We start from the raw sequence: 102,042 nt of genomic DNA, 5'->3' as shown, positions 1-102,042 counted from the left end.
CGGCCGGCTTGCACGGGAACGGGAGGAGCATCCCCAGGCCAGCGGCGACGGCACCGGAACGTGGCTCGCATGCCTGCCTCACAGTGTTATGTTCCGGCGCCTCTGAAGAGTGTGACACACCACCAACCGAGGGCCAGAGAGGAAGCAGAGCCACGGAGAATGAAAATGCACCGTCAAAATAGCTTACGTGCAGTGCACAATTATCTATACCATCCATATTTGGATTGAGGTTTGCGCACGCACATAAAATAAAATATATGTGCAGTGCACAGAGTAATGGGATAAGACATCTCATCCGCATATCATTTGGGAAAAACTTTGTTGCGCAAAGAATACATATCCATCCATGGCGCCTACTGCTCGCGACGATGCATGATAGATGATTCCCTCAATTGTTTACAAGGGTTGCCGGCTGGGAATCTGCAGCGAGCTGAAGCAGCCGAGCAAGCAAAGTAGGAGCAACACAAGAGCTACCAAGAGAAGAGATCCCCTGCTCGGAATACGCTTAGACATGCGGGGTCGCGGCCCCATTGTTCGGTTCCGCACAGCCGTTTCCGTTTCCGTTTCCCTCATGCGCCACTGCACCCGCATGAGAGGAGACGACGACGCGGGGACCTAGCTGAGCTAGGCGTTCCCTGCTCTGCTCTGCTCTGCCCTTGCCGGTTCCCCCGTCTTGGTGCCTTCCGCGGCAGCCCATCGCGCGCGCGTCTTACTGCTTCCACGCCCAACGAATCCGCATGTGCATGGTTCCTGCGACCAAAAAGTTACCGCTCGGCGCCGAATACGTGGAGCCATCTGTTCTTCCGCCATTAACGCATCAGAGATGCAGGTTGTTCCCGCTGCAAGTGCTTTTGATCATTGCGCACATATAATTGTGCCGTGCGCTAAAACAACGCGTCCTCACCAAAACTAACTTGGAATACTGCGATGATGATGATTACTGAGCCATTCCTGGAATGGGCAGCCTAAAGTAGCTGCAGCGGCGACACTGATTACATCGGCTCAGACGGTGAGTGGAGTGGAGTGGATAGACAGACAGACAGCGGCCGGAAAGGGAATTCCATCTCGAGCAGCCACCGCTACTTGCACGGTACACTTTCAGTACTAGACTTGCTCCATTCTCCGCCAAACCAATCATGCAAATCTGCCAAACGCCTCATCTTTTTGTTACTATGCTGCTACCAGCAGTGCAAGTTACTCCAGAGATTAGGGGATAATGTACGCAGTAATATTCTAAGTCACCAGCTTGACCGTACTCTAAAAAAAGAACTAGCACTGGATAGATCAAAATGATGGCAATGCCTGCTAAAGCTGGCTAACTGGGCTGGTAGGGATCAATCATATTTTAAGAGAGAATAAATTAGGATATTTAAAATTTATTTGATTTTAAAAATTATACAAGATAAATTTATATTAATTTTTATCTAAATATGCTCTAGATTTATCTAGTATGTCTATAATATCGAACGAAAGAGCTTGTAACATATTTAGGAAGTTAAATTGTAAGTACGTAAATACGGAAATATAAATAAGGTAGAGAGATCAAATTTGGCACAAATATTTTTATCTTGTGGTGTTGATGGTATGAATATCACCCCTAATCCACGTTAGAGCTCCATCAAAGATATACTCCTGGTCCCCGAGACTCTTCCAGTCATGGCTCTTGAGCTACTAAGTCACAAAGACAAGATCTCAACCCGAATGAGCCACCAAGCCATAAAGGTAAGGTCTCACCACTAGCATCTCTCTCGATCACTTGTCGCCGTCTTCACTTTAGAGCTTGAGCTATCAAGGCAAGGGTCCCTGCGTCCTCATACAAGCGTCTTGCTACCGTTTCACACTAAGTCGGAGGGTCAACAAGCTTGAGCAACTTCAGCTTAAGGTGACCATAAGTCACCAAGACTCCAAAGTGCTGGCGTACCACGAGATATAAGATTGGATGACTCCTTGATCCACACTCTAGGAAGCAATACCTAGCAACTTTTCTCTCTAGACCTATAAGCATTAAACACTTGACTTTGGAAGAAGAGCTTGAAATATTCTTCTCACCATTTGATCATCTTCAATTGACGTCAAACCTAGCCAATCGATCTCATTGGTAAGAATATTCAAACGTGATTATATGTCATAAATATTTTCATGGGGTAGTTATTTAATGACATTGAGCTTAGTTACTAGTACATGCTGTTTTTTATTGCGCGCATTCTTTGTGCCTTCATGTATTTCAATTAGACTAGTTCAAATATCATTTGCATTGATGATAGAATAAACACGATTAAAAACATCGACGTATAGAGATGATAAAAAGATACTCTTCTCTATAGCATCGGATTGCCTCTCCTTATTTGTGATACGAGGTCACATCTCTTCCTCGGTGACCCTCCAAATATCTAAATCTCGAGCTTGCAAATAACAAGTCATTATAACTTTCCAATGTGAGAAATTTGTGCCATCGAAAAAGGGAGCATTATGGGAATCCATCCTAACTCTGAATATCATAACTCACTAGGCGGTGAAGCCTAACAGATTACAATAAGACTAAGGCTCAAATGCCACTTGAATTGGCGAAACATTATGAAAGGTGAAGCTCTAACACCAATTAAAGAGCTAAATGTGAATCCTATCTTTGATACCAATTGTAGAGATCAGTAACATTCTAAGAGTGGGATGAATTAAGACACTTAAGATCTATTTAGCTCTAAAAACTACACAAGATAAATGTATATCAATTTTTATCTAAATATACTTTAAGTTTATCTAGTGTGTCTACTCTACAGACCAAAAGAGTTTGCAACCTATTTATGAAGGTAAATTGCAAGTATGTAAATACGAAAATATAAATAAGGTAGAGAGAGCAAACACGGTACAAAAAATTTTATCCCGTGGTATCGATGTAATGAATGTCACCCTATTCCACATTGAAGCTCTACCAAAGATATGCTATCAGTCATCAAGACTCTTCTGATCACGACTCTTGAGCCACCAAGTCACAAAGATAAAGTATCAACCCAGATGAGCCACCAAGCCAAAAAGGTAAGGTCTCACATAGCCTCTCTCTCGGTCACTTGTCGCCGTCTTCACTTCGGAGCTTGAGCTACCAAGGTAAGGGTCTCCGTATCCCCATACAACCGTCTTGCTGCTGCTCCACACCAAGTCAGAGGGTCAATAAGATTGAGTAACTCCGGCTCAAGGTACCGGCGAGTCACCAAGACTCCAAGGTGTCGGCATACCATGTGGTACAAGGTTAGATCACTCATTGATCCACTCTCTAGGAAGTAACACCTAGCAACTCTTATCTCTAGGTATATAAGAACTAATCACTCACTAATCTTATGCTTAATCGTCTTAAATGAACAATTTTAGCACTTTGATGGCTTAAATATCTTCTCAGTTGTATAAGGGCTTCTCTAGACTCCAGCTACCTCAAATGACCGAGTGGATATGTATTTATAGTCTCAACCCCACGTACTAGCCATTGCCCTAACGACTCACAGAAGCTGTGAATACCGGATATTTCGGTGTTAACAGTGGTACACTTACTGGAAAACTACCCGTTGGAACCCTCACACAAAATCTCTATGAACACCAGACTGCCCGGTGTGTTCTTCTTTTCATCACTGGACCCTTCAGCGTGCATACTACCACCATTCGAGCCACTTCTTGCTTCTCTGCATAAAATGCTCCGGTATAAACCTTCGGTGTTCATTGCATAGATCATTGTACCATCCAGTGGGTTGATCTTTAGTCTTCAACTCTTGGAAACGTCTCTACAGGAAATACTTCGGTGTAAGCCTTCGGTGTTCACACCTCTTCACACCGGACCATCTGACATATGGCTTCTTTTCTTCCTCCCTCTAGAAATGCTCCGCGTGTACTACACATTGAGCACCAGATCATCCAGTGAGCTGATCCTCACCCTTTGTCAGAAATGCTTCAGTGAGCACATTTCCTAAGCACTAGACCATCCGGTGAGATCTTCTTTTTTCTCTTTTCATTGTTCATTGTCCGGTGTGTTGAACTTGCTTAACACCGGACTATCTGGTGATGTCAACTGCATCTGGACACAAAGCTCCGATATGTACAAACTTGTCCAACGTCGGACCATCTGGTGAGGTCATTTTCTCTGGGTCTTCTCCAATTCAAACAAACTTTATCCCAACTTCGGTGACTTCTTCATGTATTGCATCCATGAGACCTACTAAAGCATATACTTGACACACGTGTTAGTATCATTAACTATGTTATCATTAATCACTAAAATCACATATATGCCCTAAAGTAAATGCTACAATCTCTCTAAGAACATGCTTCCTACATCTCCCCTTTTTGGTGATTGATGACAACACAATCAAAACAAGTAGAAAATAATAACTGGTATCAAATGTAAAAGCACAAAGTCTTAACACATTACTTGGATGCATATTCTTACCACTTAGTCCCCCTTTATTGTGGCTCCCCCTTTCTCCCATGTCACTATCTCCCTTGATCGACCTATGCAAGAGTTTCTCCTCCTTTGTCAATCTTCATGTATCTTGCACTTGCTTTGATCATCACAATTCTCCTCCTTTGTCAACAATCTCCCAAAAAGACTATAAATACATATTGAACTCAAACGAAAAATATTAGAGCGCATGGGAAAGAGCTTCATAAAATATGATCCAATAAAGTGATATTACTTATAGGGATTTAATTTAAAAGATATGTGAATATCAATTAAGATGGAGAAACACATATCACAAATCATGAAACTCACATAATATAGTCTAAAATCTCCCTATATGTGTGCATACATATAATGAGAAAGAAACATATGCACAACTAGACAATATACCAAGATAAAAAGTTTAAACCATATTATACATGGAGGTAGCTTAAATAAAAGGTTTGACAAAGATACCAATTGAAGTCTTTCAACATTACATACCTCCGGGAACTTATCGATTACTCCATAAGACTACAAAAGATATCACTTAAAACATATGTTAGTCTCAAAATCACAAACTATAGGATATACTCTACCTAAATGTGTGTATATAAGTGTTAAATACTTGTGAGATATATGCACTTGTTATTAATAACAATGAGTATTTATCCTATAAATTAGACTTATGACACATAAAATATATCAAATAAGAGATATACTATGTAAATGACCTGCCACTAATAAGCCATATAGGTTGCTCATAGGTTAAAGAGAAATATAAGCAACCTACCGCATAAAAACCTATACTAGGTATTACAATAAATTAAAATATGCATATGTAATCCTAGACAAACAAATGAACTAGATGCAAAATAAAATACATGAATAAGAATCTAGCTATAATTACCTCTTTTATCTTTGTTGGAAATTTCGATATATGATGATCATGATCTTTATCAATATGCCCAATTTTGTACATTTGGATTCTTTGCTTTAACTTTCACTCTATTTTGTGAGCCAAGTCTCCAAATCCCTATAGCTGCCTCGGACTTCAAGTCTTCTTTGGACCTTAACCGATTAAAGCCTCTTCATATTGGTGATGACTTCTTTGGGCACCCAAATAGGTTGGTTTTCACCTCCGGTCTTTTCTCCTAACCATGTGTGCAAACCACCTTGCCACTATCCTTCTTTTTGAGCTTGTAGTGGTTGCTCTTGATCTTGACCTTGTAGTTGAGCTTACTGTAGAGGTTGGAGGTCTTGTTAGAGAGGTCCATCATCTTCTTCTTCTGTTTGGCTTCCTTCTTGACTTGTTTGCATTGAAAGGACTTGTGACCTTTTTTATGTCACTTGAAACATGTCACGGTTGACCTCTGCACAAGCTTTTTTACTATGGTTACACGGTTATCTTAAAGAGGTTGGACACGTTCTTTGCCCTTTAATCTCGTCAAGTCCTTCTTGAGCTTCTCCACTTCTTACTTGAGCTCCTCATTCTCTTATATAATGAGATTATTATGTGATTCTACAATAATATTCTCAACACAAATCTTATTGCAAAGGGGTGAGCTAGATAACTCGATCAAATTATCACAAGAAGTGAAAACATCTACCTTATGATTAAAATTAAATAGAGAGATGAATTGCTTCAAAGGGATCTTAGTTTGAGATTCAATGCACTTAAATTTAGCCTTAAGCACTTCATATTTCTTGTTTAGCAAATTGAATTTGCTCACTAATTATTCATAATTCAAAATAAAGGTAGCATTAATATCATTAAGGGCATTGAATTTTTTAAGCTCTTTAGATTGTTTCTTAAAGGCTCTTTGTTGCTCATTGATCAAATGAATGAGTTCTTTTTGAGAAGGGGAATCCTCATTGGATTTATCATCACTTACATCATTATCAATACCTTTGGTCATAAGACACTTATAAGATGCCTTGTGTGATGACTTGTGTAATGATGATCTTAAGAAAGTGCTAGATGATACGGCTTTACCGAATCTGGAAAATTCCTGAATGATCGACTGAAATATATAAAAAACTTATATTTCGATTTATAGGGATCCCTATCTTTATCTCTATCCACAGAGATACCTATCTATATAGAGAGAGATTTTTCTAAAAATTGATCCTTGAAGGAGTGGATGGTGAGTCTTTCATCATTTGAGCTTGACTCTTCATTATCGCTTACTCATCTTCCTATGCTTGCAAATGATTTGGTTTTCCCCTTATCTCCCTCTTGTTCTTGATCTTCTTCTCCTTCTTGATATGATCAATTATTTTGACCAAGTTTTCATTTGAAATTGAATGATCAATCTTGGCATTGATCATCTTCATATTCTTCTCTAACTTTGAGAAGAGCTTGGCAATCTTGGAATCAATTTCTTCATCACTTGATGTGCTTCAATCGTCCTCTTTATCACTCTCTTCATCTTGATCACCATCATCTTCGCTTGAGCTTGACTCTTGCTCCTGTCTCCTCATCTTTGTCTTTATGTGTTGGCATTGAGCTTGTTTGTTTGTGAGAGTAAGTTTCTTGGTGTCGGATGAGGAAGATACTTTCACCCCCAATTTTCATGATCATCTCATGAGCGGTGATCTTGCCGAGCACTTGACTTGAAGTCATCTTCTTGATGTCATTATTATCATAGATGATCGAGACTATCAACTTCAAGAGCTTAAAGTATTCTTCAAACCTAGCCCATTGATGCTACAATCTCACTAAGGACATGTTTCCTAGAGGGTCATGCTTATTGAGCCAGCCACTATAGGCATGACCTAGACACGGCACGATACGCAGCGAAAGGCCAGCATGGGCATGGCTAGCCTAGCTAGGCATGTCACGACATGGCCAGCCCAGCAGACATGACATGCTCGGCATGCTTGGCCCGACGCCTAGCCGTTGGCGCGTGGGGCCAACCCAGTTGGGTATGGGTGGGCACGCAGGGGCATGATCGGGTTAACGGGTTGAATGGGCTGCACCTGGCACTTTTAACCTATTATTTTTGAATTTTCTATCCATTTTGTGACTATTTAGGCTCCAAAAAATTCAGAAAAATTACAAAAATCACTATTTTTCACCTATAAATAGAGCACCACCGTACTCTTCCACACTAGCAAACATATTTGCTATCTTGCTTTCTCTTCTCATTCTTGCCTCAAAGTTCTTGAGAATTTATGATAATTTGGTAAAATTAGTTTGAATTGTTGCAAAAAAATCTGAGAAATTTTAACACCATCATTCTGTTGTCTTAAAGAAATCTCGGTGATTTTTTTTATCATTGTTCTTTCTTGTTTCTTTCATCTTTATTTTATTATTTGACTATTTCTAACTCTAAATATTTGAATTTTTTTAAGTACCATTCGACATTGATCATGGATGCCATTGATCATGATCATAATGATAAACATCCATCGATCATGATTTTTTTTTAATAACTCTCAGGGGATTACGACCCTTTTGATAGCAGTGTCGCAGGTGAAGAAAGACACGGCAATGAACCTCCAGTTGGTTCACATGCAGTAGCACCTCCATCATCAGGCTCTACAATTGCACACACGTTAGCAAGCAACCCACCACCCACCTCTCATCTTAGCCTATAAATAGCCACCATGCCAAACTCTCAGTGATCCCATCGATCACATATCTCTCTTTTTCTATTTGCTAGTTAGTAACCACTTGCACACTTCAACAAATCAATTCCATATTTTCATTCATGGATCAATATGTCGAGAACTCACATGCATGGTTATCACTATGGTAACATTTTGAAAGGATCTTTAAATAAATAAACGAGGAATATGTAAACTTTGTTAAGTGTAATATATGTAGCTATGAATTATGTATCAGATCTACAAGTGGAACAGAGTACTTGATGAAGTATATTACATGTTGAAAGAAAAAATCTAGAGTTTATAATGAAATCATGTAATTTTTGGAGCATAGGTTGTACTCTTTTTTCTTATAGTAGAAAGGTTTTTAATTAGATAACCAATCAATAAATATCATTTTATCTGTTTTCTATAAAAAAAATAATTTTTTGAATTTTGTAGCTATTTTTATATTTTTTTCTATTTTCAGAGTGCTATCGGACCGATCGTGCCCCGCCGTGCCACAACTGTGCCTGGGCTGTAGGCACGGTGGCTAACGGGCTTACCGTGGACCAAGGGCGTAGCATGTGGGTCAGCATGACATGACCCGTTAACCTTATTGGCCTATCAGGCTGTGCCTAATCAAACTGGCCTGACAGACTAATTTGGACAAGTCTGATGCCTGTGTTGTCTATAGTTTCTTGATATACGGACTTTTTTTACTCATTAGATGGGGTACAATATTTGGCAAACGAGAACAACCCACAATTTGCCACTGAATAGGTCAGGGTATATCCAACAATAATATAGCTCACTATCATCTAGACAACCTCTTTAAAACTAGCTATAGCATGCCATATGTAATAGATTAATAAAGTTAGCACATGTCTTGGAGTGTGTTATAGACAAGTTAGTTTTTCTCTCTTTTCTCCTTCAGTGAAAAAAATCTAACGTGAACATCCTTCTAGCTAGCCGACCAGATTGTTCGAGATGCCTTCTTATTCTACATTGTGCCATAGAATAACTTCACTTCCGTTTCATGCCATTAGATTTCAAATTTTCTTCCCTGCTGATTGCCACTGCTTTTGGTTGAAAAGCTACAAACTACCTTTGGTTATCATTGTGCGTAAACAGAACCTTTACACATCAGATTTGTCCTCTTGTTCTGCAAAAGCCCGCCGCCGTTGTGGTTAATCAACTAGCTAGGCTGGGTCAAATCCATTGTATCGATTTCACCTACATATGTAACGGCACAATAATTGAATTGTGAGTTGCGACTCATCTGAATACACAGACCTTCATTGTCTCCATACAAATGTGTCTTTTTGGATATGTCTTTCGTAAGCATAAGAAAATTACAAATTACCACTCAAATAAGCTACTAAGATATATTGTTTTCCCAATGATTGGTGCGTCTATAATAACATTGAAGTAAACTAGTTGGAAGTTAGCATGACCTTAACTATTGTTCCTTTAAACTAGTCGACCTTGTGAGCCATCTTTGTTTCAAGTCCTTATCATCTAAAACACATAATCAAATATTTGTGCGCCGTACCAACATTTTGCAGGCATATATACCTCTGCAAATGAGTGGGTAAAATTTACCAAATATACACTGTTACTTGAAAAAGAGGGCAGCGCCAGCCACAAACGCAGCAGTAGTGGACTTTGCACCAACTTAATGTGGCCAATATGAAATGGAGGAGCGTGCACTTTTGGCTTCATGCATGTTTTGTGACCTAATGCTGTCTCTTAAGCTGTCACTTGCGCTCCTAATATACTTGGGGGAGCATCATGATGTCCACGAAAGAACAATTGGTGCCTAGGTAATGACAAATAGCTGCATATCCTATGTGTGTTAAAATTCCAGTTCTACATATAAGTCTCCGCCGCGGCTGTTAGAAAATGACCGAATCCACTAACAAAAGAATCATCGATCCATGCTGCATCATGACAGAGCTAATAAGCCAGGAGCCAAGTAGGAGTAATATTATAAATAAATGTGCATGCGTGATGTCGCTGAATTGTATAACTCAATAATTCATTGGAGCACTACATGTCTTACTAGAAGCTAGCTTTGCCGGAATCTTCAAACAATTTAGTATTTGCTTCGAGTACTTGAACACAGCAAACAGGATCCAACACTTAAGCATCTACTTACCGGCTTGTTTGCCCCTGCCGTGCACACCAATAAAAAAGGGCCAAATAGAAAGGAAAATAATGCTAAAAAACTAGAAAACATAGAGAACCTAAGTACGTAGTACATTGTCCCTTCACAGCGATTAGCAACATTAATCAATGATGACTAGTAGTAGCACTATCGTTTCGAGTGAGGCAGATTAATAAAGGTAATGCAAAGTCCGATGCACATGGATGGATGGATGGATCGTCGGTCATGTTGTCTCATCTTGGCAATGTTGCTGGGTCGGAGGAACCTGGAACGTGAAGGCAACAAGGCCTCGTGGCCTCGTGGGATGAGGTGAAAAAGCGCGCTCGGCAAGGGGGCGAACACGGCACGAGGCGCTGTCGCGTCCAGACACGCACGCAACCGAACCGCGCGGTGGCCTGGCCGTCCTTGCGATCGGGCAGGGCGGACCAGGCAACAGCGCCGGCCGGGTCACCTGCAGGGACAGACCAAGCGCGCGCTCTCTGGAAATGGAATTCACTGCTCGCCGGGGCACCGCGTGCGCCCCCAAAGCCGAACCGGCAGGCCCGTGCGATGTCTGCAGGCGACGGGATGAATTTATTTTATCAGCGAGAGAGCCGGAGCCCGGAGGAGGAAAGGGACAAGGAACCCGAGGTGGCTGCTCCCTGGAATGGAAGTAGATTGTGCTGTGCATACAGACAGAACAGAGCCCTCTTGATGCTCAACCGTTTCTTCTTTTGCGCATGGATAGTGCTCTGTGCCACCAAATGCTGCCCTGCCTAAACTTGGTGCAGCATAGCATGTCCTTGAGTGACGTGGAAATGGAGTGGCAGAGCGACAGTTGTACAGACAGCTCGCGTCAGGGACAAAGATAGATCGCACGCGCATGTCCAAGTTCAGCACATCGATCCTTTCAACTTTCACCACACGGTTAGACATAGCCCAGATGACATGTACAGACAGCTGAAGAATACTCCATGTGCTCTGTTCAGCCGTCGGCGCGGCCCTGACACCGACCACTGCTGTCTGCTCTGCCCTAAACTACATTTTCACCTGACAACCACCATTGCTGGTTACACGTACGTACGTACGCACGCACGCACGCTCAAACGGAGCTGCAGTAGTAAGCGTCTCTGAATGACAGGGATTGATTTTACAGGATCAGAGCTTGCAGATCTAGAAGCCGCAGAGAAAGCGAAGGTTTAGCTGGCGAGCAGCAAAGCAGAGGTTTGGCCTCGGCCGGTTTGGTGTGGTTGGAGTAGTGGGCAGGGATATGACGGCCGGTCCGTCTGCTAGTGCCAACACGATTCAGAAGCCATCAATCGACCGCCAAGGGGGCATGGCCATGGGTTCGATCGCCACCATGTCTCTCTCCCTCTATCCAGGTAGCATTAGCCATTCGCTAGCTAGGTTCTTGGCGTGTCTCCACAATGAGGAACACGCCGAGGTCCACAACGACACACAAGACATCTTATAGATCATCCGTGCATATACTAGCACTAGATGTTAAGATAGAGTTGGGTCGTAGGCTATCCTCGGGGAGAATCTCCGTTCCCCCTTTTGGGTTTTGGCCGCGTGTTCATCCATGCACATACTCGGTAGTCGATCGGAACAATATTTTACGAGTATCTGTCAGTCGCACGAGACAATCAAAATCATGCATAAGGGCCTATTTGACATAAGTCCCGGATCAACTTTAAGAGTGGATTTTTTTTTAAAGTCATCATGTGGATGATTAATTAGGAGGAGTAGTAGGACGGCATCAAAGATGTCTACAATTTAGGTACATGCCTCCAGGCCAGGCCCAAGGCCAAAAATATAGGAAAGAAATTGGAGAACATATGAAACAAGGCTCAAATAAAAATAAATCAACTATCTCTAAGAGTTGTTAAAGCATGGGCACCCGCCATTCCTCGTAAGAACTCTGCTAAATAGCCGTTTGTACTAAATAAGAGTGAGGCTGAGGAGTCCTCCCTTTTGCGTTTTGGCCGTGTTCTTTCTTCCACTAGCAGGAAGCAGAAGCAGAAGAGGCGATCGATGTGCAGCGCAGTTGGTAACACTAAGAAAAGCAAAGGTGCGGCGGAGCCTGTGGAACTTTGAAGTTTACAGCCGCCATAGGTACCCAACTCCAAAAGGCTGCGGCTGCGGCTGCGGCTGCATGTTCCGGCCACCGTCCAGCCTATTGATGGATCATGCATGGATGGAGTGATGGCTCGGGCTCGGGGTGCCAGCCCAGATGCGACCCAATGCATTCCGTTCACCGCACAGGCAACTGGCCCGCGTCTACACGGGCTGCCTTGGGACCGCAGACCCACATGGGGATACTAGAATTTTTTTATATTTTGAAAATAAAAATTGCTAAACTAGACGTCCAACAGGTGACATATTAAAAAAATAAAAATATCACTCTTCCAACAGATGTAACTCTTCCAACAGACGACATATTAAAAAATAAAAAAAAACACTACGTTCTACTGCTTTCAAAATTCAAAACGCTATCGAAATAGTCATAAAAAATTATATATAGAGAGAGGATATTATCATCTAGCTCTAAAAAAATCAGACGAAAATATGATCTGTAAAATAAGAAACAAATTTTTTGTTTCTTATTGTAAAGTAAACTTTTTAGTTGAATTTATTTTTTAAGATAGGTTGTAGTATCCTCTAAATAATAATTTTTTGCAGAATTTTTTAGGACAATTTCGATAATATTTTAAATTTTAAGAGTAATGGAACGTAGTTTTTTTTTATTTTTTTTAACTTGTCGTCCATTGGAAGGACAATATTTTTTTTAACCTAGCGCTCGTTGAAAGTGCGACATCTTGTTGTCGCTCTTCCAATGGACGGCAATAATCTATTTTTACAGTTTTTAATACAAATGTCTACTTTTACAATTTTTTATTTTTGAAACATAAAAATAAAAAAGCTCGGGATACGTAGCGTCCCTGCGCTAGCACTGCAGCCTAGCTGTAGTTTTTTTTATTTTTTTTTAACTTGCCGTCCATTGGAAGAATAATATATTTTTTAACCTATCGCTCGTTGAAAGTGCGACATCTTGTTGTCGCTCTTCCAATGGACGGCAATAATCTATTTTTACAGTTTTTAATACAAATGTCTACTTTTGCAATTTTTTATTTTTGAAACATAAAAATAAAAAAGCTCGGGATACGTAGCGTCCCTGCGCTAGCACTGCAGCCCAGCTATGAATCAAGGGGCCTGACCCCGGGTGGGCCTCCTAACAGAATTTTCACCTCCAATACTCTACAAACTTACGTGGGCCGGTCCATGTCTTCCTCCCAGACGTCACCGTGCGAAACAGCACGTTGGAATCTCCAATGAATTGAATCCAACATTACGGGCACAGCATGCAAACTTGGATTGCAATCCTTCTTCAAGGGCTTTAAACTAAGAAAGAGATAGCTACTGGTTGAATGTAATCCAATCCAATCTTACAAGTCCCAGAGTTACTTCTCTTCAATCCAGTGCATTCATTCAAACTTTTTTAATATTATTTTTACAGGAATTTCAAAAAATTGCACGAATTCGAAAAAATACAAAAATAATCTACTATCCCGAGATGGTTCCACGGAAATCAATTTTCGTGAGTTGAAATAACGAAAATATATATTTTCGTGGATTGATTTAACGAAAATTTAATTTTCACGATTTGAAAGTGCAAAAAAAAATTCATGTCTTGAGAGCGCGAAAATACGAAATTTGCCGTGGGACCGAAATGCGAAAGCTAGTTTTCACAGGACGGGCGCGCAAAAACTGCCAGTTTTCGCAGAACATGCACATGAAAACTGGTATTCGCACTGTTCGCCTTTTGCACACTTCGCTTTACTCCGCTGCCGATTGCGCGCTTGCCCTCCTATGCATTCGGGCGAGACAGTGGCGCCGGTTGAGAGAGAAGAGGAAGAAGAGAAGGAAGAAGAAGGGAGAGGGAGAGGAAGGAGAAGTAAGGAGGGAGTAGGAGGAGGAAGAAGGAGAAGGTAAAAAAAATGCATGTTTTTGTTAGTTTTTTTATTTGTTTAGGTTAAATTTTAATTAGATATTTGTTAGTTTTAGATTTATGTAGAAATATTTGTTAGTTGTAGATATTTGTATATTTATATTAGGATAAATAAGTAGGACAATAAATTTATATATATGTAGAAATATTTGTTAGTTTTAGATGTATGTAGAAATATTTGTTAGTTTTAGGAGTTATTGTCGTTCGGCAGTGGCGACGACGGAGCCAAGAGGCCCTGTTGCGGCATCCCTTTCTCTCCTCTCCCTTCTTCCACTGCCCCCCCCCCCCACTGCTCTTCGTTGTTTCGGTGCGGCAACGCTAGGCGACCTGTTCCCCTCGGCTCAGCATCGTTCTTCTTGTTGGGCGCCTAACCCCGCGTCTCCTCCAACTAGATTGGCATGGCTCCTCCAGGCTTTGGGGGCCGGTGCGTGGATCTTCTCGCTTCTGGATGGACCTGCTCGCCGATGGTCAGATCTTCTCGCCGCCTTTGGGGCCTGTGCGTCAGCACGCTGCCAGGCTTCTCGTGCTATTCTGGGCTCACGCCTCCCATCTCAGGTTGATCACTGGGCCTGATGTGATGTGCGAGCACGCGTGGTTGGGTGCCACCAGGCTCCCTGCTCTTCTCCCGGGCTTGTGCGTGGTTGCATGTGGTTGGCTGCCTTCGGGCCCCCTCTCCGGAGCTCACACGCATGGACGATCACCGTCGGTTCCATCGAGATGACCAGTTCGGCATGTTCCGCAAGTGGCGGCTATTGGTAGCAAAAAATGGCACGGCCAGATTTTTGTATACACCGGATAGTCCGGTGATCAATGTCATGTCATCGCCGGACTATCCGGTGTTTGTAGTTCAATTTTGATCAGAAGATATATTTTCTAGAAAAAAAATAGTCCGATAAGGGGCTCATTAAACGCCAGACTATCCAGAAATGGGATGAGAATTTGGTACAGAGAATCATGCTCTCTATATAAAATATTCTAACGAATGATCCAGTGAAAACATCGGACTATCCGGTGTGTAGAAGGTAAATTTGCGCTGAAAACTTGCTCTCTAGAAAAATGGTTCGGTGGAGATTCCGAGGTATACCAGACTATCCGGTGTATAGAAGGCCAATTTGCACCGAAAACTTGCTCTCTGGAAAAAAAATGGTCCGGTGGAGATTCCGAGGTATCACTGGACTATCCGATGAAAAGAAGAAGATTTTTAGCCGAAAATATGTTCTCTGGTGAAAATTTTCATGTGAGGTCTTTGATGATCGTCAGATCGTTTGATGCGTTCAAAAGGAAAAGTTTAAAAAAAATACTCTCTGCAATTATTGGTCCGGTGACATACTCCGGTGAGTATAAATGTGACATCAAAATATCCGGTGTTCTTGAGTTTGTTCTCACCGGACCATCCAGTGTTCAGTTCGAAACTGAATCAAAGTAGATTCGTGGATTTGTTCAGATCTCTTTCACAATTTTGAACAAATAGGGCATGTTTAGAGTTAGAATAGAATCCTATTTTGATTCCCTAGGGTCAAGACCATACCCCCCTATAAATAGTCGAGGGGTGGAGGTCGATTGCATATCCATCAGTCAATCATATCTATTGCATCTACTTTTTGTTTTGCCTTCACTTTCTTGCAATTTAGGATTAGTTCTTCGCTGCTATTTCGAATCCCTATGGTTTGGGTGGTAGTTCTTTATCGATTTGTTCGTAAATCGTTCGGCGGCGACCCCCAAGGTTGCTGGTCGAAACCATTGCTTGTTTGCTTGTAAATAAGTCGCACGTCACTGTGAAAAGCGACAAATATTCTTGACAGACCCGTGTTGGCGAGGTGTTACCCAATTTCGCACCGAACAACGGCGTACTGCTTGTGCTACTACTGATGCTTGTGCTAATTGTTGCTAGTGCTTGAGGCGACACGTGCATGAGGTGTGGTAGCTGTCATGGGCAGAGCGCTTGGCCTACCGTGGGTGGTGGCTCGCTGCTTGTGTTGTGTGTTGCGTCGGTGCAATGCCCGGTTCTGCTGCGGCGACGCCGGATCTACCACGCCCCACGTTGGATCTGCTGCTTGTTGGCACCTGATCTGGGTGTCGGGCATCCTTGTGGCGCTACACGGCTGCACGATGGCCGCCTCTGGGCCTCCCACCACTGCTTGCACTCCTCCCCTTGTTGGATCTGTCTCCATTCCCCAAATTCGACCCGCAGGAGCCCGATGGCATAGTGTTGACTCAAGGATAGCGCTTGTGGGTGGGGATGGCGGACGCTTTCTCAGTGGTTGGGTGGGGGTTTCAGGCGAAAGCCCTGCTCAGTTTTTTGCTGACACCAGTGATTGTGATGCCTTTGGGCGCCACTCCCCTCCGTAGAGGCGTTGTCGAGAACCCCTCTGTCCTCCCACACTCACACTTGTGGATTTGGACCCTCTAGGTGAAATCCTAGCTACAAGCATCTGGATCGGCGATGGCGGTGTCCTTGGAAGTCATGCCCTCCTTGGAGGCTTCGCTTTGGAGTCCTTTTTCTTTGGTTTGGAGTGGCATTCGGCTTTGGCATGGACCTGGTCACTCTCACGACGGACTTCTACACCTTTGGAGGCTTGGAGGCTTGTTTCTTCAATAAGTTGTTGCCTCAAACTGGGATGCTCTCTACCTCTCTCAGCACACGGTTGATGCGTGTTGTGCTAGCTGTGCAGTGTTGAAGTTGAAGCTGCTGCGTCATCGGTTCGATGGAGCTCAGCAACAATAAAACAGTGCACGGTTGTCCCCACGGCAGTATTAGTGGTGGCCATTGGGATGTGGGTGTGGCAAGTTTGAGATAGTTGTAGTGTTTCGCCGTAGGAAGTCAGAGCTGCTCTTGCTTGGCAACGATAACCTACGACAGTCCTAATGAGTTGTATCATCCTCTCATTTGGAGGGTTTTGTTGGTTTTCCCTCTTATTAAACCGACCCGTTGTTTGGTTTTTAGTCTGATTTTTCTCATAAACTAAGTCAATTCTCTTTATCTAATATAATATCGGCAATGCTCGTGACGTCTTTTAAAAAAATATTTTCTTATCTTGGATCTTTTTTCAACACATGGCTTGTGAGAGTCTACTATATAATATTGTGGTCATATTGTCGATGAAACAAAATTATTTTACAAAACTATATCAGCCCTGACCCCTCTAAACCACTGAATAAGTTCATTTGCATGCCACACATGCCACTGGTGTTACTGACTTGTGGGCTCAGACCCATATTTCACACTCAGAATGATGGGCGTACTGCAGAACACCACTGAATAAGTTCATTTGCATGATGTAGGATTGATTAGCGCAAAATATGTAATCGGAGGGGATGAATGCTTGTGAAAGCTAAATGCAACTTTTAATTTACCCTAAACAAAAATTCAATTTAATCTCGTAATCAGTTCTGGACATACTACTATCGCGCACTAAAAATGATGTACAGAAAGATCCGACGGTTCAAATTCCCTCAAATTTTAACAGTAGAAACTACACAATGTTACGAAACTATTCCAGAAAGAATAAAAACAATTAGATCTCTGGATCAAGAGTTATGATCTTTACAAGTAGACTGTGGTAGATGTTGATGAAAAAGATTAAACCATAATTTTGCGATTATGCAAGAATTATGAAAATCCAGTCAATCAAACTTTTCAAAACTTTACCTTGATGCACTAGAATGATTTTGGATGGATCAAACAAAAACAAATTGCATTGACCGAAGAATCCCCCAAAAATCAACTCGGAACGACAAAACGAGAAAAGTAGAGAGAAAACGAAATTACGAACTCATCAACTTATAAAATTTGATCTTCATTGCATAGATGAGTTCATAAGATGCATCCCTAAAAGATTCTCCACATAAATCTAAACCCTAAATGGTTTTTCTTTTTTCTAAAAAAAACCCTCTGCACTGTTGCACCACTGACAACAGCTTCTCTTTTATTTTCAATCGTACGCACAGTAACCGACTCGGACACAGTCTCCGCCTGGGCTTCGCGTGCGTGCTGGGCCTGCACTGCTGCCGTGCCTGGGCTTCCTGCGCCCGCGCGCGACGCGCACTGGGCCACCGCCGCCTTTGCGGCCGTGAGCCCGCGTGGGCTGCCATATCGCGCTGGGCCGAGCCTGGCCAGCCTCGCCTGGCGTGCGGTCGCTCGTGGCCTGCCTCCTCGCGCTGCTGGGCCTCCACTCACCCGTGCAAACTGGACCGCATCATCTATGCCAGCTGCTGACCGCGCCTGCCCTCCTGTGCGCTAGGGCGCTCCACTGGGCTGCACCCAGCCAATTGGGGAGCTTTTCTATTTTTTTATTTTTTAAATAAAAACTTGTGTGTGTGTATATATATATATATATATCCGTTTTGAAAAAATTGCAAATCTAGTCTCTTGTCTTCTATGGAGAAAATATTACGTTCGCAATTTTCAACGGGCAACAGGAGCTAGATTTGCAATTTTTCAAAACAGACATATATATATTTGCATTTTTTATTTAAAATAAATTAAAAATCCCAACAAGCCCCCATGGAGCCACGTCGGAACCATCTCCCACTGCCAGCTCCTGTTCATGCAAACAACAAAACCCGTGCACATTCAAAAGTCATTGACACAATCCACCGCGCACTAGACCGTATAACTCTGTGTACGTCTCATGATGCAATACATCTTTACATATATCGTTCCCTAGCCCGAACATTTCACGTGACCTTCTGACTGACTTGATCTTAGTTACTCTCTGAACTTAATCCCGGTCCTGTTACCGACCACGTCCGCATTCAGGACACAACTGCACATAAACAAACAACCAATTCCAAGCACAAGTACTCACAAATTTGAGTCGCTTCAATCCGCACGACACATATATATCAAAATCACAAATATTATTATGCTACCAATAACATATCCAAGCAACATATTAGCAACACATGCACATCAATACATACATATCATCTAAATCACTTCGCTTTTGCCAATTCCACAATAAAACAAATTTTCAGCATTCATGATCTCACACGTGCTACATATGCCACTGGTGTTTCACTGATTTGTGGGCTCAAGACCCACATTTCAACCTCAGAACGCTTGGCGTAGTGCAGAACATGGACTTGTTCAATGGCATGTGGCGAATTATCTTAAAAAACGACATCAGTCTTTTGAAAGGATTGTTCTAAGATTTGTTAACCGCCGAATATTTCAAGTTCAGGACAACATTTCGGCACCAAATATTGAGAAAATAATGGCCAGATATTTGCTACATCCTCCACTCATGTTTTCCGAAATTTCCTCATCTTTCAATAATATTAAGAACCGGAAATTAGCTGGACCTTCTCCCTTCTTAGTTCTAATTAATATTTGATGCGTTCGTTTGGCGAAAATTGTAGCATGCAGAAACCACTATGTTGACAATGGAACTATGCACGGCTGCTGGGCGAGCTCTCAACTTAGCTTCGAGAATCACGGTAATTGCACTAACTTGCTTAACTCTGTACTCGGTCTGTGAGTTTTTTTTTTTTTTTTGGCTTTCTGTATGCGGTTGCTGTATTTGGATCGTCTCGCCAATTAATTATCTGTTATTTGTTCAGTACTTTGCGTCTTCAAGGCTCGGTCATCCAACTGAAATTTCTCTGCATACAATAGAAGTATAAAACAGGTAATTCATTTATCTTATTTCTAATATCTTCTGATATTTAGAATATATATATATATATATATATATATATATATATATATATATACACACACACACATATGGTCATGGCGCCGGTGGTGTCGTGCTAATAAGAGAAAAAGATTCTCTTTTTGCCGGCAGCGAACACGGCATGTGGATTTGGATTTTGTAGTGCTCATTGTCGTTGAGCGCACGCACCAGGACTCCATGCCGGCCATGTAGATCCTAACTGTCTATCTATCTATCTCCATGTAGATCCTATATATGTGTGTGTGTGTGTGTGTGTGTTAGGATCTTCGCGTCCATATTTGTGAAAGTTGCCGAGGACACTTGCCATGGGAATGCCAAGAAGGCAAGAAGGCAACTATCCTTTCGTTTCTTGGTGCTCTTGAAGGTTTGGCTGAAATCAACCATATCTTTATTCAAGATGATTTAGACACTGTTAACGACAAATTGCTTCAAGATAGCTCAACCAAGCACAGTCCCGACCCAGATGTGGATGCTATTAGCTCAACCAAGTACAGGACTAGCTACCACAACACATATACAATGTAGTAATCAGCAGACTTACAAACTAAAAGCCTAACCCTGCGCATCTGCATCTCAATGTCTCATACATCAGACCAAGAATCAGTAAATCTGTACAAACAATGAACAAGAAACCACTGTCTATCTTCCGGATGACAAGAAGGAACTCTCAGATCCCTGAGTGAGCAACTGCGTCGGAGATGCAGGCAAAGGAAACCACGGGCTTCCGGGTGCGGCAGCCTCCTTCGCAATGGCTTCTGCAATTGGGACAAGGCCCGGTTTCTCGTAGGTGAATTGCAGGTCCCTGTTCGCAGCCAAGGCAATGAGCTCCGACTCCTCGAGCCCCCGTGCAGGGCCGAGGCTGCACCTGTCCGGCCCGTGCTTCGCGAGCGCGTCCTTAAACTTCTTGATCTGAACACACAATTGCAACAAGCACATTAGCAACGTTGCAATTCATTTACAGATTCTTGTGATTTAAGAGGGAATGTAGGGAGGCTTACAGTTGCATTGGTGCAGCTGAAGCTGCTGACCCGGCCCTGCGCTCCCCTGTAGAACCTGAAGAAAGGGAGGACATGGACATGGAGGCTGTGGCACATGGACTTGTGCGTCTCGTAGTTCACTTGCAGGAACAGCACATCCGGGTTCTTCTCGGCAAACTGAGCGATCTGCGCGGCAGAATCAATTGACCAATAAGCAATCTTTTCATTGCATGTCTTGTAATCAGAGCAAGAATGTTTCAGCTGTGAGTTGTGCCTACCTTGGGGTGGAGAGCGCGGCAGCCACCGCAGCCGGGGGATAAGAAGTCGACGACGACGAGCTTGTCGCCGGCGTTGAGCAGGGAGTCGACGAGGTCTTGCACGCACTCGATCTCCCGCATGTTGGGCTGCAGCCCCTTCTCCCACCACCTCATGGCCTTCGAAATCGTCAGGTTCATCTGCACAAACCAACAGCAATCAAATTTTTTTATCAAAAAAAAAAACAGCAAATCAAATTTTAGTATGAATCCAACGGCAACTCAGCTGTCTCCAACACCATCAGCTAAATCCCAGCAAAAAAATGGGGTAAAAGTAGCAACTTGGAGTACGCGAAATTCCCAAAAACTAGAACCGAGTCTAAAAAGAATCTTTGTGTTGAGAATCTTCAAACTGCAACAAGACGAATTTTTGTAACGAACCAACGCACCTCCCCAGGCACGGCTTCGAGGCTCCGAGGCAGCAGCCTCGCCTTCCTGTCCGTCACCGCCATCCGCCCGCCGGGAAACGAGCTCTTGGCCCTGTAGACGCCGGTCGGCACAGGCTCCGCGGCGCCCCTCGGCCGGCCGGCTCCGACGTCCCCACCACACAGCGACGCCACTACACCGTTGCACAACGCCTCGGCCATGGCCGCCTCGTCGACTCGGATCGAATCCTTCGGCAGCGATGGAGGTCGAGAGAAAGCACTTAGAGACGAAACGGGAGAAGAGGAGACGACGCAATGGCGGACGGGGAGATGCGGCGAAGCAAAACAGCGCCCATTTTAGAGGGTGAAAAAAAGGGCACGCTTTTTACCCCTTGTCGCCGCAACGGCTTCTGCGTGCGGTGATTCTCCCGCGAGCCGTTGGATGCGTGCGGTGGATGGACGGATCGGCGCCGAGCGGTTGATGTGGACCGCTTTTTACAGCGGTAACTAAAAGGCGTGCTGAGTGGATATATATGTTGTGGATAAGATTGAAGCTGGGCCTCACGAGGAGGAAATAAATTCTACAGTAACATATTTAAAAATATCCTTATAAGATTCTACCTATATCATTTAATCTAATGGTTAGATTAAAAATAAGATAAAAAAAATGAAAACATATTATTAGAGAGAGTTTTTCTATGATAGGGTTATATAAAATTTGTTTTTCGGTACTGAAGGTTAGCTATGGATACGGCCTTGGGTACTAGCCTGGGGGCGCGTGGCAAATGTGATTCTGTTCAAGGGCGGGCGAGCCCGCTACAGCGAAAGTGAGTTTTTCTTTTTACCACAGTAAACAGGCAGTAATTCTGTGTTGTTTACCATAGTATCTCACTCTTCACAATTTTGTTTGGAGGAACAGAGGCACCGCACGACTTGGCGCCTCGAAATCCACGTGTGGTTTATGGGGTGGAAATCACGTTTACTTTGTTTAGACATTTGAATCAGGCAAGTGATTTTACTTTGTTTAGCTGGTAAACGCATGGTCTAGGTTTTCCACGGGCTAATTTTAGCTGCAGTAACATTTGCCCTGCATTCATTGATACTGTAGCAAGGAAACATCTCTGTCGATAGAGGTAAAATCGCCGCTCATGATACCGTGGGATTCTTCTGTTCGGCGGCGGCACGCAGAAACAAGAAGAAGCCAACGATGCTGGTAACACAACTGACAACTCTATCTCTGCAGGGATGACTCGGATTTTCGTGCCGCGCGATGACATGTGAGCCATACATACTGCTTGCTTGATTCACATGGAATGACAAATCGAGATCTGCCGGTTATGACAATTCTTATTCTTGGTATTTAAATGAATCGCTGGGAGATGGCGCGAGGTAGCATCCGTTTCAGGCGGGAGCATGAGGCACATGCAGCTGTGTCCAATCAATGTAATTTCCTCTCTCTCTTCTCTCTCTCATAGTCAGCAGACTGTAGGTAGCAGAGTGAGCCAAAACCGGGGGCCGCCCCACCGCACTCCTCACTCGGATTAGGATAGGCAGACCGAGATGCCGCGAACCGACAAATGCGGACAGGAGTGATCGATGTCGGTGTCGGGCTGGTTCTGACTCCGACGCCACTCAGCAGCAGCAGCACTCATGTCATGGTCATGGACTCTCGCTGCACCTTCATGCTCCTCCCTTCAACCCTGTTAACGCTGATGACCAGGACGGTGCCACGGACAAGCCCAGAAGGTTCAACCGATAGTCCAATCCCAATCCAAACGTTTCCAATCCTAAATGGGCTTGTTCCTGAGTTGAGGCCCAAGTCGGCGTGTGTACATGAGAGGGCAAGGCAGAAGGAGAGGACAAGTAGCACAGCATGTATCTCCGTTCCCCTCTCTGAACTGCTAAACCCCCAAGTGTTCTTCGTCTTGCTCACTACTTGCTCCGAACTACTCCCCAATTACCATATGTGCTACCGAATTGTACCTTAACAAACCCCGACAGTACCACACCACTACCTGTCTTTCTTTCGGCCGGCGTGTAATCAAACTTGCCCGGCCGGATTAACACTACTCACCGGTTACAGTTAGCCTCCCGGAGGTTTGCTGTATCGTGCAAAAGCAGAGATGCAGCGACTCAGCGCGATGCCGCGGCTGGAGACCTTCCTGTGCGCGGCGGCGGCGGCGGCGGCGGCGTAGTAGGCGTGAGAAGACGAGAGTTTTTGGTGATGAGTTTTGGGCCGGACGCGTGGGACAAGAAATGGGCCTAAACTGTCCGCCGGGAACAAAAGTATGAACGTGCTGGATTGGGCCTCCACTGTTAACATCCCATAGAATAGAACTGCCTCACGTAAAAATAGCAGCCCATTCAACCGCTGGATTTCGGCTTGGAATTCAGTTGAGTCAGTTTTCCCCACTTATCTTCTTTCTGTATTTTCCCTCAAAATAAAAAGATCTTCTTTCTGTATTTTCCCTCAAAATAAAAAGATCTTCTTTCTGTATTTTCCCTCAAAATAAAAAAAATCTTCTTTCTGTATTTTCCCTCAAAATAAAAAAAATCTTCTTTCTGTATTTTCCCTCAAAATAAAATAAAACAAATCTTTTTTCTGTATTTTTGCATGCACACCACCATGCACTACCATCTTGGAGTATAAACAGCCAGTCAACTGGTAGGTGCGAAAGTCCCAGTCCTCTAGCACCTCCCCTGCTTTCTGCATTGCTGCAGCTAGCGCTGCATGGGCCTCTCCATCCTAGTATATATTGTATACAGATAGCCAGCCTAAGCCTTTTAACATTATCCAGTGCTGGACAAGCCAGTAGTGAGCTCAGCTGAGTCCAGCAAAGCTCAGCTCACTTCACGCTTACTTGATCCCCTCCGTCCACGCCTACGATCCGATCGATCGATTGACCTTTTGACTCGCATTTCCGGCCGGCCGGCCGGCATGTTGTTCGGATCAGGACGCCTCCCTCCCTCCCTCCGCGTTGCAGCCACTACTACGGCCGTGGGTCCGGCTGCCTCCGCCGTGCATGCATCTATCACACCGGCACTACTACTACCACCTGTCACCTGTGAATGCGATGATGGGGTACCGGTGAACGTCGTATCCGATGCCGAAAAGATCGATAGCAAACTAGTAAAGCTTGCCGAAATAAAGCTTTCTCTCTTGTCACTTGTGCTTGTGGTCATCTCATCCGATCCAGCTATATCCCAGTGTCGTCGCTTACCTTGCGTACACACATCTTGTCGAGGTCGTTACCGCTGAATTTTCCGTGCTCTGATTATAATTAGATGCTGCTGATCATTGCACCCACACGAATATGCTTGTGCTCATCATGACAAACTCGTCGATAATTAACCATTTCTGGAGGTTTTCAGGTGTGTGCTGTCCATTCCTGCAAGTTTTCAGGCGGGTCAAGGGCTCGGCAAATTAGCATTTCTTGAGTGCCTTGACTGAACACCTCTCTGCAGCCATCAACGGATGCATGCACCGCTCAAAGCACAACCTAATCTTTTTCTCTTCGACGGAAAATGTGATCGGCATGTCCTTGCGCACGCTAACTCATCTGCTTAATGGTTCTACTTAATGCACGCTAACGCATGATCTTGACTCATCGACGTAAATGAGCGGTCTTGAGCGCAAGGGCTTGGAATATTCTCCTTTTCGACCCAAATTAAACACTGCATTGTCTCATATATCGAAAGGGATTTATCACACCACATACCCGTTTTGTACATAGATTATTATTGCCTTAACTAGGCTCATCCGCGCATGTTTAATTTCCTCGATCGCTTATGGTTACGGAAAACACCACTGCTAAAGAAATAAAAATTTAAAAAATTGAAGCCCTTGCTTCTCAAACTCTCGAAACGATTTGGCCAGCTAGCTATCTAGCGCTGCATGCATGCAGTTGATGGATGCTGTCACGGGTGGATGCATGCATATGCCCCGTGTGCGCGCCACTTGTTAACCGGAGGGCAACGAAAGGGCGCCATCAGGAGTGCCCAAGTGGCACACTCAATGTCACACGTGCCAGGCCAGGCCAGGCCAGCAGGAGACCGAGTCGACCATATCCCCAACTCCTCGTACATGAATTTTTTAGGCTGTGTTTGACTCGCTGCAAAGAAAAGAAATACAGTATCTATCACAAAGATTAGGGGGTTCTCTCCGTCCATAAATATAGTCGTATCTTGCTTCGAAAAAACCATCGAAAATAAACTTTAAACGTTAATTTCTCTTACAATCTTATATTTACTAATAGAAGGTTTCTTTTGGTGCTTCCACGTTAATCCTAAAAAAATCCTATAAATTCTCATAAAAAAGTAAAATATTCAACCGTTGAATTAATTGATTGACTAACTATAACCATAGATCAACAACCAGACGAAACAACATAAAAGATTAAAAAACAAATCATAGAGTCCAGCTCCAAGACTAATTCTTGCCTTACTTTTCCTTCCTTTTTTTGGTTGTAGATACCATTTGTTCAACAAGTTTAAGTTAACAAATTCTAACTTAGTTACGTTAGCAATCAACACACTTTTCCAAATCAATTATAATCAAACATTACAAAATTAAAACAACATAACGCAAACATATTACGGATTATCACACAAAAATAATATCAAAGAATTTATAATGTATTTTAAAAAATAATATGAGATACGGTGACGACATTAAAAATAATAATAATTTCAAAAAATCAAGAAACAAATAAAAATCAATTTGTATAACACATAAAATGAAAATTATAAATTAGATCTATTCACAAATGATAAAAATGATTCCAATATTATGAAAAAATATTTATATATTATATATTCTAATATTTAAAAATAAATAGTTGATATATTTTAGCATACAACTATTATTAACACAAATATCTACAATTCAGCCGTAAGCTAAATTTCTAACATGTACAGTTGCACGGGTTGATGCGCTAGTATATTACCAATTGCTATAAAATCAATATTTCATTAAAAAGTATTTTGAAATACAAATCTATTAAACCAACTTATGTGTATTAAATATACATATAATTTGACTAATCGCCAATCAAAACTTATAAAACTTGACTTTTTCAAAACGAGATACACCCTACATTCGCTTTCAGGAACTCACTTGAAGCCTTGGATGTTTTCTCTGGCACGCCCATGAATCGCTCTCATTTACTTGCGCTGCATATTGACTGGGACATGAGAACCGAAATTAGCCGTCATTAATTCCATGGACTTGCTTCCGATGAACGACCATGGACAAAAATATCACTTGACTAGGTTCCCTTCACCTGATCACTCGCTGACAATGACCAATATAATGCACGCACCAAACCACATGGACGGGAAAAAAAAAAACAGGAGAGAAGGTAGGTTCATTGTGTATCAAATTAAACCGGATCAACTTGGTTGAGCACTTAGTTTGAGGTAGCTAAGCATTTGCACAAATACGGTGCAGAAGGACAAATACTACTGCATGCATGGACTTTGTGTACACTCTAAAATATACTAAAGGCCTTGTCCCCTCTTCTTCCCCAATGTTTTAGGGCACTCCTAGTGATGCAATGGGTGGTCCTGATTTGCGGCGAGATAAGGACAGGCACGGCTCATCAAGTAGTTTAGAAGACTGGTACTGTATTAAGCCATGTGAAGAATGCTTAGCTTTATGATCGTTAGATGTTTCATGCAAGCCAAGCATATGTGTTTGGTGATTGATTTTAAGTTACTAGCTAACTGCAAATAGCTTGATGCCTTGCACTTTTCCTATCTTGCACCTTTTGCTAGCATTCATTGCAAAAAATATCACCTGCAACATTATTCAGGAGTAGCACGGACATAGTACCAACTTGTGGTCCCACCAAACACTAGTATACGTTAATATATTTGTATGCTTTTCTAAGCTTGACAAGATAATTGATCAGCTGCGAGGACTGGCTCATCGTAAGAAACTGAGCATAACTCGGTTGAAGGGACGTGTCTGGATGTACACGCCCTCTGAATCTATTCTGATTTTTTTTTTTTTGAAACTTAGGTGCCTATTTTCTTCCTGATACATACAAAACTGACGAGTAGATAGAATTTTTTGGCTCCAAGGCCCGTCAGAAATCCCCCAAAAAAATAATCAGTGGAAAAAATATCAGCCAGTCATTTCTTTGGCTTTCTTTTACTCATGTGACAGCCATCTCTTATCTTAATATTTGAGGGAGAAAATAAACACCATGTTCACTCACAATGTCACTAAATTACCATGTTAATCTAAAAAAAGAATTTAGACTAATTATTATTATAAACATTTAACGGTTTAGATTAAATCAAATAATATATATCAAATACAATTAATAAATAACTAAATTCGGAATTAAAAATTATGAAAATTAGTAGTTCGACTTCCCTACGGTTTGGGAAGGAAGATATTTAAATAAAGAGTCAAAATAAATAATAATCAAAATTGGGTTAGAATAGGAAAAAAAGATCCAAATCAAATATAGTGTTAAAAAAATCAAATTATTTAAAAAAATAAATATCTAAATAAATAGTCCATGTAAAATACAATTAATCAAATGCTATCATGATAAAATATTATAGCGAGACTAGTCACGCTAGGGTCGGAAATAATTTCTAAGATTTCTAGGATTTTTAGAGAAACATAAAAATATTTTAGGTGAATCTAATTAAAATCGGTTTTTGTGTGAAATTAATGTATAATACTTACAGTTTTATGTTACTAGACACAATACTTATAGTTTTGTGTTATAAATGGTACAATACCGGTAGTTTTATGCAATTCATTCAAAAAATAAAAAATAAATATTAGATATAAAATACAATTAATCAAATATTATCATGATAAAATATTACAAAATTAGTCATACTATTAGTCCGTGGCAATACTATTAGCCCGTGGCATCTTGCTAGTTGAAATTGAAACCGAACATGCAATGGACGTATTGAAATTACAAGGGTCCACCTCTGCATACATTCCCTCGTCGTTTCTGGTACAGACACGCATGGCCCACTGGCATCTAATCATCAACCGGTCGTAGGGAATTTTTTTCCTTGGACACAAAGACCAGAGCAGCCAATAGGAGACGACCCCATCGGTCCACGCGGCCCAGCCACGTGGAGCAACAGCAGACGCGGACGTGGGCGTCGATTAAACTAGCCCACTCGACACGCGTGGCGTGACGCCACATCCACGATGCGTCGAGTCCTCAACTTTCTTCCGTGGCCTAACGGACCTTGCATCGTCAGTCAATCTGCCATCAAAACCGTTACGTCGTTGCTGTAACCACAAGAACCGTGTTACCATGTGGTTAATCCAAACATTACGCAAGCTGCTAATAAGTTGCGTTAAAAAAGGAGTAAATTATGTTCACACGTCAACACCTGTATTTTTCAAAAACGGAAAACCCTATTTTCATTATCAAATAAAGGAATATATATATAAGTCCTTACATCCAGATCAGACTCTGAATATGTTTGAAAATATTTTCCTGACTTTGTCACCCTTATCTAGCTTCAATGTGGACTCAAAAGAAGCACTACTCCTGTGGTTTCTTTGAATCTCTCTCTCTCTCTCTCTCTCTCTCTCTCTCTCTCTCTCTCTCTCTCTCTCTCTCTCTCTCTCTCTCTCGCACACACATAACATAACTCCTTTAGTTTGGAGTGTGTATTTTGTGTGGACTCAACCCAAGTAGAGGAAATCTACCATTCGAGGCACATTCAGATTTCAGACTGTCCTAAAGCAACATATACCAAACTGGATAGGAGTCGCCGGATTATCTTCTCAACCAAGGATATGATCTATCAGTAGTGTAGTAGTACGATCAAAGGAGCTAGTGCCTTGTAACTTGCACTACAGCTGCCTACGTACAGTACATGCATCAATATCTCAGCAAATATAAAGATGTTTAGCTCTACTTTTTCTAGAAGGGCAGGCGCATTATCGTGTTAAGTACATTGGAAGACAGAAAAAGATCAGAAACACGTACGGACTAGCTAGTTCTGCTGAAATCGAGGAATCCTCTGCTTCAAGACACCAACTCCTCGCTGTTTTCGTCTTGCCCAGGACGTGAACTTGATGGCAATTGTGGCCGGGATCGATACTCGATTTAATTGGGTTGAAAAACATTTACAAATGGCCAAGTTTTATTCATTTCAGATGTCAGCTTGAAACCAAACCTTGAGCGTTCGATCGAAAGTGACCTATACTATGTATGTATGGCACAGCAAGCTGCCATGCTCTCGATCCTGTCACGGTTCTTTTCAGAGGTCGTTGGTGAGTCATGTCAGAGTTGTAGCCATGAACGCAGAGTCGTCAGTCGTTTTTTTTTTCTCCTGTGCTTGTTGTATGATGAGAGCCATGTAGGGCACGGTCTTGTTTTGTTCTTGCATGAATGTGATGAGACGACGAGGCATCTATCTCCGTTCCAATAATGGAGTACTTGAGTTTTGTTGGGGGCAAATACCGTAGTTCACAAATAATACTAAGAGGACGCTTCAAGAGTTTTTTCAGAGCTCTCGGGTTCCGGACTCACTGTAGAAAGAGAAAGCAGTTGTACTCTGGAGATAGAGAAATCAATTGTACTCTGGAGAGAATATCAATAAAAAGAGAACACCAAAAGTAATCGGTTTGACATGAAGTAACCGACATTTAATGCCGGTATAAGTGGTGGTCACCCTGACTTCCTGGGACAATACGGTGCCGTAATTAACAACCGGCTGGGTACTACGTTTCTAGTACCACTTGCACTACTGTATTAGTCATAATAGATAATATCTTCTGAGCAGGATAAAAATATTCTACCTATGTTCGAATTGTGCGATTCAACCGGCCTTAGATCTCTACGGTGTAGTGATAGCTTGTATCACTATCGCTATAAGAGTATACTTGTATATTTACACCATAAATAACACTATAGATATAAACCATTGGCCACTATATCAGGGGAACAATAGCGGATCTAACCTAAAAATATAGTTAGGACAGAGTCACCCGCTCAACCATGAATCAGTGTCACCAAGGATGAAAAATATGATGAAAAGTGGTCGACATGGAGATCTCACCGCTATGAAGATAGGGCGGCCGCGCTACCTCGTCCTATTGTTCGGTCCACCTATGCAAGGGATCAATCTTTTTTTACTATCAATACGTTTTAGGTTTTTTCTTCTTTCCACTTCTTCTCCAAAACTGAGTTTTCTCTATAGAAGAAACTCTCATTGCACTTTATTCACAAAAGACATCTTCTCTTTCATCAACAAATTTGGAGAAAGAGGTGAGGGTCCAGCTGCGTGTGGCACATTACAAGCGATCAGATCAGATCACTACTCGTCTCTGTGTTTAGCCACAAATCACATTCTGATCGATGCGATCCGGTGCTTTGTTTTTTTCTTCTGTAGTTCAATTTGGGTAGCCAGCCGGCCACTCATCACACAATGATTCCCCAATGGAGTATCCTAGTAGAGTACTATCACAATGAGAAAATAAACAAATTGTTAGGACAAAAGGGGGTCGCGTTAATAAAGAAAGTGTGCCCCACATCAATTGTGCGATAATCTTGTCTCATCGGCAATGATACTTGATCCTCTCGACGAAATCCAACTCGCAGTCTTTGGTATTATATTGGCAGCACCAGCGAAGGAGGAAGGGCCCCGTCTATCCCCAATCATCAATCCGAAAGCAACATCGTCATGCACATCAAGATCAAGCTACAATTTACAACAACTCATCACATGCATCCTAGGATCAGAGGCTCCGCGTCAAGGACAGATTGCCAAATTTTTTGCGATGAAATCCACCGTGAGCCTGTGGCCATCTGACGTGACGAGAAATGAGAACAAGAGCAGGCGCGGGCAGGGCTTTTGCCGGGTTTCATTGCACGAAGCGAGGCGTGTGGAGGGCTCGGGCTCGCGCGCGCCAAGCCCGGCCGGCCTCGTGCCGCTCTCCTTTGGTCCCTCGCCGCAAGCCTCGTTGCGTCTCATGGAAAGCAAGCCAAGGCGAAGCGATCGATCTGGAACCGACCAGCAATTTGGCATGCGCACAAGCAAAACCACAGGCCAGACACCGCGCACCGGCGCCCATGAGCTTCGTCTTACAAAGATCGGACCGGCAAGCTCGTGTTCACTGACGCTGTTGCATGTCCAACTGGGTCCCGTGATAAGGACTCGATCGGCCATGGAGGCTTGGAATCGTTGGCTGGTCCAGCAAAACGGGTCGATTCGTGAGCGACAGCTGACGAGGCCCCATGCTTCTTGGCCGATTTCGGAAGGGGTCGATATATCAGGACCTCGTCTTCTAATCATGCACACGGGATCGCATCGCACCAACAAGCAGATTGATCGATGAAATGCGCAACTAATGCATGTCATTTGATGGGGAATTAAAGGTTAAAATCGTCACATGTTTAGGTTGATCGATGGATGGAGTACATTTAAATTACACGGGGGTAGTTCGATACAACCATTACGCACGATCGAGCCGGGCAGCGATCGATGGATCGAGCTCAACACACAATAATCACATCGAATAATCAACCAACCAACAACACTTAAGGGAGTACGTATAATATATGTCTGATGACTCAACTAGTTAAATCACTAATCTGCAGCCAACGAGATGGCTATGTACACATGCATGCATGAACCAAGACGCGGTTACACCCTAATGAAGATTAACCAACCAATAATTCAACCTGCAGGAGAGGAGGCCATCATCGACGACGCTGGTGGCCGGTCTGGACAGCTTGATCAGACCTGATCGATCAGCTCGCGCGGTCTTCAATTCCCCTAAAGGCCTTGCACGCATCACCCGACTGGATCTCATCAGCTGATGAACCCAAACCTCATCAACTGTAAGTTAATAAATCAACTAATAATCGAGCAGCAATAGCTTGCAACGGAATCAAACTAGTAGCTATATAGCATATGTCTAGCAGCTACTCCTGCTCCGGCGAGGCCTTCTGCTAGAATTTCCACATGTTGGAGTAGTCCGTGACCGTGAGGTCGTCCAGCTCCGGGTACAGTTGCCTCGACACCATGTCCGCGCCCTCGTCGCGCGACGGGCTCAGCAGCGCCGGCGCCTCCGCCTTGCAGTGCCTCCGTATCGCCTGATCCCCGGCTTGGTGCAAGTACCCGCCGGCCGGCAGGGAGAAGTAGTAGGGGTCCTGGAGCAGCTGCGGCTGGTTCTGCTGCTCCGCCTTGACTTGGTAGCCGCTGCTGCTGCTCATGCTCGCCGCGGCGCCGGAGTTGGAAGTTCCTGCAGCGGCGCACTCGAAGTCGATGAGGTCGTCCACGGCGAACGGCGAGTCCATGAGCGGCGGCAGGTCGGCAGCGCCGAGGAAGTCGTCGAGGAAGACGAGGGAGTTGCTCCGCTCCATGCCGGCGGCCGGCGCCATTTGGCCAGTCTTAGCCGCCAAGTCTTTGTTGAACACGCGACACACGGCCCATTCGTCCTGCACGCAACACGTTGAAAAGAATATCAGGGAGGAGGGGAGAAAAAAAAAAAGAGAGCTTGACATGCGAGCGCGTCGCGTGGTCCAGCCGGCCAGGCCCAGACATGAAGCCGGCAGCTCGTCATCATCCGGCCGGTGCATACAGATTGATCATGATGAGATAATCAAAAGGAGATGGAAAATGGAAGGAGAATTCACCTTGGCTGCGCGGGGGAGGTGAGGCGGCAGCTTGCCCTCGAGGCGGTACTCGTGCATGACCCACGGCGACTTCTCGCCGCGGGGGGCGCGGCCGAGGTAGAAGACGAGCGTCTTCTTCATGCCGACGAGGACGCCGCGGCCGCGGAAGATCTCCTTGTCCTTGCCCGTCGCCTTCCAGTACCCGCTAGCCGTGGCGCGATTGGTGCGCATCCCCGTCGGGTACTTGCGGTCCTTGTGGCAGAAGAAGTACCACTCTTTCTCCCCCATCTTCGCCTTGCCTGCGCCACCGTCAATCCAGGATCAAGGACCAGAATTCAGAACTCAAGATGGGGGAATTAAGCTAGCCAGGCTGCTTACCTGGGAGATCCCATGGCTCGATCTTGTTGAGGTCGACGTCGGCGATGACGATGCAGGAGAAGCGGCGGTCGAGCGCCTTGGGGGCGAGGTAGTGGGACACCACCTCCTCGTCGGTGGGGTGGAACCGGAACCCCGGTGGCAGGTCCAGCCGCGGCTCCTCCTCCTCCTGGTTGATCACCGACACCTCCGACATGGCTCCTTGTACGCTTCCTTAATTTCCTGCTTCCTTCACCTCTAAGCTGATGAAGAACCTGCAGAAATGGAGCTAGCTACCTAGCTAGCAAGACAACCAAACTAATCGAATCTGCAGCTGGGAGAAGAGGGTATGCGTGTGAATGGATTGGAGAAGGGATGGGTTTAGGAGAAGGGACGGGGGGAGGCGAGGGGTGGGGTGGGTCGGTTATATAAGCTTCGAGGGGAGTGCCGTGCGTGCGGGTGCAAGGCAGCTTGCCGCACAAGCCCCTCTCCTGCACTGCACGGTAGCTAGCTCGCTCTCACTTAGCTACCCTGCAATTAGGCCGGAGTAATTGCCTGCCTGTCCTAATGCTACTGATTAATTAACTTGCTAATGATGCTGCTTAATCTGCTCTAATACTACTGTACGATCCTTCCTTTAGTTTTTCCGATTCGTTTAACATTTCACAGCTGGGCAAGTTTGAAAGGGCTTCTGTTAGAATATTCATAGCACCCCGCACACACACGAGGTAGAAATAAAGTGTTTTCCGAAGAGTTTTGCCCCGTCCGGAGTTGATTTTCAGAGGGTTAATCAGTGCTTATCTTTGCGTCGAGAAAAATTCAACACGTACCGAGGCAATGGCTTCAATCGAATCATGCCACTGCATCTCGAAATATTCTAGCCAGCTCCTCGCTTTTTTTTGTGCGCTGGCGATGATTCGGATTCAGCCGAGAGATTTTTTTCATTTTTCTCCTACTTACAGTCGTCTGAAAGATACCAATAACAGCGAGTTTTTAACGTGTAGCTGATTTGTAGTAGACGCCATATGCTGCCAAACTACAAGCCTGGAAATTCTTTTGATCTTGGAGTTATCGTTTCTGCTGTCTAATCGCTGACGAGGAATGAGTCTTTTCTCACCAAGCCTCCTTTTCCTATCATTGACAATACTGCCCCCACAAGGAAAAAAAGACAAGTGAATATCCTCCTAACTAGCTGTTTCTAAATATATGAATCTCATGTTAAAAAAACAAATATATTAATCTCGCACAAATATATAATGTGAATACACGGATAATACACGGTAATTAACTCTCACCCAAATCTCAACAATTAACAGAGCACTCTAATCGTTGTGTTCTAGTAGTAGTATCTTATATTTATTAATTGAAAGCTTTTTTTTGTCTTCACGTTAATCCTAGAAAAATCTTAGAAATTCTTAGAAAAAAACAAAACATCCAACCGTCAAATTGATTGTCTGTAACCATGGATCAACAATCAGACGAAACAATATAAAAGATTAAAAATAAATCATAGAGTTCAGCCACAAGACTACTTCTTGTCTTAACTTTTTTTCTTTTTTTTTGATACCTTTTGTCCAACAAGATTACATTAGTAAACTCCAACTTAGTTACGTTAGCAATCAATACACTTTTCCAAATCAATTAAAATATACCAATTAAATATGCGTGTAATCAAACATTACAAAATTTAAACAACAAAACGTAAACATATTACGGATTATCACATAAAAATAATTACAAAGAATTTATAATGTATTTCTAAAGAATAATATGAGATACGGTAACGACATTAAAAATAATAATAATTTCAAAAAATCAAGAAACAAATAAAAATTAATTTGCATAACACATAAAATGAAAATTATAAATTAGATCTATTCACAAATAATAAACATGATTCCAATATTATGAATAAAAATTACATTTATATTTTACATTCTAATATTTAAATATAAATAGCCGATGTATCTTGACATACAACCATTATTAACATAAATATCTACAATTCAGCTATAAACTAAATTTCTAGACTGTGCGGTCGCACGAATTGATACGCTAATTATACATGAAAAAAGATACCTAATACTTGACGGTTAAGTACTAAGAGATGTTCAGATAGGGCAATTCACATTTATATATACCACCCTAGGGTGATGTGTACACAATCATCAGGACTTACGGTCATGGCAGTTTAATGAATCCAAAAATAGGTTTATATTTTATTGTATGATTAGTTTACGGATCAGCCGGACACATCCAATCTTTTTTATTATGCGAAGACCAAATCTTGGAGAAAGTGTCATTCATGAACTCAAACATTCCTATTTGGTCATTTCAGATGCAGTGCGCGCTACGGAAAATTCAGGCATCAGCCTGTTATGTGACGGTGTGAAATTCTTGCGTCACACATGAGAGATTGGTATTGTTGTACGCCTTGTCAGCTGTAGTCGCAACTTACGAAGTGTTTAAGATTGTAATGGAAAATTATGAAAACAGTTCTGTAAAAAATAATTATATCATGAGTCAGCCAGCTACAGTTTGAAACAGGCAACGACCTTGAAACTTCTTCATCGATGAGCCGCTTCTCCAGAACCAGAATATTCATATATACAAAGTTTCATCTGTGTTTTATGTGCAAAGCAATTAGTATTGACGTTTTCAATTCATTTGCATGACACCCAGCAATTTCCCCACTCATCACAATTCAGAAACCAGCGGGTTGACATGTTCCGAACTCAACCAAAATTGAAGACACTGCACACAGTCCATCTGCTGAGAAGTTAATGAACAAGTTCTTTCAAATAATTGTATGATTAGTAACTGATCTTTGTGATAATTATAGCCTTACCTTTATATTAGAAGCTGCAAGAGATCTCTGGATGGTGTTGGTGGACCTGTTCGGATTCACCGTCACCACATTATCGGTTCAGAAGCGCAGACAAGTCTTCCTTATCATTCTTTGATAGCAACACTATGCCTGCCATCGCCATTAAAAAGTGGCCCTAGCAGCTGCTACTCCCTGATCATACATAAATTGAAACCAAAGTTTTGAACTATTAAATTTCCAATATGGCATTTAGAACCCAAACAAGATTCCGTGGAAATGTTTTACTCCAAAGCCCGGCCAATTTAAAATCGCAACTTTCTGTGGCCTGCCATGATCGTCGCATGCAGGGTGGGTTAATTTGCTTGATCCCCAAGGGCAGGAACAGAGGGAATATATGGCTGATGAAAAAGCCTTCCTCCCAAAGGATTTGCTCGACGGTATCGGCCGGCCATTACTTTTTTTGATAGTATAAGTCGGAATGAGATTGACGATTAGAGAGGATTGAATAGGTGTTTTAACAAAATTTTTAATGAAATATAAGGTTCTTTCCTATTTAAATAACTCAACGTACCTTAAAAAATCAAGCGGAAATAAAAATCAAGAGAAATTTTAACAAGAGAAAATTAAGACAACATGACACGGATGATATATGAACCACAGGTTTATTTAAAATCAATCCATAGCACTCGAAACATTACAACTAACAGAGAAATGAGAAAAGATGAACACTGAGTTGATTGTGAGGCAAGGAAATTTAAGACTATCACATAAGTATGTGTTTACGAATTTTATACCTCTAGCAATTAAAAGAATGACCTCACAAGTTATTAAAATTTTAGCCTTAAAAACAAAAAGAAAAAGAAAAAACTTACACACAAAGCAAAGAAACCAAGAGAGTAAAACTAGAAGAAAAAAAATTCAAGCATATGAAACAAAATAAACATCATTATTCAAAGAGGTCAGCGCTATTTTAGATGAATTACAAATATTTTTCTATCAAAACTCTCGCCTTTTACATAGGCTAAGCACACATACTCCTCTCCACTAAAATCTTAACACAATATATTTCTTCACACTCCAAAACATCTTCGGGTTAGAATAAAATCAAAAACTTCAACTCAGAGCACATTCTGCAGAAAATATGAACACCGGATATTTCGATGTGTTTTACTCTTGAACACCGGACCATCCGGTGAGTGTAATACTATCTATTATAGGAAAACTTTGCTCTCTACAAGAAAAGGTTTGACGAAAACTTCTGGTGATCTCATGTCCATCACCAGATAATCTGATGTGTGCCAATCCACCAAACCACCCTTTCGCAACATCTTTGCAACAAAAGGTCCGGTGCATTCTTCGGTGCTCTTAAAGTCCATCACCGTACCATCTAGTGTTTACTTTTATTTCTACTTCAACACTAAAAATACTTCGGTGATACCTTCAGTGCAGCCACTATATTCACCGGACCTTCCGGTGCATTGATCTTCAATTTTGTTTGAAAAATTACTCTTGACAAGAAATAGTTCGACGAGTACACAGTGACTACACTTGAACTTTCGGTGAACACCGAAATATTCAATGTTCACACCAAAACTTCTAATGTGTGTAATTTTTCTACGTACATGCCAACTCGAGTTATATATGAATAATAGAACAAACATTCATAAACATATGTTAACCCAGTTTAAAACACATCAACTATTATTAATACCTCATTACATATAAATCAGGATACTTTTCCACTTGTTTCTGGGTATCATTCCTTTTCGGAGGCTACATGAACGATGAGCTCCTGCCATGAGCAGGCACACTGCAGACATCTCGAAGCAGAGTCAAGAATACCATTTTCCATGACTGTCGGTAAGCTGAATTGCTACTAGTTGTACACAGAGTTTGTGCCAGAAATGTGCAAACTCTAGCTGCATTTGGTAGCACAACTAATCTTCTAGCAACACTGCTTTTCAGAGGCTACATGAATGATGAACTCCTACCATGAGCAGGCACGCTTCAGACATCTGGAAGCAGAGTAAAAAATAGCATTCTCCATTGCTGTCAATGAACAGAACTGCTATTAGTTGCACACAGATTTTCAGCCAAAAATGTAGTTGCACCACTAATCTTGTAGCAACACTGCTAAAGTGCCAACTAATATTTGTGCACGAACGGTGCAATCCACTGCTGAGAAACAGTAGCAGCCTGTAGCCCACAGAAAGTAAAGCCTCTTTTTCTTGGTCAGTTGAAGCAACGGCTAAAAAAGCGACGAAGAGACGGCCGCGCCCTTTCCGTGGCCGGCCGGCGCGAGCGGCGGGGCCCTTGTTCTTGGTGGCGCGACGGACGGAGGACGAGGCCGGAATTCGGGTGGCTCGGCTGGGCTGGGTGCCACGAGATTCCTCTGCACTCCAACGTGCCGTTTCTCCTTTCGGCTGGGCTTGCTGCTGCCCCAAGGAGTATGTGTCCCGGGCAGGGCAGGCGGTTCCCATCACCGTCGGTTGGACTGCGATTGGACGGGAAGGGTTTACCTTATTTAGAAAGTAAACATGGAAAATGCTGGCGCAAGGTTTGCTGTACTGGCCATACGCATCCGTGTCAGCCATTTATGAGAATTTAGTTTGAACGATGTAATCTGCATCTCAGATACAAGAAGCTACTCCAGCTAATTTGAGAGGAGAGGGAGACGGTTGAGCTAGTGGCCGGTCCAAGTGGGCTACTCCCAGGAGCCGGAACTGATCGAGAGGCGAGGCCGGCCTGCAGAGTGCTTGGAAGCCAAGGGTGAGACGAGACGAGAGATGAGGTGAGGACGTCACGCTGCATAGCCACCAACCCAGCTCTGCCTCTGCCTTGCAACGGAAGGTTCCAATAGATTATTCATGGCGCCGGCCGGCCGTGGCGAAACGAATCAACGATGACGCGCGCTGATGCGACCCCGGGCCCCGGTCTGTCAGCTGCCCTTCTGCAACGTGCCTCCCTCCGTCCGTTGCAACGGGCCCAACCAACCCATCACCCTCCGCCTGCGTCTGGCGGATCTAAAAGTCACAGATGTTACGGGCATGTTTGGTTGGTGTCATAAATTAAGATTAGGTAAAATATAGCTGTCAGAAAAAATATAATTAAGAAAATAAGTGTCACACTTATAGCAAAATTTAGTATAAAAATAAGTCTATACCATAAAAGGCAGAGGTGAAGAAAGTTTGATAAACTACCGTTATAATGTTAAACTAATTATATGTCTCAGATTATGTGACACCTAAACTGTAATATGACAAAGTTAGACATCAATTAAACACACCTTACTTATCGGCAACTGTGGATGTGCACGAGTGATTACTGATTACTTTTTTTAAAGAGCCGGATCCCTTTACCCGGAGCTTTCTTTGGAAGCTATTTAACGGGGGTGTGCGACGCCGGGTTCGAAACCTGGCGGGCTCAGCCACTCTATTGTGGCTTTGCCAATCGGGCTCCATGCCCGTTCGCGATTACTGATTACTCAGTCCCTTAGGTCACAACTGAGAGATGCAATGGTCCTGCATGCGCTTTGTTTAATTCCCCGTGTGAGGTGTCACGATCACAAGGGCCGCACGAGCGTCGCGAGGAAAAGGACGGCTGAAATTCGTCTTCCACTTTTTGTCTTTCATTTCAGGACCTCAAGCTCTGAGCTTAAACTCTCATACTTCTGACTTTTTGTACCATGTTTTGGGTCTGATATCTTTAGTCAAAGTGATGACATGCAAGATAAAGCAGCTGGCTCTATCTTGAATTGATACCTCATCTTGCTGTAGCGAGTGCATTGAGTCAACGGTTTAGGTGAGGTGCAGAGTAGGAAGAAGTGAGTAAGTTTGCTCTCTGAACCAAGCGGCCCGTGACCCAAGTTTCAGACTTTTCCCCACGAGGAACAAGAACAAGTGTAGATTACTCACTCCTTAATTTTATGATGAAGCCCATCGCTTGCACTACAATTCATCAGCGACGCCGATTAACCACTAATCTGGAGCAAGTACCGAGGCTCAAGTACCCAAATTCAACTGTTGATGTTAAGTGAAACCGGGCTAATTCAACTCCTAACCCATAGTTAATCCGCACGCGCGGTGGCGGCCGGTAATTTCTCGGCACCATCATCACGCATGCATTGCACGCGTTGCCGCCACCGAACACGCCGGTGCGGCTGTCTCGCAATGCCCGGCGCGGCGCCACCGCCACCGTACCGAGGAGCTGACGCCCGTGACCAAGAAAATATCTGCACATGCAGTGACGGAGGCGAGATTAGTAATGAATTAGCGAGAGATGGAGATAATTATGGTCAGAAAGGACACATGGGCATGTAGAAAAGAAGGCGTCAACCTCGCTAAGCGAATCAGGATCGTGGTTAGGGTCAATAATTTGCTGAGGATCGGAATGGATAATCTTATTAATTTGTCAGTATCGTTGATGGGATCAAAGAGGCAGGCAGGTATGGATGGGTGCATGTTTCATCTTGGTAGTGTTTAGCTAGCTAGGTCGTCGGGGACTCTTGCCAAGAGGAGATGATCATGATAAGGACGTGCTTACGTGAGCTAATCAATCGTGAAACTGCTTGTCTGTTTTTCGAAGAGAAAGGGAGGCATCTTGATCCCGTGGCGACTTGTAGTTTATACTGGTGTTTGAGCCAGCCTTGGAGCAGAATTTATGACAGGAATAGCAATTGCACGCGAATTTCACACATATAAAATCAATTAAGGATATATCAATCTGAGAAAATAAAATAATATAGTATAACAAAAGGAAGGTTTGCATACTCGAAATTCATAATATCATCATATAATTTTAGAAGAAAGATGTAACAGCTCACCTCCAAAATTCGCTTACAACTCAGTCCACTTGTGTGGCAGCCCTGTATACACATATCACATCTCTTACACTTTCGTCTATGTTTCGTGTAAAAGGGCTAACCCGAAAGTGCTATATTTAGAGTGCGAATGCTTATAAGCTGGTCCCAACTTATTTAAACAATCAAGATGTTACTAAACTCACCACATCGGATATTTACACGAGTATTACAGGTCGAAACCAGAAATACTAATAGACTGAGGTATTACAGGAGGAAAATAACGAGTACATGGACAGGATGGAGTGGACCATATCGTCCAGAGTTGACCATCCGTAGCAACGTTATGAGTAGGATAAGATGCTGACCAAATTGTGAGGAGATGAAAATAATTCTCACTTAGTAACTTGGTGTAAAGATAGCGCGATAGAAAACGACCTTCGTGGTAGATGAGAGTGAAGACGACGTGCAGACGGTGACACATCCTCTCTAAAAAACTGGCACCGTAGGCAAAGTGCGGGGCCGACTCACCCACTGGAGAACCTTGGTGGTGAACATATGGAAGATAAATATTGGATGTTTATATGTGAAAGATAAATAATAAGAGATTAAATATATTTTTGGAATATATTTAAAGCAAATATTAGACGTCTAGTTATGAAAAACAAATAATAGGAGATTAAATGTATTTTTAGAATGTATAGAAGGCAAATATTAGATGTCTAGGTATGGAAAGCAAATAATAAAAGATTAGATGTATTTTTGGAATGTATGGAAAGAAAATATTTGATGTGTAGGTATGGAAGGTAAATAATATAAGATTAAATAAATTTGATCTAACTTTGAACGGTGATCGTTCAATCAACTTGTATAAACAATGAAGATCGATCGGATCGAATCTATCATAACTTGTGCACCTTATAGAAGTATAGATGGCACACGCATGCAATTTGGGCTGCCCATCTCAACACGTTCCATGGACACGTCAGCATGGTGCCACTAGGGATGGCAATCGAGTATGATAGGTATAGATAGTGTTCATACATACTCGTACATACCAATTTTTGCTTTGCCTCGGGATATACCCGTGAATGTCCGCGGGCGAAGAGTAGAGATCAAACCCGTCGCCTACGAATATACCTATTTACCTACGGGGCGTCAGCGTGGTGGGCTATATCCGTGCTCGTATATCTATCGGGTAATATTTTTCGCCTACAAACATACCTACGAGTATCAAATATTACTAATACTCAATCATATTAGGATATTTATCTGCAAGTAAATAGATAATCGGTAGAATTGCCCTCCTTAAATGGCTCTCGATCATCAGCTGGCCTGGGGCTGGAGGGATCGATCGGACGGATCAGGTAATATATATGTCGGCGGCAGGACGTATATATGATATTCCCTGGCATGTACTCTTATGCTTGGGAGAGTTTGGAGCGAGCATGTTGCATGGCCCGGGTTTATCATCGATCATCGACGATGGAATCCATGGCAATAATTGCAATCACGGATCTTTGTCCAGAAGGTCGGCCCGGTGCTGCGTCTAGTTTTTTCCTTGGGTTGCCAACCCAATATATGCTGCATACGCCTGTATGTGCATGCATGGTACTGGTAGGGATCATCCACGCAGGACCAGTAGTGTCAAGGTTGCTTGATGTAATAAGTAATATATGTGGGTTGCCTGTGGAGAGCATTGTAAGCGAGGAAATATGCCGAAATCCAGCAGAGTAGCGTCGGAATCCATCCAAAGTTGGGCGCATGCCAAGATTTCGTCGGTCATGTTCAGCTGCCGGCCGGCCAGCCGCTGTACGCGCGCGGGCGAGCTTGCGAGTTGCGAGCCTTGCTGGTGGTGGGTGGCTGGGTGCAGGCCATCGAGGCAGCACTTGTTTGCCAAAACACTGCAACACGCACGAGTCTCCGTCGCCGCGCACACCATGGATGTCGTTCGTCACGGGCATCGATCGCAACATCATTGGCTTTTTTTTTAAAAAAAAAATTCTGCTAGTTTTAGTAGACGACGAGTGAATTATAAGACCAGACGTTCCTTTTAGATTCTGTTTAACAGGACTCATCTCATATATTCACATTAAATCTCTAGTTTTTAGATTAAAATAAAATAATTTAAATCTCCTTTTTAAAACTAAAAAGTAACAAAACCGCTCATGCAAACCCCTTTCATATACTAGCCTTCTAGCTCCACGAATTCGTGCCAAACAGGCCTTAAAAGAGCAGAATCCAAAAATGCAAGTAGGCGATAGCTGCTAACAAATTAATGCTTTGCAACATGCAAATTGTCTGCGCTTCGCCACCACGCTGACGCAACAACTCCATCGATCATTCCCAGCAAGAGAAGCGAACGCCATGACGCGCCTTGCGCATCTAGCTAGGCTGCTGCTGGCTAGGCCAGCGGGTACGTGGTCGATCGTGTCGAGCTGCACTACTCTACTACTTGTTTTTTTCCCGTGTAACAGCTGTTGTGTTGGCGCCAGTTCAGAACCCTAACAATGTACAGGCCTTCAAAATGCCTAGACAGAGTCAGAGATGTACGTACGTTCGTATCCAGTCGGTTGCAATGCATTTACTGGAGTATGAACAACAGCTCGATATATCATTAGATGAGATCGAGCAGCATGCCGTGTGCAGTGCAAGACGAACACGCTTCGTGACACCAGTACAACTCGTGAACGTTCTCGAGGAAGGGAAGCTTGTTGGCCTCTCCATAATCTAACGAAATACTGCAAAAATGTGTGGTGTGTCATATAGGTGCTAGAAGTACAAGTCCATACGGGATTTTCTAAATAAGAGCATCATTGGGTAGCAGTATTCAAAGCTTAATTAGTTTTGTGGCTATCGGTCTGCCAGAGCAACTCAAGAAAATGAAATAAGAAACAGCAGCAAAATAATTTAATTCGGGGAAGGACAAGGACATGTTGGCTATCTTTCCACCACAATACTGTCAGAAAAGCGTATGATATGTACTTCAAAACTATAGTACATTTTGCATATTATTCTACGTTGCTGCTAATGTAACGCTTCTCCATATATAGGTTTTTTTTGCTGTACATGTGGCAATGTTCTGTTGGTTTTTGTCACTCTCTTTTTCTTCTTTTGGCCCCGTAAGATCAACGTTTTGTACTGGTAGGTTGGTTGTACGCCTGAGAGTTTCTCACAATATTTGATGGAACCTATACGTGGCAATGGCATGATATACATGGCATTTCTTTTCAAACCATGTCATTGCATGCCACTGAATACGCCCTACACCAGTATATAGCTACTGCCTACTGGTGGTATTTAGTTGAAACAAAAAATGTCATTGTAATGCCATCAACTTGCATACGGTAGCTTAACTTTACAATTAATCTAACTGAATGCACCTAGAATGAATGGATATGGCACAGGTCAATAAACAAGTTGGCCACCGGTACACTGGTGTCACCTTGATGATTAGATTGTTCAGGATTTGTATATATTTGTTTTTTTACACAGGATTGTCTCCTTGACTTTTGTGTATAATATAGTGCTAGGATAGCAGTTGGTGGCCGGCCTATAGATCGGATTCTTTTTTCTATCTCTGTTTTCTGAGCAGTAGTGTGTGATGGTTTGTTCGCATGAGTTTTATCGTTATGTATTGTATATGTAGGTCGAGAGGATACATGTTGAGTGGAGTTATATTGGTTGAAAAAAAAGTATTTAATTGATGTTTTATGTCTAGATAAGTTGAACTGAATTTCTGTTTGATTGACTAAATTTAAAGCCGTATATATGGATAAGAGTTGACACTGTGATTAGTTACTCGTATGACGATATTTTATGATACTGACAAGTGTGTCTGTCTGTATGAGTGAATGCAAAAGTCTGTATTTATCGAGCCAGGTTACATAGAGAAGGGTTATACTACGAACATATATTTATATCTGTTAAACTAAACTAAAATAGTATATTAGAACAAACATATTTATCTATGAGATTATACATATCTATAGAGCAGCGGTTTGCATATGTGTGCTTTTATTATTAAAAAAAACTGTGATGGACCTAGCAAGCTAGTCGAACCGGAACCAAGTATCTGCACGCTATTTTGAAAGGCCAATTATTGTACGAAAGGAAGCCGAGGTAACTGAACAATTCGCTAAAAGAAGACGAAGAAGAAGACAGGCTACGACGAACTGAGCGTAGAGGTACATGTAGTCTTTGACCTAAGCAATAGCATAAGCATAGCATAGCCGTGCTCATGCGTCCTGGAAAGCGGTAAAGCTAGCAACGGCCCGTAAAACCGTGGATACTTCCTTTGACCATCAGGTTTATTTGGACGGCTGGACTCGCGCGTGTGTTGCAGACAGATTGGCCCGTGTTTTGATCCTTTGACCCTGGGAACTATCTCAGAATCAGCAAAGACCAGAATTTTCGTTTGGAACGCGGCCATGCCATGCTTTGACTCAAGCTGCACGAGCACGAGCACGCAACTCGCCGGCACGGGGCACAGCCACCTCAAGCTCGCATAGCATCGACATGATTCCTGGTAGCTCAATACAGATGCGAGCTCTGTACGTCACAACCCGGTCCAAGAAATCTGAAAGTCCATCGTATAGAGGAGGAGGAAGAAGAAGAAGAAGAATAAGAAGAAGAAAGAAGAAGAAGAAGAAACTAGTTTAACATATACTTGCAGCCCAGCCCAGCCCAGGAAAGAAGAAACTAGTTTAACATTCAGGCCTTGTTCGGCTCATGCCTGCCCTCATCTGAACAAAAATTCCGGCCTAACAGATAATAGGCCAAGATTTTGGCCCAACCAAATAAGGCCTCAATAGTATGAGAGGCCCGGCTCATTACTAGAGGCCCGTTGAACGCTGGTTCAAATCTAGGTACCCATGATATTATACACATATTTTCCATGTATGATCCTAGAACGAGACAGACAGATAATTATTTGTCGCAAGAAAGGAATAAACATTCTAAATAAAATGTATATACAATTAGATATTTTAGGTGGAGACAACAATCCAACATATATATAAATTTTTTCCATGTATGATCCTAGAACGAGACAGACAGATAATTATTTGTCGCAAGAAAGGAATAAACATTCTAAATAAAATGTATATACAATTAGATATTTTAGGTGGAGACAACAATCCAACATATATATAAATAATATGCATTGGGGGTCATCTTCTTTTATATATCGCCATATGTCACCAAAAGCCACTAAGCTATTTGAGGATCATTGCTCCGTTAGATTAGCCTCTTAATCGGAGCCTAACTGTACCACCCCGCTTTATCTGTTATGTTACAGATTAACCCCACAAAAAATATATATGAAATAACGTCAATATGCACCACCATATCAGCATGTCAGGGATATTGAATATAGCAACATAACGATATCATATCGGTTCACAACCATTTTTGTTCAAACCGGAATAATTAGACCCTCGCATATCGATTTCTTTTTATTACAAAACCAACTGTTGTCTTTCCTGTCTTCGAATTGATGTAAAATTTATGAGGAAAATCATGATTTATACAATATTGTTTAGGGTTAGAGTGACGTAAATTTCTTCATCATTTTAGAGCATATTATTATATGAGAAAGACCAAATAAATGTTATTTTTAGACCAAGGCATTATAAATCTTATAAGTCTGCTGAACATGAGCAAACCTTTAGATGCGCATGAAGAAGTCACGAGAAGGTGTTAGAGGAAGAGGAGTTCCCCCGATCTGAGACGACTTTGTGGCTAGTAAGATAAGGGAGAAGTGGCGGTCTCGTTTGCTTACAAAATATGTGATACTAGTGCGTGAGTTGATCAATAGAGGATTAAAAGTCTAAATCGGGAGGTCTCTAATATTCTTTGGAACAGGGGTCGTTTTCGATTCCATGAACATACAGAGGAAAAAACAACTTTGTAAAGTTTGTGTTCAATAGTTTTAGGTTGGGGAATCTGACTACTTTAGTGAAATAGAGGATTTTTCCGTAACTCTTAAGAGGACAATTCTTGTCTTGAAATCAGAAGGGAATTAGGAAAGCATGTGATGCATTGCCCCCCAAAAAAAAAAAAAACCTTAGCGAATAGATCGCGGAGCGCAAAGATGGTACAAAAACATGACATGATCACATCTGTACAACTAGTAGTTCCACTACCCAAAGCGCTCAGATGTATTTTTATCAAAACCAAATAAGAGAGAGCCTTGTGAATCTTAAATCAAAACTAAGCACAAAAGCATGCATTGTCCGGAAATTGCAAAGCTTAGATCGGATCAAAATGTCACGCATGCATTCTTATGGAGTACAATGGAAGTCCTTATTCATGTATCTTATCAGCTTTCTTTGTATATCATGTTCTACTTTTCGTTACTTTTCATGTACTTCCTAATAAAGATGATGAGTTTATGTACTTTTATCACTTGTCCGTTTCAATTGTTTCTTTGGCACAAAATTACTATGGGATTTAATCATGTCACAAGCCAAATATTTTAGGTTATTGTATTTTTTAATGGTTTAGCTTACTATATTAAAGTAAATACAAATGGATCGCAATATATTGTTTGGTTTAATATGTGATTTTTCTTGGTGCGCGTAAGATTAATTTAATATGTACAAATGGACCATCCGCAATGGCAAGGACATATAAGCCTACTGTAACTCTTGTAGCACGCCTATGACAGTTGGGTCCCGGTCTCGGCGTCAGCTTCCATCCCGCGTGCGTCCAGGTGACTCCGGCGCCTCCCACCGTAGACTCCAGTCACCCCTGCCACCTCCTTCCTCCGCATTTCTCTCACGTTCTCGCTCAGTCCACCTCCTCCTCACCCTTCCGTGTTCCCTAGCTGGGATTCCTCGATGCTCGGATCGAGGTTGGGGCCAGCGGCTCACGCAACTGTCGCTGAATCCGCGTCGACCTGAGCCTATTTATTTGTTATCTCATCTTTGTCTATTTCAGTGTCTAATTTCATAGTGCCCCATCCCATGAAGTTGTGCAATGGAACATGCTCATGCGGATGTGTTTATTTTCCATGGCAGGAAGGGCTAGGGCAGGTTGGCTTATGCGTCAATTATGGATACATTCACATCTCTTTCAGATTCGGTTTCTCCTTCTGTTTTCTTGCTCCTCCTCTTATCCTAATTTTTTTCACAATATCATGTGTGTCACAATTTGTTACTGAGTTAGTAGTATGTTATTCATGAGAAGCACAGCGAGCAACCTAAGCTTAACCCCCCCCCCCCCCCACCCTCAGATTGCCAGTCCCCGTCGTTTATTGTGCTTCTCTTTCTATTTGCAGTACAAAAATTCATGTACTATTTTGATTTCTATCCGAGATTGGTATTTGCCCAAATCAAACATTAAGATAACACATGCATTTTGTACAATTAGCTTATTTATAAATAATTGTTCTTCAGCTAGATGAATCAAAGATATGTATACCATGAACCATTAGTAATATCGCTTATCCTAATTCATACAAATAGTTTTATAGAAGTTGTATGTCATATGTCACTTACTCTCAACTTGTGTTGCTTGTGCTCCTTGAAAATGCAGCCTAGAGATGAGAGACTGGACAGAAAGAGACTACTTTTATGCAAAAAATATGTAAAACTGCTTCTTTTCATTTGTCCTCTCTTGCAGGTTGCAACTTTTCATTCTCATGAAGCACAACCTATTGCAGGGCCAAACACACCGAGGATATTTCATTGTGCCACAACTTATTATTACACGCACGTACAGTTGCAACGTATACTATCATGTTAAGATGATACAGAATGCATATAAGTACAGTTGCAACTTATTATGACTATAAGTAGCTCTTGTCTCCTGCTTTATCATACAGAAAGGAGGACAAAGCTCAATTATTCTATCATGTTAAGATGTAACGCGAGATCGATCGAGTTGTTTATATCTGGTCCATACATGCTGCACTCCAGCAGAAATACGGATGCTATATATATACGTACGTCGCCGTGGTCCATGCGTACAGGGCTCAATCTCATGATCAGTAGTAGGGCTGGATCTTCCAGCGCTGGTTGTCGCCCTCGCACCACTTCCAGAGCACGATCTCGGTGCCGTCGCGCACGCCGCCGTGCCACTTGTCGCCGTGGAGGGCGTCGAAGTTGAGGTAGATGTTGTTCACCATGCGGACGCAGCGGAAGCCATTGCCGACGTCGCGGCTCTCCGTCCACAGCACCGACTCGTCCAGGTACTCCGGGTTGTACGGCACCAGACGAACCTGATCATCGCCGATCATCCTCCGGTCATATATATCACATAATATACTATCTCCAATTGAAAACTTCCATTGCCAGATCGATTAACACGAAGTGTGAAGGCAGAGACTTACAGGGTGGGACTGGCCGAGGGAGTGCTTGATAGCCTCCCCTGTTGCCTTGTTCACCAGGGCAAAGGCAGGGTAGCCCTCCTCGTCCTTGATCGTCGAGCTCCATCTCATGTCCTTGATCCAGTGCTGCAATTAGTCGATCGACCAGACAAGGTTTAACAAACTAATCAGCAGCCACTGACGTCTAAGCAAACATCGATCGATCTTGCAAAATAATCTAGGTCGTGTCGTAGCCAGAGTGCGTGCCTGGTAGTCGTCCTTGGGGTTGGCCGGCGCGAGGACGACCTTGCCGTTGCTGATGGTCATGGCGTAGTTGGGGTTGGCGCGGCAGTACACCTTAACGGTGGGCTGCGGCGGCAGCGGGCGCCCGCAGCCGTTGCCCTCGATGTTCACCTGGGACATCCCGTACGGCACCGGCGGCGCGTACCCCGGCGTCGCGATCCCGTACCCGCCGTAGCGCTCACGCCCGTAAACGTCCATGGCTAGCTGGTGCAACTGTGACCTTACCTTTCCCGATGCTCAGACTGGTTTTGATGGCAAGCAACTACGCAAGCACTTGTTCTTCTTCTTCTTCTTCGATTTATAGGGCTCTCGTTCCATTGGTGTGTGGCGTTAACATCACGCGGCGCGGTGTAGCAGGTGGTGGTGATCTGCATCGATCGATCGGTGCATGCATGGGCAGGAAGGATGATGCCATGCGACACTAGCCGAGGAAAAGTGATGCTCGCGCCGAACCTTTACATGATTCGATTCCTAGTAGTTTTGGGAAGAATCTTTCAGCTATTATTGCTGCCGGAGATAGGACAGTTGTGGCGGCCACGAGGCAGCCGGTGGAGCCCGGAGAATCTTAGCAATTCCACCGCGTTGTGGTTAAGCAGAAAATGAAAAACGTAATGCAGAAAAAACGAACGGATAAGAAAAGGAAGCAGCGAATTCGAACATGGATTTGCGATGACTTTCGTAGATGAACTCGAACTCTTATCGACGTGTTCTGGTTTACGTTCTGATGGTAATCGCATTGCAGGAAACCTTGGCCCAATGACGGCGGCGCGACGAGAGGCTGCGAGGTGGCACGATGGGATAGCCGGGAGAGGGGAGGGGTGGCACGACGAGTGAAGCACAATGACGGCACGGCAGGGGGGGGGGGTGTCCCGCGATGAAGCGGCGGCGTGGCTGTCGCGAACGACGAGGAAGAAAAAAAAAATCTTGGTACATCGTCGAACATATGCTCATCTACATGCTGTGGAACATTTAGATATTGTAGTACTGAGAATGACGATTAAAAAAAATAAATAGATGTCTTACAAATTTGTTTCGAAATTGATAGTGTTTTTCTATTTTGACCATCTAATATATCTCAAAACTAAGAGCGAAAGCAAAAAAATAGAGATAAATAAGTTGTTATGCAAATTTTCAAAGAAGAACAAGGCTCCTATGGATATAAAAAACTATATGTTCTATTGATACTCATTATTATCATAAAAGATAGCATCTTAAATGAAGAATTTTTTGATCCAACAAAAAGATCTTAGGATGAAGAGATTTTTCAAGTGGATGATTTACATATAAGTAAATTCAAAACCTACTTGTATATATTTGTATATAAATTTTATACCTTTAACAATAAGAAGAACAACTTCTCAAAGTAAAAAAAATTTCAACTCATTAATCAAAATGACACAACCAAAAAGAAAAAAAACTCATAACAAAATAAGGGAGCCAAAAGAAAGAAACTATAAGAAGATAAACACAAGCATCAGAGAAAATATATAATTTATTTCTTCAAATGTCAGCCTTTGTTTGGACAGATTATAAAGTATTTTTCTCACAAAAAGCTCCCACCTATTACAAAAGCTAAGATCCCCTCTCTCTTTTCCTCTAAAACCTTAATATACAAACTCAAGTAGCTGGCTCAAACCTCCCACACAGTCTTACTTCTCTATTTATAGGCCTAGAGAGGTAACTTAGCCTTTAAATTTCCTTATTCTTAAAATATTCACTCTCTTCCAATGGTCTCAGACTGATCACCGGAGTATTTTGGTCTATTTTCGCTCTATCTATCGAACGGTTGTGGCTTCTTTATGACTTAACTTCGTCTCGATGCAAACTTCACGATAATGCCACGTGCAGTCCATCCGTCGACGATTTTGAGACCAAACTACGAAACCATCTTGCACACTTCTTAAAACGTGACTTATTGCCACTTGCTTAAACCTTAAGCAAGCATCCTGATGTCCACATATATACTCCGTCTTACGATCTTGACCGTCGGCAAGTCTTTTCCGCTTCCGCTCCCTCATGCTGCCTTATCACTTACACCTGCATCTACTTCGCTTGACTTTATCAGCACACCGTTTTAATCCATCTTTACGCGTTTTGCTTGACTTCCACGTGTACAACTAGGATCACCCTTGACTCTGACCGGACTCCTCGATCATCCGGCAGCAAGCACCCTGTTTGGTCTCGATCATCCCATTGTCCACTGCCAAGTTGCATCAATCACCTGCACAACACAAGACAAGCAAATATGCATCTTCAACACCATTATGGATTAGTCAAAATCAAAAATCTTTATTGAAGGACACATCATACAGAAAACATAAACACCGAATGATCCGATGTTCACTCCTCTTGAGCGTCAGACCATCCGGCGTGTTCAACCCATCAGACCAACCATTTTGCATCTTCTTTAGAAATATTAGTCTGGCGTGCTAATCAACTCATCGCCGGACCATCCGGCATGTGCATCTCCACCAGATAACCATTTTGCAATCTCTGTGCAAGAAATATTCCGGCGTATCCTCCGACATTAGAATCCCCCATCGCTGAACCATCTGACATGTAGTATCCACCCTAGACACGTTCTACAAGCTTTCTGGACAAATGAGACCAGCGTGTACTGCTGCCAACGCCGGACCATCCGGCGTGTACTTCAATTTTTGCTTTTGAGTTGAATTGCTCTGACGTGAAGTCTTCCTGAGCGTTGGACCATCCGACGCGTTCAAATGTCCCAACGCCGGATCATTCGATATGTATAATTTTTCTGAACTCGGAGACAAAAACATCAATTCTATTTTTCTTTGAAACTTTGGTGAGTCATGATTATAATTGCAACACATATACATACTTATACAATCCCCAAAAATAACAAACTAAAATAATAATCTTGTCAATCGCTCATCACACATAAATCAAGTCACATTTTAACTTGGTTTCTCAGATATGCATCCCATAACATTTTTTCGAGGTGGAATCTCGTTGGAGTCTGATAGATGACTCCAACAAAAGGAGGCGAGACAGGGGAAGAAAACTACTTCGCAGTAGCACACGTGATGTATAACATCTCCGAGTATGATGCACCACACCCTCGTAGGGATTAGGGACAAACAAAAGCATGTTTCATACGGGAAAACACTATTAAAATTAGGATTTCAAATTCATTTTACATTTTTTTTTCATTCACCAGGTGAAAAGACTGAAATTGGTGAAATTTCGCTAAAATTTTAATTATTTTCCATCATCTACTATGTGGATCTCACATGTTAGTGAAAGAAAAATTCAAAATTAGATATTTCGTTACCCTTCGAAATTCACAAAATTTTACCAAAATTTTAGCAAAATTTTGATCCCTGATTAAAACCTACATCACTAAGGCCTTGTTTGGATCAGCTAGAGCTTATATAAAGCTGTTTTTAAAAGCTCTAATCCAAATAGCCTAACTTTTTTTGTCTAGTTTATAATAATCCAACCACCTAGCTTACAATAATCTCATAAGTTGGCTCTCCCTAGCTATTTTCAGCTAATGCATGTCAAAAAGACCATTTTGCTCTTCACCCTATGACCTTATCCCCTCACCACACTTCTCCCTCAAGCATGGCCGTCGTCCATCTCTCCCTCACGCTGACGCTCGCAGGCGCCGCCGCCCATCTCTCCCTCACGCTCGCTGAACCCTAGCCGTAGTTGGGGTTGTGGCTCGGCCGCCGCTGCCGCCTACCGGTGTAGCCTCGAATCTCGCAGATGGACCTTTTTGGGAAGCACAGGGACAACAACACGTTGCCGCCCAATCCCGTCGCCACTCAATCTCGCTGCCAGGGACTTCTTCTCCGTGCCGGACACCACCCTTGGTGGCCATGGTGTTACTCCTTGATGCGGTTAGGGCGGAATGGAGGGGCTCGACCTCAATTTATAGGCCCCCATATTCCACAACTTGATGTGGTACCAAGAGCCAATGTTTTCTTCATCGGTCGACAATATCGGGGAGGTAGAGGTCGCAGGTGGGCATCGGGGCACTAGCCCTTCTCGGTCCACCAGCGCAGGTCGTGCCACTGCGGCGACACGCACCGGATCGGGCAACGATCCTACTGCCAGGGTGGTGAGGCTGTTCCGTGCTCCTGGAACGACCTGAGTGGCTACCAGAGGGGCACGTGAAACTTCTCAGGTCGCCGTCGCCATAGCTGGGAGTGTTAAAACTCCTCGGTTCACCGTCGCCGCAGGTGGGAGTGGTGGCACTCCTCGGTTCACCGCCGACATAGGTGGTAGTGCTGGCACTCTTTGGCTGGCCGATACAGCTACTAGCCCAGAGGAAGAAGATGAAGGTTTTGGTCACGGATCATCGATGAGGAATTTTCTTGCTCATCTAATTTTTCATTCCAGTCTAGTCTCCAACATTGGTGTTCATCTTGCTAACATCCGCATGTAATATGCAATAAGCATTGACAAGTGATGGTACTGATGATGTGTGTGCGTTTGACTCATTCAAGTCTGATAAAGGTGAATTTAATTGGGACAATTGTAAATTTGCCACTGTTTTGAACCGTTATTGCAAATTTGCCACTAAAAAATTACAAAAATACCACCAGAACTGTCATTCGAGTGGCATTCTTGCAAAAAATAAAAAACCAATGGTAAATTTGCAAAAGCCCCAATTTAATTCAGATGATATGTGGAACAGTTGGGCATGAACATGGCTTTGTCAGTAGTTTTTGTTAGAACAGTACAGACTACTGGTATACATTACAGTCCTATTTGCTTTCAAATATCCTCTTATGTAGTACTTCTACTACTTGACAGTATGCCTACCTTCACATTTTGATTCTAGCTGCACTATCCACGATGCTATTACAACTCTATTAGGACGATAGAATTACCACCTGGACCCTTTTGTAGGTCTGAATTCATTTGGATGATATTTCTTTTGGGTGAACCTAAGTGGAACGATTTCACAAATCTAGTGTTCATGTGAACAAATGCATGTCTGAGTTTGAACCAAGCAAGTATCTATGAATATTACGCTGTTGCTGAATGTGAGTGCTTGTCTGAATTTAGGATCTTCTATTTATACTTTCATCAAAACATCGCAGCGTCAAATAGCCTATCCACTTCTAGTGCTAGGAGAAGAAACAGTCTTGCATATATGTTTGTGTTTTCTTTGCCTCAGCACCATTGCTGCCAAACATGAATTTCTCAGTTGAGCTCATGTGCATTATTTTTTAATAACTTTGCTTGTGAAGTTAGTGATTTGCTTCATGAATTTCTCAGTTGAGCTCATGTGCATTATTTTGGATGCCAATGTATTATCTGTTTTTTAAACAAATGCTTAGATATTTTGCTTCTCTTTTTATATGACAAATCTTCAATAGAGGGACAAGCTATATGAAAAGGCTAATTGGACTCCGGCCAATACTTATGTGTTATGTGACCTTCGTGTTGAGAAAATAAGGGCTAGGAATAGGAATAATGGATTTATGACCTCTAGAGTTTATAAGAACATAGTTGAGAAGTACTTTATAAGCCCAGGGTTGCGACACTGTAGAATTCAGCTGAAAAACAGATGGGATGGACTTAAGGGGCTATTTAGCTTTTGGTTGTGACTGAACAAATAAACTGAACTTGGCCGAACAAATGGAATAGTGATGGCTGATGACAGCTATCGGAAAAAACCACACAAAGGTGTGCACCCTTTTGTTCGAGTAATACTTGTTCATTATATTTTTACTACTGTACTTGTTGACTAATGTCCAATCAATTTTTTTCAGGGACATTTCGAATGGAAGAAGCTCAGGAATGGCCCCCCAGTGTGTCTAGATCAACTTGAAGTGATATTGGAGCATACTGTTGTGGATGGATCATCCTCTTGTATTCCTGGCGAACACATTGCTGGTGATGTAGGTGACGGAAGTGATGAAGGTGACGAAGGTGATGAAGGTGATGGATATGATGGGAGTCATATGAGTAGCACTAGTATGAAGAGAGCTAGTAGTACTAGAACATGTGCTATTGGTCCAAGAAAGAAAGTAAAGAGCCCTTTGGTCACGATTATGAAGGGAATATGGGGCACTATACAGTCCAATAGTGCTATAGCCCAAAAGGTGATGCAGGGGAATTGAGGTCATAATCCATCAAGAAAGCGATGTGATTGGCTGTGAAAAGTGGGGCAGCGGAAGGAAGTGTGGAGCATTTTATGGCTAGCCAACTCTTTGTCAAACTTGAAAATCATGATATTTTCTTTACCTTTATCACCAACGAAGGAATGCTTGGTTGGTTAAAGACGTGGTGCCATGAGAAGAAGATGTACTAGTTTCTTAGTGATATGCAGTCTTTACCTTTATCACTTTTTTGTTGCTTTTATATTTATAAGATAATATGTACTACCTATCAAGGTGGGTGACATGTGAACTTCGCAGTCAAGTTTGGATGTCTACTTTCCTAAACACTTTGTCTAGACCTATCCAATGGCAGATTGTTTTCATATGAAAATCAAAGAATGTTTCTAGGGCACTGTGGTTTGTGTGGCAGGTTGTTTGAATCGTAAGGCATGGTTTGATTTATGATGCTCGGATGCTACCACTTCTCGTGTTTGTGGTAACCTGTTTCATTTGCTGTGATGTTGCGTAACAAGAAATGCTTTTTGCTGCATGTCTTGGAAATCTAGCAGTTATGAGCTGTCTGTCATGGAAAATCTATCATGCCCTCTTTTCTCCCTTTTTTTATCTTGTCATTTATATGGAAAATTTGAACCCTTTCTATTGTACTATTTGTAGATAAACTATTCTTCAAGTGATGACGAGGAAGGAACACTTGAGGTTGCATGGAATCAACTGGAGGTGATGCAAGAATATGGTGCCATTACATGCATATTTGGTATGTACTATGATGCTACTTTCATGAACAAATCCAAGATGAGGGAACCCGATCTCTCCGGATATGATTGGGTTATGAGAACCCTTAACAATCTAACATCTTGCTTCAACATGTTTAGGATGAGTAGGGAACTTTTTGATAGGCTACATAATTTGCTAGTGTCATCATATGGCTTGAAGTCAACAAAGAAGATATGCTCTATAGAGGCTTTAGCCAGGTTTTTATGGATCATTGGTGCCCCACAATCTATTAGAGAAGTTGAAAATCGTTTCGAGAGGTCAATCGAGACGGTTAGTCAGAAATTTGAAGAAGTGTTGCATAGTGCCTATATGCTCTCAGTAGATATTATCAAAACAAGAGATCCAGAATTCACGACGGTGCATCCTAGACTACAAGGTGCTTGTTTTTCATCACATTTCAATAACTCCATTGGAGCAATAGATGGGACATGTGGGACGCCATGGATATTCTACTCAAAATGTATTGGCTATATGTGACTTTGACATGAGGTTCACCTTTGTTGTCGCGGGATGGCCAGGATCGGTGCATGACATGAGAGTGTTCAGTGATGCTATATGCAAATATGACGAAAAGTTCCCACATCCTCCACCAGGTAAACTCACTTGTTGTTATCTTATCTCACTTCTTACATAGTCAAATTTATAATGTTCCTTTTTTAAAAATTTCTAATGTTCTAATTTTTTTTAGAAAAAATTTCTCTTATGGACTCGGGCTACCCTAACCGAGTTGGTTATCTTGCACCATACAAGGGGACGAAGTACCATTTACTATAGTTTCGACAAGGCTCAAGACCAAGTGGGAAATATGAGGTATTCAATTTTTTACATTCATCTCTTCGCAACATCATCGAGCGTTCATTTGGTATTTTGAAGATGAGGTGTAGGATTTTATTGGACTTACCATCTTATCCAATGATAAAGCAAACCAAAATAATACTTGCATGCATGGCCCTCCATAACTTCATTCGAGAAAGTGCAATGGCAGATGCAGGACATGTGTGATCATGATGAAAACTACATGCCAATCCCAGTGGCCTCTTCATCTCAACGAAGATCAGGACATAAATGTCTTTCGTGATAATCTTGCTAATGCTTTATTTGCTATGCAAGAGTGATTGTGAGAGGCTATTTGTATGGAAAAATATTTAAATCTTTATGGCTTATGAACCATAAATCTGGATGGAATTGTGCGATGACAGGCAACACTAGTGCCTGCCTGTTTTCATGTAACCTAGTCGTTGTCCGCATTCACTTTGTTGGCCCCACCTTCCACCTCCCCTTTGCTTTGCTTGCGCCCGTGAAAGAGGTTTCAATATGAGAGCAAAGCCATATGTTTGCCTCTGACGTGTGCAATGCAAGAGAGGATAGATGAGGCACCCTATATCCTGAAGCTGAGAGTCTAGAACTGAGGGCAACTGACATGAACCGGAGATGAATGCATTCACTATCGAACAACAGCAATAAAGAAGGTGTCAATTTGGCACAAAAAAAACAGTAATAAAGGTAAGGGTACTATAGATAATTAGCACACAAAATCATCAATAAGCTAGTTTATAATCTAGGGATCCAAACAATCCTTAGCTTTTTACTAGCTAGCTTTTAACAATCCATAAGTTATAGGCCAACTTTCTATAAGCTCTAGCTAATCCAAACAGGGCCTAAGGTTATCAATTTATGGTTCAAATCCCATGTTTCTTCTGTATTTCTTTTCAGAGGTCCGGATATCTCCAGCTTTGATGTCATAAACACTACCCAAATTGGCTTTTTAACCAATGAACCTACAGAACAAATGGTCGATGTCGTTTTTTATAGAGGTTTCATTTTTTAAATTACAAACGCACATACACCCACTCCGGTGCGTACCCGCGTTCGAACGAAAAACCTCGAACGCGGACGGGCTGGGTGCTACCACACGTGCACAACCAACCGAGCTAGCCTCAGTTTGCTTATGGCCTTGTTTGGGGGAGCTTCTGGCAGCTTTTGCTTCTCAGAAAAGCTGAGAAGCTGAGAAGCTCCCCCAAACAGGTTGATTGCTGAGGAGCTTTTCTGAGAAGCAAAAGCTGGTTTCTGGTGAAATAAACTAAAAGCTGAAAAGTTGGCTGAGGGTAGCTTTTCTGAAAAGCTGGTATGCTGAGAAGCTAAAAATTAAGCCTATAAGCCAAACCGCTTATCTCAGAAGTTATAAGCAGCTTTTCAGAAGAAAAAAAATCCATAAGCTCTAGCTCCCCCCAAACAGGGCCTATAGAGGTTTCACTGAAAAAACTCATCTAACCCTTGAACTTTGGTGATTTGTCCACCGTGCATGCCTCCATGAACTTTCTGAACTAGAGCAAGTAACCTGTAATCCATTATTGGCAAAAAAACCTAAAGTTCCTAAAAAAGAAAAGGTCCTTAAATACTAGCCCTACATGCGCAATCCGTGCCACTGACAGGATGTAAAACCGGAGGAGGTGGGAGAAGAGAACGAGAGATGATTTGTTTTTTGTAAAATGATTTCCTTAAAAAAAAATGGCCCAACCTGCTAGATAGCCTTGCTAGTCTGGGCTTCTTTCAGAGAAGGTAAAAAAAAGCCCAATTTCTCTCTTTTTTTTTTTAAACGACTAGTGCCATCTCCCCAGCATTTTCCCGTGGGTGGATGTCGGCGCAATCGCATTTAACAGTTGAGAACCCAACGATTGCTCGGTTGGCTTTGTGCAACGGTGTTCGTCCAGCTCGTGCGGTGGATCGCAGCTCGTGCATCTTGTCGGGGTTTTTTAGTAGCATCCGGGTTGAGCTTGAATTAGACTAAGATATACAGATGCGTGTTTAGTGATACTGCACATTTTCACGGCGGTGCTCACGATCCCCTCGACCTCGAGCAATTTATCCGGAGCACAAGAGTAAAACAGAATGCAGGTAAGCAAGCAAGCTCATCATGATGAAGCAATGTAATAATGAATACAGACCGTGTATCGAGGATGCAAAAAGTCGAAACTCCATTCATTCAGTAGAAGAAAGGAGATGATACATACAGAGTTGAGAGTACAGGCACCGGTATCGAAAGAAAGCCAGACGGATTACATCAGAACGCATGCAGAATACTCAGCCAATTCGTTCTCACATAATAAAACCGGGCCGGGCTCACTAACAGTCTGACACAAATACCATTCCGAAATTTGTGCTACATCGCACACGGTTTTATTAGATCGCAGCATTATTATGTAGCAGGTCGTCCACCATCACCATCTCTGCAAACACAAGCAACAATCAAGATCGTATGTTAGAGGGAGCACGAATTCAAAGGATGCACGGCAAGCCATCAATGGTGATTGTACAGTTAGGTGACGACGGCACTTACACCAGGGGAGGATCTTCCAGCGCTGGTTGTCGCCCTTGGCCCACTCCCAGAGCACGACCTCAGTGCCGTCGTGGACGCCGCCGTGGGCCTTGTCGCCGTGGAAGGCGTCGAAGTTGAGGTAGATGTTGTTCACCATGCGGACGCAGCGGAAGCCGTCGCCCACGTCGCGGCTCTCCGTCCACATCACCGACTCGTCCTGGTACTGGGGGTTGTACGGCACCAGCTTCACCTGAGCACCACCGCCGTCACATCGTTGTGAGACGCCAAGCGCTTGTCGGGAATCACGGAAGATGGTGAGATGAGTGGTTGCTTACAGGGTGGCCCTGCCCAGTGGAGTGCTTGATGGCTTCGCCGGTGACCTTGTTCACCAGCGCGAACGCCGGGTATCCTTCCTCGTCCCTCACCCTGTTGCTGTGCCTCATGTCCTTGATCCAGTGCTGCACACGTACACCATCCAAACAGATCGGAATCGGATCATTGTTAGAGAGAAAGCAACACAAATGCTTATCAGCTCACTGATCAGTTTGTTTGTGGTACAAGCAAAGGTAGAGAGAGTGCCTGGTAGTCATCTCTGGGGTTGGTGGGCGCGAGGCAGGCGGTGCCGTTGCGCACGGTGAGGCTGTAGTCCTCGCTGGCCTTGCAGAAGACGCGCACGGTGTGCACGGGGACACCCCCGATGGAGGCGTTGCCTGGGCCGGCCGCGGGCGAGTGCGCCTCGGGGCCCCAGGGCAGGATCTTCCAGCTCTGGTTCTCGCCCTTGCACCACTCCCAGAGCACGACGGTGGTGCCGTCGTGCACGCCGCCGTGGTCCTTGTCGCCGTGGAAGGCGTCGAAGTTGAGGCGGGTGTTGTTGACCATGCGGATGCAGCGGAAGCCCTTGCCGACGTCCTTGCTCTCCGTCCACAGCACCGACGCGTCCTCGTACTCCGGGTTGAACGGCGCCAGCTTGACCTGCATCAGCATGCCATGGGCACATGTGAACGAACATTGCAGGACAGAAAGAGGGGCCCAGCAAAGCAAAATCTCTGGGCAGATCCATGGGCATGAAGAAGAGAACACGTACGGGGTGGGACTGGCCGAGGGAGTGCTTGATGGCGAGGCCGGTGGCCTTGTTGACGAGCGCGAACGCCGGCATGCCCTCCTCGTCCTTCACCGTGGTGCTGAAGCGCATGTCCTTGTACCAGTGCTGCGCGCATGACGGACAGAGCCGGGGATCACAACTCAGAAGCCGGTGTGGGTGGAAGGCAGCGGGGAGCGTACCTGGTGCTCGTCCTTGGGGTTGGCCGGGGCGAGTACGACGTTGCCGTCGCGGACGGCGAGGCAGTAGTTCTCGTTGGCGCGGCAGAAGATCTTGAACACCTGGTTGGGGCCCGACGCCGGGGGAGCCGGCTGGTTGTGGTGGTGCCCGAACCACGACATCTTCTCCGGTGCGACGCGGCCGACGAGAGCGTGTGCGTGTTGTGTTGATGGGCTCCGATGGTTGGGCTGCGAGGAGAGGCGCTGCCCCGCGGCCGCGTTTTATAGACGGCGGCGAACCGCACCCCAACGGTCATCTCTCGGCTGTATGCTTATCTCTAGTAAATGCCTGGCTCTCTCGCTGGCAAGTGGGGCCGCCTTGGTTCTTAACTGGTTTACCATATTTGATTTGGTGATTTTTGGCAGGTTTTGCATTATAGCCGTTTGATATCTTGGTAGGAATGTACTGGGAGATTTGGTTGGACGCACCTGGATTATATTCAAACTTGCCTCTGCATTAGCTGCATGAAATGCCTCTATGTGAAGGATTAGTGAAGCACACACCACAGTTGATGATGTTGTCACTACCCCGCTCTCTGTTACATTGTGCATTAGCTGTTTGCAACGGATGCTCATGCCTCCAATGTGAAAGAAAGGTTAATGCAGCGTAGTTCATGTTGCTGTCAGTACTCCTTCTAGTCATATATATTTTGCAATAGCTCTATGCCTCTAACTGTACAGGAACGTCAACCTTACAGCCACGCTAAGCTAAGCAGTGATCTCTGCTTGGTCGGCATGTTTTGGATTGAAAAATCGGAAATTTGTGCTTGCTTGGCTTGATGCCAATCACCGGACCCTATACTATACATGATGGATGGATGCTCAACTAAAGCGTCCATGCTCTTTGCTCTTTTCGAGACAATCAGCTGCCATGCTCTTGGTGCTGCATGGCACCGGTCTTCTAGAATTTCCTCTTTCCCCCTCCACTGGAATGACAAACTTCTTTATTACAGTATTGTCATGTACATTTAAAAGAGAAAAAGAGATGCGTATGCATCCTTTGCAATATCAGGAAATTTGATCTTTGTCTTTCCAAAATCTATCAATTCACACTAAAAAAAAGCTGTAGGAAGATGTGCGAGTTTCATCCACCAGTGGCCGTGGATGGAAGCGTGAACCCGACGCTGCATGATTCGCACAAAAACAACGGTGGGGTTGGGATTCCTGCTCAGCTCAGATGATGGCCCCCTGTGTTGGGTTTTTTAAATTTTCTGCTCTTCTGGTAGAATAGAAACAGAGAACTTTACTTTGATCAAGGATGCCCCTCGTGCCTTTTTGTCCCCATTCTTTCGATCTACGTGCCAGGGAAACGTTAGTGATAATTCCCATGTTAAAAAGCATGACAGTAAAGGCATGGTAAGCAAGTGAATTCACATCTCATCACGGAAATGAAATTGCGCTACGTAAGTTTCAGAAATGGCAGTGCTGTTCCCAAAATGCATTCCTCATCACCCAAAAGCTGCCTCGTTTTAATCAGTTCATAGGTTCGATTCCGATGAGCACATCCTCTATCCGGACACTTGCGCCTGCCGGGCTGCAAGCTTGTAAAGTGTGATGTCCTTACCTGAAAAGATTCTTCCAGGCGATCAGCTACACCGTCTCTGTATGGTTCAGAATGTTTAAGATCTCGAGACCTTTGGCATTGCTTGCTAGTATTGTCTCACTGAAATTCGCTAGACGCTAGCACAGCACATAGAACTGAACATTGTTTTGTTTGTGAACAGATCAAAGTTAAATCTGAACTACCAGTATCCAACAAAAACGTGTGAAGCTTTCAAAAAAATTGGAGTGTTCTGCAGGGTAACGGCTGATTTTCAGCGTGAAAGCTGGGCGCGTCGTCAGCAAAGCACAGTACCATTGGTGCAGGCAATCTCCTCGAGGAAAAATTGCAAAAACTCACTCACATGCCATTTGTTTCGGTCTAACACCTGTAAGTTTTTAATGGTTTCTAATCCTCCTGTAACTGTTTTGACTATCTACATGACAGGTCTTCTACGAGCGCACCGGCTCCGTTTTCCCTTTATGTAGTGTGGCCGGCCCGTGCTTGCATATTTTCAAGATCTCTATGGTTGCACGCAATCTCCAACCCTTCATCTCCATACCTACTAGCAAAGGGGACATAGTAGATCCATGCAAGCGCCACATAGATGGTCAATGCAGCAAGAGGGGAAGCATAACAAAATGACTTACACGCATATTTATAAAAATAAACCCTGCTTTGCAAGTGAGTGTTTGTAATTTCTCTTGCTTCAGGCTGAGCGAGGGAACCGTTTCAGCTCGCCCTACCACTAATGTTACCATTACTTTTATCAGTGGAGTAGGTGAAACTTGTCGTGTAACCTGTAAATGGGACGTGAATGAATGACCTCACTGATCAGTGCACTGCTCGTGCTGTCCTTTGAGCGCTGAGAAAAAGAACATCACATTGTAGTGGTGAACTTTTCTTTAAAGGAATGGTGAACTTCATTGCATTGTCCTGGCTCCTGGTGTGTTTAGGTGAAGGTTTTGGTTAGCATTTTCATGGACCAACTAACCCTCTTCACTCGAGAAAGCAACTTGCCCTACTCTGTTGGCAGGGTTTACCTGGATGGATGTGTGAAGATCAGGTAGATTTCTTTGCTAGGCAAGGGCTGCCAAATATGTTCTCCCTGTCGAAATCCCAGTCTAAACCGTGTCCATCTCACAACAGAAAAAAAGTATCAATGTGGATCACCAACTCTTGATACCGCATGTAAGGATTTTTAGCAACTCATGAGGTCATGAGATTGGTGCATTCAGTGCTCTGTTCTTTTTTTTTTTTTTGGAGGAAAACTCAGTGCTCTGGTAACAAACAAGGACACTTGGCAATCCGTCGTCAAATTTGGGCCGTGATCCTCAGATGGGCCATAGTGTCGATTTGAGCCCACTATTCTACAACAGGCCAATAAATGGAATTTTGGCCTATTACATAGGTCCAAGAAATTTAGACATTACATCCTCGCATAGTTTTGTCACAACAAGTCATCTCTCTCTTTTTCTCAAACTAGCTAAATACCCATCCGTTACAATAAAAATATAAATATTAGACACAAAAATATCAAACACAAACTCAATACATGGAGATGTGGATGAGCTATGAGAGCACTGTCGAATGAATACGTTAGGAGTAATATCGTAGTTTAATTTCAGATGGGATCCAAAAAAGAGAATATTATCTACTAATTTGCCTCCTATTTTTTTTATTTTCATTAGTAAACATGTCCCTAACGAGGCCGGAAGACTGAAAGATGAGAATAGATGGTAAAAATAGATAAATTATTTAAAATTTATAGTTTTTATTAAATGAGAGGATAGTAGGAGGAGATATGACGTGAGAATAACTCGTGTTTTATATAGTAGAGAAAAAGATCTCTCTCTTCTCTCTATATTCAGGTAGCATTTGACAAAGCAATCATATGACTAAGCATTTTCTTATAGAACACACACACTCTCTCTCTATGTGGTTTACCTCGAACTTCATCGTTAATGTTACTGTTACGGTTAATCCATGCGTAGTTTTGTCACAACTCACATCATGTCATTTTTTTTATTACCTCGGAACGACGCTGCATTGTTAATTCCACCAGCGAGGACATAATTGAAGCTTCGGCGTTAAGAACTAACCAACCAAAATGTACAACGACGTGTTGAGCGGCATGAGAATTTGACACAGTAAACCAACAAGTTTCGACGTCATGCGATATATTATCTGTTCCCTGTAATCATAGGTATTAGGTGTCACCGGCAGCGAAATAAGAAGAAAAAAAAGAAGAAACGTAGGATTATCTATGCCTGTAGTAGCAGATGTAGATGTAGGTGTGCACCAAATGTCAAATGTCGCACACCAGAAACAAAGGAGACAGACAATTCAACATCTCACACAAGGGAGAGACATTCAGACACGTAGTATACATGGATCTAGTGATCCACTGCAGCAGGCGCGGCAGAGGATAACTACCGAAACTCATCGATATCCTCAAATGTCTTTCAGAAAATCGAAGAAAAGCAGCAGCAGCAGCAGCGACGAAGGAGCGGTTCGATCTGACACCGTCGCTGCAGACCTTATATTCACAATTCACCCGAAGAGGACCCAACATGAAGTGAAGCGGATGACAGAGAGCAGCAAGGTTCTTCTCAACACCAGGAGAGGATCTTCCAGCGCTGGTTGTCGCCCTTGGCCCACTCCCAGAGCACGACCTCGGTGCCGTCGTGGACGCCGCCGTGGGCCTTGTCGCCGTGGAAGGCGTCCAAGTTGAGGTAGACGTTGTTCACCATGCGGATGCAGCGGAAGCCGTCGCGTCTCTCCGTCCACAGCACCGACTCGTCCACGTACAGCGGAAGCCATTGCATGGGCGGGTAGCCGCCTCCGTGGGGACCTGGCGGCGGCGGAGGCTGGTGGTGGTGCCCGTGGCCGAACATGCTTCTAGAAGCTGAAGCTTCCACGGGAGGTGCCGGCTGATCCGTGGATGTTTGCGCCTGGCCTTGCACACCGGCTCGATCGGGTTTTATAGCCATTGAGACTTGTCACGCGAAGCGCTGGCGCTGTCTCCACTCCATAGGCGTGGTCTGCAGCAGCCATCGATCATCATCATCAGCAACAGCAGCAGCCTGGACACCGTCTCACCACCTCTCTTCCCTGGCTGACCTGGACACCGTCTACTCTTTGGTTGAGATGAATGTATCCAGGATTTTAATGCTGCATAAATGGAGTAAAGGTTGATTCATACAGAAAAGAAACAATGTTTATAAAAACCAAGAAACATTTTTTTAGTGGACAACCAAGAAACAAAATATGGATTCGGAAATATGTAACCAAGGCGATTTCGGCCTACGTTTCTTTTTTCCTTTGCCCTTAAAGAGGAGCCTGAGGTGGCCTACTGCCTACCTTTGATTCTTGAGGAGGCCTACATGTAGCCCAAATAGGAAAGCCCACTGATACAAGTGAACTGGCTGAGGCCCATGCTGCAAGCTTTCTAGTTTTGGTCGTAGACTTAACTTTTCTTCCTTGGGCTCCTTTGTATCGCAGACCTAATTATCTCGATGATATTCGGCTTTTCCCAAATTTTATATTTTTAAATAAAAATTTGCAAATATATGCTATTGTTTTGAAAATTTTCAAATATATGGGCGATATGAGTCTAGATCTGCAATTTTTCAAAACGAACGTATATATTTGCAATTTTTGGTCTAAAAACTATAAAAATGAAAAATCCGCCTTTTCCCCCCCGGTGAAGAACAGATCAGGGGGATAAATTTTGTATGGTAAATTTGCCAACGCAGTTTCGGCCGTCGCATTCCCGTGCAGCCTACTACCGCTGTCGTTCGGTTTTCAGAGGAGCGCCACCAAGAATGAACAGAACTCCTATATGTTCAGGGAATCTGTTTCGTCCAACGGTAAGGTAAAGATGCGTCGTGAATAAGGTAAAATAAGAAGAAGAAGGAGACGTCTACATTTTTAGCAGCCAATGTGGTAAGTTGCTGAATGGAACGTGGCACGGGATAGCTCTAGAACAAGTCTAATTCGTTCGTTCCATGACTTTTTGAGTGGCTGGTGACCGTGTGGAAAACTTTACATGTGGATAAACTCTGTCCAGTAAATAACAATAATGTCAGCATCAGCTGAAGGAAAATGGAGCGTCAGGTGGATACCCAGCTGAAATGACCACGTCACGCGAAATGTCATTTCCGGACGTCAATTTGTACTGCGATGAATGGAAGTTTTGTACCATCCTTGTCTGAAATGACTGCAGCTCTAGCATATATGGTGAATACGTATTTGTTGAACCAAGTAAACTGAATTAATACTACTATATATGAACTAGATCTTCGTTCTTCACAGCATATTCTATGCTCGATCTCTGCCTCTTTGGGAAGCTATCTGGATTCTGGAATCATAATTTTCTTAGGTCTCTCCAATAGATCAGAATCATTTACCCATCCTTCCGCAGCCGCCAACTGTTTCATTCGTCGAATTTATCATGCAATGGCGGCTACACAAGATTATGGAAAAAACATACTCAACTACTACTGAAAACGGCGCCGTATATTACCTCCACAACGCACCTATTTATGATTTATCATCCCAGAAATTGCACAACAAACACCAATATATATGATCGTTTCGAAAGCTAGAACCACTGTTGTAGTGCCGTTCTACAATCTTAATTACTGTATTCTTCCAGTAAACAATTAACAATTATTGTTCTGGATATGTTCTTAACTAAAAGGCTAACGGACCTTAATATTATAATTAACAGGATTATATTCTCCCTCTAGATCCGGACGCAAAGTAGTAGTAGTAGTCCATGCATCAAGCTCCAGCTAGCTTTGCTTGCACTGTGCCTGTAATGAATAGTACATAGGAGAAAAAATTGTATGCATATGCCTGCTTGTTCGATACTGCTAGTACAATAATTCTGCACCACGATCCATCTTTATGGACTCCGCAAGATTAATTCTTCTCATGTAGCCGCTGGTGATCCGTGCATTTGATGATCAGTTCATGCCCGCCACCAGCGCATTCGTCCCTGCTTGCCTTGCGCTTCCCCGCGCCGCCCGGGGACGGCGAGTAGATCAGCTCCGAGTGCGCGCCGTTGCCGACGGCCAGGAGCTGGTTCAGAGAGGGATGGACGGCGAGCGGGGCGTGGTCGACCTCGGCGGGCACGGCCGTGTCGAAGATCTGCGCGAGCGCGTACTCGTCGAAGAGCTCGGAGATGGATGGGATCTTCGGGAGCCGCGGGCCCGCCTGCTGATGCGTGGTCACGCTGCAGGTAGTAGTACCACTGCTCGTCGGCGCGTAGAAACTGCAGATGTCGTCGAAGCCGCCGGATGGCTCGTCTTGGTCCAGGTGTTCGTAGTCGGCGAGAGGCGGCACCATCGGCGGTGCCTGGCCGGACTTCTTGTAGATCCGGCATAGCACCCAGTCGTCCAGCTGCACGCAGGTGGGCACAAAATTAGTATCATCACCGCCGTCATGCTCATGCCTATCATTGTCACAAGCTGCCGACTTGACAGAAATCACAAACCACAAATGCACACCATGCATGCCAGTAACGCGATGATTTCTCCAGAAAGCAAAAATAAAAATAAAAAACTAAGCATCTTTTCTAGCTCTTGCGTGCATCTGCAAGCCGCCATTGATATCGCGATGATGCTAACACCGATCGATCATATCGATGCTTTGGTTAATGATTCAAAGCTTGGATCACTACCGGTTAGTGAAAGCGAGGGCAATTAGGTCATCCCAAAAGGCGCAACGCAGCATGGGCGCACAGATATCGATAATGCACGCGACTGGCATGACACTGCCCGAATATAGCAGTTGCGGTTGCGGTCGTTAGCAAATTAAAAAGCGGGTGCGTTTCGCTCGGCTCATGCACACGTCGTACCCTCATGGAGACGACGTTCCTGAACTTGACGGGGGGGCGGTAGGCGCCGGCGGCGAGCGGTTTCGCGGTGGCGAGGCGGTACTCGTGCATGATCCAGTTGGTCTTGGTGCCCTTGGGCGGACGACCTTTGTAGAAGACAAGTGCCTTTTTGACGCCAACGCTCTCCCCGGTGGCACTGTCATGGATAGGCTTGTCGGTGCCGGTGGCCTTCCAGTAGCCGGACCTCGCCGCGCGGTTCGGCCGGATCCCGTTCGGGTACTTGCGGTCCCGCGGGCTGAAGAAATACCACTCGCCGTCGCCGTACACCGCCTTGGCTGAACAGTCGTGTGACATGTCAGATCAGGTCAGGTCAATAGGTATAGCTAGCTAGTTTGACGTACATGAGCAAGCAAATGGATGAGAGATGGAATGAGATGCTTACAGGGGAGGTCCCATGGGTCGAACTTGTAGATGTCGACGTCGGCGATGATGGGGACAGGGCACGGCGCCGAGGCCACGCGGTTGCGAAGGTAGTGCAGGATCAGCTCCTCGTCCGTCGGGTGGAACCGGAACCCCGGCGGCAGCTGCGACGTTGCTGCCTGCGCCGCAGCAGACATCATCTCCATCCTTAGCAATCGAGCTCTCTCTACAGATTGATCTAATCGACCGATCGATCAATGGCCAGAGCTATCTATCCTCTATATCATCTATCGATCGAATTGGGAAGTGGAGTAGTAGCTATATAGAGAATCTCGGGGATGAAGGGATGGGCTGCTTATATGCTTGAGGTACTTTGTCCGTTAGCGTGACGTGGCCGCGGTTGTTTCTCAGTGGCAGTTTCGCGATTCTGCGGGCACCACGAGGGATAGAGCCGGCATCGCCGATTCGTTATTCCTCGCGTCCGGCATGACTCGGCGTCCGAGCGAGCTCGCGTGGGGGCGTCAGCAGGTTAGGGGAGGAGAACGTTGCACCGGTGATCACCAGCCCAACCGTCCTCGCTGCTCATCAATCTCATGTGATATCTCTCGACCTTAACTTCTTATTAAAAACTGTAGCTTGATTAGTCTAGTTTCATCTGTACAAGAGGTAGCTAGCTGCCTATTCACTGTTCTGTGTATTGCTGAAGAGAGCACAGGTGTTATTTTTTTTTTAAATAATATTTATTTAGGGAGATCTTAGTTTTAATAAGAAAAAAGAAACATATTAGGCTTTTCTAGCTTGCACATATTTAGGTCTGTACATGTGTGCTAGGTAGCATTTCACGCAATCTTATATAAAGCAAAGAATTGCAAGTTCAATTCGTGCAGAGAAACTAGGCAGCTAGGTGAGTCCGTACGTCCACTCGTGTCTTCGTAGTACGTGGTTTTCGCAAATAAATCTGTGGCCATTCGAGAACCGAACGAGCGCTGAATTTTCAACGCTAAGTCGTGTTGTTCTTCCGCTGATAATAAATAAATATCAGGAAAACCGGCCATTATTCGTATGCCACATCTAATTGGAGCTAGCTATCTGCACTGGGCAGCGCTAGTTGATGAATTCAGTGGGCTCACATGGCTGGTCCTTGTCGATCGAAAGGCCAAACTCTTGAATCTGAGGTGGGCACATACATTCCCACACAAAATTAAGCAACTCTGCAGTACTTGGCTGCTGATGAACGCGTGGCACGGTCTTCGTTGTTTGAATGATACTCTCCTTCTCCATAAAAAAGAGAAAGAGAAGATATCTCTCGACCAGTCACACTCACAAGTGACGTTTTGGACACCGAGATACCTCCCAAGCCGAACTTTGATCACTAATTTTGTCTTTGTTATAACACATCTTTAAATTATGTAAAATCATAATATTATGAAGGAACTTTCTGAGACAAATATCTACACGTGATGTCATTTCAAATCTATGATCTAAGTATCTATAAAGATTTTGATAGCCAAAATTGAAAAAAAAACCCTGACAACATGCGATTTAAGATAGCATAAACTACAATAGAAACTGTCATCCGTACCACCTTATTAATACCGGTTCATAATTTTTCACGCTAGATCAACGATAGAGCCGGATTGAACCGACACCGATAGTCAATATCAATGCCGGATCTTGAAACAAACCGGCATTAATACAGAGTATCAATATTGATTCGTATTACGGGTCGGCACTAATAAGTCTAGAGTCTATACACGACGCCTTCTTCTCCTCCTAACACGAACAGAACAGACAGCTCGGCTCCCATCATTTGTGCTCAACCTTGCGCTTGGGGAAAGCCTGATGAGGAGCTGGTCCTGGATCTCGCCCTCGACCCCTCCCTAATGTGGAAGGCTGACAAGGAGCTCACCTGCGCCCTCTCCTTCTTCTCCGGCCAGGCACCTCGAGATCCTCCTTTGCCTCCATGCCGACAGCCACCTCCGGCCACTCTCCGACCTGGCTGAACCCGTGGTGACATACCCTCCTTCTTAAGTAGCTCATGCACTCCTCCCTTCTCTCTCTTCCTTGCTAAATCAAGCTGCCACCGTCCTTTCACAATGTCGCCGCTGCCATTGCCATCGACGAGCCCTTTCGCTGGCGTGCATGTCACCATTGACCCCTCAAATGCGTTCCTCTCCTCATGCTGGTCCTTTTGGTACCACTCCCCGGCCAGACCTCACCGCCGTTCATCGCCGGTGGCTGGTCAACATCGGGTCAAAGCCAATCCCCCACCCTCTACTGTAGCTCGACCACATTTTGATCCAGTCAAGCGGGCCTAGGACCCACAAAACAGAGAGAGACTAGATAGATCTAGGTAGGAAAAGTATTTGAGGTTAATTAGATTTTCAGAATAATGAAGAAATGATGAAATGAATATCTTTTGTACTGTTTAATCGACTGAAAGATTATAAAATACATAGAAAAATAATTGGAGCTTGAAAAAAGGTGAAACTAATTTTTTTGTTCGCATTTATGTAATATACATATTAAAAATACATGCACTCCTAAAAAATGTACTGAATCTTGGTTACTCTTTAATTAACCCTTTACATTTCAATAATTTCTACATAAATTAATAAAAACATAAAATGGAAAACATGTTGTTCAGACTTCTCTAGATGTACCTTACACATAAAAGATACATATTGCCATTTTAAGCTCTTCCTTCATATGAGTTAGTTTGCATCACATCTTTTAATTATTGAATAAAAATATCACATAAGCAAATCATTAATAACTAAAAAAAACCTTGAGATGGGTCAAATCACGCCACAACGATGGGAAAAATACCCCATCCTATGGGTACACCGATGGTGTACGACAGTATACAAAGGCTACTATAATTCCTAAATAGATATAGCCCATGTAAAAGAAGTAAATGGTCAATAATAGTTTTATATGTACATGATTGTAATATAATTTTAGAGGTATGATGATAATTCTTCCTACCCCTACTCTCTATAAAATAAGCTCCTAAGGGTAGGCAGGGGCTGGACTCTCTCAGGATTCATTCCCACAACTCTCTCTCTCTACTTCTTCATGTCCTCTTGGCTCTCGGTTCATCTCCCAGCTTAGTCACTTTTAGGGAAGGGGTCCTCACCCCGCTCTGTTTAGGTCACATTTTCGCACCAACAATCATCAGCTGTACGTACGTGCGATCAAGTTGAGATTTGCTACGTCACCAAGCATCTGTGACAACTGATCACAGCCGGTCTCTGAAACTATACATGTTAACCTAAACTAGCCAAACAAACAATCAATGCCAAGATTTGCATGAGAGTGAAAGACAGGCCGTCAAGCACCCGAATTCCAAACAATCGATCGATTGAGAGGCCGGCCGGGACCATGCATGCTTATGTATTCTTGGCAAGTTACGTGTTAACGTTAACGGCATGGTATCTTGTAGCGAAAAGCCTGGGTCTCGTAGCCATTCCGTCCGTGCACAAGCTAGCTAGCACTGCGGACAACAGTGCGCTCGTGGTCACCACCAGTGTACTACGTTCTGCTCGCCAAATCTAAGTGGACAACATGCACCATTGAAGCTAGTAAGGTGTACTTGGACATCGAAGCCAGTGGCACGCGCGGAGGCGGAGGCGGAGGCATCGATCCAACAGCGACATGCGCGCGCGCGAGACCAGATATCAGAGATGTGCTGCGTGCCTGCCGTGCGCGCGACGCGAGCTCGGTCGCTGTAACTTCGCGGGCGGGCGCGGTTAGCCATCGCGCCGTCGCTGTCGTCGCACGTGTCGCCGTGCGCGCGCCGCCACCTGTGGAGTGGCGCGGCGTCACACCGATCTGCGGGGAGATGAGGTGGCCTGTACTGGCGCTAGTCATTCTTGCGAGGGAGAAGACGATGGCGGTCGACGCAGACTCGCCGAGGAAACCTTCTTCAGTACTCCACTTGCCAAAATTGAGCCTGTGGATCAGAATAAATTAAAGGGATGTGGGGTGACCCAGATGGAGTTCAATTACAGGAAGAAAGCGGGTTGAAGCTGACGACGACCCAGTGAGGTCCTGCATCTTTCATGTCTTGACACATTCCGCTTCCGTTGCTGGTTGAGCCGGCCGCCGCGCCAGCCACACAAATTGAGACTAAATTCATCGATGCGTCTCGACTGAATTCAACGTGACCTGGTGTAGTTTCAGAAACCTTGAAGATTCGCAAGCTGAACGTACGGGAAGGATGTATGGTACGAAAATTCAGAGAGAAAACTGCACCGATCGATGAACAGTTCTTTTATACATCATGGCTGATTTGGTATTCAGTACCAGCTAGTACCATCAGATCTTCGGCAGTTGATAAATCTGCTCCCCTCTCCATTTCTGCTCTTTCGACAGTGATCACACACAGCTGATGCATGCTGCCCGGTCAAATTAAGGCAGTAACAAGGTTGGAGCCAATGGGATCAGGTAGCTTCATGAAAGAGGAGTGCTTTACAGGTAGTGGACAAACAACTGAAACAAGACTGCAAGCTAGGCATCGATGAGGACTGTGCATGGATGCACAGCATGCGGCGCGACTGGATCGGATTTGCAAGAAGGAACGCGAAATACTGAAAAGGCTACGTAGATTGAGGAGCGCAAAAGTCGTCGTATGATTATCCGAAGTCCGTGTTCTTCTGCCCCACACGTGCAAGTGCAAGCAAGGCCGGTATATGCTACTGCACATCCTCCTACCTCATTGCCCCTACCTGCACGGGTCTATCTGAGATCTGCAGGCAGATATATACTACGTCATAGAACAACAGTGTGACGTGTGTTCATGCATGTGGTCAATAACTTAGCTGGTGCATGATGAACTGATTATGTGTGCATTGATAGAACGACAACGGGAGATGAGATGAGAAAACTAAATGACAAGTTGCTATATCTGCCGCTGGTTGGCTCCAGTTCTTGCAGGCGCGGTAGATTGTGATCTTACGTAAGACAGGTTGCATTTTTGTGGAGGATTTTTGTGGAGAGAAATGCATGCATGCATTTATGGGCGAGTAGCCTGCTCCTTTTGACCGGTAGCTGGTAGTAGCTTCACAGGACACGCTCCCACTGCAGTGCTGTTGCACTCAACGGAAAAGTTATAGTGATGAGTTTATGGCTACTTTATACGATTAATACTGTTAATAATCTTTAAATTATATAAGTTCTAATTTACGTGTATAATAATAAGGTCATTAGGTAAATTCGTTTCTTGCTATTCCTACTTTCTTAGATAAGTTACTGCTAAATTTTTTTATATTTTATTGCTTAGGCACATAGGAAAAGCAACACGATCTTACCCGAATGTCACCCCTTGAAAGCTAAGTCTACTCGGACTCGAGACTGAGCTCTAGTCGTGGTCGTGGTCGTGGTCGTGGTTGAGTTCCAGAACAATACGTCAATAAAACAGGTATAATTTTTGCATACGGAGTCTAATTAAGACGTTCTTGGACTCGTTGGAAAGTTATTGACGAGACCTTTTCAATAGATCTGATCTCACCCTTAGATTCCTTATAGATTAATCAGAGTTATTAAAATAAGGTGATATATCACTGTTTTGCACCTTGTTAGGTCTTGTAATCGTGTCGGGGTCAGAGTCCAGATTGTGCACGCCTCTTTTCACGGCTGCACAACCCTAGGTCGATCTCCTCACGTCCCTCCTATATATGCATACCTCGTTGTTGGAGTCATCGCTAGTTAACTCTTCACCAGGGTCCACCCGATTGATTGTCAACTCATCGTTAGTCGAAGGTCTGACATTGTCGTAGAACCCCTCGTGCGAGAAGCCGAACCTCGATGCAAGCTTGGGCAAAGTCAACGGCATGTCGTGTGCAGATGTTTCAATGCCTATTGTTATGATCACCACGGACGACGCCAGCTGTCAACGATTGAAAATCCGCTCTTACGAACTTGTAGAAATAGTAGGGTATGTTTCGAGTAGATGAATCACAGAACACACAAAAGAATTTTTATACAGGTTTAGACCTCTCTTAGGATAATAGCTCTACGTTCTGCTTGTCTTTGTATTATTCTCTGAGACTGTTACAAGAGGGTACATAGCTAATCTAGATAGATCTAAACCTAGTCGGATGGCTCTCTTGCAAGTAGTCAGGAGCATATGCTAATACAGATCTAAACTGCAAAAGGCTCATATGGTCAGAGCTTCTGCAAGCTTCAATGGCGTACAATGGCTTGTGTTAAATTGTGTCTACTTATTTTTCATAGGATCCTCTGACTCCGTATATATAGGGAGTCGCGTCGTACGGCCTCTGGAGTTATTTCTTCTTATTTTTGGAGATAAACTTACATGTTTACGAGATATCCTGATTATTTATATTTAGTTTTCATGCGTCTAGGAATTCACTTCTTAGGGATAGAGATATGCTCCGATTTTTTTTTAAAAAACTAGGGTACATAGATATAGTAGTTTTATATCACTCCAAAGGAGTATTTCTAATGGATACAGTTCTGTTGGATTTTGAGGAGGGGAAGAGAGGCATGGGAGAGATGGATGCACAAGCGGTTTGTTCTTAGCATCGGGTAGCGAAAGTGATGAGAATTTGATAATTAATTATTAAAAATTTACTAGATATAGATAAATTCTGAGGATGGAGAACCATCAAAAGCAAAATAAAACACCACTCGCCCCGGGCCATTATGGTGTAACGATAGGATTCCTTTCGTACATCGTTTTTTCTTCGATCTTTGACCTGAAAAGACGTCCCAAAATGATCACGATTCGGGGGTGCGACATGCATAAAAGGGGTAATGATACCGCTGCGCCGCCGACGCGCCATCTGCCCAGCCAATGAGCCAAGCAAGTGTAGGTTACGAATCCTCTGCGCGTACGTACGGTGCCGGGCTACGTGCTGGTTGCGCTTCACGGCAGGCGCGAGAGGCAGCTGCACCGCCGGCCGAGCCTGCATTGCCGCAGCCGGAGCGGAAGTACACAGGCACAACAAACAGCAGATCAAGCTCTTTGCCTCTTTCCAGAGCAACCATGAAAAAGGCAACCAGCACTTCTTCAAGACAACGAATACAGCTTATTCTGGAGAAGCCATCTCAGCCACAGCAAGACATTTTTATAGATCCAAAGGTCAAACCCTCGACTCCATTTAATTACTGACGCCAGTCTTTTTCAGTCAATCGACAATACATCTATGCATTTTCAGGGAGCGAATAATGTATTTATGCACATCCTTGCACTCTTGTAGAGGTCAAAAAGAATGATAGAGGCTCTCATCTTACTTCCATTAGTACAAAAAATAAGCCTTACAAGGGCCGCTGGAACGAAGTACAAACCGAGACTTCCCTTGTGCGTAAAGCTATCGTATAGGAGGATGAATGAACTTAGTAACAAAATGGTGGATTCGGCAAGCGCAGCATCGATCAAGTGAAAACCTCTCAACCCAAAACTTCATGATGACAACGCCTTGTGATGTTCTCTGCTAAACTGCTTTCTGCCTATGATGAAGATGCAACCTCGATGGCACTGCCAAGCGGCCATGCTGCTTCGACGTATGCGTCACTGTAAGGGACCTTCTTTACCAATGTCATCTCATGGTTTGGATCAACGCCTGCAAGAACCAAAGCAAAAGAAATGAGAAACGTACTTAGAATATCTATGCTAATCTGATTATTTTCCTTTTATCGAGTCATACCGAATCCATCCACAAGTAATGTGTACTGATAAACGAGATCCATGCAGATATATGGAATGTTATCCTTTTGGACACCAGGGTAGGTAGCTTCGGCGTCCTTCACGCTTAACTTACAAGCACGCTGAGCAGCTTGTTCAAAGTCTGAGGGTTTAACCTTAGCAACAGCTGCCTTGGGGTTTACAAATCCAGCCTGAGCAGACACCAGAAAATGGTTAGAAATGTATAGTGATAAAACAAGTACTAGCAAACAAGTTGAATTGTCTTCAGATGTTATCAGTTGCTGCATAACCTTACCTCAGCAGCCCTATCAAAGAAAAACGATGCTACAAAGAGATTCTTCTGTCCAGAACCACCACCACCATTCCAAATGCCACCAAAAGAACATTTCATGTGGGTGCATGCTTCATCAACTTTAAGAGCCTTCACAGCATCATCCTTGCATTTTGAATAACTAGCACCAGAAGGTGAAGCTGATGCTTCAAATGTATCCTTGCCATATTTGTATTGCCCTGCAATCATAACACAGTTAAAATCAAAGACTACCATGAGCAGTCAGCAAAATATCACAGATAAAATCAAAGACTGCAATGAGCAGTCAGCAAAATATCACAGATGATCAGGCATAGCAAAGTTATGGCACATGGTATGTTATATAGAAAGTTAAAATTGCATATCCAACTGGAGTCATAATCACTTATCTGCCCATATATTTGTTATGCGTCTATGAGCGTAGTTGTAAGCAGCATTATAACAACTTCTAACTGATATTGCTTGTCAATAAGATCATCAAAGAAATTGACAAGATAGGCATGGCTCGTATCCTAGAGAATAATAACAAGTGAATTTGAGGGAAACATCCTTTTGTAAACTGACTTTGTTCCACAATAAGAAATTATCCCTTTCATGAACAAAATATTGAAGAATTTGACAAAGTTCATCATTCTTCTTTTTAATAAGAGAAATAAGGAAAAAATAACTTCAATGGCAGGAATCTATTTTAAGATTGTAAATTTGTAATACACAAAGAGGAAATACATGATAGGAGAGAATAGGGTAGAAGTAAGCAACCATACCTTGATATCCCTCTAACATACAGTTGCTGTAACCATTGCTATTGCCAGCCTTTAAGACCTCTGCTCTAGCAGCCAGCAACCCATAATGCAAATAACTGCAAAAACAAGAAATGTTTGCAGTCATATTTACGATGTTTTGTACAGGTATAATCATTTGATGTCATTTCCAAGAGATGCCCACCAAAAAGCATACAGAGCACCAGTGCATGACTTTATGCCTTGAAACAACACTAATAATACTACTTTTTAGGTTGCATTTTTACACATAAGGTCGTAAGTACGCCCTTAAGGTTGCTCTAGCCATAAGTGTTGCATTATTTCTGTATTTTTTTTTTCATTACATAAGATTCCCTTAAGCTGCTACTTACAGAACTACGACACTTTCCTGCTTTTCGGTGAAATATGACCTATGAATCCAAATAGGCAGAAACAAGGGATTTGCAGGACTGGACCACCATCAGGTGCTTAAACAGGTTTCTGAAGATTGATTTCTGTTATTATGCCTTAAATTACCACATACGAGGTTCATAAATAGGAAGATTTTTTAAAACAGTAGCAACCCTGGAAAGCTCAGTAATTTTGTAACACTAACCTATGAACATAAAGATAGTATGTGGTTCCTTTGAGGAAGAGTTTTTTCACGTATGAATCTTCACCATCAGATGGTTTAGGAGCCTTTTCTGCATCCTTCTCTGGGATAGCGTATGCCATTTGGACAGATCCACCACCAAGATCGACCACTCCAACTGTGTCTGCGTAAGTCTTTCCCAAATTTCCCAACAGATAATTGATAGTAACCTATAAGAAAAGAAACGACTCAGAAGAGTGATATTTGTTAGTTGTTCCCGGACTAAAATCTGAATATAGAAGCACAATTCGTGAGCAACACCTGAACACTCTTGTACAACCCGTGAGTAATTCCTAAACACTCTCAAGTCATATGGATAATCGGAATGTTTGATCAGGAGAGACCAAAACCTCTACCACATCTGCTCGCCTTAGTGTATTGGACTTTGATGAATTACAACAACTAATTAACTTTTTATGCATCTACATTGATTTGAGCTCTCACTTATATAATAATTTAGGCTGCAACCTGATAGATATCAGTTCTCAAAATGACTGACAGAAAGATTGCCCGCTGAGGCACTTTTCTCCAAAAGACAAGTGCAGGTACACTAGCTAATCACATCAATCTAGAGCCTTAGCTACATTGAACATTGCCAAACATTTCTAAGAATCAGCAATGGATAAATAAGGCCAGCATCATACCCACTCGTATGCACCTTCCTGCGATCCATCAAGAACTGTAACCCAATCAGGCTGGGTTTTAAAGGAACTCTTTTCACGAAGAAGATCCCTAACCTGCACCAATCGTGGATTCAGGAGCAGTCAAATTGAGCCAATAGAATATTACAATCATGGTGATCAAACAATACAAAACTCATTGGAAGAGCACACTATGTTCTCCGATGAGGACAACAATGGCATTGCTAGAAAAGTAATAGGAGAAACATTTACCGCTTGCAAGATCTGCTCGGACTTTTCTAATCCCAAATTTCTCAGCCCCGCGGTGGCCTGCGTATGGAATAGGAAGCTTAGAACATCATCAAGCACCAATTACAAAATCTACTGTCCACACTTACCCCGACTCGGACAGGCGTTTGGTCGCGCAATTCCGCGGGAACCACTCGTTTGGCGTCATCAAGGAGAGAAACGAGCGAATCGGCAGCCTCCCGGGGGTTGTTGGCAAACGCACTAAGTCCCGGTTTTTTCTGCATGCAAAAGGGGAGAACTTGAGATCACGAGATATGAACCAGATCCAGATCCAATGGGTGAACGGATCGCTGGTTAGTTTACCTGCACGAAGAGCTCGATCTCGCTGCCAATGTGGACCAGATCCAGGTTGGCGTCGAAGCAGAAGACGTGGACGCGGCTCCCGGAGCTCCCGGCGTCGAATATGACGGCGTACCTCTTAGCCCCCGCGGCGCCGCTCATGGGCCCCGTCCTCCTCCCGCCGACGGACGCGGCGGGCGAGCGCGGCATGAGCAGGAGGACGAGGGAGACGAGCGCGAGCGGCGCGAGGAGGACGAGCAGCACGCCGCGGTAGCGGTGGACGCGGTCGGCGAGCGTCTCCGGGCGCCCGGCTGGCAGCGCGGAGTGGCGGCGCATCCTGGCGTCGGTGGGGAGGAGGAGGTCAGGGGACGAGGGTGTGCGGTAGCGGATGCGGCCGGCGGGCGGGGGCGACGGCTTGGCCGCCTCCTGCTCCGCGGGATCCAGGGCTCCGCGTCTCGTTGGTGCTGCGACTGCGTCGTGGCGCGGGGCGGGGCGGAGGGGGATGAAGACGCGGCAAAGTTTGACCTCGACCCTGGGATCGCTCGCGTCAGAGTTTGGCAGGCCACCCCCACCGCACTCTGCGACCGTGCATGACCAGAATTAAATCTGGTAATCTATTACTAGTACATATATTAAAGGATTAAAAATTAAATCTGGTAATATATTACATATAATAAAGGGTTAAGAATTAAAGCAATTTAGAGGTTATAGATATATATGTGTATCTATATATATACATATATGTGTATGTGTATATATGTATTTGTGTGTATATGTATTTATGTGTGTATACATGTATATGTCGGAGGATTAACTCCAGTCGCAGGGATCTCGAGAAACCATTTTTTAGAGATTCGGCCGGAGGGATGATCCTGAATATGTTCGCCTCAGAAATAAATGGGAATGAATGCAACGGCCGGTGGTGGTGGAATGACCTAGTGAAAAAAAAAAGTAAATGCACCGGAATTTAGGCAGGTTCGGACCACACGGGGGCGTAACACCCTACTCCTGTATAGATACTATAAATGACCTGAGGAAGTCCCTCAAAGATGTTGCTGGTTACAAGAATGTTTGTCTATCTTAGAGCCAGAGGCTCCTTGTTCTTCTTTTCTCTTCTCTGCTTAGTTTGCTCAGAGGTTTCAAAGCTTTAAAAATTTGTCTTTGCTTGTGAGCGATTGATTCACTTCAGAGCCTGTCTTTGTCCGTGCTGCCGGTGTCTTTAAATACCAGTCGGCAGTAGCGTGCCCCAAATGGGAGGGAGGGTACGAGTTCCAAGATACCATAAATGGAAAGGGCGTCATCATAGCCTCTGTGCGAAGTAACCGGGGGTGAAAAATGCGCCCCACGTCCAGTCATCCATCACCATAAATGCACTGGCAACAGGCGCCGTGAAGAGGGCCCACCGGGCAGCCGCAGAGCGGCCCGGCTTGCCCATCCTGTCTTGTTCCCCTGCCACAGCAACGCGGCAGACGGAACGCCTCGGCCCTTACGACGTTATCCCGAGATGGGCCGGATGGCACGGGACGGGACCCGTGCAATTAATAACCCACGCCTCTCTGTCAGAACGTGACAGGAACTGACGCTGAGCGCGGTGGGAGCAGTTGGATGTGACAGACCACGTACGCTCTTTAAATGCGGCATCGGGCCTTTGACTGGCTGACACCTCATCGGTGGGCCCCTCGGGGGCCACTGCCAGGGGGCTTTCTGGGTCGTCGGGGTACCGAGTGCTCGGGGGTACTGTTCATCTCCCCGAGCACTCTCTCCCGAGAATGCCCTTTCTTGTCCTCGGGGAACCGAGTGCTCGAGGTACTGTTCACCTCCCCGAGCACTCTCTCCCGGGCACACTTGTACGGATCATCGGGGAACCGAATGCTCGGGGGCTGCTGCACGCAGCCTCGAGCACTCTGTCCCGAAACTTCCTTCGGTGGGTCTTCGGGATACTTGGGTGCCCAGGGGCCATCGCCGGCGGCCCCGGGCACGTTTCTCCCGGTACTTAGCTCTTCTGGTCGTCGGGGGACTAGGGTGCTCGGGGGTCACCGTACACCTTCCCGAGCACTTTTTTCCCAGTACTTAGATTTCGTGGATCATCGAGGAACTGGGGTACTCGGGGCCCACCGACTGTGGCCCCGAGCGCCCTCTCCCAAGACTCGATCTTTCTCACCTTGCGGGAGAGACTCCGCGGGATGACGTCATGTGACGGATGACTGGCCTGACCTCGGGATTCGGGGATCCTCGGTTCCTGATACACCGACAGTATATATGTACATATAATTTTTTTAGATTTTAGAAAAATAGCGAAAGGAATAATAGTTATATTGATAAATCGGTTGAAATAATTTAAAATATATAGGAAAATATCTAGGGCTCAAAAAAATATGAAACAAATTTAGTTATGTTTGTATTACTGTCGTCTACATGTTAAAATTATGTGCATGTATGAAAGCACAACTGTTTTTCTCATAATTAAATAAATATGTTAAATATTTATAAATTTATAAATAAATATTAAGATATAAAAAAATGATGAATCTATATTTTTAGTTTTTTTTTATCATACTCTGTGAAAAAAAAAGAGCTCGACATAAACGCGTCAATCTATCTAGTTACTCTATTAAAAACCCATAGATCTGTTAACCAGGCAAAATCACCACCTATTGCCATCCCTATTCCTAAAAATTGGTACGAAAACTTCAACTGGTTGACCCCGTGCATAAACATTTCACACATCTTTTTGCACGCTGAAGGAATTTTCGGCAGCTAATCAATCAGGTGCAGTTGCCTTCTGTTCAGGTCTTGGGTTTTTCCTTTTCTCAGTCCACACTCCGTGATAACATCCGATCAGATCAGATGAGGGCCAGGCTTTCGTCGTGGCCTCCCACTTCTCGCTCGCTCCCACTTCAGATGATGACGCAGAAGAGGAGACGTATGCATATGCACAGCCTTCAGATGATCGGCCTTATGAACACCCCTACAGTCTTCATGGTGTTTCGGATGAAACTACTTGGTTTCCTAATCAGAGCTACCAGGAGGTCTACAGTGGGGAGGAATCTCAGTATCGGGTACTTATCACACATGAGTGATCAATAAGAATGTGGCCTAGTTACAATGGGCGCTTTAGCTCAATTATGCGTAACTGCTTTGATACTTTAATTTTGCTTGTCAATTACATTGTTTGATTTATCTGTCACTGAACGAGTTAAGGCAATCTGCATGCCAGTATAGTCTAACAAGACCATCTTAAATGGCCACGCGCATATTTGTTCTACCCAACGTGATTTGTCTTGTCTTTTTAAGGAAAAAGCGGAAGAAGTGCCAAAGTAAACAAAAACATTATTTATGCTTGGGAGCTAGATGTTTTCAGTTAGTACGCGATTTAATTTATGATTCGTTATTTCTGAATTTTTTGGACTGATACACCATACTTTGTTTCTATCTAGTTGATCGTGTGTCAAAAAAAAACCACGGTCAATACCCCGAAAGTGGTTCCTTTGATATCACAGCAGAGGATCCCAGCGCACCCCCACTACCGATCCACCGAGAAACGAGATTTTTTTATTTTAACTCTTTTTAAATCAATATTTTAAAAACAGCATATGAGATATTAAATTTTTAGAAAGTAGTTATTTTTATCACACTAAAGTATATAATGTGACTCACAACTTGATCACACCAATAAATATGACGTGACCAAGGTAAACATGGTAGTGTCGTGCTCCTGCGCCTTACCACGTGAATTTTTTTTGGTCACGCTAAAGTACAATTGTGTAGAATAGAAACCATATATCTAGGAAAAGAGTTCGAAATGATTTGGAACCGGTTTGAGACATATGGTGTGGTTTGGTTTGGGTTTGTGCAGCTGGTTTGGTTTGGGCCGAATTTGGGAGGGGGAGTGGTGGGCTGAGGTTTGGGCCGGTTTTCAGCCCATTAGCAGGTTTAGCCGCAGCTGCTCGCTTCGCTCCTCCAGCGCCGCCCTCACCCTCTCGCCTTCCTCTCCTGGTCCCATTCCTACCCCCAGCCCGTCCCGCTCTCCGAGGCCCTGCTCGCTCCCGGCGCTCTTCCGCCTCCGCGCGCACGCCCCGCTCGTCTCCACCGCCGCGCTCACCGACGTCATCCGCGCTCTCGGCGAGGAGGGACTCACGCGCCGCGCGCTCGCCGCATTCCACCGCATGCGCCAGCTCCGCTGCGCCCCCGACGCGCAGTGCTACAACACACCTTGATCGCCACACTGTGCCAGAACGGGTGATTCAGGGAGGCTAGGTTCAGGTGTAGCGCTCCGGCGCGCGCTGCGCGCCCGATCCCTACACGTAAACGGTGCTCATCTCCTGGAAAGTGGCGGAGGATCTACGAGGCCGGGAGTCTGTTCCGGAGGATGGGGGAGAAAAGGGCTCGAGCCGGACGTCGTGACCTACAACTGCTTGATCAACGGCCTGTGCAAGACGTACCGTGTGGAGCGTGCGCTTGAGGTGTTTGATGAAATGCTGAGGAAGGGCTGCACACCAAACCGGGTGACATACAATTCGTTCGTGAGATACTACAGTGTGGTGAACGATGTGGACAAGGCTGCAGAGTGGATGAGGGAAATGGTTGCGAGGGGGCAGGGGTCGCTTCATCAAGCACGTACACCCCTGTTATCCACTCCTTATGCGAGAGTGGTAGGGTTGGCGAGGTGAGGAGGTTCTTGATTGAGATGGCTGAAAGTTGGCATCTTCCTAGGGAGCACACTTACAAGCTGGTGAAGGATGCAATTGAGGAGCCCTTGCCGGCAGAGCTAGGCCAGTCCATTGAGGATGGCATTAAGGAGAGATGCCGGCAGGTGATGCGAATTAAGCCCATAATGCGACCAATCACAATATGATCTGGGAGAAAAATTGAGCGTGTGCGTACTTGTCCGTACATGGCTACACGCTATATGTATGGAAGCTGATGAAGACTGTGAGGGATCTTGTAAGGAGGCTTTGCTGAGCCTTGCCAGAGAGTAGGTGAAAGGTGATGATACCAGGGAGAAGCAGGGGATGGTGGTGAGGATGAAGTCCAAAACGCCATTATTCACAAGATAGTATGAAGCTAAAATGAAGTTGATCTGTGCAGAAGGTAAATTATGTCTGGAATTCGTCATTCTTGCTCGCCATTGAAATATTTAACATTCCGGAGTATTAAACAATGTTATATTAGTCAATATGCTATGATAATCGTCACCTTTTTATTAGTTGATTCACATTACATGGAAAACAATAAATATTATTGGGTGTAACATTTGAGAACCGTTGCAACGCACGGGCTTTGTACTAGTAACCATTTAAATATTACACGCAGGAGTTTTTGTCTTATGATGCAGACAATAAGATTTATCTCAACCTATTCTTAGCTACAATCAGCATTTTGGTGAACAACCACTACATATTCATGTTGAGCCTCCAGAAATTGTTTCTTTTCACAAGTTGGAGTACTACGAGGTTTGTTATCTGACAACCCGATTATTTTGTTTTCATTTTGGTGTTCTGGAACACAGTTTCCTGGATTATCTGCATAAATCCACAATATACATTTACTTGTTCAGTTCAAGCTCATGAGCAGATATCACATATGTCACACAGTAACATGTTTTACGTTTATCAGTTCTCACGATTCTTAATTAAATTTTATCTTGATCCTTGTGTAGAACTTCTCAACATGTGCCAACCAAAATGACGTCGATAATTTGGAGAGTTGGAGGCACTCATACGAGATACAGCCCTATGTGCACATACCTTATGATCAACTTGAACTGTATAGGCCTTCTTGGTTGCTGAATTTGGGATACTATCAGGCCTGCACAGAAGGGGTGTCTCCTGACTATGGAATGTAAGTTAGATAACTTCATATACTTGCTCTGCTATGCATATTGTTCGAATTTCACATCTAATTTTACTTTTGGACAAATGTTTCAAGAGTTTGATCTATTTGTTGTAGCTATATAAGTCATTCTGTAGTAACAGATTGGAAGGTTGATACCTTTTGGACCTTTTCCCCATTTCTTGAGACTCACTGAAGACTTGATTTGATGGAATCGTTAACCGATTGCTTGGAGAATGGCTATAAATATAATAATTCATTCATCGCTTTGAGTTGCAGCATACACAGGCATCTGGTCAAAGCTGGGACGTGTCAAGCTTATTTCTGTCTCCGTTCTATCCTCAAAAAACACGGATTTATGAGCAGTCTCATGGCGATGAGAATGTTTGAATTGGCAGAGCAACTGGAATGTGCTTTCTGAATATTGTCATCTGATAATTAAATCAATACGCACAACTATGTGCATGTTGTCCAAAATTTATTGTTCCTGTAAATATAGATCAGGATGCAATGCCCTATACTACTATGTTTTCTGCGACTAGCCCATTGCTCCCATGTGCTATTGGATGTACCATCATATGCTTTCCATTTTTTTCCTTTGTAATTGATGGGTGACATATTGGTGGGGTCAGCCATTTTGCTTTTCTTGGATTGATAAATTGTTTAGGGCAAATCGTTTCGTTTTAGAAATGTAATAGATCAAAATGTTCTGATCTCTATTGTGTGAGCTGTGTAGACATTTCTCACCAATATTCCTTGTTGAGTCAATTGTGTGCCCTGTTTTACACTTTTACTCAAATGTTTTTGACTGGAACTTTTCATTTTCTCCATCTAACCGGATGGAATTACCATGTGTCTTGTTTTAGGTATAGCTGGCACCTGTTTGTTCTTTTTAACTTGATAATGTGTTCCTGGCAATTATTATTTACATATCTCGTTTGTAGGATGAGCATATTGTTGGACACTTAACTTGCTAATGCAATTATGCAAAACATACAGAAATGTTTTGAAATATTAATACTTCTAGCTGGATGATTGTTTCTTTGCTTTTAACATATCTGGGTTTTCTGTCTGTGATGGTGGGAAACAAGTAAGGTTAACTTGGTTTAAATTGGCAATTTCAGTGGAATGTTTTTGCTTGGACCAAGTCTGTATACAAGATTTTGTCATTTGACATACTTTTACTCCTTTTGTGCTGAGTGTTACATTCATTTATTGATATGCTTTGTTTAAGACTTGGCTAGATTTTGCAACTTAAGTAGTGTGGATCACATTTAGTGATTGGCTTTTACATGTTCAACAGTCAATTACCCATCTTTATCTTTGTGTAACAAATCAATTACCATCTGTAACCTGCAGGGTGGTGATTCTAACCATATGAATGGCTTCTTCTAGCCTTTTGGAGAGTACTCAACCTATACTGTATTGTCTATATTGTTGTAATGTTACTTGAGGTTCAGTTGTATTCACATTTGATTAAAATTTACTCAGCCAAGTGCAAATAAGAAATTTATTTGTAAGATATTATGTTCCAAGTATAAATGCAAGATCAATTTCTGCATTGCTTACCAGAGATACATTTTCTCATACTGATTTTTAGTTTGTATAAAGCCGAAGCTAATTTTGTACATTCTTCCTTATCAGAGGCCTGATTTGTACCATAATTTTCTGTATTCATGCTTGCGCATAGCATCACATATACACCTGAGTTTTTTAGTCTGGTTTACGTTCTTCAGAGTTAAGTTACGAGTTACAAGATGGCTTGGATTTATACCTCAGTCTCAATTTACAAGTTTGATTCAGTCTGACATAAGCTAGTCATTTTGTTATACTATCTGTTTGCCTTTCTGCCAAGTCATGTCTCAAAGTTATTAGGTAACTTGGAAACCAAACGATCTCTTCAGGATCCTGACGGCACTCTACTTGCTCTACATACATTTGATACCATAGGCCGTCCTGTTGGAAGTTGCTTTCTTTTGTATCCTTTTGGTTTCTGGGTAATTATTAGCAAGATGGCCTGCAAAACATTTCATCGTGGAACTTGCTACTTATAGAATTTTGTCGGCGGAACTGTTTGGTGGCTCTCTCTTTTCCGAGCTACTTCATTTCAATACTACTCAAATTTATGAATAGCATTCGCAACATGATATCTAGGACAGTGCTTCTATCAAGAAACTGTTTGTTCTTAACTCTTCATTCTATCATCGTTCCTATGCAGTGACAAAGAAAAGCCCAGGCATTGTATTGTTTTCAGGACTTCTAAGTGCATGTTTGGTAGAGTTCTTTTAATCTAATTTTTTTTGAGAAAGTGATTCTCTAAGGAAAGTAATTTTGTGATTGAAAATAATTCTCTAGTGATTCTTTAGGATAAATTCTATAGAGAAAATGATTCTACGTGGGAAATGAATTAGGGATTGGTTTTTTCAGCTTCAAGTATTTAGTTTATTTTTAAAAAATCACTCCATAAACTAAAAACTGTAAATTGCTGTTTTGTAGAGTTACTACTAATTTTAGTATGTGAGCTGATCAGAGATCTCTGCTAAACTGACCCTAACTTGGCTGAAAACTTGATCATGAAGCATCCAGAAGTCGGACTTGGGGAAGTTGGCAACTGCATCCTGTTACAACTTACAACTTAAAAATGGCTTCCCCGTTCTAGCACGGTCTAATGATAGGTGAGCTGTCGCTTTTGGGTATCTCCTAGGCCCATAGTCTGCTGGTGTCCAACAGGAAATCTCTGGTAGTTAACACTCATGTTCATTGCCATCTATTTTCATGTCAAATCTTTGCAACTCTCCTGGGCCTCCTTGACCTGGCCCAATTGGTCCTTTCGTCGCCTGCAATGAGAAGCTGGAGAGAGATGATCCAAGAATGCAACAGGAGTTCTTAACCGACATATGATGGCGAGTTAATAAATTTCTGTACTCTGTAGTGAACTTAATAAGGAGTGAAATGCACACTTTGCTTCGGAAGCACTATTAAACACTAATCCACTTTTGTTGCATGTATGTAGGATCTATCTTTTTCCTTGCCCAGTGGATGGTGATGAAACATACGAGTCTTTCTTCTCCCTTGCACTTCTTTTTAGCTACAAGATTGTCTTTACATACATCTGCACTGTTTGCGCGGTTCCCCGCGCGTGTAAAGGGGTATCAAAAGACACTCTTGCTCCTGCAATAGGATTGCAAATGTCGGACCCACTCACGATCGCATATCCGATATTTATGACTTTTAGCGATAGCATATAAAGAATTGCTCTGTTTTTAAGAACCTTTTTATTTCTTGAATCATTATCTTTTAAATAATAAGGTTACCTTACCCAGGGGAGATAAAAGGCAAAGATATGCAAAATAAAATAAAAATGTGTCCATTGATACTGGCCATCATAGCCTCACTCCTTTACTCTCTTGCCGCCTAGTTGAACTGCTGTAGACCTGTAGTCAGTAACCACGAGTTGAAAATGATTCACTTTTCAACTACTCCGAATTTGACTGGACTTTTTCTCACCACTACCTGTAAAAAGAGTGTCAGAAAAGCTGGCTGAAACAGAAATGAGCTGTTCTCATGATTCTTCAATCTTTGGAGAGGTAAATGCTGCTGTCGTCGAACTTAAACTGGAATGTTATTTAGGTTTATAAACTCTGAAAATATATTTTTAATCATTAATATTGTCAAATTAGTTTAATCAGGTTCATACTGATTTAAAGTGGTTTTAACACCGACATGTCACGTTATGCCTGCGTGGCAAAAGCGGTACAGAAAAATTTAGAAAAAATAAAGAAAAATCATGGAAAATAAGAAAAACTAAAAAAATCAGAAAAATAGAAAAAAATCAAGGAAAAAATCAGAAAAAAAATCAAAAGTAATAGAAAAAAAAATTAAAAAAGAAAAACATCAGGACGCATGAATATGTCAAAAGACCACGTGCAACACGTTCTATTATATAACACATTTTACTTTTAGGAATAAATTAGAATAAGAAGGACCAGCAAGTGAATCTATTGCTAACATGCACTGTAACGTAATATATCACTAGACCACAGACAACACGTCTTACATGCTAACCAGCAGTCTATGCTAGAATAGGGAGAGGAAGCGGCACGGCTAGGGGTGAGAGGGCGGTAGGAGCGCGAGCAAAGAGAGACGGCGCATGATTGTGTTGGGCTATTTTCGACAAACAGATAAATTACTGAAGTAACTCTAAATGGTATGGTGGATAATTTTAACAAAATTATCACAACTAACAAAATATCCAACTACGTAGATCGACGAATTAAGTTTATATTATCTCTCACGTCTATGTAGTATGGACCACCGTAAAAAAAAATCCTATTTTCTTCACTCATCTTTCCTTTATGCGTAACTAGTGGCCACAGTTAACGAATTACTTTCTCATTCTTGTTCTGTTTAGAGTAAAATAGACTCATTCGTTGTATGTGATCTAGCGACATATTACGCTATATTGTCTATTAGCAATAGACTCACTTGTTGGTCCTTCCTATTCTAATTCATTCATAAAAGTAAAATATGTTATAGAATAGAACGTGTTGCATTTGTCTAGTGACATATTCATGCATCATAATATTTTTCTAATTTTTTCTAATTATTTTTTAGTTTTCTATTATTTTATTTTAAAAAATCTGATTTTTTTTTTCTTCATTTTCTTGATTTTTTCTATTTTCAGATTTTTTTTCTTGATTTTTTCTATTTTTCTAGATTTTTTTCTATTTTTCAGATTTTTTCTAATTTTTGGTACCACCTTTGTCATGCAGGCATCACGTGGCATGCCACATCACTCGTCTTTGATAGGCACCACGTGACATGTCACGTAAGCATCAAAACCCCTTTGGAGCTAATATGGACCTGATTGACACGGTTTGACAACATTAATAGTCTAGAAATGCATTTTTAGAGTTTGTGAACCTAAATGACACATTAGGACAAGTTCGAGGACCACCAGTGAATTTACCTCATCTTTAGCGAGTGCCTCCTCTTCGCCATCTCCCAAATGCCGCTCCGCCCTGCGCACCCACCACCACCCTGACTAGCCTAAGACAGGACAGAGTGGCGACGCCTCACCGATCTTTTCTTCCCTCCCCGCCCTCCCAGATTTGGTCTGCGGGAGGACATGAGTGATAGCCGCTCTCTTTTCCCCTTCACGCCACTGCCCCAGACCGAGTCGTTCCCCAAATCGGCGTCGCATCTACCTCAACCAAATCTGAGTCCCCCACTACTCTATTAGTCGAATCGATTTGAAGAGACGGGTTGGTTTTGGCTTCGGGGTAGCTGGTGGATTTTCTCCCCGAATCATAACAACTTGGGTCATCGTGCAATTCGTCCTCGCTGCCATGAATCCAAGTCCCCGTCGTTGAGGGTGATGGCTTGTGTTCTCGCCGATGCTGCTGCTCGTAGAGGTGAGCTGTTGTAGGATCAAGGATACTGACTAGAGGGGGTGAATAAGCGGTTTTAAAACTAATTGTTAAGTGATTAAGAAAACTTTCAAAAATAAACTAGGGATCACTAGGGTAATATAAAGAACAACTAAGACCTAAATTGAGGTTTGCAAACCTACAGTGGCATGCAAAGTAAATTGCATAAAAGTAAATGATAAGGTAAATTGCTCAAAGATGACACAAGAGATTTTTTTCTCGTGGTCGTGGTGACTTGCCGATCACCTCTAATCCACATTGAGGTGAGTTCAAGCTTCAAACCGCTTCTCTATCAAGTATTCAATTCTCACACGAGAAATAGCTTATTCGAGCAACTTGACCTTAAGCCAGCAATGAACAAGGACTACTCACAACCTCGATTTCACTGGTGAAGCACTTTACCACTCTGGCAAGGTGTGCTCAAACCTCTCACAATTACCACCGCAGCACCTTCACAATCTTCCTTGAAGGGCTCGTTGGTGCAACAACCTCCAAGCCGTCTAGGAGGCGGCAACCTCCAAAAGTAATAAGTTGGCGATGCTTGCTTGAAAGATCACAAGTTCCAAATTGCTCAAACCTTTGAAAATTATGCACTAGTTACTCTCAACCTCTCAAAGATGCAATCACGAGTTAATGGAGAGGGAGAGTGGAGGGCTAGAGCTCAAAGAGTTGTATTTATGTGCTAGAGTCAATAGGTACTATCAATGAGCCAGCTAACCCCATATTTATACCCACCTTCACTAAATCTAGCTGCTACTGCCAAGCTGACATCTCTGCGCAAGTGGCAATCAGACCGCAGTACAAGTGGCGGTCAGACCGCCGCCGTACAATGGCTACAGTAACGGTCGAAATAAATTCTGACACATCCTGGCGGTCAGACCACCATTCACCTTCGGTCAAACCGGAACACTCTGGGCGGTCAGACCGGTAGAGCAAAAACTCTATGTGTGATTCTCGATCAAACCGACAAGGCCCACGATTAGACCGAGACTAAGTTTTGCTCGGGATTTTGAAGATCTTTATACAGCGGTCAGACCGCTCAGAGGGCCGGTCAGACCGCCACTCTCATAGAGGCAAGACTGCACTGGAGGTTATACAGCGATCAGACTGCCATCAGGCTCGTTCAGACTGCTAGCACACAGTGAGCACATAAGAGCGGTCTTTTCGATGTTTTTTCTCAAACTATAGATTTTAACTCTAAATGATATGCAAGTTTGAGCAATTTGTTAACATAGAAACTTTAAGCAATCACTTCAGCCCCTCTTAACAGTACAACACTTATCCTATTAATTTGGTCAATTTTTTTCCTCTAATCTCCGTTAATCGGTAAAAGAAAATACCTTACAATTATACATTTGCTTTGAGCTAGCCTTTCTTCATGCTTTTCACTCATACAACTTCTAGCTCTGTAACACATTTGTGACTAACATTTTCATAATTCATTCAAACATATTAGTACACAAAGATATATTATCATTAATTACCAAATTTTGAATTAGGGGCCTAGACGCTTCAGCTGTGATTCGTGATGTATGGTGATCTCTCTCTCATCTCTGTTTATCCCCTTCTCTTTCTTGTTCGTCTTGTGCGTGAGCTAAGGTTAGCGCTGTTGTGCCGCTTGTCGATGTGCCGGCACGGTGCACTTTGTGTCACCATGCTTTACATCGGCGTGCTAGTGAGACCAGGCGGTGAATTGGTGCCGGACTTTGCCACTGATGTGAGCTCCGCTTTGATCCGGTCGCGCTGCCTTAGATCGCCATCGGTTGCATGTGTTTTGGCGCCACCGTGTTGGGTGACCCAACTATCGCCGCCGGTGTGCGTGTGCTTTTCCCGCCATGTTGTCTGCCGTCGATGTGTTTACCGATGTGTGTGTCTCTTGTGTGCGTTATGCCAACGAGTTGTTGATCTCCGCCCCCTATGTTGATGCTATTGAGTTATCGATCTCCGACCTACTGGCGTATGTGTCTCTTGTGTGTGCGCGCTTCCCGACCGCCTTCATGTCGCTGCCTGCTGCCAGTGAGCTCGCTGGACCGCCAGCCATGTGCTCTGTACAGAGTCGGGGTTGCTCGGCGACGCTGCTTAGCTACTACCCTGCTTTGGCAAAGACGGGAAGGAGAGGGTGAGAGAGAAAGAGATAATGATATATGGGTCTGTAAATATATTATTAGTTAGAGAATACTATTAAAAATAGTAAAGAATATAAATATTTAAATATAGATGTGCGGTTGGAATCATAAAGTAATATAACGGTAGAATCTTTATAGATGATATATTATAGATGTTTTGTTATAGTTGAGCCAACTTTCTTTGTCTCCGTGCCTCAAATTGCAGCAAGTTTAGCCAGTTAAGGAATCTGAGAAAACGTCTTATCGGACCTAAAATGCATGCCATCATGGAACCTACAGCGTGGCAAAAGCAAATGAATATAACATATAGGAATTCCTAACATATATGAGACACTAGATTGCCATTTATTTTCTAGTATGATTAGCCACTTTTTAGTACTGCTAGTGGTGGGTATATGTCATCTAAGCCTGCATCTTTTCCTTTTTTTGATTAATATTTTATGCTGCTGAATGAGGACAAGGACAAGTGGCAATACTATTGTGAACACGTAGGCCCGCATGATCTCTAATTTACATAGGTCGACCAAAGTTTGCCATTTTAGCGTAGAAAAGGGCAAAGCTAATCACTTCTAGTATATAATAATAATCTCTAATGGTGAACAGATGTAAATTCAAAATTCATTCACCAGGAATAGGTGAGCTGAGATAGATAGGTTATGCATATTTCTTGCTTCCAAGTAGCCTTCTTGATCCAGTGTGATTAGCGAGGAAGGCCTGCATGCAGTACCACTACTATGTCAATGACTCGATGTGCTCCAGCTGGGAGATGACAGATGAGATCTCCACACTCCATAGTGCGGAGGTGGTCTCTTCCCGGAAATTTCGGCTGTGTCCGGCATGAGTCCAAGTGCCACCCACATGGTTTGCTCCATCTCCTGCTGTTGCCTAGTGACCTGACCTGAGCCCCTGACCCACAGCTAAACGAAGAGCAGAACCGCTTGCCTGCAACCATGCTCCTCCGGCCTGTACTGTACTACTGCTGCCTTGCACATCAAGGACATCAATGGCGAACCGTTGATTTTCGGGCAACCACCACCACACCGTAGTTTTCATTCATGCTGTGTTGCATGCAGCCAACTTTTTTCTCTCCCAACTCTCGCCGGCATTTCCTGGAATCACATGAGCCGAGGCTGTCTGGTGCTGCTTCCGGTGCAACTTTGACTACCACGAGACGGTGAGGAATCGATCGGTCCATCAATCACAGTGCCTGTGCCTGTGCTTGTGCCTGTGACTGTGCCTGTGCCTGTGGGTGGTGTTGTTTCCTCCAGATGAGATGCATGTCTGGAATGCATGTCATCAGCCAGCCACACTGTTCCCCTTCACGGGCTCACGTAAGTTGTCTGTCGCTGGCTGTGCGCGTGCACCAGGCGTTGTCAATTCCAAATTCTGTTGGCCATGCCATGTGAAGGCTGTGCCTGCTGCATGGGCGTCGTCCATTCCCTATAATTCTGTTGCTGTTCCTACGCTACATCGCCCATTGCCATTACCCACATCCAGGTTCCAAAATGGGAGGGTTATCCAGCGATTATAGCGGTTACTGAGTTTACTGCTATGTATCGATTTTAATACAAACGGTTTTCAAATTTAAATTCAAAAAATTCAAAATAAATTAAAAATAATAAAAAATAAATAATCTAAAAAACTAGAAATAATTCTAAGATCTTATGTGAAGATAATTAAAAATAATATCATTTGTACCATATTCTATAGAATAGGAAGGAAGTTTGAAAAAAAGAAAAGAATTAAAACGTGCAGCTCACTTATTAACTCATGTTAAAGAAAAGTTTAACATGCAAAAACATATTTTTCTTTTGTAGGTTGTATCTTAAGATGATATTTAAAATTAGTTTCACTTTATTTAGAGTTTAATTAATTCTTCATGATTTTTACAAAGTTCACAAGCATAAAGTGAATATATTAAGAAACATCATTGTAATTAATTTTATCACATCTACCATTATTATTTTTATATAAAGTATAGTATAAGTAAACTAATAAAAATAGTTTCACTAATTTTAGAGGTATGATAGGTTAATTATGAATTAATACAGTTACAATATATTTACACAATCCTACATGTTACAATAACTATTTCATGAGTTTATATATCTTTAATTTGCTCTGTTATCGGTGCAATTCGATCGGTTACTAATGTCGATTCGGTCGATTTTCTCTGATTTTTAAATTTGATCGAATTAATTTTGAATGAATTCTCATTAAATTTTAAGTGATTTTTATGATAATCGCGAATTTCCGGTATCGCGAGGACTGGTTTTGGGTCCAAACGAAATTGTAATCCTTGCCGAGAACCCAGGGTTGGACAGTACCCAGCACAGTGTCCGCTGCATCAAAAGAGTTAAGCGTCGTAACATAACGTGTCTGCATGATTAGTTTGCTATATTTGTGGTGAGTGCACAGGAGATTGTGACTGGTCATGACTTCTGGTGCAGATTTGAGCAAATGGCGATGGGGATGAGCAGCGAGCCAAAGGTCTGAAAACAAGTTCCATCGCGAACATGCATGCCGCGGCAGTGAGAACAAGTACAGAGAGTACAACATGACATTAGCATCTAGATGGCAGATTAGGGACATGGCTACCTACGTACTGGGCATGATTAAGGGTGCTGAAAACCTAAGTGGCCTGAGTGAACCGATCGATTTTCCCCGTCCCTCGTCAGATTCCATTTCGCCATGAGTGCTCTGGAGCTTATCGGCCGGACCACCATGTTACCCATCGTGATCACGGCCACTCGCGTGAAAAGCATGCGACCCCACAGCATCGATAGGGCCTCCCGGTACCCTTCGACGTCTGATATTGCAGACAGTGGCTCTTCAGGCTTGGCCTCACCACCGGCTGATTTGTGTAACAGCAAACACTTTGTGTCATGTCATGCTAAAATCAGCCACCACAAATTTTCACCTACTTATCTTGCCCGGGTAAAAAAGAACAAAACTCTCCATTTGAAAAATGCAAAAAAAGTGCTGATTCGAGCAAGAGTTGAACTGTTTGTATTCCTTGGAATGAAATTACTCCGTAGTACTCCGTATTTTATAAAAAAAAATAGTAGACGCATTTTAAAAAAAAATTAAATTTTATATACTTTAACTAATATTTAGTTAAATTATAAAAATATTTAATATATAAAAATATACAATTAAGTTCACAATTCAAAATGAGTTCACATTATATAGGTTTTATAGCTATAAATAATATATTTTATAAAACACTTGGTTATAGTATAACTTTAAAGATCGAACTCAAATCAAATAGGACTTGTAAAGGCTGGTGTCCTGAATGTTAACCGTTGAGGTGGATGGGGACGAACAACAATGCGCCGTAGATCGTCCTCAGAAAGGTTGGTGCCGGCATCCTGCATGCAGCGCCCACCCTAGCATAGCAATACCACCGCTGGTACCGGCCGGCACTTACTTTGGTGAGATGATTGCCATCTGACTGTGCAAGGACGGGCCCTGACACAGGGCACATGCCGATCAATCGGCAGCCATGTTGCCGCTGTCCATTGGACAGATGGATCGATACACACAGAGAGAGGGCAAGGCTAGGACGACCTGCAAGACCAACCCGACTCACTCCGATTCAAAATATCATATCAGAGTCGTACATCTGTTTTTCCCTATGTAACACCATTCTAACTATATTTCTTTTATTTTCATTTTTTTTTTATTTTTTTCAACTTCATCAGCTTATCTTCTAAGAGATTTATGAATGAAAGGAATAGAAAATCCGTTCGGAAGGGAATAATTTTAGAATTAACTTCGGATGAAAATTGTGAAGAAAAATTATTAAAACGCTGAAGAGAATAAAAATCTATTTAAAAAAGATTATTGTTTGCAAAAGTACTCCATTGAGAATTATCTAAGTATAAGTATATGTTAGAAAGGGGAAACATGGTAAATGAGTAGCATCTAGACAATTTTCTGGTGTGCCCTTCCGGGTGGGGATTTTTTTAATAATATTATTTTACTAAAAATTACAAAAATATAATTTAAAATAAAAAATTACAGATGTAGGTGACAGCTGGCATTTCGATTTTTGATAGATGGGTAGTTGGCAATGTGAGTGTCAATTGACACCTATATTTGTAATTTTTTAATTTTAAATTATACCTTTATATTTCAATAAAATAATATTATTACACAGCAGTCCTGACCAAGACATTGTCCCCCTAAGTGACAAATCTATCTTGTCACTTCATACAGAGCTCAGACAAACTACAACAATGGTTTGATTGCCACTTTGCCAGAATCCATCGATCAGCATGTGTGCACCTGAAATTTTGCCAAGTAACCAACCATCTACGGATCTACCAGAAGAGTGGTTTTCCAACGTGTGCGTACAGCACACACACTATTATTTTTTTAGACAAAATACATGTACTATTATATGAATCAAGAGTTTTGTAGTTATATACAGTTACAAGGTTAGTATATATAGCTGTGTTCTTGGAAAGCTGGTTTTGTTATCTAATGGGAGTTTTAAAAATGGTTGGTGATACATATAGTACTGATGATGCCCATTTCACGACCGTTCGAAACAGTGTCAAACTAAGCTTGATCACTTAAGGTCGTCCCTAAATAGTTTGGACCCTGTTTCGTATCTTAAATGCTGACAAAACTGGCAAGATGTTTGTTGGGGGAAAGATTTTGTTGTGAACAAAGGAAATCAAGTGTGCTGTTTGCTAGGCAATCAGGGGTTTAGGGCATAGTAAGGCTAGTGTAGTAGTAGGTCTTACTCTATATTTAGTATCTGTTTGAAAGAGTTTCGAGAGTAGCTTTTTGATTGGAATTAGAGAAAATTCTGAAAAACAGTAGTTTTCAGCTTTTAGCTCACTGAGTGGAATCTGTGGGATTGATTCTCTGAAATGAACTAAAAGCTGGTGAGCTAAAAAAAGCAGCTTCCACTGATTCACTTCCCGTACAGAATCACTTTCTCTATATAGTTTATTCTAGAGAATCACTTTCAGCTACAGAGTTTCTAGAGCAGCTTATTGGCTGGAATTAGATGTACTCTGTCAAACAGCAACTTTCAGCTTTTAACTCTATGAGTGAAATCCGTGGGAGTGATTTTCTGAAATGAACTAGAAGCTGGAGAGCTGAAAAAAGCAGCTTCTCCTGATTCACTTCCCTCATAGAATCACTTTTGCCATATAGTTTATTCTAGATAATTACTAGAGAATTACTTTCAATCACAGAATCACTTCTCCCAGAGAATCACTCTCCGCAGAAAATTTAAATCATGTAGAGCTCTACTAAATAGATACTTACTCATCTTGAAGCTTGATAAAGTGTTGAGAGATCACCAACTATCCAAGCTGATCGATTATAGTAAAATATTCTCTGTTCTAAAATTGTATTGTGTGGTTTTGGATTTCGTTTCAATTCGTCTGGTTGGCTATGTGCATCCTAACTGTATAAATACTAAGGATCAACTCTCTATTATCTGAATATAACAATAAAAGTTAATAAATTTTTTATTATAAATTATACATTAAACCGAGCTTTCTTAATTGCTGTCATGTTTTGGTGGGCGAGCAGCAGCAACACTAGCTTAAGTACTGATGGCTCTCATAAATAGCGCCAATTAATGCATCCACAAAATGTTTCAGTTTTGTCAACGAAAGTAAGAAGAGCCGGGCAGCAGGAGGTTTTTATCGTTAAGCTCCGTATTATCGTGATGATTTCAAGGCCGCAGCAAGATAAGCTTTAATTTCCTTTCCTCCATTTGCATACTCTCCATCTCCTCTCTAGCTAGAGAGCTCACAAAGTTTGTACGGACGTGGCTAATTCACTATGATCATTAATGGCTAGTTAATGATGTCTCATGCAGACCGACCGTGAACTTAATTAGCTCAGTGAATTAACATCTCAGCCGTGCATTATCATAGATAATACTCCGTAGTCTCCCCGTAGACCCTAGATGTAGACAGACCACAGTCACCCGTGACTAGCGTCTAACAGTAGACAAACGTCTATGCGAACACTGAATGAAGCTCGGGAGCTAAATCTCAGCGGCATTACATGAACATTCTCCTACTGTATGAATGTATGTGCGTTATATTCATCCACATTTTTCTTTTTGGAAAAAACTAGCTAGTAGCTCACGCTAATAGCATGACTAGTCTTGCTGTAATATTTTGTTATTGTAATTTTTATTAAAAACTAGTCAATTTATTTTTTTATGAGGTTAGTGTCATTTAGTTACAAAACTCATAAAATTAGAAAAAGAGATAAAAATTATGTTGGTGGAAGAGAAAGTTATTTATGATCCAAACTTATATCCGAATCATATATATGTATTGATTCGATTCGTATACGTTTTGATCAACTACTAAAATCATACATCAGGTGTAGACAGTCCAACTAAAATAAAAATAGATTTGCCTTGTCTGCTACTTACTTGATGCGAAGACCTTGAGCTACACGGTGCTTATTAATCTATTATCTTAATAAGAATTTAAAAAAATTTCATTATCTTTATTACAAATTCTAGCTACAAGATGCTTGTTAATTGTTTTTTATTGACTCTTTATTTAGGTATTTGATTTTTTTTCTAAGACTATTTGATATGGATCTTTCTTTTTTCTATTCTAACCTTAATTTCAATTAGTATTAATTTTATTTATTTGGACCCTTTATTTAGATATTTTACTTCCAAAACCGTATAAAAATCTAACAGCTATTTTTCCATAATTTTTAATTATGTATTTAGCTATTTATTAATCATATTTTATATAGAGTCTTTGATTTATGAATTTAGCTATTTATTAATTATATTTGATATTGACTCTTTTGCTTAATCTAGACCGTTAGATGTTCATAACAACGAGTGGCCTATATTTTTTAATTATTTTCATATTAATGTGGTAATTTCGTCAAGTATAGCGAGTCCAACCAAAATCAGAATAGATTTGCGTTGCGCGCGTGCTGTGCCTTGCCTGTTGCTTGCCTAATCTGATATTTTATCTGGACTCTTTATTTGGATATTTTGCTTTTCAAATCGTATAGAAATAGAACTGCTAATTTTTCATTCCGAATTTAGGTATTTATTAATTGTATTTGATATGGACTCGTTGGTTTTTAAATTTAGCTATTTATTAATTGTATTTGATATGAGCTATTTGATTTAATATAGAACGTTAGATGTTCATAATAATGAGTAGTCTAGATTTGTTTTTTTCTTCTGATTAATAGGGTAATTTCGTGACTTGCGAGCAAATATGATGTCTCATTTTCTCTTTTAAATAATAATATAATATAACATCCATGTACAGTACACTTGGATAATGTTGTATACTTATAAAAGGTTTCTTTGGAAAGCAGGAATTTCCCGACGAAAGGTGATTACTTGTATATCGGTATATGGTTGACATCCAAGCTACATGCTGATAATATCCGTGTGGTCGTTGGATGATGATGGATCACTTGCAAAGTTGCAGAGCCGGGAGTTTGGTTGATGTTCAGGTCAGTTGCTATATATGGTCTGATGATGCATTGTTTCCTTTCACGCATGCATGCAGCTTGTGACTTGGATTTTTTTTATAGCCTATTTAAAATTAATATTTTAATAATAACACGTAGTTACGGGGCGGGCCGTCTGTCGACGTGGCACGGCAGTCACGCCCGGCTCCGTGGCGTGATCAAGCAGTGAGTCACATCAAATTATCCGGCGTGATAAAATGGGTCAGTTTTTGAAAATATAGATCCCGGCAGATTATTATTAAAATATTAATATTAAATAGATAAAAAAATTCTGTGACTTGTGAACAGCTAGCTGGTTGGCCGAGCCTGCAGGGATCGAAGTTGTCCATGCATCTGCATCTGCATCTGCATCCCGGCAAGAAAATCCACCCCCAACCAACCGTGGATCGATCGCTCGATCGCAGGTACGTATACATGGACCGGTGGTGGTAGTCCACACGGCCTGTCCCGGTGCCATGCGCGCCTGCGTCTGCATCTGCTCCGGCGAAAAGCCGCTCGCTACTCACGGACTCGCCACCTATCCTGGCTACTCTGCTCGCAGTGCGGAGTGCATGGATTTGCCACCCTGTGTAACTTGTGTGTCATCTCGCTAAAATAAGCAATTAGTAGGGCCTCGGGTGCAAACTCTTGTCACGAACCCCAATGACATCTACTAATGAACGAGAACCAACCTCCTAAAATGGCAAAAAAAAATTCGATTACATCGAAGACTCACAATCACACCACACCCACACACCGTTCAACATGTTATCCTCAATATAATTCCAGCTACTCACACCGATCACAAATATCTGTAGTTTTAGTCTCTTCCACTTTTTACTAAATATATATCATCCTAAAACTTCTATATATTTGCTACTACTAAATAAATACTACTGCTCTCATCAATAAATAATCTCTCCACCAAAAGTGAAGGCACCTCTCTGGGTCCTAACGACGCCGGGGGTGTGAAAGCATGAGTGAGCAAGATTAGATCCTATGGTAGTTCATGTTGTATTTCCCAATGTACTATAAATGAAATCAACAAGATTATTTAAGCTACTTTCTTAATCATTATATATAAGATTAAGATTTTATTTGGCAGAGCTCTAGCTGCAAGATCTATACAGTATGTACAATTTGTAGGATAAATAAAGTTATTTAAACACGTATTTTCATTCTAATAAGATGACTAAATTAAAAATCATCAATCTACATGTAGCTTGAGCTCCAAGAATATCTGGAGGTGGAGATGAATAATTTCAAGAATTCTTATAGCTAGAACTCTGCCAAGCAAATCCTAAATTGACATACAATGTTTATCACATAGAGTACTTAGGTCCTGTTTTTTTTCAGTTTTTGCTAGCTTTTGCTACTCATAAATAGAAAACCGAATCAAACATTCCACTTGTAAAAATAACTTCTAAGAAGCAAAAGCTGGTAAAAATTATCATTATTACTAAAAGTTAGAAGCTGATTTGCAAGAGCTTTTTAGATTTCGAAGGATGATGCTAAGACATATTACATATATTATATATTTCATCTGCATAAAAAAAACTAATTC

The 102,042-nt window shown here is 42.9% G+C and overlaps 6 protein-coding genes and 2 pseudogenes across 6 annotated transcripts; 2 read left to right on the top strand and 6 right to left on the bottom strand.

Moving 5' to 3' along the window:
* Positions 1–20,203: 20,203 nt before the first annotated feature.
* Positions 20,204–21,837, bottom strand: LOC133890039 (thioredoxin-like 1-1, chloroplastic). Its single transcript, XM_062330481.1, has 4 exons — positions 21,528–21,837; positions 21,103–21,279; positions 20,846–21,010; positions 20,204–20,756 (listed from the first exon to the last, which is right to left on the bottom strand). The coding sequence occupies exons 1-4, from the start codon at positions 21,723–21,725 to the stop codon at positions 20,487–20,489; spliced, it is 810 nt and encodes a 269-aa protein (XP_062186465.1). The 5' UTR covers positions 21,726–21,837; the 3' UTR covers positions 20,204–20,486.
* A 10,213-nt stretch (positions 21,838–32,050) lies between these two features.
* On the bottom strand, positions 32,051–33,885 carry LOC133891140 (NAC domain-containing protein 92-like). The gene is made up of 3 exons (XM_062331864.1): positions 33,500–33,885; positions 33,143–33,420; positions 32,051–32,944 (listed from the first exon to the last, which is right to left on the bottom strand). The coding sequence occupies exons 1-3, from the start codon at positions 33,690–33,692 to the stop codon at positions 32,456–32,458; spliced, it is 960 nt and encodes a 319-aa protein (XP_062187848.1). The 5' UTR covers positions 33,693–33,885; the 3' UTR covers positions 32,051–32,455.
* A 14,802-nt stretch (positions 33,886–48,687) lies between these two features.
* On the bottom strand, positions 48,688–50,031 carry LOC133890470 (ricin B-like lectin R40G3). The gene is made up of 3 exons (XM_062330848.1): positions 49,679–50,031; positions 49,436–49,558; positions 48,688–49,324 (listed from the first exon to the last, which is right to left on the bottom strand). Exons 1-3 carry the CDS (start codon positions 49,910–49,912, stop codon positions 49,091–49,093), a joined length of 591 nt encoding a protein of 196 aa, XP_062186832.1. The 5' UTR covers positions 49,913–50,031; the 3' UTR covers positions 48,688–49,090.
* Positions 50,032–59,550: 9,519 nt separating this feature from the next.
* Positions 59,551–61,437, bottom strand: LOC133890469 (ricin B-like lectin R40G2). The gene is made up of 5 exons (XM_062330847.1): positions 61,190–61,437; positions 60,993–61,115; positions 60,244–60,880; positions 59,930–60,158; positions 59,551–59,819 (listed from the first exon to the last, which is right to left on the bottom strand). The coding sequence occupies exons 1-3, from the start codon at positions 61,346–61,348 to the stop codon at positions 60,449–60,451; spliced, it is 714 nt and encodes a 237-aa protein (XP_062186831.1). The 5' UTR covers positions 61,349–61,437; the 3' UTR covers positions 59,551–59,819; positions 59,930–60,158; positions 60,244–60,448.
* Positions 61,438–67,172: 5,735 nt separating this feature from the next.
* LOC133890468 (NAC domain-containing protein 58-like) lies at positions 67,173–69,354 on the bottom strand. Its single transcript, XM_062330845.1, has 3 exons — positions 69,053–69,354; positions 68,632–68,945; positions 67,173–68,174 (listed from the first exon to the last, which is right to left on the bottom strand). The coding sequence occupies exons 1-3, from the start codon at positions 69,234–69,236 to the stop codon at positions 67,695–67,697; spliced, it is 978 nt and encodes a 325-aa protein (XP_062186829.1). The 5' UTR covers positions 69,237–69,354; the 3' UTR covers positions 67,173–67,694.
* A 6,753-nt stretch (positions 69,355–76,107) lies between these two features.
* On the bottom strand, positions 76,108–80,184 carry LOC133890879 (probable apyrase 2). The gene is made up of 9 exons (XM_062331500.1): positions 79,637–80,184; positions 79,423–79,551; positions 79,298–79,354; positions 79,049–79,141; positions 78,369–78,574; positions 77,777–77,871; positions 76,998–77,212; positions 76,704–76,893; positions 76,108–76,619 (listed from the first exon to the last, which is right to left on the bottom strand). The coding sequence occupies exons 1-9, from the start codon at positions 79,946–79,948 to the stop codon at positions 76,507–76,509; spliced, it is 1,410 nt and encodes a 469-aa protein (XP_062187484.1). The 5' UTR covers positions 79,949–80,184; the 3' UTR covers positions 76,108–76,506.
* Positions 80,001–84,937, top strand: LOC133890420 (pentatricopeptide repeat-containing protein At1g77405-like; annotated as a pseudogene).
* Positions 84,625–86,971, top strand: LOC133890419 (uncharacterized; annotated as a pseudogene).
* Positions 86,972–102,042: the final 15,071 nt, after the last annotated feature.

This window comes from Phragmites australis, chromosome 14 (genome assembly GCF_958298935.1).
Source record: "Phragmites australis chromosome 14, lpPhrAust1.1, whole genome shotgun sequence".
Taxonomy (NCBI): domain Eukaryota; kingdom Viridiplantae; phylum Streptophyta; class Magnoliopsida; order Poales; family Poaceae; genus Phragmites; species Phragmites australis.
Note: the sequence above shows the minus strand (reverse complement) of the source record. Positions and strands in the feature narration are given on the sequence as shown.

Bases quoted from the DNA above. Each gene is read 5' to 3' on its own strand.
- LOC133890470 (XM_062330848.1), bottom strand. From the start codon at position 49,912: ATGGACGTTTACGGGCGTGAGCGCTACGGCGGGTACGGGATCGCGACG. The intron at 49,559-49,678 runs GCACGCACTCTG...GACTAATTGCAG, and splicing joins ACCCCAAGGACGACTACCAG to CACTGGATCAAGGACATGAG. The intron at 49,325-49,435 runs GTAAGTCTCTGC...GGCGATGATCAG, and splicing joins CCCTCGGCCAGTCCCACCCT to GTTCGTCTGGTGCCGTACAA.
- LOC133891140 (XM_062331864.1), bottom strand. From the start codon at position 33,692: ATGTCGGAGGTGTCGGTGATCAACCAGGAGGAGGAGGAGCCGCGGCTG. The intron at 33,421-33,499 runs GTAAGCAGCCTG...ACGGTGGCGCAG, and splicing joins CGAGCCATGGGATCTCCCAG to GCAAGGCGAAGATGGGGGAG. The intron at 32,945-33,142 runs GTGAATTCTCCT...TGTTGCGTGCAG, and splicing joins ACCTCCCCCGCGCAGCCAAG to GACGAATGGGCCGTGTGTCG.
- LOC133890468 (XM_062330845.1), bottom strand. From the start codon at position 69,236: ATGGAGATGATGTCTGCTGCGGCGCAGGCAGCAACGTCGCAGCTGCCG. The intron at 68,946-69,052 runs GTAAGCATCTCA...ACGACTGTTCAG, and splicing joins CGACCCATGGGACCTCCCCT to CCAAGGCGGTGTACGGCGAC. The intron at 68,175-68,631 runs GTACGACGTGTG...ACCTGCGTGCAG, and splicing joins GGAACGTCGTCTCCATGAGG to CTGGACGACTGGGTGCTATG.
- LOC133890039 (XM_062330481.1), bottom strand. From the start codon at position 21,725: ATGGCCGAGGCGTTGTGCAACGGTGTAGTGGCGTCGCTGTGTGGTGGG. The intron at 21,011-21,102 runs GTAGGCACAACT...TCTGCCGCGCAG, and splicing joins GCCGCGCTCTCCACCCCAAG to ATCGCTCAGTTTGCCGAGAA. The intron at 20,757-20,845 runs GTAAGCCTCCCT...TTGTGTGTTCAG, and splicing joins TCAGCTGCACCAATGCAACT to ATCAAGAAGTTTAAGGACGC.
- LOC133890879 (XM_062331500.1), bottom strand. From the start codon at position 79,948: ATGCGCCGCCACTCCGCGCTGCCAGCCGGGCGCCCGGAGACGCTCGCC. The intron at 77,213-77,776 runs GTATGGTTGCTT...TTATGATTGCAG, and splicing joins TATGTTAGAGGGATATCAAG to GGCAATACAAATATGGCAAG. The intron at 76,620-76,703 runs GTATGACTCGAT...TGGTTCTTGCAG, and splicing joins ATTACTTGTGGATGGATTCG to GCGTTGATCCAAACCATGAG.
- LOC133890469 (XM_062330847.1), bottom strand. From the start codon at position 61,348: ATGTCGTGGTTCGGGCACCACCACAACCAGCCGGCTCCCCCGGCGTCG. The intron at 61,116-61,189 runs GTACGCTCCCCG...TCATGCGCGCAG, and splicing joins ACCCCAAGGACGAGCACCAG to CACTGGTACAAGGACATGCG. The intron at 60,881-60,992 runs GTACGTGTTCTC...ATGCTGATGCAG, and splicing joins CCCTCGGCCAGTCCCACCCC to GTCAAGCTGGCGCCGTTCAA.